The 144,179-nt window shown below is 33.4% G+C and overlaps 14 protein-coding genes and 1 long non-coding RNA gene across 21 annotated transcripts; 9 read left to right on the top strand and 6 right to left on the bottom strand.

The window, feature by feature from the left end:
* The first annotated feature begins 10,755 nt into the window (after positions 1–10,755).
* Positions 10,756–11,427, top strand: LOC141680909 (secreted RxLR effector protein 161-like). The gene has a single exon (XM_074486997.1). It carries the CDS (start codon positions 10,756–10,758, stop codon positions 11,425–11,427), a length of 672 nt encoding a protein of 223 aa, XP_074343098.1.
* A 15,837-nt stretch (positions 11,428–27,264) lies between these two features.
* On the bottom strand, positions 27,265–32,613 carry LOC141680990 (uncharacterized). 2 transcript variants are annotated; one of them, XM_074487056.1, is made up of 12 exons: positions 32,456–32,613; positions 32,062–32,146; positions 31,893–31,956; positions 31,253–31,354; positions 31,088–31,167; positions 30,338–30,433; positions 30,010–30,089; positions 29,705–29,921; positions 28,936–28,991; positions 28,612–28,740; positions 27,864–28,053; positions 27,265–27,500 (listed from the first exon to the last, which is right to left on the bottom strand). In XM_074487056.1, the coding sequence occupies exons 1-12, from the start codon at positions 32,515–32,517 to the stop codon at positions 27,372–27,374; spliced, it is 1,290 nt and encodes a 429-aa protein (XP_074343157.1). In that variant the 5' UTR covers positions 32,518–32,613; the 3' UTR covers positions 27,265–27,371. The 2 variants fall into 2 exon arrangements, with proteins under 2 accessions (XP_074343157.1, XP_074343158.1); XM_074487057.1 differs by having other exon boundaries at positions 31,124–31,167.
* A 35,768-nt stretch (positions 32,614–68,381) lies between these two features.
* LOC141679243 (uncharacterized) lies at positions 68,382–73,708 on the bottom strand. Of its 2 annotated transcripts, none has more exons than XM_074485746.1 (12): positions 73,551–73,708; positions 73,179–73,263; positions 73,010–73,073; positions 72,370–72,471; positions 72,205–72,284; positions 71,455–71,550; positions 71,127–71,206; positions 70,822–71,038; positions 70,053–70,108; positions 69,729–69,857; positions 68,981–69,170; positions 68,382–68,617 (listed from the first exon to the last, which is right to left on the bottom strand). In XM_074485746.1, the coding sequence occupies exons 1-12, from the start codon at positions 73,610–73,612 to the stop codon at positions 68,489–68,491; spliced, it is 1,290 nt and encodes a 429-aa protein (XP_074341847.1). In that variant the 5' UTR covers positions 73,613–73,708; the 3' UTR covers positions 68,382–68,488. The 2 variants fall into 2 exon arrangements, with proteins under 2 accessions (XP_074341847.1, XP_074341848.1); XM_074485747.1 differs by having other exon boundaries at positions 72,241–72,284.
* Positions 73,709–75,283: 1,575 nt separating this feature from the next.
* LOC141680908 (non-functional NADPH-dependent codeinone reductase 2-like) lies at positions 75,284–76,572 on the top strand. The gene is made up of 3 exons (XM_074486996.1): positions 75,284–75,555; positions 75,650–75,890; positions 76,168–76,572. Exons 1-3 carry the CDS (start codon positions 75,287–75,289, stop codon positions 76,570–76,572), a joined length of 915 nt encoding a protein of 304 aa, XP_074343097.1. The 5' UTR covers positions 75,284–75,286.
* Positions 76,573–77,405: 833 nt separating this feature from the next.
* Positions 77,406–79,696, bottom strand: LOC141678822 (uncharacterized). The gene is made up of 3 exons (XR_012557919.1): positions 79,407–79,696; positions 78,454–78,524; positions 77,406–77,648 (listed from the first exon to the last, which is right to left on the bottom strand). It is a non-coding gene; the product is annotated as an uncharacterized LOC141678822 (long non-coding RNA).
* Positions 79,697–82,245: 2,549 nt separating this feature from the next.
* Positions 82,246–83,313, top strand: LOC141680907 (putative F-box protein At1g32420). Its single transcript, XM_074486995.1, has one exon. It carries the CDS (start codon positions 82,246–82,248, stop codon positions 83,311–83,313), a length of 1,068 nt encoding a protein of 355 aa, XP_074343096.1.
* Positions 83,314–84,614: 1,301 nt separating this feature from the next.
* On the top strand, positions 84,615–85,433 carry LOC141680905 (uncharacterized). Its single transcript, XM_074486994.1, has 2 exons — positions 84,615–85,080; positions 85,180–85,433. Exons 1-2 carry the CDS (start codon positions 84,615–84,617, stop codon positions 85,431–85,433), a joined length of 720 nt encoding a protein of 239 aa, XP_074343095.1.
* Positions 85,434–88,965: 3,532 nt separating this feature from the next.
* Positions 88,966–90,110, top strand: LOC141676669 (putative F-box protein At1g32420). The gene has a single exon (XM_074482367.1). It carries the CDS (start codon positions 89,001–89,003, stop codon positions 90,066–90,068), a length of 1,068 nt encoding a protein of 355 aa, XP_074338468.1. The 5' UTR covers positions 88,966–89,000; the 3' UTR covers positions 90,069–90,110.
* Positions 90,111–91,275: 1,165 nt separating this feature from the next.
* Positions 91,276–92,974, top strand: LOC141676607 (non-functional NADPH-dependent codeinone reductase 2-like). Its single transcript, XM_074482294.1, has 3 exons — positions 91,276–91,670; positions 91,770–92,013; positions 92,137–92,974. The coding sequence occupies exons 1-3, from the start codon at positions 91,348–91,350 to the stop codon at positions 92,539–92,541; spliced, it is 972 nt and encodes a 323-aa protein (XP_074338395.1). The 5' UTR covers positions 91,276–91,347; the 3' UTR covers positions 92,542–92,974.
* A 640-nt stretch (positions 92,975–93,614) lies between these two features.
* On the bottom strand, positions 93,615–98,746 carry LOC141676606 (putative magnesium transporter NIPA1). Of its 3 annotated transcripts, none has more exons than XM_074482291.1 (9): positions 98,518–98,746; positions 98,232–98,403; positions 97,926–97,982; positions 97,458–97,551; positions 97,211–97,371; positions 96,826–96,953; positions 96,594–96,731; positions 94,979–95,071; positions 93,615–94,276 (listed from the first exon to the last, which is right to left on the bottom strand). In XM_074482291.1, exons 2-9 carry the CDS (start codon positions 98,356–98,358, stop codon positions 93,923–93,925), a joined length of 1,152 nt encoding a protein of 383 aa, XP_074338392.1. In that variant the 5' UTR covers positions 98,359–98,403; positions 98,518–98,746; the 3' UTR covers positions 93,615–93,922. The 3 variants fall into 3 exon arrangements, with proteins under 3 accessions (XP_074338392.1, XP_074338393.1, XP_074338394.1); XM_074482292.1 differs by having other exon boundaries at positions 97,458–97,500; XM_074482293.1 differs by lacking the exon at positions 98,518–98,746 and having other exon boundaries at positions 97,458–97,500; positions 97,926–98,351.
* A 5,788-nt stretch (positions 98,747–104,534) lies between these two features.
* Positions 104,535–104,930, bottom strand: LOC141680904 (uncharacterized). Its single transcript, XM_074486993.1, has one exon. The coding sequence runs from the start codon at positions 104,928–104,930 to the stop codon at positions 104,535–104,537; it is 396 nt and encodes a 131-aa protein (XP_074343094.1).
* A 2,130-nt stretch (positions 104,931–107,060) lies between these two features.
* Positions 107,061–109,583, top strand: LOC141677904 (chaperone protein dnaJ 20, chloroplastic). Its single transcript, XM_074484019.1, has 2 exons — positions 107,061–107,615; positions 109,163–109,583. Exons 1-2 carry the CDS (start codon positions 107,172–107,174, stop codon positions 109,301–109,303), a joined length of 585 nt encoding a protein of 194 aa, XP_074340120.1. The 5' UTR covers positions 107,061–107,171; the 3' UTR covers positions 109,304–109,583.
* Positions 109,584–111,387: 1,804 nt separating this feature from the next.
* Positions 111,388–119,564, bottom strand: LOC141677225 (uncharacterized). Of its 2 annotated transcripts, XM_074483045.1 has the most exons (5): positions 119,245–119,564; positions 118,354–118,911; positions 112,826–113,924; positions 112,030–112,530; positions 111,388–111,862 (listed from the first exon to the last, which is right to left on the bottom strand). In XM_074483045.1, the coding sequence occupies exons 2-4, from the start codon at positions 118,429–118,431 to the stop codon at positions 112,052–112,054; spliced, it is 1,656 nt and encodes a 551-aa protein (XP_074339146.1). In that variant the 5' UTR covers positions 118,432–118,911; positions 119,245–119,564; the 3' UTR covers positions 111,388–111,862; positions 112,030–112,051. The 2 variants fall into 2 exon arrangements, with proteins under 2 accessions (XP_074339146.1, XP_074339145.1); XM_074483044.1 differs by having other exon boundaries at positions 111,388–112,530; positions 119,245–119,563.
* Positions 119,565–122,036: 2,472 nt separating this feature from the next.
* Positions 122,037–125,338, top strand: LOC141680903 (glycine-rich RNA-binding protein 2, mitochondrial-like). The gene is made up of 5 exons (XM_074486992.1): positions 122,037–122,041; positions 123,803–123,901; positions 123,999–124,066; positions 124,781–124,887; positions 124,967–125,338. Exons 1-5 carry the CDS (start codon positions 122,037–122,039, stop codon positions 125,072–125,074), a joined length of 387 nt encoding a protein of 128 aa, XP_074343093.1. The 3' UTR covers positions 125,075–125,338.
* A 1,263-nt stretch (positions 125,339–126,601) lies between these two features.
* Positions 126,602–129,481, top strand: LOC141676677 (glycine-rich RNA-binding protein 2, mitochondrial-like). 2 transcript variants are annotated; one of them, XM_074482374.1, is made up of 5 exons: positions 126,602–126,725; positions 128,043–128,181; positions 128,280–128,348; positions 129,071–129,177; positions 129,258–129,481. In XM_074482374.1, exons 2-5 carry the CDS (start codon positions 128,064–128,066, stop codon positions 129,363–129,365), a joined length of 402 nt encoding a protein of 133 aa, XP_074338475.1. In that variant the 5' UTR covers positions 126,602–126,725; positions 128,043–128,063; the 3' UTR covers positions 129,366–129,481. The 2 variants fall into 2 exon arrangements, with proteins under 2 accessions (XP_074338475.1, XP_074338476.1); XM_074482375.1 differs by lacking the exon at positions 126,602–126,725 and adding an exon at positions 127,814–127,878.
* The last annotated feature ends 14,698 nt before the right edge of the window (positions 129,482–144,179 follow it).

Below are 144,179 nucleotides of genomic sequence, written 5' to 3'. Positions count from 1 at the left end.
AAGTTCTAAAAGTTAAATATCTATACAATTTTCTCATAAATTTGACAATTTAATCAAGGAAACATTACTTTTGAAACTCAGCTATAAACTATTCAGCTCTAACAGTTTTAGATCGATGTTGAATTTGACACTTTCATTTCCGGGAACTAAAATTAAAATTCAATTAAAAACAACACACAAGCACACTAACAGTCTAACACAGAAAATATTAAATTGTTGTTCCTAAGTAGAAACTAAGACAGTGAACATTACATCACTAATCATACTAGCACTCCCTGATCCGTTTTCTTGAAACCAGAGAAAGTATTTTAAAGTACAATATCTTAATAATTACTAACATCTTAACGAGATTTTTAAACAAGTAGGAGATAATCATACCAAACTACATCTAACTATAATAACACCAAATAGATGTAAGTATGGTATTCGTAACAATTAAACAACTTGAACATATTAAAACAGACGCAATTATACATGAGTACTACCAATATAAACATCAAATTCAGCCGCAAAGAAATAAACTTGACACATGAACAAATTGTAACATTTAACCGGTGGAAAGAATTAAACTTGAGAGGAAATAATTAAATTATATATTTATATAGGGTAGCAGTTCATGGAGAACCATTTAATATAGAGAACCGTGGAGACCATTATTTAAAAAATATATAATATATAATTTATTTCATTTTTTCATATAGTTACAAATTTTAATTACCAAGTTAAAGAGCGAAGTTAAATAATTTTTTTATTTAAAAAATTATTAAAATTTAATGAAAATCTTTAAAGTGATTCTATAGTAGAATCACAATAGAATCATACTTATTCAACATATTTCACTAGAGAATCAAATTTAAAATATTATTTTTTTAAATTTTAATTGTTAAATTTTTATTATATTGAAATTTAATTATTATTCTATACTAGCATTGAATTTCATATTTTTTTTAAAATAAAATTTAATATTTGTGATGAGATTCTATAATGGAATCAGGGTTCTCCACGGTTTTTCATATAAGTGGGTTCCCCACAAAGTAAAGGCCTATCTATCTATCTATCTATCTATGTATATATATATATATTACCTCCACCATAACTTTCTCAAAATTTTACATCACTTGATCAATAATCTCACTCCCAATCCGCATATATCGGTCCCATGATGATTGTTGTACCATATCAGTTTTTTCTGGAAAGGTTATTGTGGTTGATTTCTCCATCATTTCATTAAGTTCTGCACGCGGCACTCGATGTATGCCCTCCAAAGACACTATAGTGTCTACCTCAGATGAAACCCTTCGAATAATGGAGTGTGCATCATCCACGATGTTTATTTGAGAGGCCTGTTGAGACATCTTTAATTTAGATGCCTCATCCGCTCCTTTTAACTCCGATAATAAATTTCAAGGATGTAGCACCAGCCTATTTTTCTTTGGCATTCCGTCTTTATAAGGAGACCTAAGTCATGCTTCCTTTCTCTAGCCGGAAGAGAGAGGTACCTCGGAGGCTGATTGAGTGCTGATCATGGCCTCCAAAGATTCGTACATCATACATTCTGTAACAAATAGACCAAACATTGAATAAAATATGCTAAGTTATATTAGTGGATCAATTCAATGGACTTGGATAAAGTTTGCAACAAACCACTATCTTTTTTATTCTTGGCTCGTCAATATTTAGACATACTTAAAAAATTCCAAATCAGTCATATGTGTCTCCAAATTAGCATCCAACTACTATAGATAAGTAGACATTATAAAAGGTGTAATAAAAAGCAAGTCATCAATTTTTTGATAACTACAGTCCTTTATCATATAAGAGATAACTATTAAAATTTAAAATTCATTATTTCTTTGTCATAAGGAAAAGCTAACCGGTGGTCTGAAAATGTTAACTACCAGAAGGACCTCAATCACAACTAGTATTTTAAAAAAAAATAAAGAGGTGAATTATTGGATTTATTATTCAGGGACATGATCCAAGAAGTCTCGGTAGCTTGGTAATTAATAAATTATTAATCCCTAATATACACTATGGAGAGAATTTAAACTCGAAAGTATATTAGAAAAATAAAATAAAATTATAAGCTCATTCATATTTGTCTTATATTTATGTCTCGTGTTTTAAATTCTGCAGTCAGGATCATGAGTCGCTGCTTTCCTCGCAGGAAGCATGTGTTGGCTAAGGCAAGCATTAACTAACTATTGCAATAAAAAGTGATGCAAGTATTATGGGCAATTAGTAAAAGGTCCAAGTAATTCATCAATTCTTGTCGATACTTAAATTGAATCAGTAATGGGAAGAAAAAGATTCAGCACGGTTTAAAGGAAGAAACATGTTTTTTATGTGTGATCTTATTAAAACATATTGGTAGAAAAGTGCTAAGCAAAACACAGAAATGTAGTCATATTGTAAAAAAATATTCACCATTTTAAAAAATTTAATTTCATTTTAAGATTTGCAGAGTATGTCAGAAATAAATGAAGGAGAGGGAGTGAATCTATTCTACCTTTACAACTTACAACCACGAAATATTAACTCACTGTCTCAACCTATATAACAAGAATCCAAAGAATTTAATCAAACACATCTACCAGTTTCAACTTTTAATCAAAGTGCCTTTAAGAATAATTAAACATCACATTAGTTGATTAATAGAGAGAGGTGTGAGTGTATGTTCATACCAAACTACTAATTCATTATCAAAAACACAATTTGTAAATTTAAAATTTTATATTTTACAATACATTACATATAGGATACATATTCAAAAACACAACAGGTTTGTCCTTAGTATTTTTCTTTATTCATATTCCTTAAGTAAGTGGATGGGTGACTCTCTGTGTATTAACAGATTTATCGACTTTTGCTGCAATGTGAAGGCAGTTTTAATTTGATGCATCTTTATTTATGTGATTTAACTTTCTTAGTAATTTAAACATGATGGTTTTGAGCTTATATAATATCTTCACTATATATTTTACAATCTTCTCCAAATATGTATATTTCAAATTTGCTGAGCATAAATCTTGAAAAAAATTAGACAACTCAATAAGATTATGTAGCAAGTCACGACAAACAATGGGCAATAGCTTTTGCATGAAAATATGGCAGCCATGTGATTTCATTCCGTTAATACATCTTTTTTCCATATTTACACACCTAGATATATTCGAGATATACCCATCTGGAAGATTCAAACTTTTAATCCAATATTTGCTCTCTTCCAAGCATAAATGGTGCAATTGGCGTCGTGCCAACATCTCAAATCCACAACTCATGGTGTACACCTAACTCCTTACAGTCATTTCTTGTATTTGAATTTCCTTTAGTTTTTTCTTATCACCATACGTTGTGTAGAATCTGTTATCAAAGACATTTTTCCGTATGCATAACATCAATATTATGGCGAAGACTCGGTGTCTCCCAACAAGGTAGCTCAAAAATGGAGAATAGAGTGTCCAAATATGTGTCACACCATAATCCCTTGGCTTTTTCCTGATAGTCTTTCCCGGAGGAGGAAACTGTATCTGCTCAAGTATCTTTGCCCGTGATCCTGAATATCGAGTTCTAACTGAATGTCTCTCACATCGCCCAAACTTTGTGCTTCTCCTTAGTGGATCATCTTCTTCCAAAAAATAATGAGTTGTACGATAGAAAGTCAGTTTACCACCATGCTTGAGTTGCTTACACTCCTAGACATACCAATTTTCTCTTAGTCGACCATCAACTACTCATATCAAGTGCTGGAAAGTCATTTATTATACACATCAATGCTACTTTCATAGTGAATTTTGAAAATGCTGCCCTACTATATATTTTTACCCCGGTACACCACAACATCTTTAATTCATTAAATAATGGTCGAAGATAAAAATGGAAGTCTTTTATCGGATCACTCAGCCCGGGAATGAGAAATGGCATAAACATGTATGGAGCTTTTGTGCATATGAATGGTGGAAGATTGTAAATGACAATAATCACAAGCCACGCTGTATATTTTCTTGCATGTGCATCTCGAAAGGGATCAAATCCATCACTAGCAAGGTCTATTCGGAAATTTCGTGTTATTTTTTGCAAATCGAGAAAATCTATGATTAAATTATTTCAATTCATCTCCACCAGCTGGATGACTTAATTGACCCTCAACTACAGCTCTATCATGATTCCATGTCATACATTTGGCAATCTTCTCAGACATGAATAATCGTTGCAGTCTCAATATAAGAGGAAAGAATCTTAATATCTTCTTCGGAATTAACTTTTTCATAGAATCCTTCTGCACCTTGTATCGATCTTCATCACATATGTCATAATGTATTTTCTCACTATTTTATTTATAAAATAATATACAATCATTCACGGAAGCATCAATTTTTTCGTATCACGTGCTCAACCAACTTATTAACTTTTTCACATCATAATATCTCAGGGGCAACTTGTGATCTTGAGGAAACACCGATCCAATGAGTTTAAGTAGCTCATCAAATTCTTTATTACTACAACCATATTTGTGTTTGAACTTAAGTAGCTTATTCACAAATGATAATGTTATGGAACTTGTACAATTAGGATAAAGTGGTTCAGAAGCACTCTCAAGCATCCTATAAAAACTTTTTGCTCTTACATTCGGTTCTTCATCCATATTTTCAAAATCCTTAATTGCCTCGGCAAAATCTCTAACCATTTCACGTACATCATAAAATTATCATGGGTGTTATAAGTATTCATAGAACTCATTCCAATGTCAACCCGCGATCTAACACTATTCTCATGAAAATACCGTGTTATATATGCGGGCATGATGTCATGTCGATATAAATATAATATCACATCATCGGGATTTTTTATGTAAAAAATTTCACATTCATTACATGGACATCTTATTCTCCCCTTTGAATCATCTGTATTTGCAACGTCAAACTTGATGAAATCATTAACACCAATTTTTTACTATTCCGTTATATTTTTCCTTACATCATATCGACGATCAATCCAACTACGATATGATGGTATAATTAATAATTTATTACTAATTAACATAAATATACCTAAATAAATTCACTACGTGTACAAGATATTTAGTGAAAACAAATGAGCAATAATTATTGAATTTTTAAAAAATTATTTCAATGATTTAATTCAAGTTATTATTCTATCAAGCGGAGAAAGTTAACAAATATATTAAATTACTTCATATTTTGAACACTACATTAAATTATTAACAATTAAAATTTAACTTTCTCTTTAAATTATATCAATTAATATTACATGTATGTGAAAAATAAACAAACAACAATCATGATAATCAAAGTATAAGTAGTTCAGAAATGGTACTTATTTGACTTGAAAGTAGTAGATATTTGAGCTTGAAAAGGAAGAAAAATGGTAGAAAATTAGAAGGAAATAAGTGGAGATGGGAGAAAAAGAAGGTATGGACGAAAACGAAGAGAGGAAAGCAGGAGCTGTTATTTTTGGAGACTAAATTCCACCATATACGGTCATTTTTATAAAATCCACTAAAAATGGTTGCTTTTATATATTCAACCACCATGGGTTGCTTTTCTCGGACACGAATGAAGATATTACTTAATTTTTCTTATAAATACCATGTATCACATTGAAAAGAAATACAAGTCCTTTCAAGCCTCTCTTTATAAATAGAGTCTTACGACACCAGTTTTATTAAGTCGAGAAAATAAGAGTCGTCCCTTTAATTCTCGGTCTTTTCAGTCTTAAATTTTCCAAATATTCCAGTGATAGTTCTCGGGCTCAGTTCAAGTTCGCTGAGAGTATTTTCGATTTATCAATTATATTTATCAATTATACTAGTATCTCATATTATCCTGGAAAGCAGGTCGCTAAACACGGATGATGCGGGGCGAAACTGCTTTAAGGAGACAGTTTTCTGGACTCGAGATTAAATCAAATCTCTGTTTGTTTTCTCGAACCCTTCTCCGTTTTTAATTGTTAATTCTTATATATTCTTATATGCTTATGTGATTTAAGAATTAGCTATGTTTTTATGAATTAGTTATATATTCGATATATAGAATAATGTCTATATCATACAAGACTGATAACAATCTTAAAGCAGTTTTGGATTTATTTATGTGGTTTATGTTTTTGATTGGAATATAGTAGTTTCTTGGCTAATTGTTTTAACATAGCATAAGCCATAAGCCATGGTATCATATTATTCATATTTTAATATAATTTTGTTTCCCGTAAATGTATATTAGATGAGGTCAAGTCATGTTTTATTTTTGACATGCTAACATTTTATTGACATGAGATTCATTCATGCAAGCTTAGTGTTAATTTACAATTGAATGTCATCAACAGCCTTGTTAAATTTGTTTGATATGAAATAATGTTTACTTTTGATATCTCGTGGAAATTGGGCTAATGAGATTAGTACATGGGATAAGCAAATTATTGTACATGATTTATGTTGGTGACTCGTTCTGAATTAAACATGCGATATTAGTCTTCTGAGAACCCAATAATAAATGTATAAAACCTATTTGGTTAAAATGATAACATGAGTCACATATTGTCCACGTAATTTGATATTTTTGTTATCACAATATTGCAATTTTCAGGGTGAAAGAAGCATAATTTACATATGTGCAATCTCGATTCAATATATATTTTGACAAATATATATGATTTGTTTCTTGCGACAATTACTACTAATGTTAATCTAAATAATGTGTGGAGAGACACATGTGGTGTATCCTCTTATTCGGTAAGCTGCAATAGAACAAGATTATTTACTACTTAATTAGTAATAGGTTCAGATTGATTTGTTAGTTTTCCGATTACTGATAGATCAATAATTCGACTGGAGTGGCATGATTGTTTAGCTTAAATTTTATCCTCAAAATTTGAGCTACCTGTTTGGTAAGCATATGTGCGGGAATATATATTGGCACTAATCAATTTCAGGGATGATCACGGTGTTAAAAACTTAAAGGACCTGTTACCTAAATAGTACAGGTTTTGGATCGGCATGAGAGTTATATTCAACAAGTACTAGTCGGATTTTAATTATATATTCAAATATATATCCTAGTCGTATTTCCTTCTAATCCAAATTGAGTTGGGTGTATGAAATTATTTTTGATTATTATCAATTTATTTGTATAAACTTGAAATTTTTGTTGGTGAAAAAAACAAACGGCAGAGGGAGTAAGATGAGTTGTCGTCAAGTTAGGATTATCAAAATCCAGTTCTACTTCAAGTCCAGTTCGGTGCACGAGCTGTACGCGAATATTTGTGTATATATATAACCACATTATGTTTGGAGTCACCTGGAACAAATCCATTCTACATTACTTCAAATTGAAGCCTTCATTGGGCAATGTGAGCGTAGATATACCCGAAGATGTTATCGCCGTTATACTTTCGAGACTTCCGGTGAAATCATTGCTTAGATGCAAGTTGTTGGGATTTAATTTGAACAAAAGAGCTGTTGGTGTGTTTGTGTGAGTCTTTAGCTACTGGCAGTCGTGGCAACCCAGCATGGAGATAATGTAGGAGTGCTGCAGAATAAATATGTTAGTGATGTAGTTTGTTCAGGACTTTCTGTTTAGATCCTAGTTTGTAGGAGTCAATTATTCTTTGTTGTTTAAGTCTATATAATGTAACCTTAGTAGTAATAAAAAGCTAAGTTCAGCATTATCTTTGTTTTCTCCAGTTTATATACACACACAGCTATAAAATCTGTTTATGCCCAAGTACATGCCTAAGGCACAGTCGATGGAGACGGGTAAGAACAAAGATGGAATGATCGGCTTGAACTATCCCATGTTGACAAGAGCTAATTATACAGCATGGGCTATGAAAATGAAGGTGTATATGCAGGCTCATGGCGTTTAGGATGCAATATCACCTAAGAATCCTAAATCAATGACGGTTGATGATAAGATGGATAAAACAGCTCTGGCAGCAATATACTAGGGTATACCAGAAGACGTGCTTCTTTCTCTTGCGAACAAGGAGACAGCTAAGGAAGCATGGGAGGCAATTAGGACATATTGCCAAGGTGCGGAGAGAGTCAAGACTGCAAGAACTCAAACACTCAAGGCAGAATTCGAGTCCATGACAATGAAAGACTCAGAATCGGTGGATGACTTCTCCACGAAGTTGAACAACCTGGTCACAAACATACGTGCACTAGGAGAAGAAGTGACAGAAAGCTATGTGGTAAAGAAATTACTACACGCGGTACCCTCTAAATTTTTATAAATCGCATCTACTATAGAGCAGTTCGGGGATCTCAGTACAATGACAATGGAGGAAACTATGGGGTCGCTGAAGGCTTACGAGGAGAGAATTAAAGGACAAACCGAGACAGGGGGAGGAAAATTATTGTTGACTAGTGAGGAATGGATTGAATGTGAAAGGGAAGATGAGAGAAAATTATTGCTCACAAGAGATGAATGGATGATATGCTCAAATAAAGTAAATGCTGATGCTTCACAAAAGAACAGAAGTAAGGAATGCAATCGAGGTGCTCGAGATAAAAGTAAGGTTCACTGCTTCAACTGCAGCGCCTATGGTCATTATGCAGTTGAATATAAGAAACCCAGGCGAGATAAAGAAATTAAGGAGGAAGCTAATATGATACAGATTCCAGACGACGAACCTGCACTACTGATGGTGGAAAGCACGAAAGAAAAGAATGGATCACTAATGATCAATAAAGAGCAAGTAATGCCCAGGTTAAATCACAAAGGTACGAAAGAGATAGAGTCAAATATATGGTACTTGGACAATGGTGCCAGTAACCACATGACCGGACAATTCTCAAAGTTCAGAGAGATCGACACTAAGGTAACAGGACAGGTGAAATTTGGCGATGAATCGATGGTTCAAATAAAGGGCAAAGGATCTATAATTCTGAAATGCAAGAACGGAGAAAGCAGAGTTCTGAATGAGGTATATTATATTCCTACACTTCGGAGTAATATTATTAGCCTTGGACAGCTTTCGGAAAATGGGTACAGGATAATTATTAAAGTTGAAAATCTTTGGGTACACGAAGACAAGGGTGATCTATTGATGAAGGTAAAGCGATCGCCGAATCGCATGTACAAGATCATCATAAACAGCAGTGAGTCAATGTGTCTTGCAGCAAGGAATGAAAATGAAAATTGTTTGTGGCACTCACGTTTAGGCCATGTTAATTTTAAGGCCTTGAAGCTTATGAGTGCTCAAAATATGGTACTTGGAATGCCTAAAATTTAAACAAAAAGACACTCGAGCTAGTCCACGGTGCCCTGTGTGGACCTATCACGCCATGTACTCCAGTAGGTAACAAATATATATTTGTTTTAATCGATGATTATTGCAGAGTAATGTGGACGTATCTTTTGAAAAATAAGAGTGTGGCATTCAATGCGTTTAAATGTTTTCGTGTTTTAGTTGAAGATAGTCCAGAAAAAAGGATGGTGACTTTTAGAAAAGACATTGGAGGGGAATTTACTTCCAGGGAATTTACTCAGTATTGTGAAGAAGCAGGAATTGTCAGGCATTTTTCAGCTCCCTACTCTCCCCAGCAGAATGGTGTAGTGGAGAGACGTAATAGAACCTTGATTGAGATGGCGAGGTGCTTGTTGAAAGAAATGAATTTACCCAATTATTTATGGGGGAAGCCGTCCGTCATGCCACATATTTAATCAACAAACTCCCGACTCGTGCTGTAACCGAAATTACTCCCTATGAGGCTTGGTCGAAGGAAAAAACCCCATGTTGAACATCTCTGAGTATTTCTTGTGTGGCTCATGTAAAGGTTCCAACTGCAAATTTAAAAAACTAGACTCCAGAAGTAAGACAATGGTCTATCTCGGAAAGGAAGCTGGCACAAAAGCATTCAAATGTCTGATCCAGAGAAGGAAACTATTTGTGTAAGTCGAGATGTTGTGTTCGAGGAGGGGAAAGCATAGAACTGGTCAGAAAGCTCGAAAGATATGATCAATGCATAATTGGGATCATTTACTGTGGCGATGAATACTTTGGTGACATCCAATGACCTTAATGAAAATGGAGAAGAAACAGCAAGTTCCACTCAAAGAACATCCAGCCAAGGTGATGGCTACAGTGACCATACCACACTCGATGATGTGTCTGACACAATTTCTGGAAGTGATACAGAAAGGTCACCGGAATCTGCTGATTCTGTTGCAAGTTCAGAATCAAGTGTCGAGCCTCGAAAGTACGGAAAATTAAGTGATATCTATAATGAAAGTGAACCTATTGAATTCGGAGGACGAAGAGCTGTACTTGATGGTTTAGATGAACCTGCAAAATATACTCAAGCTTCAAAGGGGACTAAATGGATGGAAGCTATGAAAGTTGAGGTGGATGTTGTCGAAAGAAATGGGACTTGGAAGCTAACGGAACTACCTCCAGGACGTAAACCCATTGACCTGAAATGGATTTACAAGATTAAGCGAGATAACAAATGGGAAGATTGTCAAGCATAAGGCCAGAATTGTTGCCAAGGGATATGTACAGAAATAGGGCGTTGATTTTGATGAAGTTTTTGCACCAGTTACTCGTATCGAGACAATAAGGCTACTGTTTGCTCTTGCTGCAAAGGGTAATTGGGAGGTGCACCACCTTGATGTTAAAACGGCCTTTTTGAATGGTGAAATCAGGGAAGTAGGTTTATGTCAGGCAACCTGAAGGAAGTCATAAGCAAGGATGAGGGTGGTACAGAAGTAAATCCCACTGAGTTGCAAACGTATGATTGGTGGCCTGAGATATCTCGTCAATACTATACCAGAATTGGCATATGCGGTGGGCATTGTGAGCAGGTTCATGGAAAGGCCTACTATACTACACCAAGCTACAGCAAAACGCATACTTCATTATGTGAAAGGGACTCTCGAGTTTAGCCTGATGTATTTACATAATAAGGAGAATGAGGTGTTGATTGGATACTCGGATAGTGACCTGGCCGGCAAGGTGGAAGATAAGAGAAGCACAGGAGGCATGGTGTTCTACCTAAATAATAGTTTGATAATGTGGGCGTCTCAAAAACAAAGATGCGTTGCACTTTCTTCGTGCGAAGCCGAGTTCATGGATGTGACTGCTGCAGCATGCCAGGCAATTTGGTTAAAAAGGCTGTTGTCTCGGATTGCAAAAATTAATTTTGGTCCAGTTACTTTGTTCATTGATAATCAATCTGCAATTGATTTGGCTAAAAATCCGGTAGTCCATGGTCGTAGCAAACACATAGATATCGGGTATCACTACATATGCGAGTGTGTGGAGAATGGAGAGATCGAGGTTAAGCACGTAAGAACGGAAGAACAACGTGCAGATTCACTTACTAAACCACTGGTTGCTGTTAAGTTTGAGTTCATGAGGAATTTGCTTGGAGTCACCAATTGTGCTCAGACATGTTCAAATTAAGGGGGAATCTGTTGCGATTTAATTTGAACAAAAGAGCTGTTGGTGTGTTTGTGCGAGTCTTTAGCTACTGGCAGTCGTGGCAACCTAGCATGGAGATAATATAGGAGTGCTGCAGAATAAATATGTTAGTGATGTAGTTTGTTCATGACTTTCTGTTTAAATCCTAGTTTGTAGGAGTCAATTATTCTTTGTTGTTTAAGTCTATATAATGTAACCTTAGTAGTAATAAAAAGCTAAGTTCGGCGTTACCTTTGTTTTCTCCAGTTTATATAAACACATAGCTATATATATATATTGTATACGGTTCATATCAGACCTTCACAAGTTAGTCTGCAAGTCATGGCTCTCCATAATCTCGAATCCTAATTTTATTAAAATTCAGCTCCATAATGGTATCATCGCTTCCCGCAATATTCTCGAAATTACCAATATATTAGATCCTGTTCAATTTCTTGAGCTGCAAGATTTAGTCCTTCACTTGTCCTGTGCACATTGACTTCATTGTAATGCCACGCTATTTTTACGGAACTCTCTTCAGACCTCATGTTATTGGTTGTTGTAATGGCATTATTTATATGTGATATGTCTGGTGCAAGTGTGTATCTCTGGAATCCATCTATCCGTCAATTTATAAAACATCCTCGTCTTAAACGGCCAAGATATATATATACATTGAAAGAGATTTCAAAACAAATATACTAAAAACTTGAACCCCTAATTTGTATATATTTAGAAAGTTGATTAACTTGAATAATTAAAAAAGGATAAATTAAAAAATTAGCCTTTCCATACATTCATAACTCCATTCTATATAAAGCTAATGCCAAAGTCACTTCCAGAATCTACAAGTTATAATTTTAACCCTATCAGTAACTTCAAGATCAGATTCTTCTCTTAAAACAAAAATAGAAAAGAACTAAAAAATCATGCATATATTTAGCAGCCACACGCAAACCCGCCTTAAAGGAAAAGAACATAGTTTCCAACATGCCAAATCTATTTTGCAATTTTTTGAATATAAAGAACTAATACCAACCAAACAAGATATTATCAGCAGGATCCATAAAATATCCTACTCTATACATTAGTTTGAACATATTATTTTCGTTTAACAAGGCTAGTGCACCGAACTATAAACATCAATAAGTTCTAAAAGTTAAATATCTATACAATTTTCTCATAAATTTGACAATTTAATCAAGGAAACATTACTTTTGAAACTCAGCTATAAACTATTCAGCTCTAACAGTTTTAGATCGATGTTGAATTTGACACTTTCATTTCCGGGAACTAAAATTAAAATTCAATTAAAAAACAACACACAAGCACACTAACGGTCTAACACAGAAAATATTAAATTGTTGTTCCTAAGTAGAAACTAAGACAGTGAACATTACATCACTAATCATACTAGCACTCCCTGATCCGTTTTCTTGAAACTAGAAAGTATATTTAAAGTACAATATCTTAATAATTACTAACATCTTAACGAGATTTTTAAACATGTAGGAGATAATCATACCAAACTACATCTAACTATAATAACACCAAATAGATGTAAGTATGGTATTCGTAACAATTAAACAACTTGAACATATTAAAACAGACGCAATTATACATGAGTACTACCAATATAAACATCAAATTCAGCCGCAAAGAAATAAACTTGACACGTGAACAAATTGTAACATTTACCGGTGGAAAGAATTAAACTTGAGAGGAAATAATTAAATTATATATTTATATAGGTTAGCAGTTCATGGAGAACCATTTAATATAGAGAACCGTGGAGACCATTATTTAAAAAATATATAATATATAATTTTTTTCATTTTTTTCATATAGTTACAAATTTTAATTACCAAGTTAAAGAGCGAAGTTAAATAATTTTTTTATTTAAAAAATTATTAAAATTTAATGAAAATCTTTAAAGTGATTCTATAGTAGAATCACAATAGAATCATACTTATTCAACATATTTCACTAGAGAATCAAATTTAAAATATTATTTTTTTAAATTTTAATTGTTAAATTTTTTATTATATTGAAATTTAATTATTATTCTATACTAGCATTGAATTTCATATTTTTTTTAAAATAAAATTTAATATTTGTGATGAGATTCTATAATGGAATCAGGGTTCTCCACGGTTTTTCATATAAGTGGGTTCCCCACAAAGTAAAGGCCTATCTATCTATCTATCTATCTATGTATATATATATATATATATATATATATATATTACCTCCACCATAACTTTATCAAAATTTTACATCACTTGATCAATAATCTCACTCCCAATCCGCATATATCGGTCCCATGATGATTGTTGTACCATATCAGTTTTTTCTGAAAAGGTTATTGTGGTTGATTTCTCCATCATTTCATTAAGTTCTGCACGCGGCACTCGATCTATGCCCTCCAAAGACACTATAGTGTCTACCTCAGATGAAACCCTTCGAATAATGGAGTGTGCATCATCCAGGATGTTTATTTGAGAGGCCTGTTGAGACATCTTTAATTTAGATGCCTCATCCGCTCCTTTTAACTCCGATAATAAATTTCAAGGATGTAGCACGAGCCTATTTTTTTTTGGCATTCCGTCTTTATAAGGAGACCTAAGTCATGCTTCCTTTCTCTAGCCGGAGAGAGAGGTACCTCGGAGGCTGATTGAGTGCTGATCATGGCCTCCAAAGATTCGTACATCATACATTTTGTAACAAATAGACCAAACATTGAATAAAATATGCTAAGTTATATTAGTGGATCAATTCAATGGACTTGGATAAAGTTTGCAACAAACCACTATCTTTTTTATTCTTGGCTCATCAATATTTAGACATACTTAAAAAATTCCAAATCAGTCATATGTGTCTCCAAATTAGCATCCAACTGTTATAGATAAGTAGACATTATAAAAGGTGTAATAAAAAGCAAGTCATCAATTTTTTGATAACTACAGTCCTTTATCATATAAGAGATAACTATTAAAATTTAAAATTCATTATTTCTTTGTCATAAGGAAAAGCTAACCGTTGGTCTGAAAATGTTAACTACCAGAAGGACCTCAATCACAACTAGTATTTTAAAAAAAATAAAGAGGTGAATTATTGGATTTATTATTCAGGGACATGATCCAGGAAGTCTCGGTAGCTTGGTAATTAATAAATTATTAATCCCTAATATACACTATGGAGAGAATTTAAACTCGAAAGTATATTAGAAAAATAAAATAAAATTATAGCTCATTCATATTTGTCTTATATTTATGTCTCGTGTTTTAAATTCTGCAGTCAGGATCATGAGTCGCTGCTTTCTCGCAGGAAGCATGTGTTGGCTAAGGCAAGCATTAACTAACTATTGCAATAAAAAGTGATGCAAGTATTATGGGCAATTAGTAAAAGGTCCAAGTAATTCATCAATTCTTGTCAATACTTAAATTGAATCAGTAATGGGAAGAAAAAGATTCAGCACGGTTTAAAGGAAGAAACATGTTTTTTATGTGTGATCTTATTAAAACATATTGCTAGAAAAGTGCTAAGCAAAACACAGAAATGTAGTCATATTGTAAAAAAATATTCACCATTTTAAAAAATTTAAATTCATTTTAAGATTTGCAGAGTATGTCAGAAATAAATGAAGGAGAGGGAGTGAATCTATTCTACCTTTATAACTTACAACCACGAAATATTAACTCACTGTCTCAACCTATATAACAAGAATCCAAAGAATTTAATCAAACACATCTACCAGTTTCAACTTTTAATCAAAGTGCCTTTAAGAATAATTAAACATCACATTAGTTGATTAATAGAGAGAGGTGTGAGTGTATGTTCATACCAAACTACTAATTCATTATCAAAAACACAATTTGTAAATTTAAAATTTTATATTTTACAATACACTACATATAGGATACATATTCAAAAACACAACAGGTTTGTCCTTAGTATTTTTCTTTATTCATATTCCTTAAGTAATTGGATGGGTGACTCTCTGTGTATTAACAGATTTATCGACTTTTGCTGCAATGTGAAGGCAGTTTTAATTTGATGCATCTTTATTTATGTGATTTAACTTTTTTTTAGTAATTTAAACATGATGGTTTCGAGCTTATACAATATCTTCACTATATATTTTACAATCTTCTCCAAATATGTATATTTCAAATTTCTGAGCATAAATCTTGAAAAAAATTAGACAACTCAATAAGATTATCAGCTATTGTAGCAAGTCACGACAAACAATGGGCAATAGCTTTTGCATGAAAATATGGCAGCCATGCGATTTCATTCCGTTAATACATCTTTTTTCCATATGTACACACCTAGATATATTCGAGACATACCCATCTGGAAGATTCAAACTTTTAATCCAATATTTGCTCTCTTTCAAGCATAAATGGTGCAATTGGCGTCGTGCCAACATCTCGAATCCACAACCCATGGTGTACACCTAAGTCCTTACAGTCATTTATTGTATTTGAATTTCCTTTAGTTTTGTCTTATCACCATACGTTGTGTAGAATCTGTTATCAAAGACATTTTTCCCGTATGCATAACATCAATATTATGGCGAAGACTCAGTGTCTCCCAACAAGGTAGCTCAAAAATGGAGAATAGAGTGTCCAAATATGTGTCACACCATAATCCCTTGGCTTTTTCCTGATAGTCTTTCCCGGAGGAGGAAACTGTATCTGCTCAATTATATTTGCCCGTGATCCTGAATATCGAGTTCTAACTGAATGTCTCTCACATCGCCCAAACTTTGAGCTTCTCCTTAGTGGATCATCTTCTTCCAAAAAATAATGAGTTGTACGATAGAAAGTCGGTTTACCACCATGCTTGAGTTGCTTTACCTTTACCACTCCTAGACATACTAGACATACCAATTTTCTCTTAGTCGACCATCGACTACTCATATCAAGTGCTGGAAAGTCATTTATTATACACATCAATGCTACTTTCATAGTGAATTTTGAAAATGCTGCCCTACTATATATTTTTACCCCGGTACAGCACAACATCTTTAATTCATTAATTAATGGTCGAAGATAAAAATGGAAGTCTTTTGACGGATCACTCAGCCCGGGAATGAGAAATGGCATAAACATGTATGGAGCTTTTGTGCATATGAATGGTGGAAGATTGTAAATGACAATAATCACAAGCCACGCTGTATATTTTCTTGCATGTGCATCTTGAAAGGGATCAAATCCATCACTAGCCAGGTCTATTCGGAAATTTCGTGTTATTTTTTGCAAATCGAGAAAATCTATGATTAAATTATTTCAATTCATCTCCACCAACTGGATGACTTAATTGACCCTCAACTACAGCTCTATCATGATTCCATGTCATACATTTGGCAATCTTCTCGGACATGAATAATCGTTGCAGTCTCAATATAAGAGGAAAGAATCTTAATATCTTCTTTGGAATTAACTTTTTCATAGAATCCTTCTGCACCTTGTATCGATCTTCATCACATATGTCATAATGTATTTTCTCACTATTTTATTTATAAAATAATATACAATCATTCACGCAAACATCAATTTTTTCGTATCACGTGCTCAACCAACTTACTAACTTTTTCACATCATAATATCTCAGGGGCAACTTGTGATCTCGATGAAACACCGATCCAATGAGTTTAAGTAGCTCATCAAATTCTTTATTACTACAACCATATTTGTGTTTGAACTTAAGTAGCTTATTCACAAATGATAATGTTATGGAACTTGTACAATTAGGATAAAGTGGTTCAGAAGCACTCTCAAGCATCCTATAAAAACTTTTTGCTCTTACATTCGGTTCTTCATCCATATTTTCAAAATCCTTAATTGCCTCGGCAAAATCTCTAACCATTTCACGTACATCATAAAATTATCATGGGTGTTATAAGTATTCATAAAACTCATTCCAATGTCAACCCGCGATCTAACACTATTCTCATGAAAATACCGTGTTATATATGCGGGCATGATGTCATGTCGATATAAATATAATATCACATCATCGGGATTTTTTATGTAAAAAATTTCACATTCATTACATGGACATCTTATTCTCCCCTTTGAATCATCTGTATTTGCAACGTTAAACTTTATGAAATCATTAACACCAATTTTTTACTATTCCGTTATATTTTTCCTTACATCATATCGACGATCAATCCAACTACGATATGATGGTATAATTAATAATTTATTACTAATTAACATAAATATACCTAAATAAATTCACTACGTGTACAAGATATTTAGTGAAAACAAATGAGCAATAATTATTGAATTTTTAAAAAATTATTTCAATGATTTAATTCAAGTTATTATTCTATCAAGCGGAGAAAGTTAACAAATATATTAAATTACTTCATATTTTGAACACTACATTAAATTATTAACAATTAAAATTTAACTTTCTATTTAAATTATATCAATTAATACTACATGTATGTGAAAAATAAACAAACAACAATCATGATAATCAAAGTATAAGTAGTTCAGAAATGGTACTTATTTGACTTGAAAGTAGTAGATATTTGAGCTTGAAAAGGAAGAAAAATGGTAGAAAATTAGAAGGAAATAAGTGGAGATGGGAGAAAAAGAAAGTATGGACGAAAACGAAGAGAGGAAAGCAGGAGCTGTTATTTTTGGAGACTAAATTCCATCATATACGGTCATTTTTATAAAATCCACTAAAAATGGTTGCTTTTATATATTCAACCACCAGGGGTTGCTTTTCTCGGACACGAATGCAGATATTTCGAACAGATATATTTATAAATTATAAAAATTGTATATTATTATACTTAAAATATTAAAAAAATCGGGTGCATTGCACAGGTTATAAGCTAAAAAGATGAGAATGCGAGTATTATGAATTATTTTCCGATATATATATATATATATATATATATATATATATATATATATATATATATATATATATTAATCTAAATTAATTATTTGCCTTTTTGCGGTGATTAAAAAGTTTGAGAAAGCAAGAGAAAATTGAAGGAAAACATCATAAAATGTTGGAATATTTCTATAATACCAGTGTTCTTTTTCTGATAACTACTTAATGTAAAAAATTTCAATTAAATTACACAATGGTTTAACATATAACATCTAAAGATTGTCCTCGGGATCACAATGCAGTTGTTATTTCTCTGGTTGCTGTTGAGCTCTTAATCATGATTTGAATTCCCTCTTGGCACAATTATTGTGAGTCTTCTAGTTACCTTAGATAGATAGCATCACGTCCTGTCATTTAAAAAACATCAAAAAGGTGTGACAAAAAAATTAAAAAATGTTTACATATATATATATATATATATTTATTTATTTATTTATATATGGTTTATCTTACTTGCGCTTCCTTGAAGTCTTCCCTTCATTTTGTCATTCACTAAGAGCATTTGATGTATCATGAATAATCCTTTTATATAGCCTATTCATGATATATATACAAACAAAAAAAAATTAAGGATTAGATGTCACTCTTCTGTAAAATAATAGATAAAAATGATATCAATTATAAATTCCATCCATTTTGTATCTAACTGTACCTTTTGGCACAAGAACTAGGAGATCATATTCTGATGTGTTATCCCTACCATCATCGGAGCTCAATTGAGCGGCCATATATTAAGATCTACTATTAGATCGGTTTTGTTAACCGCCTGAACCTTGAAAGCCTGTAAAAGCTATAGGAAATTAAGATCTGTATATATATACTCTAAATTTTAATCTGGCTTTCGTTATCTACAAAAGCGGCGGCATGTTCTCATATATAGGGCAGTGAGGTAGGGAAACATATGTTAAATGTCTGTTGCACCCTCATGGGCCGTTTCTAGAAGATGGACCTTCAATGTATCTAGAACCTTCTTATATATGGACCTGTCCATTTTAATTATGAAGCTCAAATTAATCTCCATTTCAAATATGAAACCTAAATTACTCGGAATAATTTTCTTATTTGTTTACAATTTAATTCTTTAAAATCTTTTTATATCGCTACTTTTTATAGATCACGATCTATATGTATATTTATATAATTATACTATTGACAAAGCCACCTCACATTTTAAAATTTTGATTACACATATATATATATTTTTAAATTTATATTATTGATAATATCGCCTTTTAGATTAAAATTTTGATTACATATTAGACCCAAACAATATTTTAAATATATTTTAATGACAAACTTCGGGATCGAGTTCATGATATTAGGTCTAGGTAAACGCTTAGGTTTTATTAAAAATACTTAAATATTTCTTTTTCTTGATTTTTAATATTTCACCAAATATTTCTTAGGTTGAAACTATAAGAACTGACTTTTTTGTTTTGTAATTTTATCTGTTAAAATATGATAGAAAATTGTTTGTTAGTTTTATTTGCTCAATTATTGTTAGTTAAATTCTATTTTAAAATGATAGACTATAAAATTTGATCATTTTCTCATGTGATGGATGTTTAATTGACCATTTATCTCAGTATTGCATAATATATCATATTATTACTTTTACTTAAACAAACAAAATCACAATTCGGGATCTTGTGATCTGAATTCATTTAGGCTAAATTTATTTTTTAAGTACTTAACAAGCCTATAAAAGTAGTAACGTTAATAATAAGAAAGCACTTATTTAAAAATATGTTATGTTTGTTTACTCTACCTCCTCAAATATAAATTTAGAATTACTCTGACTAAAAGCCTTAAATTGGCCCGATTATAATATGTTAGAACTTTCATGGCACTATTTTTTTTCTTAGATTATTAAAAACTCTTAGCATAATTTTTAGCAGCTTGCATACTAGCAACGACTGGTTGGACCGGTTGTATTAAATGGACCTTTTTTAGCACAAGGTATAGGGACATTTTTCAGCACAATGTATAGTATTTATGTAAGACATCAAATTTTTATACATATGGTAGTTTTTTATGCTAAACTATTCTTTCATTTTAATATACATTTTGACCATATTTTTATATTAGTCTTTTTGTGTCTTTATTTTCAAACTTTGCAAAAAAAAAAATGTTTTGAATGATTCCGAGAAATATCTAAATGAGCAGTGGAAGAAATTTTCATAATTTAGTGAATATGAGAATCATTTTTAAGAATTCATATTTTATTAAATAAATGTAAGATATTATTATTGTTTCAGAACCTACAATTATCTGTTTATATAATAAGAGTTCTATTATAAAATATTAGGTTATATTTGTTTATTTATTGACTTGACTTACTTAAAATGAAAAAAGTTAAATTTTTTTCTAAAATATAAATACCAATTTAAAAATATGTAAAATGAAAATAACTAAATGCGTCTTGGTTTCTCTTTTTTGACAAATAAAAAAAAGTTTTCATTAATTTGAATATAATACAGTGAGGAAAAACCTCACTTGTCGATACAACCAGGTTGTAAAACAAATAACATACTAAAAATAATTAGATGATTATCGTTTAATACACGAAATTTAAAAATTCTTGAAGTTAAAAGCAAAATCAAAGACATATATCTATGAAAATAACAACATCACAATTGATCATATCACATAAAAATTATTGTTAGCCTAGTGTTTAGAAACACCAGTCGCATAAACTAGGAATAGAAAGCCACACCAGCTATCTACATGACCAGCTATAGACATGCCGAACCTCAACTATCTATATGCCCATCTATAGACATGCCGAAAGTGTAAACCCGTAAAAACAATTTTTGCCTCTGAAAGTTGAGCCCTTGCAATAATCATCACCGCCCCAGATTCCATGCAGATCTAACACCAAATAAAACACAACCATACTTAAAAAAAAATATAACAAAACACTCTAAAATTAGAGAAAAAACACACACTACAAAAGGAGAGAGCCACAAACACCAAAAAATTAAGTTTTATTAAAAGGAAATTAACGAGAATAAAAGAAAATGAAGGGGTTGGGGCTCTTTACTGGAAAAAATCAGTGAAACCCCTTGATTTACGTGAGAAAGAACAAATCTTAGGAGGGGAGAGGAGGGAGGCGGCTAGTGCGTCTTGGTTTCTTAAATTGTAAACAGCGTCCAACAAATATTCATAATAAACAATGTAAAAGTACAAAAATGAAAAGAAAATAAATTAGTTCATTTCATTTATTGATAGCTGGAGTGTTTCTTAAATGCTAGGAAACAAAAAAATCATGTAAACAATTTCTCTTAACATATGCCCCAACGCACGGGATAGCCACTCCGTATCAGTAATACATGATTCAGATACTAAGTATAATAACATCAATAATAAAGTAAAGCATTTTGCTCATTTATCTCTAGAATAATATTACTCAAATTATCTCAATGAAATTATATTTCTAATTTATCTGTAACATATAGCTCATATATCTCTTTCAAATGTAAAGATCATATAATAATAGCTACTTTTTTACATTCACTACCCTTTATCCTCTTTGTTAGCTAAACTTTTATTTTTTTCATGTTCATTCATTACCTGCTTGTGGCATCTAACTTTCATGTTCAGACATATACTAGCTTCTTCGTTTTCTTAAAATGGTCCCCGTTCGACTTCAATGTCCCATTTAGAGAATATTTACCGTCGTAGTGCAGTCTCGGACATTTTACAATATTCTTAATATTGAATAAATGATGTAATCTCATGGTAATAGGAATATAACATAATATTTTTTGCGGGACCTTATACTTTTTAGGATCTTTTTGCACTCTATAACGGTCTGTATAGACAAAGAATAACATGACGTTAAGTAATTATTTAAGACTACCAAAATCCAGATTTCTGTTCCAAGATGCACACAACTTCATCATTAATGTAGATGATAGGAAAATTCACTTCCAACAAATTAAATAGTAGACGCTATCCGATAATCACATGAAGATCATATTTGTACCCTAACATAAAACTTAAATAAGTAAGAAAAATCTTTAAAATCTTTAAAATGCAAAACTAACAACTAACATTGAATAATCTAATTAAACCTACGAACCAGCATTAAGAAAGAAAAAAATAGAAAGACACCTCAATCTTTATCAGCCAAAATTAACTTAGCACTAAAAAGATTCCAACTTCAAACATAAATATACCGAAAGTACAAATTCATATTCAGCAAAAATAAATCATCCTCATCTTAAACGTCCAAGACATATATATACATTGACAAAGATTTCAACACAGATATTTTAAAAACTCGAACCCCTAATTTGTAAATATTTAGGAAGTTGATTAACTTGAAAAATTAAAAAAGGATAAATTACAAAATTAGCCAATTCATACATTCATAACTTCGTTATATATAAAGCTAATGCCAACGTTACTTCCAAAATCTACAAAATATAATTTGGACCCTACCTGTAACCTTTGTTGTCATGTCGGTCGACTAATCGCGACTAGTCGTCGACTAGTCGACCAAGCAATGAATGGTTGTCTTTTACTTTACACCGGTGTGAGACCCCCCCTTTTCTTTTTATCGACTCAACATGTCGACTAGGGGTGAACGCGGGCTGGGTTGGCCGGGTTAGGGGTAATAAAGCTAACCAACCCAATTAGTTCGATTTTTATAAAACTGAACCCGTTAACCAAAAAAATTATTTTCAGCCCAACCCTGGCCATTATCCGTTGGGTCGGGTTGGTTTGGGTTAAAACTCAAATAATATTATTTAAATATTTCTTAGCAGTCAAAATTTCAAATAAATTTAATCAAAAGTTGAAGTAAACTAGTAGTACTCCATTATTTAACAGAAGATAAATATTATTGGATATTATATCTACCGGGTACTCTTCTAGTTTAAAGTCAATAATGTATGGTGTGTTATCCATAAAATAATAGTTTATTTAAAATATATTATTTAATAGAGTAATTGGCAGTTTGTAACCCACTTTTATTTTCATTTTTGCGATTTGGGTCTACATTATTTTCTCTGTCAACATGCACCCCATTAAAATTAATTTCACTTCTATTTGCAACCCAATGACGACTTTCCATCCAATATAACCGTTAACGTTAACGGAAGCGAGGGCATTTCAGTAAATTACTAATTAAAACAAAATAAAATAAGAGTAATTGGCACTTTATAACCCATTTCTTTGAGAGTTTTTTCAATTCAGGTCTATATTATGTTTCCTTGCTAGTTGCACCCTTAACTTTGAATTTCGCTTTGTTTTGCATCCCAGGACCGTTTTTAACTTTTATATTAGGAGTAAAATCAGAAATTTATGGTCTTCAAGAACAAATCGCCGGATCCTTCGATTTCTCAACCCAGACGTACAAATAAATACATGAATCCATTGCAACTAACAAGCAAAAGCTATCTGTAATATCAAATTTTATGAAAAACGCCCAGAAATCAAACCCCCAATTCGAAATAAGAATAATATTATCGAGTTTAATTTTTATTTTAGTGAATATGAATCGGCATATTAAAGATTCGATCCAGGATTCGATCCGATAAAAAAATCTAATTATAAATGGAGCGAATATTTAATAGGCCGATCCATATTCGCTAAAATAAAAAAATTAAACTCAATTCTAGGATTCTTATTTCGAATTGGGGGTTTGATTTTCGGGTATTTTTCATGAAACAAATAGCTTTTGCTTGTTATTTGCAAATGGGGATGAGCATTCGATCGGTTCAGTCCAGTTTTATCATTTTTTTTCTTGGACCGAACCGGACCGAAATTTTATTATGGACCGGACCTGACCGAACCCAAATAATTCGATTCGGTCCGATTTTGGACCAAACGGACCGAATTTAAAAAAAAAAGAAATTGTATTAAAAATTTCAAACCAAAAAATATGAAATCTAAAATATAATTAAAGTAAGGTGATATGTAGAGTTAAAAGAGTGTACGAGTATAATTATAAATTAAAAACAACGATTATAATTTTTAAGATATATGTAAATATATAATATAAAATTATAGTATTTATGATTTGGTCTATTCGGTCCGGACCGAAATATTTTTTTAAAGAATCGGACCAAACCAAATTTTATTTCGGTATATTTGGTCCGGACTGAATAGAACGAATTTCTGAAAAATCAGGACTGAACTGCATTAGTACAGTTCGGTTCGGTTTTTCGATTTCGGTTCGATTTGCTCAGCCCTATTTACAATCGATTCATGTATTTATTTATTGGTTTGGATTGGGAAATCTAAGGATCCGGCGATTTGTTCTTGGAAACTAGAAATTTTCGATTTTACCCTTGTTATAAAAGTTAAAAACAGTCTAGGGGTGCAAAACAAAGCGAAATTCAAAGTTAAAGGTGTAACTTGCAAGGAAACATAATACAGACCCGAATTGAAAAAATGCCCAAAGAAATGGGTTACAAAGTGCAAAATACTCTTATTTTTTTCTGATTTAATTAATAATTTACTAATATGCCCCCGATTCCGTTAAAGTTAACGGTCAACTTGGATGTAAATTCATCAATGGGGTGCAAATAGAAGCGAAATTAATTTTAATGGGGTGTAAGTTGACAGAGAAAATAATGTAGACCCAAATCGCAAAAATGAAAAAAAAAGTGGGTTACAAACTGCCAATTACTCTATTTAATATAATAAATACGTAAATTTCAAATTTCAAATAATATACTATAATTATAAAATCGGGTTGGGTTGGGTCAGTAAGGATTTAAATTTTTTGAAACTTGACCCAACCCATTATATTTGGGTTGACAAAAAAATAAACTAATTTAATTTCGGGTTTTTGATAATTCGGCTTTGTCGGCTGAAATAAGAGGCGGGTTAGGTCGGTTTAAAGGTTTGGTAGGTTTTTTGTTCACCCCTAATGTCGACTAGGTGAATGTCGATATTTCGGTCGCCTGATCGACTAAGCGGTCGACTAGTCGTGCTGCTAAGTCGTTCGGGTCATCGACTATTGCGTGAGCCCGTGGGGTTTACCCAGTGCGCACCCGAAGGGTAGCGGCTGCGGGTTCCCCATGATAAAAAAAAAAAAAAAAAAAAAAAAAAAAAAACATGTCTGTCTAATTAAACTAGGGGTGAGCAAAACTGGATATCCGATTTTTCGGATCGTTAAATTTACATTCAGTATTCGGATCCGATTTAACCGGATATCCAGATATTCGGATATCCGATTAAATTGGACCAGAAATCTGATTATTCGGGTCCATTTAAAACTTCCATTTTTTAAGAAAAAATACGATTTACGGGATAATTAATACATATTCGAGTTGTGAAACTAATAATGCATGAAACTATACTTTTGTCATCATATTATTAGTTCGGGAAAAATGTTGACACAAAAATTAATTTAATATAAATATCGATTGTAAATTAGCGAACATGATCAATATAAACATATTTTTATTGAACACTTATATTGAAATTGTTGTTATCTAGTTTTTAGAATACTCGTCATACATAAATTATTATTCTTTACTATCACTTATGTCAAAAAAAATTACAAGCATGGTTAATGTAAACTTGTTAATATTGATATTACAAACTTATTTCAAATTTGTTGATGATACTAATGAAGGAATAATTAGTCAATTAGATATTAACCAGAAACTTTGAAAGTCCTAGAGAGAAATGGTCATATAATGTCACTAAATATTATTTTTAAAAAAATCTAAAATAAATATAAGTTATCATGTATTTATATATATAATTTATTTTTATTAAAAAAAGTAAAAATCGGATCGGATCCGGATATCTGGTTCTATGAAAAAGTTGTGATCCGGATCCGAATCCGAATCTATATAAAAAACTGGATCGGATATCCGGTCCGAATTATTCGGATCGGATATCCTATTTATCGGAATTTTTTAAATCGGATACCGAATTGGAATATTGGATAATCCGATTTTCGGATTTTTATGCTCACCCCTAAATAAAACCCTATTACACATAGCCTTCTTTCTGGTGACGGCTTCTTCTTTAACGGGTAAGAAATCTTATTTCTTCTCCTCTTCCTTTTACAAATCTTTATTTTTACCTTCTTCTTTGTGTCTAATATATCAACTTTATGTGTCTAGTTTTACAAATCATCATATGAATATATGTATGTATATTGTATGTATAATTAAAGATAGGTGTATAATTAACTATATTATATATATGTGATAACTGATAACATTGTATCCAATAACTTTAAAGTTTAAATTGATTGTGCTGATTGTTTATTATATATAAATGTACTGGTTGAGTGTTGTGACTTGGGAATTGATTTTAACTATTAGGCTAATTAATGGCAGGAATCTTTATGGAATCTAAAAAAAATATTATGGAAGAGGTTATAACTTAGAAATCCAAATTACATAATGTAAATATATATGTATGTATATATAATCACATATATTTAATTTATAATAATATATTTTTTTTATCGACTAGTCTACAACTAGTTTACAATTAATCGACTAGCATGAGGTACATCGACTCGCATAGACTCATCGATGTGACAATCATGCATGTAACTTCAAGATCGAATTCTTCTGCTAAACAAAATCAAACAAAAACAGGAAAAGAACTTAAAAATCATCCTTATATATATCAGCCGCAACACAAACCCACATGCCAAATCTATTTTCCAATTTTCTTGAATATGGACTAATACCAATCAAACAAGATATTATTGGCAGAAACCAGAAAATATGCTACTCTAACACTATCTGCTATGCTAATAGGAACATATTATTTTCGGTTAACAAGGCTAGTGGCACCGATTTAAATCTTATATTGACATTGGCGTAATTCAATTTTTATCCAAAAATATTTGCCAATAAAATAAAGTACCATATGATTCATACACCTAATTAATTGATATCGATTATGTAAGATTCACTTTTTCATGTATTGGGACTCTAATATTTTACGGTAAAATAATTATCAAATAAACTATGCCTTGATTTCGAAAACCTAAAAGTATATGATAGTATCATGTTATGTTTACAAATACAAAACTATAGCACACTAGTATTATCAAGAGAATGTAGTTCCGCACGCATGCGTTGCACAAGAATTTTCTCCATGGCATCCACGAACTTTGATATATCCTGCTGTATCTCCTTTTCCAAAGAGTTTGCTGCCTCCTAAAATACAAAGAAAGAACAAGTGTAAAAGTCAGCCAATAATTGTTGACACTATGCAGAAAAACATAATCGTCAACATGCAAATGTCTGCATTATATTTAACTTGTAGCATCTGTCAAGAATCTGAATTTCTTATACCTCTCCCTGCCTTTGCAAAATTAGGATATTGCAATTGCCAAGGCTAATTTGTGTGTGCCAACAACATATAGCGAACATGCATCCATATACTTCAACCACATTTTGACATGATGTGACTACTTAACACAAGATCACTAATAATTATATCGATACATACATTACTAAATATGAGAATGCTGTCAATGCAATAAAGGGAAGGAACTTAACAGTCTAGACGTAACTGACCTCAACTTTGCAAAGAAAGCTCAAAGAAATTTCTTTCGAATGTGGACTTGAGTTCTTGAGGGATATTAGCTTCAGTGGAGAATCATGTAATGGCCAGCTTTGATGTACTTTTATGAAAGCATCAACTCCGCCAACCATATGAGCCACTATTGAATCATCTCTATCTATATACTCAATGGAGTGCCTATATCTATGAAAAAGATATATAAGAAAATTTTAGAAACTTTGAAATACTAGTTGCTCTTTTATGCAACATTGTTATAAACAGAAGAGATACTTTCAACCAGATGATTTACAAGAGAATACAGTATCAGGAAATTTTAAAAGCACTTGGTAAAACAGGCGTATTAAGTATGTAATGCAAGTTACACCACATTCTGCAAGTCAGAAGTCGGTAAATCGACCTTAATCATATTTTCTCAATTGAGAATAACTTTTTATCAAGATGAGCAAAATCATTGCATTGGAACTTATATACATTCTAGACCAACAACATTGCATAATTTGCATTGCAGATTGCACCAATGAAAATTGTGGCTTCTACGGTTCATATCTTATCTACAAACTAAAACAAGTCAAGCTTTGCAAGCTTCTTAGCATGACTTTTCTAACTTAGAGTGGTTTATAGATTTGCAACATAGATCTTTGCCTGCTAAGAGAGCTCATAGTTACAAATAAGTATATTCATCTGACAAGAAAGTGACAGTGTGTGTTAGACGGAAATTCAATTATGAAAAGAAGTTCTGACCTCGATTTATTTGCCGATTTCAACACAATTCGCCTTAGTATGCTCAATACAATTCTGTCCTGCACTTTTCTTATGAACCACTCCAACGGAGACCTCGTCTCTAGCAAAGTCAGAGGTGAGCATTCACTCCTGGAAAAAAAATATTTCTTCCCATAAAGTTACACTATTAAGAGGAACCCTCAAAGTTGGTAATTCTGAGGAGACCTCATTATGACAGACCAGATCTGAAGAAAATTTTCAAGTAGGCAGGAGATGTCCATATATATAGACACACACACAATCTATAGAGAAAATCAGAATATGACCCTACCGGTAAAAAAATACCTGAACGACTTTGCAGCATCAAAAATGTCACTAATGTACACATCTGATGGAAATATCTGGAAGTAAAGAGCAGAGAACATCAAACAAAGGACAAAGTATAAACACCTGTAGCTTAATGACAAGCTTGATTTAAAGTTAGAGGATTGAGCAAATCACTGGAAATTAATGTCACGAGTGGCTAGTTATACCAAAGAAAGAAATTAGTTTGAAAAAAAGAAATGGAACAGTAGGTTGTTTATTCCTATTTCAACACAATAACTAACTAATCTATTAATAGATTCGTGTTAAACATATACAAATATATTATTTTTCATTATTTCCTTTCTTTTTTGTGTGCACTGCATACATATAAACATATACACCATTCACAATTTACAAGGATAATTCCTTTCTCATTACCTAATTAGTTTTTAGGATTATATAAGCCTCCTTATAGACTCCTAAAAATTCTAAAAAATGCATCTGATAACTCACTGGACCACCTAACGTCTCGGATGATAGCCAGGCCAAGATGTGTTAGATAGCTCATGCATTTTTTGTCTACAAATACAAGTACATTCAGAAATGTGTAGATAACACATTAAGGAATTTATACAGAATTTTAAGTGTAACCAAAACCATTTCCGACAAGGACATGGTGCGGAAAAGTGAATTAGCAGGGACTGAAAAAGGTACTTGGTTTCTTTTATCTTTACTCCTCAAAGTGTAGAACCGTGATACATGGACAGGCTACGAAATAAATTCTATGCAGTTGTTAAAAAGATCATACCTCAGCATTTTTGAGCTCCATGTTACCATCCACAAGTTCCACTACCAATTCATGTGTTTGTTCATATGGATGAATCATGTCTTCTACTTTTGGTTGAGAAAACAAATTTTCTAGGCAAGGAACGTATGTCGTCAAAGATAACTTTATGTTGTTATTTTCAATTTCAATCACTTTTAGGCCTGTCCAAGCATCCTCAATCTTTTCTATGACATCAAGCCTATATGCATTAAATAAAATTATCCTTTTATGAAACAGTTAAAAGTTAAGATAAAATGCAATGACCTGTAACCGTATAAAGAAAATACCGGTTTACAACTCTGTCGAGATCCTCTAATGACTTCAAAATGCTTTCATTCTTCTCAATCTGATTACTAAGCTCTAAATTCTGCAAGGTAGATGGACATTTGATTATTAATTCTACAGTAAGGCCCAAAACTAAAGAAATGCAGATGTGAAAAAGTTTTTTTTAATGAATGGGCCCATTACTAAAGAAGAAAAGGGAAAAAGAAATTACTCATGACAACGTCAGCGAAGACATTGTAAAAGAGACATGATAAACTTTAATATGACAATGTCACTATTTCAATCTGAATGAATAAACAAGGGGTAGAATGAGAATAAAATTGCTAAAACCTTAAATTGGCTGCTTTCATTTGCAAACAACGAACTCATCTGATTTTCATTAACTTCGCCATCAAGATTAGCGCTGGCTTTAGCTCGTTCAAGACCCTAAACAAAGAATGAGATGCTAAAATCAGATTAACTTCGTTGATTTGCTTTCCAATGGTATAAGTAGAATAAATGCAAAGATAGAACAACTAGCTTGGTACTACAAATGCAAATATGATTGTGCATCTCTATTATATCTTCATATGTGCAGGGAAAATATGGGTGTGTGTGTCTGATTAATATTTTCATTTGTGCAATTTATGCCAGCATGCCTTAGCTTGAACTAATTAAATGCAAGTCCGATCGTTAGCTTCAAAGATCTACAGTTTTAGCAAATAAATATTCCCAGTATCAATAGCTAGCTCATCAATTTGAATAATAATATAAATTATCTCCAGAAGCTGCTTTTCTTAACAAGCTACAAGTAAAAACTTTTTCTCAGAAGTTGTGAACTAATTAACTCTTGATTACTCAACTGTTTGCAGTAGTCCAAAAACTAACGCAGTCCAAACCAGTGATGAGCTTTGTTTATGACCAAGTTAAAAATATCAATCCAAATTTTAGATATTGATACATTAAGCAAATAATACATGTTCATGGTACTTTATACCTTTCATTTATAAGTGATTTAAGTATTATTAACTTTTACAGTAACAATTACACGTCATGAGGAATCCTAATTTTCTAATTGTTTTCAAGATTCACATCACTTACGAACGGTGAACATGCATTTGATGAAGTAGAGCTTACAGTATATTCCAACACTTCAAGATCACTTTCCAACTGACAAGAATCTGCAGATAAAATGTGTTTCATATAGATCAAATTTCAAGTACTTGTATGCAACAAACTAAAATCTTTGACTACACTTCCTCTTACTTTTCAACAAAGTCCTGTTCAGGTCCTCAATTTCATTGGAGATACAACTATTTTCAGCTTCCACTGTGCTAAGCTCCCCCTTCAAATTCTCCAAGCACAAATCTACATTTATCCCTCAACATCTCAAACATAATATGAGTGTTTTACGTTTATGTGCAAAAGCACGGCTGTGTGTGTGTGAAGCAGTTTTGATATTTGGTATTTGGAACTTTTACCCACTTTTTAGCCATTAGTGTTCATGATCTTCATATATTTGGTCGGTTAGTATCTAGCTTCCAAGTGTTTGAAGTGTGCAAGTAATCAAGTATAAATAAATAAGACACTACTTCGGGCATTATACTACAAAGTCCAGGTCAAATCTCGAACCTCAAATCTTGTCTATACAAAATTATTCAGTTCAAGCTGACCAAATATTTCACCATCCTAACCTAAAGAATATCACATGCATTTCCCAAAAATCAATAATAATCTCTGAGAAACACCGTGCTTTCAAGCATCAAAAGAACAAGACTTTCACTTTAAACACAACAAACAGAACAATAGTGTCATCGAAGTACTATACAAAAAAATATCCTCTGCAAATAAAATTTCCATTACGAGTTTGTGGAAATGTGAATTGACATAGGTAACATCGTATTACCTAAGTCATCAACTGATAACATGCCAATATCCGAATAACAAACCATAAGTTGATCCAATTTCCCCTGTTCCAAATTACTCAACAAATTACGAAAAATACGAAAAATACCTAATTCAAAAAGTAAGAATTACTACATTTCAACTATTATCGGGAACGAACTGAAAACAACCTGGAGCTCATCGGCACAATCTTTCAGTAATTTCTCATTCACATCCGCCAAACTCAAATCCATGCTTCTCAGTTCACTAATTTGACTGCACAATCAACAATACCAAACCAATCCACAATTGTACAAATATGCGGGGGCGCGCGCGCGCGCGCGAGAGAGAGAGAGAGAGAGAGAGAGAGAGAGAGAGAGAGAGAGAGAGAGAGAGAGAGAGAGAGAGAGAGAGAGAGAGAGAGAGAGAGAGAGAGAGAGAGAGAGAGAGAGAGAGAGAGAGAGTCTAAATGTTTTATAACACACACACAGACAGACAGACAGAGAGAGAGAGAGAGAGTAGAGAGAGAGAGAGAGAGTAGAGAGAGAGACTTATATGTTATATAACAGACACAGAGATGAGTACCTGTGAATAGTGTTGAAATAAAGCGATTTTGAAGGAGAATTGGATTCAATTTGGTCGCCCATTTTTGTGCCCTAGAAATTATTACTTTTTCAATTTGGGGGTTTTTCTTATTCCCGCGCCTTTTCATTGTGAAATGAAATGGGCTTCTTGTAGAAATAATAAGTGGAGAATGTAAAATTGGGCCTTTGATATTGGAACTAAATGTCTGGATGTATGATGTAATGTAAGCTATAAACCGAAGTTTCATTCGTTGGGGCGGCTTTATAACGAGAAAAGTTATCATTTATAAAAAGATTGAAAAAAAAAATTTATTAATTTTTGGAGTTTTTAGTATTTTTTATTGTATAATGTTTTTTTTAACCAACCATTGTTGATATAAACTTTACCGAAACTACACTCTTTTGAGTTTTTTGCGATTTTACTATTTTCAGAAAATATATTTAAAAAAAAAAAATTAAACAAATATGTTATTATTAAATAAATAATTAAGGGTTAGTAATTAGTTAATGTTTCATGTTTTAAATGTTGAATATGTTGGTTCATTTTTTGAGCTTTTAATGGACTGAGATAGACATGTTGCAAACTGATTTCTGATAACCTTATCAAGCTATGATACCTTTCCTGCTTATGTTTCAGAATACATGAACTCAGATACACATTTTTTCGCGCTAAATCCCCGAGGCAAGATCATTTAAACTTGTTAAGATGCTCTGCAATGCTTTAGAGGTACCATTGCCTTTCTCTCTAGTTATAGTTTCTCTGTTAATAATCTCAGATGATGGGAACAAATTGTACATCTGTTTGGAAACGAAAAGGAGGCGTAAGAGATGGCTACATTAATTGTTATTGTTTCGTATCTTATGCAGAACTTGAAAATCACCTGCAGGCTGCAGCCAATCAAATCTGCAGCAGTATTCTGATTTAATCTCTATCGTAAGAGATTATGGACAACAAATGTCGCCTTGACAAGATGGCTACCTTAATTGTTATTGTTTCGTGTCTTATGCAGATCTTGAAAATCACCTGCAGGCTGCAGGCAATCAAATCTGCAGTAGTATTCTGATTTAATCTCTATCCGTGATGTTACTAGTTGGTGGTGACCGGAAAGTATCAGTTGTTGCTCGTGATTACCTAAACTAAAGCAGTCTAACTATCTTTGGGGTTTGTATGATGTTTTAATTTGTACCATTAAGAATCTTCACTGCAATTTGCAGCTGTTAGCTTTCTACTACCATTCCTAAGAACAATGTGCTTGTCTGTGAATCGAATTTCAGAGTTAAGTTCACTTGCAATTTCAGTTATAAATTTTAAAATTGATTAGACACTCAACTCATTTGCAATATTAATTAAAATAGATGAACTAAATTGGGCCTTGGTAAAATAACAATGAGTTTTAAGTTCAAAGCATGCACAACTTTAATTATTAAACTATTATTTAATAACATGCTAACTATAGTAATATATACTAGGTGATTGATTCCTCGGACAAGCACAATCCACAAATGCTCTCTGAATTCTGGGTCCATACACATGGCATCTCTGAATTAAACTACAGCTCTATCATGATTCCATGTCATACATTTGGCAATCTTCTCAGACATGAATAATCGTTGCAGTCTCAATATAAGAGGAAAGAATCTTAATATCTTCTTCGGAATTAACTTTTTCATAGAATCCTTCTGCACCTTGTATCGATCTTCATCACATATGTCATAATGTATTTTCTCACTATTTTATTTATAAAATAATATACAATCATTCACGGAAGCATCAATTTTTTCGTATCACGTGCTCAACCAACTTATTAACTTTTTCACATCATAATATCTCAGGGGCAACTTGTGATCTTGAGGAAACACCGATCCAATGAGTTTAAGTAGCTCATCAAATTCTTTATTACTACAACCATATTTGTGTTTGAACTTAAGTAGCTTATTCACAAATGATAATGTTATGGAACTTGTACAATTAGGATAAAGTGGTTCAGAAGCACTCTCAAGCATCCTATAAAAACTTTTTGCTCTTACATTCGGTTCTTCATCCATATTTTCAAAATCCTTAATTGCCTCGGCAAAATCTCTAACCATTTCACGTACATCATAAAATTATCATGGGTGTTATAAGTATTCATAGAACTCATTCCAATGTCAACCCGCGATCTAACACTATTCTCATGAAAATACCGTGTTATATATGCGGGCATGATGTCATGTCGATATAAATATAATATCACATCATCGGGATTTTTTATGTAAAAAATTTCACATTCATTACATGGACATCTTATTCTCCCCTTTGAATCATCTGTATTTGCAACGTCAAACTTGATGAAATCATTAACACCAATTTTTTACTATTCCGTTATATTTTTCCTTACATCATATCGACGATCAATCCAACTACGATATGATGGTATAATTAATAATTTATTACTAATTAACATAAATATACCTAAATAAATTCACTACGTGTACAAGATATTTAGTGAAAACAAATGAGCAATAATTATTGAATTTTTAAAAAATTATTTCAATGATTTAATTCAAGTTATTATTCTATCAAGCGGAGAAAGTTAACAAATATATTAAATTACTTCATATTTTGAACACTACATTAAATTATTAACAATTAAAATTTAACTTTCTCTTTAAATTATATCAATTAATATTACATGTATGTGAAAAATAAACAAACAACAATCATGATAATCAAAGTATAAGTAGTTCAGAAATGGTACTTATTTGACTTGAAAGTAGTAGATATTTGAGCTTGAAAAGGAAGAAAAATGGTAGAAAATTAGAAGGAAATAAGTGGAGATGGGAGAAAAAGAAGGTATGGACGAAAACGAAGAGAGGAAAGCAGGAGCTGTTATTTTTGGAGACTAAATTCCACCATATACGGTCATTTTTATAAAATCCACTAAAAATGGTTGCTTTTATATATTCAACCACCATGGGTTGCTTTTCTCGGACACGAATGAAGATATTACTTAATTTTTCTTATAAATACCATGTATCACATTGAAAAGAAATACAAGTCCTTTCAAGCCTCTCTTTATAAATAGAGTCTTACGACACCAGTTTTATTAAGTCGAGAAAATAAGAGTCGTCCCTTTAATTCTCGGTCTTTTCAGTCTTAAATTTTCCAAATATTCCAGTGATAGTTCTCGGGCTCAGTTCAAGTTCGCTGAGAGTATTTTCGATTTATCAATTATATTTATCAATTATACTAGTATCTCATATTATCCTGGAAAGCAGGTCGCTAAACACGGATGATGCGGGGCGAAACTGCTTTAAGGAGACAGTTTTCTGGACTCGAGATTAAATCAAATCTCTGTTTGTTTTCTCGAACCCTTCTCCGTTTTTAATTGTTAATTCTTATATATTCTTATATGCTTATGTGATTTAAGAATTAGCTATGTTTTTATGAATTAGTTATATATTCGATATATAGAATAATGTCTATATCATACAAGACTGATAACAATCTTAAAGCAGTTTTGGATTTATTTATGTGGTTTATGTTTTTGATTGGAATATAGTAGTTTCTTGGCTAATTGTTTTAACATAGCATAAGCCATAAGCCATGGTATCATATTATTCATATTTTAATATAATTTTGTTTCCCGTAAATGTATATTAGATGAGGTCAAGTCATGTTTTATTTTTGACATGCTAACATTTTATTGACATGAGATTCATTCATGCAAGCTTAGTGTTAATTTACAATTGAATGTCATCAACAGCCTTGTTAAATTTGTTTGATATGAAATAATGTTTACTTTTGATATCTCGTGGAAATTGGGCTAATGAGATTAGTACATGGGATAAGCAAATTATTGTACATGATTTATGTTGGTGACTCGTTCTGAATTAAACATGCGATATTAGTCTTCTGAGAACCCAATAATAAATGTATAAAACCTATTTGGTTAAAATGATAACATGAGTCACATATTGTCCACGTAATTTGATATTTTTGTTATCACAATATTGCAATTTTCAGGTTGAAAGAAGCATAATTTACATATGTGCAATCTCGATTCAATATATATTTTGACAAATATATATGATTTGTTTCTTGCGACAATTACTACTAATGTTAATCTAAATAATGTGTGGAGAGACACATGTGGTGTATCCTCTTATTCGGTAAGCTGCAATAGAACAAGATTATTTACTACTTAATTAGTAATAGGTTCAGATTGATTTGTTAGTTTTCCGATTACTGATAGATCAATAATTCGACTGGAGTGGCATGATTGTTTAGCTTAAATTTTATCCTCAAAATTTGAGCTACCTGTTTGGTAAGCATATGTGCGGGAATATATATTGGCACTAATCAATTTCAGGGATGATCACGGTGTTAAAAACTTAAAGGACCTGTTACCTAAATAGTACAGGTTTTGGATCGGCATGAGAGTTATATTCAACAAGTACTAGTCGGATTTTAATTATATATTCAAATATATATCCTAGTCGTATTTCCTTCTAATCCAAATTGAGTTGGGTGTATGAAATTATTTTTGATTATTATCAATTTATTTGTATAAACTTGAAATTTTTGTTGGTGAAAAAAACAAACGGCAGAGGGAGTAAGATGAGTTGTCGTCAAGTTAGGATTATCAAAATCCAGTTCTACTTCAAGTCCAGTTCGGTGCACGAGCTGTACGCGAATATTTGTGTATATATATAACCACATTATGTTTGGAGTCACCTGGAACAAATCCATTCTACATTACTTCAAATTGAAGCCTTCATTGGGCAATGTGAGCGTAGATATACCCGAAGATGTTATCGCCGTTATACTTTCGAGACTTCCGGTGAAATCATTGCTTAGATGCAAGTTGTTGGGATTTAATTTGAACAAAAGAGCTGTTGGTGTGTTTGTGTGAGTCTTTAGCTACTGGCAGTCGTGGCAACCCAGCATGGAGATAATGTAGGAGTGCTGCAGAATAAATATGTTAGTGATGTAGTTTGTTCAGGACTTTCTGTTTAGATCCTAGTTTGTAGGAGTCAATTATTCTTTGTTGTTTAAGTCTATATAATGTAACCTTAGTAGTAATAAAAAGCTAAGTTCAGCATTATCTTTGTTTTCTCCAGTTTATATACACACACAGCTATAAAATCTGTTTATGCCCAAGTACATGCCTAAGGCACAGTCGATGGAGACGGGTAAGAACAAAGATGGAATGATCGGCTTGAACTATCCCATGTTGACAAGAGCTAATTATACAGCATGGGCTATGAAAATGAAGGTGTATATGCAGGCTCATGGCGTTTAGGATGCAATATCACCTAAGAATCCTAAATCAATGACGGTTGATGATAAGATGGATAAAACAGCTCTGGCAGCAATATACTAGGGTATACCAGAAGACGTGCTTCTTTCTCTTGCGAACAAGAAGACAGCTAAGGAAGCATGGGAGGCAATTAGGACATATTGCCAAGGTGCGGAGAGAGTCAAGACTGCAAGAACTCAAACACTCAAGGCAGAATTCGAGTCCATGACAATGAAAGACTCAGAATCGGTGGATGACTTCTCCACGAAGTTGAACAACCTGGTCACAAACATACGTGCACTAGGAGAAGAAGTGACAGAAAGCTATGTGGTAAAGAAATTACTACACGCGGTACCCTCTAAATTTTTATAAATCGCATCTACTATAGAGCAGTTCGGGGATCTCAGTACAATGACAATGGAGGAAACCATGGGGTCGCTGAAGGCTTACGAGGAGAGAATTAAAGGACAAACCGAGACAGGGGGAGGAAAATTATTGTTGACTAGTGAGGAATGGATTGAACGTGAAAGGGAAGATGAGAGAAAATTATTGCTCACAAGAGATGAATGGATGATATGCTCAAATAAAGTAAATGCTGATGCTTCACAAAAGAACAGAAGTAAGGAATGCAATCGAGGTGCTCGAGATAAAAGTAAGGTTCACTGCTTCAACTGCAGCGCCTATGGTCATTATGCAGTTGAATGTAAGAAACCCAGGCGAGATAAAGAAATTAAGGAGGAAGCTAATATGATACAGATTCCAGACGACGAACCTGCACTACTGATGGTGGAAAGCACGAAAGAAAAGAATGGATCACTAATAATCAATAAAGAGCAAGTAATGCCCAGGTTAAATCACAAAGGTACGAAAGAGATAGAGTCAAATATGTGGTACTTGGACAATGGTGCCAGTAACCACATGACCGGACAATTCTCAAAGTTCAGAGAGATCGACACTAAGGTAACAGGACAGGTGAAATTTGGCGATGAATCGATGGTTCAAATAAAGGGCAAAGGATCTATAATTCTGAAATGCAAGAACGGAGAAAGCAGAGTTCTGAATGAGGTATATTATATTCCTACACTTCGGAGTAATATTATTAGCCTTGGACAGCTTTCGGAAAATGGGTACAGGATAATTATTAAAGTTGAAAATCTTTGGGTACACGAAGACAAGGGTGATCTATTGATGAAGGTAAAGCGATCGCCGAATCGCATGTACAAGATCATCATAAACAGCAGTGAGTCAATGTGTCTTGCAGCAAGGAATGAAAATGAAAATTGTTTGTGGCACTCACGTTTAGGCCATGTTAATTTTAAGGCCTTGAAGCTTATGAGTGCTCAAAATATGGTACTTGGAATGCCTAAAATTTAAACAAAAAGACACTCGAGCTAGTCCACGGTGCCCTGTGTGGACCTATCACGCCATGTACTCCAGTAGGTAACAAATATATATTTGTTTTAATCGATGATTATTGCAGAGTAATGTGGACGTATCTTTTGAAAAATAAGAGTGTGGCATTCAATGCGTTTAAATGTTTTCGTGTTTTAGTTGAAGATAGTCCAGAAAAAAGGATGGTGACTTTTAGAAAAGACATTGGAGGGGAATTTACTTCCAGGGAATTTACTCAGTATTGTGAAGAAGCAGGAATTGTCAGGCATTTTTCAGCTCCCTACTCTCCCCAGCAGAATGGTGTAGTGGAGAGACGTAATAGAACCTTGATTGAGATGGCGAGGTGCTTGTTGAAAGAAATGAATTTACCCAATTATTTATGGGGGAAGCCGTCCGTCATGCCACATATTTAATCAACAAACTCCCGACTCGTGCTGTAACCGAAATTACTCCCTATGAGGCTTGGTCGAAGGAAAAAAACCCCATGTTGAACATCTCTGAGTATTTCTTGTGTGGCTCATGTAAAGGTTCCAACTGCAAATTTAAAAAACTAGACTCCAGAAGTAAGACAATGGTCTATCTCGGAAAGGAAGCTGGCACAAAAGCATTCAAATGTCTGATCCAGAGAAGGAAACTATTTGTGTAAGTCGAGATGTTGTGTTCGAGGAGGGGAAAGCATAGAACTGGTCAGAAAGCTCGAAAGATATGATCAATGCATAATTGGGATCATTTACTGTGGCGATGAATACTTTGGTGACATCCAATGACCTTAATGAAAATGGAGAAGAAACAGCAAGTTCCACTCAAAGAACATCCAGCCAAGGTGATGGCTACAGTGACCATACCACACTCGATGATGTGTCTGACACAATTTCTGGAAGTGATACAGAAAGGTCACCGGAATCTGCTGATTCTGTTGCAAGTTCAGAATCAAGTGTCGAGCCTCGAAAGTACGGAAAATTAAGTGATATCTATAATGAAAGTGAACCTATTGAATTCGAGGACGAAGAGCTGTACTTGATGGTTTAGATGAACCTGCAAAATATACTCAAGCTTCAAAGGGGACTAAATGGATGGAAGCTATGAAAGTTGAGGTGGATGTTGTCGAAAGAAATGGGACTTGGAAGCTAACGGAACTACCTCCAGGACGTAAACCCATTGACCTGAAATGGATTTACAAGATTAAGCGAGAAACAAATGGGAAGATTGTCAAGCATAAGGCCAGAATTGTTGCCAAGGGATATGTACAGAAATAGGGCGTTGATTTTGATGAAGTTTTTGCACCAGTTACTCGTATCGAGACAATAAGGCTACTGTTTGCTCTTGCTGCAAAGGGTAATTGGGAGGTGCACCACCTTGATGTTAAAACGGCCTTTTTGAATGGTGAAATCAGGGAAGTGGTTTATGTCAGGCAACCTGAAGGAAGTCATAAGCAAGGATGAGGGTGGTACAGAAGTAAATCCCACTGAGTTGAAACGTATGATTGGTGGCCTGAGATATCTCGTCAATACCATACCAGAATTGGCATATGCGGTGGGCATTGTGAGCAGGTTCATGGAAAGGCCTACTATACTACACCAAGCTACAGCAAAACGCATACTTCATTATGTGAAAGGGACTCTCGAGTTTGGCCTGATGTATTTACATAATAAGGAGAATGAGGTGTTGATTGGATACTCGGATAGTGACCTGGCCGGCAAGGTGGAAGATAAGAGAAGCACAGGAGGCATGGTGTTCTACCTAAATAATAGTTTGATAATGTGGGCGTCTCAAAAACAAAGATGCGTTGCACTTTCTTCGTGCGAAGCCGAGTTCATGGATGCGACTGCTGTAGCATGCCAGGCAATTTGGTTAAAAAGGCTGTTGTCTCGGATTGCAAAAATTAATGTTGGTCCAGTTACTTTGTTCATTGATAATCAATCTGCGATTGATTTGGCTAAAAATCCGGTAGTCCATGGTCGTAGCAAACACATAGATATCGGGTATCACTACATATGCGAGTGTGTGGAGAATGGAGAGATCGAGGTTAAGCACGTAAGAACGGAAGAACAACGTGCAGATTCACTTACTAAACCACTGGTTGCTGTTAAGTTTGAGTTCATGAGGAATTTGCTTGGAGTCACCAATTGTGCTCAGACATGTTCAAATTAAGGGGGAATCTGTTGCGATTTAATTTGAACAAAAGAGCTGTTGGTGTATTTGTGCGAGTCTTTAGCTACTGGCAGTCGTGGCAACCTAGCATGGAGATAATGTAGGAGTGCTGCAGAATAAATATGTTAGTGATGTAGTTTGTTCATGACTTTCTGTTTAAATCCTAGTTTGTAGGAGTCAATTATTCTTTGTTGTTTAAGTCTATATAATGTAACCTTAGTAGTAATAAAAAGCTAAGTTCGGCGTTATCTTTGTTTTCTCCAGTTTATATAAACACATAGCTATATATATATTGTATACGGTTCATATCAGACCTTCACAAGTTAGTCTGCAAGTCATGGCTCTCCATAATCTCGAACCCTAATTTTATAAAAATTCAGCTCCATAATGGTATCATCGCTTCCCGCAATATTCCTGAAATTACCAATATATTAGATCCTGTTCAATTTCTTGAGCTGCAAGATTTGTCCTTCACTTGTCCTGTGCACATTGACTTCATTGTAATGCTACGCTATTTTTACGGAACTCTCTTCAGACCTTATGTTATTGGTTGTTGTAATGGCATTATTTATATGTGATGTGTCTGGTGCAAGTGTGTATCTCTGGAATCCATCAATCCGTCAATTTATAAAACATCCTCGTCTTAAACGGCCAAGATATATATATACATTGAAAGAGATTTCAAAACAAATATACTAAAAACTTGAACCCCTAATTTGTAAATATTTAGAAAGTTGATTAACTTGAATAATTAAAAAAGGATAAATTAAAAAATTAGCCTTTCCATACATTCATAACTCCATTCTATATAAAGCTAATGCCAAAGTCACTTCCAAAATCTACAAGTTATAATTTTAACCCTATCAGTAACTTCAAGATCAGATTCTTCTCTTAAAACAAAAATAGAAAAGAACTAAAAAATCATGCATATATTTAGCAGCCACACGCAAACCCGCATTAAAGGAAAAGAACATAGTTTCCAACATGCCAAATCTATTTTGCAATTTTTTGAATATAAAGGACTAATACCAACCAAACAAGATATTATCAGCAGGATCCATAAAATATCCTACTCTATACATTAGTTTGAACATATTATTTTCGTTTAACAAGGCTAGTGCACCGAACTATAAACATCAATAAGTTCTAAAAGTTAAATATCTATACAATTTTCTCATAAATTTGACAATTTAATCAAGGAAACATTACTTTTGAAACTCAGCTATAAACTATTCAGCTCTAACAGTTTTAGATCGATGTTGAATTTGACACTTTCATTTCCGGGAACTAAAATTAAAATTCAATTAAAAAACAACACACAAGCACACTAACGGTCTAACACAGAAAATATTAAATTGTTGTTCCTAAGTAGAAACTAAGACAGTGAACATTACATCACTAATCATACTAGCACTCCCTGATCCGTTTTCTTGAAACCAGAAAGTATATTTAAAGTACAATATCTTAATAATTACTAACATCTTAACGAGATTTTTAAACAAGTAGGAGATAATCATACCAAACTACATCTAACTATAATAACACCAAATAGATGTAAGTATGGTATTCGTAACAATTAAACAACTTGAACATATTAAAACAGACGCAATTATACATGAGTACTACCAATATAAACATCAAATTCAGCCGCAAAGAAATAAACTTGACACATGAACAAATTGTAACATTTACCGGTGGAAAGAATTAAACTTGAGAGGAAATAATTAAATTATATATTTATATAGGGTAGCAGTTCATGGAGAACCATTTAATATAGAGAACCGTGGAGACCATTATTTAAAAAATATATAATATATAATTTATTTCATTTTTTCATATAGTTACAAATTTTAATTACCAAGTTAAAGAGCGAAGTTAAATAATTTTTTTATTTAAAAAATTATTAAAATTTAATGAAAATCTTTAAAGTGATTCTATAGTAGAATCACAATAGAATCATACTTATTCAACATATTTCACTAGAGAATCAAATTTAAAATATTATTTTTTTAAATTTTAATTGTTAAATTTTTTATTATATTGAAATTTAATTATTATTCTATACTAGCATTGAATTTCATATTTTTTTTAAAATAAAATTTAATATTTGTGATGAGATTCTATAATGGAATCAGGGTTCTCCACGGTTTTTCATATAAGTGGGTTCCCCACAAAGTAAAGGCCTATCTATCTATCTATCTATCTATGTATATATATATATATTACCTCCACCATAACTTTCTCAAAATTTTACATCACTTGATCAATAATCTCACTCCCAATCCGCATATATCGGTCCCATGATGATTGTTGTACCATATCAGTTTTTTCTGGAAAGGTTATTGTGGTTGATTTCTCCATCATTTCATTAAGTTCTGCACGCGGCACTCGATGTATGCCCTCCAAAGACACTATAGTGTCTACCTCAGATGAAACCCTTCGAATAATGGAGTGTGCATCATCCACGATGTTTATTTGAGAGGCCTGTTGAGACATCTTTAATTTAGATGCCTCATCCGCTCCTTTTAACTCCGATAATAAATTTCAAGGATGTAGCACCAGCCTATTTTTCTTTGGCATTCCGTCTTTATAAGGAGACCTAAGTCATGCTTCCTTTCTCTAGCCGGAGAGAGAGGTACCTCGGAGGCTGATTGAGTGCTGATCATGGCCTCCAAAGATTCGTACATCATACATTCTGTAACAAATAGACCAAACATTGAATAAAATATGCTAAGTTATATTAGTGGATCAATTCAATGGACTTGGATAAAGTTTGCAACAAACCACTATCTTTTTTATTCTTGGCTCGTCAATATTTAGACATACTTAAAAAATTCCAAATCAGTCATATGTGTCTCCAAATTAGCATCCAACTACTATAGATAAGTAGACATTATAAAAGGTGTAATAAAAAGCAAGTCATCAATTTTTTGATAACTACAGTCCTTTATCATATAAGAGATAACTATTAAAATTTAAAATTCATTATTTCTTTGTCATAAGGAAAAGCTAACCGGTGGTCTGAAAATGTTAACTACCAGAAGGACCTCAATCACAACTAGTATTTTAAAAAAAATAAAGAGGTGAATTATTGGATTTATTATTCAGGGACATGATCCAAGAAGTCTCGGTAGCTTGGTAATTAATAAATTATTAATCCCTAATATACACTATGGAGAGAATTTAAACTCGAAAGTATATTAGAAAAATAAAATAAAATTATAGCTCATTCATATTTGTCTTATATTTATGTCTCGTGTTTTAAATTCTGCAGTCAGGATCATGAGTCGCTGCTTTCTCGCAGGAAGCATGTGTTGGCTAAGGCAAGCATTAACTAACTATTGCAATAAAAAGTGATGCAAGTATTATGGGCAATTAGTAAAAGGTCCAAGTAATTCATCAATTCTTGTCGATACTTAAATTGAATCAGTAATGGGAAGAAAAAGATTCAGCACGGTTTAAAGGAAGAAACATGTTTTTTATGTGTGATCTTATTAAAACATATTGGTAGAAAAGTGCTAAGCAAAACACAGAAATGTAGTCATATTGTAAAAAAATATTCACCATTTTAAAAAATTTAATTTCATTTTAAGATTTGCAGAGTATGTCAGAAATAAATGAAGGAGAGGGAGTGAATCTATTCTACCTTTACAACTTACAACCACGAAATATTAACTCACTGTCTCAACCTATATAACAAGAATCCAAAGAATTTAATCAAACACATCTACCAGTTTCAACTTTTAATCAAAGTGCCTTTAAGAATAATTAAACATCACATTAGTTGATTAATAGAGAGAGGTGTGAGTGTATGTTCATACCAAACTACTAATTCATTATCAAAAACACAATTTGTAAATTTAAAATTTTATATTTTACAATACATTACATATAGGATACATATTCAAAAACACAACAGGTTTGTCCTTAGTATTTTTCTTTATTCATATTCCTTAAGTAAGTGGATGGGTGACTCTCTGTGTATTAACAGATTTATCGACTTTTGCTGCAATGTGAAGGCAGTTTTAATTTGATGCATCTTTATTTATGTGATTTAACTTTCTTAGTAATTTAAACATGATGGTTTTGAGCTTATATAATATCTTCACTATATATTTTACAATCTTCTCCAAATATGTATATTTCAAATTTGCTGAGCATAAATCTTGAAAAAAATTAGACAACTCAATAAGATTATGTAGCAAGTCACGACAAACAATGGGCAATAGCTTTTGCATGAAAATATGGCAGCCATGTGATTTCATTCCGTTAATACATCTTTTTTCCATATTTACACACCTAGATATATTCGAGATATACCCATCTGGAAGATTCAAACTTTTAATCCAATATTTGCTCTCTTCCAAGCATAAATGGTGCAATTGGCGTCGTGCCAACATCTCAAATCCACAACTCATGGTGTACACCTAACTCCTTACAGTCATTTCTTGTATTTGAATTTCCTTTAGTTTTTTCTTATCACCATACGTTGTGTAGAATCTGTTATCAAAGACATTTTTCCGTATGCATAACATCAATATTATGGCGAAGACTCGGTGTCTCCCAACAAGGTAGCTCAAAAATGGAGAATAGAGTGTCCAAATATGTGTCACACCATAATCCCTTGGCTTTTTCCTGATAGTCTTTCCCGGAGGAGGAAACTGTATCTGCTCAAGTATCTTTGCCCGTGATCCTGAATATCGAGTTCTAACTGAATGTCTCTCACATCGCCCAAACTTTGTGCTTCTCCTTAGTGGATCATCTTCTTCCAAAAAATAATGAGTTGTACGATAGAAAGTCAGTTTACCACCATGCTTGAGTTGCTTACACTCCTAGACATACCAATTTTCTCTTAGTCGACCATCAACTACTCATATCAAGTGCTGAAAAGTCATTTATTATACACATCAATGCTACTTTCATAGTGAATTTTGAAAATGCTGCCCTACTATATATTTTTACCCCGGTACACCACAACATCTTTAATTCATTAAATAATGGTCGAAGATAAAAATGGAAGTCTTTTATCGGATCACTCAGCCCGGGAATGAGAAATGGCATAAACATGTATGGAGCTTTTGTGCATATGAATGGTGGAAGATTGTAAATGACAATAATCACAAGCCACGCTGTATATTTTCTTGCATGTGCATCTCGAAAGGGATCAAATCCATCACTAGCAAGGTCTATTCGGAAATTTCGTGTTATTTTTTGCAAATCGAGAAAATCTATGATTAAATTATTTCAATTCATCTCCACCAGCTGGATGACTTAATTGACCCTCAACTACAGCTCTATCATGATTCCATGTCATACATTTGGCAATCTTCTCAGACATGAATAATCGTTGCAGTCTCAATATAAGAGGAAAGAATCTTAATATCTTCTTCGGAATTAACTTTTTCATAGAATCCTTCTGCACCTTGTATCGATCTTCATCACATATGTCATAATGTATTTTCTCACTATTTTATTTATAAAATAATATACAATCATTCACGGAAGCATCAATTTTTTCGTATCACGTGCTCAACCAACTTATTAACTTTTTCACATCATAATATCTCAGGGGCAACTTGTGATCTTGAGGAAACACCGATCCAATGAGTTTAAGTAGCTCATCAAATTCTTTATTACTACAACCATATTTGTGTTTGAACTTAAGTAGCTTATTCACAAATGATAATGTTATGGAACTTGTACAATTAGGATAAAGTGGTTCAGAAGCACTCTCAAGCATCCTATAAAAACTTTTTGCTCTTACATTCGGTTCTTCATCCATATTTTCAAAATCCTTAATTGCCTCGGCAAAATCTCTAACCATTTCACGTACATCATAAAATTATCATGGGTGTTATAAGTATTCATAGAACTCATTCCAATGTCAACCCGCGATCTAACACTATTCTCATGAAAATACCGTGTTATATATGCGGGCATGATGTCATGTCGATATAAATATAATATCACATCATCGGGATTTTTTATGTAAAAAATTTCACATTCATTACATGGACATCTTATTCTCCCCTTTGAATCATCTGTATTTGCAACGTCAAACTTGATGAAATCATTAACACCAATTTTTTACTATTCCGTTATATTTTTCCTTACATCATATCGACGATCAATCCAACTACGATATGATGGTATAATTAATAATTTATTACTAATTAACATAAATATACCTAAATAAATTCACTACGTGTACAAGATATTTAGTGAAAACAAATGAGCAATAATTATTGAATTTTTAAAAAATTATTTCAATGATTTAATTCAAGTTATTATTCTATCAAGCGGAGAAAGTTAACAAATATATTAAATTACTTCATATTTTGAACACTACATTAAATTATTAACAATTAAAATTTAACTTTCTCTTTAAATTATATCAATTAATATTACATGTATGTGAAAAATAAACAAACAACAATCATGATAATCAAAGTATAAGTAGTTCAGAAATGGTACTTATTTGACTTGAAAGTAGTAGATATTTGAGCTTGAAAAGGAAGAAAAATGGTAGAAAATTAGAAGGAAATAAGTGGAGATGGGAGAAAAAGAAGGTATGGACGAAAACGAAGAGAGGAAAGCAGGAGCTGTTATTTTTGGAGACTAAATTCCACCATATACGGTCATTTTTATAAAATCCACTAAAAATGGTTGCTTTTATATATTCAACCACCATGGGTTGCTTTTCTCGGACACGAATGAAGATATTACTTAATTTTTCTTATAAATACCATGTATCACATTGAAAAGAAATACAAGTCCTTTCAAGCCTCTCTTTATAAATAGAGTCTTACGACACCAGTTTTATTAAGTCGAGAAAATAAGAGTCGTCCCTTTAATTCTCGGTCTTTTCAGTCTTAAATTTTCCAAATATTCCAGTGATAGTTCTCGGGCTCAGTTCAAGTTCGCTGAGAGTATTTTCGATTTATCAATTATATTTATCAATTATACTAGTATCTCATATTATCCTGGAAAGCAGGTCGCTAAACACGGATGATGCGGGGCGAAACTGCTTTAAGGAGACAGTTTTCTGGACTCGAGATTAAATCAAATCTCTGTTTGTTTTCTCGAACCCTTCTCCGTTTTTAATTGTTAATTCTTATATATTCTTATATGCTTATGTGATTTAAGAATTAGCTATGTTTTTATGAATTAGTTATATATTCGATATATAGAATAATGTCTATATCATACAAGACTGATAACAATCTTAAAGCAGTTTTGGATTTATTTATGTGGTTTATGTTTTTGATTGGAATATAGTAGTTTCTTGGCTAATTGTTTTAACATAGCATAAGCCATAAGCCATGGTATCATATTATTCATATTTTAATATAATTTTGTTTCCCGTAAATGTATATTAGATGAGGTCAAGTCATGTTTTATTTTTGACATGCTAACATTTTATTGACATGAGATTCATTCATGCAAGCTTAGTGTTAATTTACAATTGAATGTCATCAACAGCCTTGTTAAATTTGTTTGATATGAAATAATGTTTACTTTTGATATCTCGTGGAAATTGGGCTAATGAGATTAGTACATGGGATAAGCAAATTATTGTACATGATTTATGTTGGTGACTCGTTCTGAATTAAACATGCGATATTAGTCTTCTGAGAACCCAATAATAAATGTATAAAACCTATTTGGTTAAAATGATAACATGAGTCACATATTGTCCACGTAATTTGATATTTTTGTTATCACAATATTGCAATTTTCAGGGTGAAAGAAGCATAATTTACATATGTGCAATCTCGATTCAATATATATTTTGACAAATATATATGATTTGTTTCTTGCGACAATTACTACTAATGTTAATCTAAATAATGTGTGGAGAGACACATGTGGTGTATCCTCTTATTCGGTAAGCTGCAATAGAACAAGATTATTTACTACTTAATTAGTAATAGGTTCAGATTGATTTGTTAGTTTTCCGATTACTGATAGATCAATAATTCGACTGGAGTGGCATGATTGTTTAGCTTAAATTTTATCCTCAAAATTTGAGCTACCTGTTTGGTAAGCATATGTGCGGGAATATATATTGGCACTAATCAATTTCAGGGATGATCACGGTGTTAAAAACTTAAAGGACCTGTTACCTAAATAGTACAGGTTTTGGATCGGCATGAGAGTTATATTCAACAAGTACTAGTCGGATTTTAATTATATATTCAAATATATATCCTAGTCGTATTTCCTTCTAATCCAAATTGAGTTGGGTGTATGAAATTATTTTTGATTATTATCAATTTATTTGTATAAACTTGAAATTTTTGTTGGTGAAAAAAACAAACGGCAGAGGGAGTAAGATGAGTTGTCGTCAAGTTAGGATTATCAAAATCCAGTTCTACTTCAAGTCCAGTTCGGTGCACGAGCTGTACGCGAATATTTGTGTATATATATAACCACATTATGTTTGGAGTCACCTGGAACAAATCCATTCTACATTACTTCAAATTGAAGCCTTCATTGGGCAATGTGAGCGTAGATATACCCGAAGATGTTATCGCCGTTATACTTTCGAGACTTCCGGTGAAATCATTGCTTAGATGCAAGTTGTTGGGATTTAATTTGAACAAAAGAGCTGTTGGTGTGTTTGTGTGAGTCTTTAGCTACTGGCAGTCGTGGCAACCCAGCATGGAGATAATGTAGGAGTGCTGCAGAATAAATATGTTAGTGATGTAGTTTGTTCAGGACTTTCTGTTTAGATCCTAGTTTGTAGGAGTCAATTATTCTTTGTTGTTTAAGTCTATATAATGTAACCTTAGTAGTAATAAAAAGCTAAGTTCAGCATTATCTTTGTTTTCTCCAGTTTATATACACACACAGCTATAAAATCTGTTTATGCCCAAGTACATGCCTAAGGCACAGTCGATGGAGACGGGTAAGAACAAAGATGGAATGATCGGCTTGAACTATCCCATGTTGACAAGAGCTAATTATACAGCATGGGCTATGAAAATGAAGGTGTATATGCAGGCTCATGGCGTTTAGGATGCAATATCACCTAAGAATCCTAAATCAATGACGGTTGATGATAAGATGGATAAAACAGCTCTGGCAGCAATATACTAGGGTATACCAGAAGACGTGCTTCTTTCTCTTGCGAACAAGGAGACAGCTAAGGAAGCATGGGAGGCAATTAGGACATATTGCCAAGGTGCGGAGAGAGTCAAGACTGCAAGAACTCAAACACTCAAGGCAGAATTCGAGTCCATGACAATGAAAGACTCAGAATCGGTGGATGACTTCTCCACGAAGTTGAACAACCTGGTCACAAACATACGTGCACTAGGAGAAGAAGTGACAGAAAGCTATGTGGTAAAGAAATTACTACACGCGGTACCCTCTAAATTTTTATAAATCGCATCTACTATAGAGCAGTTCGGGGATCTCAGTACAATGACAATGGAGGAAACTATGGGGTCGCTGAAGGCTTACGAGGAGAGAATTAAAGGACAAACCGAGACAGGGGGAGGAAAATTATTGTTGACTAGTGAGGAATGGATTGAATGTGAAAGGGAAGATGAGAGAAAATTATTGCTCACAAGAGATGAATGGATGATATGCTCAAATAAAGTAAATGCTGATGCTTCACAAAAGAACAGAAGTAAGGAATGCAATCGAGGTGCTCGAGATAAAAGTAAGGTTCACTGCTTCAACTGCAGCGCCTATGGTCATTATGCAGTTGAATATAAGAAACCCAGGCGAGATAAAGAAATTAAGGAGGAAGCTAATATGATACAGATTCCAGACGACGAACCTGCACTACTGATGGTGGAAAGCACGAAAGAAAAGAATGGATCACTAATGATCAATAAAGAGCAAGTAATGCCCAGGTTAAATCACAAAGGTACGAAAGAGATAGAGTCAAATATATGGTACTTGGACAATGGTGCCAGTAACCACATGACCGGACAATTCTCAAAGTTCAGAGAGATCGACACTAAGGTAACAGGACAGGTGAAATTTGGCGATGAATCGATGGTTCAAATAAAGGGCAAAGGATCTATAATTCTGAAATGCAAGAACGGAGAAAGCAGAGTTCTGAATGAGGTATATTATATTCCTACACTTCGGAGTAATATTATTAGCCTTGGACAGCTTTCGGAAAATGGGTACAGGATAATTATTAAAGTTGAAAATCTTTGGGTACACGAAGACAAGGGTGATCTATTGATGAAGGTAAAGCGATCGCCGAATCGCATGTACAAGATCATCATAAACAGCAGTGAGTCAATGTGTCTTGCAGCAAGGAATGAAAATGAAAATTGTTTGTGGCACTCACGTTTAGGCCATGTTAATTTTAAGGCCTTGAAGCTTATGAGTGCTCAAAATATGGTACTTGGAATGCCTAAAATTTAAACAAAAAGACACTCGAGCTAGTCCACGGTGCCCTGTGTGGACCTATCACGCCATGTACTCCAGTAGGTAACAAATATATATTTGTTTTAATCGATGATTATTGCAGAGTAATGTGGACGTATCTTTTGAAAAATAAGAGTGTGGCATTCAATGCGTTTAAATGTTTTCGTGTTTTAGTTGAAGATAGTCCAGAAAAAAGGATGGTGACTTTTAGAAAAGACATTGGAGGGGAATTTACTTCCAGGGAATTTACTCAGTATTGTGAAGAAGCAGGAATTGTCAGGCATTTTTCAGCTCCCTACTCTCCCCAGCAGAATGGTGTAGTGGAGAGACGTAATAGAACCTTGATTGAGATGGCGAGGTGCTTGTTGAAAGAAATGAATTTACCCAATTATTTATGGGGGAAGCCGTCCGTCATGCCACATATTTAATCAACAAACTCCCGACTCGTGCTGTAACCGAAATTACTCCCTATGAGGCTTGGTCGAAGGAAAAAACCCCATGTTGAACATCTCTGAGTATTTCTTGTGTGGCTCATGTAAAGGTTCCAACTGCAAATTTAAAAAACTAGACTCCAGAAGTAAGACAATGGTCTATCTCGGAAAGGAAGCTGGCACAAAAGCATTCAAATGTCTGATCCAGAGAAGGAAACTATTTGTGTAAGTCGAGATGTTGTGTTCGAGGAGGGGAAAGCATAGAACTGGTCAGAAAGCTCGAAAGATATGATCAATGCATAATTGGGATCATTTACTGTGGCGATGAATACTTTGGTGACATCCAATGACCTTAATGAAAATGGAGAAGAAACAGCAAGTTCCACTCAAAGAACATCCAGCCAAGGTGATGGCTACAGTGACCATACCACACTCGATGATGTGTCTGACACAATTTCTGGAAGTGATACAGAAAGGTCACCGGAATCTGCTGATTCTGTTGCAAGTTCAGAATCAAGTGTCGAGCCTCGAAAGTACGGAAAATTAAGTGATATCTATAATGAAAGTGAACCTATTGAATTGGAGGACGAAGAGCTGTACTTGATGGTTTAGATGAACCTGCAAAATATACTCAAGCTTCAAAGGGGACTAAATGGATGGAAGCTATGAAAGTTGAGGTGGATGTTGTCGAAAGAAATGGGACTTGGAAGCTAACGGAACTACCTCCAGGACGTAAACCCATTGACCTGAAATGGATTTACAAGATTAAGCGAGATACAAATGGGAAGATTGTCAAGCATAAGGCCAGAATTGTTGCCAAGGGATATGTACAGAAATAGGGCGTTGATTTTGTTGAAGTTTTTGCACCAGTTACTCGTATCGAGACAATAAGGCTACTGTTTGCTCTTGCTGCAAAGGGTAATTGGGAGGTGCACCACCTTGATGTTAAAACGGCCTTTTTGAATGGTGAAATCAGGGAAGAGGTTTATGTCAGGCAACCTGAAGGAAGTCATAAGCAAGGATGAGGGTGGTACAGAAGTAAATCCCACTGAGTTCAAAAGTATAATTGGTGGCCTGAGATATCTCGTCAATACTAGACCAGAATTGGCATATGCGGTGGGCATTGTGAGCAGGTTCATGGAAAGGCCTACTATACTACACCAAGCTACAGCAAAACGCATACTTCATTATGTGAAAGGGACTCTCGAGTTTAGCCTGATGTATTTACATAATAAGGAGAATGAGGTGTTGATTGGATACTCGGATAGTGACCTGGCCGGCAAGGTGGAAGATAAGAGAAGCACAGGAGGCATGGTGTTCTACCTAAATAATAGTTTGATAATGTGGGCGTCTCAAAAACAAAGATGCGTTGCACTTTCTTCGTGCGAAGCCGAGTTCATGGATGTGACTGCTGCAGCATGCCAGGCAATTTGGTTAAAAAGGCTGTTGTCTCGGATTGCAAAAATTAATTTTGGTCCAGTTACTTTGTTCATTGATAATCAATCTGCAATTGATTTGGCTAAAAATCCGGTAGTCCATGGTCGTAGCAAACACATAGATATCGGGTATCACTACATATGCGAGTGTGTGGAGAATGGAGAGATCGAGGTTAAGCACGTAAGAACGGAAGAACAACGTGCAGATTCACTTACTAAACCACTGGTTGCTGTTAAGTTTGAGTTCATGAGGAATTTGCTTGGAGTCACCAATTGTGCTCAGACATGTTCAAATTAAGGGGGAATCTGTTGCGATTTAATTTGAACAAAAGAGCTGTTGGTGTGTTTGTGCGAGTCTTTAGCTACTGGCAGTCGTGGCAACCTAGCATGGAGATAATATAGGAGTGCTGCAGAATAAATATGTTAGTGATGTAGTTTGTTCATGACTTTCTGTTTAAATCCTAGTTTGTAGGAGTCAATTATTCTTTGTTGTTTAAGTCTATATAATGTAACCTTAGTAGTAATAAAAAGCTAAGTTCGGCGTTACCTTTGTTTTCTCCAGTTTATATAAACACATAGCTATATATATATATTGTATACGGTTCATATCAGACCTTCACAAGTTAGTCTGCAAGTCATGGCTCTCCATAATCTCGAATCCTAATTTTATTAAAATTCAGCTCCATAATGGTATCATCGCTTCCCACAATATTCTCGAAATTACCAATATATTAGATCCTGTTCAATTTCTTGAGCTGCAAGATTTATCCTTCACTTGTCCTGTGCACATTGACTTCATTGTAATGCCACGCTATTTTTACGGAACTCTCTTCAGACCTCATGTTATTGGTTGTTGTAATGGCATTATTTATATGTGATATGTCTGGTGCAAGTGTGTATCTCTGGAATCCATCTATCCGTCAATTTATAAAACATCCTCGTCTTAAACGGCCAAGATATATATATACATTGAAAGAGATTTCAAAACAAATATACTAAAAACTTGAACCCCTAATTTGTATATATTTAGAAAGTTGATTAACTTGAATAATTAAAAAAGGATAAATTAAAAAATTAGCCTTTCCATACATTCATAACTCCATTCTATATAAAACAAATGCCAAAGTCACTTCCAGAATCTACAAGTTATAATTTTAACCCTACCAGTAACTTCAAGATCAGATTCTTCTCTTAAAACAAAAATAGAAAAGAACTAAAAAATCATGCATATATTTAGCAGCCACACGCAAACCCGCCTTAAAGGAAAAGAACATAGTTTCCAACATGCCAAATCTATTTTCCAATTTTTTGAATATAAAGAACTAATACCAACCAAACAAGATATTATCAGCAGGATCCATAAAATATCCTACTCTATACATTAGTTTGAACATATTATTTTCGTTTAACAAGGCTAGTGCACCGAACTATAAACATCAATAAGTTCTAAAAGTTAAATTTCTATACAATTTTCTCATAAATTTGACAATTTAATCAAGGAAACATTACTTTTGAAACTCAGCTATAAACTATTCAGCTCTAACAGTTTTAGATCGATGTTGAATTTGACACTTTCATTTCCGGGAACTAAAATTAAAATTCAATTAAAAAACAACACACAAGCACACTAACGGTCTAACACAGAAAATATTAAATTGTTGTTCCTAAGTAGAAACTAAGACAGTGAACATTACATCACTAATCATACTAGCACTCCCTGATCCGTTTTCTTGAAACTAGAAAGTATATTTAAAGTACAATATCTTAATAATTACTAACATCTTAACGAGATTTTTAAACATGTAGGAGATAATCATACCAAACTACATCTAACTATAATAACACCAAATAGATGTAAGATGGTATTCGTAACAATTAAACAACTTGAACATATTAAAACAGACGCAATTATACATGAGTACTACCAATATAAACATCAAATTCAGCCGCAAAGAAATAAACTTGACACGTGAACAAATTGTAACATTTACCGGTGGAAAGAATTAAACTTGAGAGGAAATAATTAAATTATATATTTATATAGGTTAGCAGTTCATGGAGAACCATTTAATATAGAGAACCGTGGAGACCATTATTTAAAAAATATATAATATATAATTTTTTTCATTTTTTTCATATAGTTACAAATTTTAATTACCAAGTTAAAGAGCGAAGTTAAATAATTTTTTTATTTAAAAAATTATTAAAATTTAATGAAAATCTTTAAAGTGATTCTATAGTAGAATCACAATAGAATCATACTTATTCAACATATTTCACTAGAGAATCAAATTTAAAATATTATTTTTTTAAATTTTAATTGTTAAATTTTTTATTATATTGAAATTTAATTATTATTCTATACTAGCATTGAATTTCATATTTTTTTTAAAATAAAATTTAATATTTGTGATGAGATTCTATAATGGAATCAGGGTTCTCCACGGTTTTTCATATAAGTGGGTTCCCCACAAAGTAAAGGCCTATCTATCTATCTATCTATCTATGTATATATATATATATATATATATATATATATATTACCTCCACCATAACTTTATCAAAATTTTACATCACTTGATCAATAATCTCACTCCCAATCCGCATATATCGGTCCCATGATGATTGTTGTACCATATCAGTTTTTTCTGAAAAGGTTATTGTGGTTGATTTCTCCATCATTTCATTAAGTTCTGCACGCGGCACTCGATCTATGCCCTCCAAAGACACTATAGTGTCTACCTCAGATGAAACCCTTCGAATAATGGAGTGTGCATCATCCAGGATGTTTATTTGAGAGGCCTGTTGAGACATCTTTAATTTAGATGCCTCATCCGCTCCTTTTAACTCCGATAATAAATTTCAAGGATGTAGCACGAGCCTATTTTTTTTTTGGCATTCCGTCTTTATAAGGAGACCTAAGTCATGCTTCCTTTCTCTAGCCGGAGAGAGAGGTACCTCGGAGGCTGATTGAGTGCTGATCATGGCCTCCAAAGATTCGTACATCATACATTTTGTAACAAATAGACCAAACATTGAATAAAATATGCTAAGTTATATTAGTGGATCAATTCAATGGACTTGGATAAAGTTTGCAACAAACCACTATCTTTTTTATTCTTGGCTCATCAATATTTAGACATACTTAAAAAATTCCAAATCAGTCATATGTGTCTCCAAATTAGCATCCAACTGTTATAGATAAGTAGACATTATAAAAGGTGTAATAAAAAGCAAGTCATCAATTTTTTGATAACTACAGTCCTTTATCATATAAGAGATAACTATTAAAATTTAAAATTCATTATTTCTTTGTCATAAGGAAAAGCTAACCGTTGGTCTGAAAATGTTAACTACCAGAAGGACCTCAATCACAACTAGTATTTTAAAAAAAATAAAGAGGTGAATTATTGGATTTATTATTCAGGGACATGATCCAGGAAGTCTCGGTAGCTTGGTAATTAATAAATTATTAATCCCTAATATACACTATGGAGAGAATTTAAACTCGAAAGTATATTAGAAAAATAAAATAAAATTATAGCTCATTCATATTTGTCTTATATTTATGTCTCGTGTTTTAAATTCTGCAGTCAGGATCATGAGTCGCTGCTTTCTCGCAGGAAGCATGTGTTGGCTAAGGCAAGCATTAACTAACTATTGCAATAAAAAGTGATGCAAGTATTATGGGCAATTAGTAAAAGGTCCAAGTAATTCATCAATTCTTGTCAATACTTAAATTGAATCAGTAATGGGAAGAAAAAGATTCAGCACGGTTTAAAGGAAGAAACATGTTTTTTATGTGTGATCTTATTAAAACATATTGCTAGAAAAGTGCTAAGCAAAACACAGAAATGTAGTCATATTGTAAAAAAATATTCACCATTTTAAAAAATTTAAATTCATTTTAAGATTTGCAGAGTATGTCAGAAATAAATGAAGGAGAGGGAGTGAATCTATTCTACCTTTATAACTTACAACCACGAAATATTAACTCACTGTCTCAACCTATATAACAAGAATCCAAAGAATTTAATCAAACACATCTACCAGTTTCAACTTTTAATCAAAGTGCCTTTAAGAATAATTAAATATCACATTAGTTGATTAATAGAGAGAGGTGTGAGTGTATGTTCATACCAAACTACTAATTCATTATCAAAAACACAATTTGTAAATTTAAAATTTTATATTTTACAATACATTACATATAGGATACATATTCAAAAACACAACAGGTTTGTCCTTAGTATTTTTCTTTATTCATATTCCTTAAGTAATTGGATGGGTGACTCTCTGTGTATTAACAGATTTATCGACTTTTGCTGCAATGTGAAGGCAGTTTTAATTTGATGCATCTTTATTTATGTGATTTAACTTTTTTTTAGTAATTTAAACATGAATAATCGTTGCAGTCTCAATATAAGAGGAAAGAATCTTAATATCTTCTTTGGAATTAACTTTTTCATAGAATCCTTCTGCACCTTGTATCGATCTTCATCACATATGTCATAATGTATTTTCTCACTATTTTATTTATAAAATAATATACAATCATTCACGCAAACATCAATTTTTTCGTATCACGTGCTCAACCAACTTACTAACTTTTTCACATCATAATATCTCAGGGGCAACTTGTGATCTCGATGAAACACCGATCCAATGAGTTTAAGTAGCTCATCAAATTCTTTATTACTACAACCATATTTGTGTTTGAACTTAAGTAGCTTATTCACAAATGATAATGTTATGGAACTTGTACAATTAGGATAAAGTGGTTCAGAAGCACTCTCAAGCATCCTATAAAAACTTTTTGCTCTTACATTCGGTTCTTCATCCATATTTTCAAAATCCTTAATTGCCTCGGCAAAATCTCTAACCATTTCACGTACATCATAAAATTATCATGGGTGTTATAAGTATTCATAAAACTCATTCCAATGTCAACCCGCGATCTAACACTATTCTCATGAAAATACCGTGTTATATATGCGGGCATGATGTCATGTCGATATAAATATAATATCACATCATCGGGATTTTTTATGTAAAAAATTTCACATTCATTACATGGACATCTTATTCTCCCCTTTGAATCATCTGTATTTGCAACGTTAAACTTTATGAAATCATTAACACCAATTTTTTACTATTCCGTTATATTTTTCCTTACATCATATCGACGATCAATCCAACTACGATATGATGGTATAATTAATAATTTATTACTAATTAACATAAATATACCTAAATAAATTCACTACGTGTACAAGATATTTAGTGAAAACAAATGAGCAATAATTATTGAATTTTTAAAAAATTATTTCAATGATTTAATTCAAGTTATTATTCTATCAAGCGGAGAAAGTTAACAAATATATTAAATTACTTCATATTTTGAACACTACATTAAATTATTAACAATTAAAATTTAACTTTCTATTTAAATTATATCAATTAATACTACATGTATGTGAAAAATAAACAAACAACAATCATGATAATCAAAGTATAAGTAGTTCAGAAATGGTACTTATTTGACTTGAAAGTAGTAGATATTTGAGCTTGAAAAGGAAGAAAAATGGTAGAAAATTAGAAGGAAATAAGTGGAGATGGGAGAAAAAGAAAGTATGGACGAAAACGAAGAGAGGAAAGCAGGAGCTGTTATTTTTGGAGACTAAATTCCATCATATACGGTCATTTTTATAAAATCCACTAAAAATGGTTGCTTTTATATATTCAACCACCAGGGGTTGCTTTTCTCGGACACGAATGCAGATATTTCGAACAGATATATTTATAAATTATAAAAATTGTATATTATTATACTTAAAATATTAAAAAAATCGGGTGCATTGCACAGGTTATAAGCTAAAAAGATGAGAATGCGAGTATTATGAATTATTTTCCGATATATATATATATATATATATATATATATATATATATATATTAATCTAAATTAATTATTTGCCTTTTTGCGGTGATTAAAAAGTTTGAGAAAGCAAGAGAAAATTGAAGGAAAACATCATAAAATGTTGGAATATTTCTATAATACCAGTGTTCTTTTTCTGATAACTACTTAATGTAAAAAATTTCAATTAAATTACACAATGGTTTAACATATAACATCTAAAGATTGTCCTCGGGATCACAATGCAGTTGTTATTTCTCTGGTTGCTGTTGAGCTCTTAATCATGATTTGAATTCCCTCTTGGCACAATTATTGTGAGTCTTCTAGTTACCTTAGATAGATAGCATCACGTCCTGTCATTTAAAAAACATCAAAAAGGTGTGACAAAAAAATTAAAAAATGTTTACATATATATATATATATATATATATTTATTTATTTATTTATATATGGTTTATCTTACTTGCGCTTCCTTGAAGTCTTCCCTTCATTTTGTCATTCACTAAGAGCATTTGATGTATCATGAATAATCCTTTTATATAGCCTATTCATGATATATATACAAACAAAAAAAAATTAAGGATTAGATGTCACTCTTCTGTAAAATAATAGATAAAAATGATATCAATTATAAATTCCATCCATTTTGTATCTAACTGTACCTTTTGGCACAAGAACTAGGAGATCATATTCTGATGTGTTATCCCTACCATCATCGGAGCTCAATTGAGCGGCCATATATTAAGATCTACTATTAGATCGGTTTTGTTAACCGCCTGAACCTTGAAAGCCTGTAAAAGCTATAGGAAATTAAGATCTGTATATATATACTCTAAATTTTAATCTGGCTTTCGTTATCTACAAAAGCGGCGGCATGTTCTCATATATAGGGCAGTGAGGTAGGGAAACATATGTTAAATGTCTGTTGCACCCTCATGGGCCGTTTCTAGAAGATGGACCTTCAATGTATCTAGAACCTTCTTATATATGGACCTGTCCATTTTAATTATGAAGCTCAAATTAATCTCCATTTCAAATATGAAACCTAAATTACTCGGAATAATTTTCTTATTTGTTTACAATTTAATTCTTTAAAATCTTTTTATATCGCTACTTTTTATAGATCACGATCTATATGTATATTTATATAATTATACTATTGACAAAGCCACCTCACATTTTAAAATTTTGATTACACATATATATATATTTTTAAATTTATATTATTGATAATATCGCCTTTTAGATTAAAATTTTGATTACATATTAGACCCAAACAATATTTTAAATATATTTTAATGACAAACTTCGGGATCGAGTTCATGATATTAGGTCTAGGTAAACGCTTAGGTTTTATTAAAAATACTTAAATATTTCTTTTTCTTGATTTTTAATATTTCACCAAATATTTCTTAGGTTGAAACTATAAGAACTGACTTTTTTGTTTTGTAATTTTATCTGTTAAAATATGATAGAAAATTGTTTGTTAGTTTTATTTGCTCAATTATTGTTAGTTAAATTCTATTTTAAAATGATAGACTATAAAATTTGATCATTTTCTCATGTGATGGATGTTTAATTGACCATTTATCTCAGTATTGCATAATATATCATATTATTACTTTTACTTAAACAAACAAAATCACAATTCGGGATCTTGTGATCTGAATTCATTTAGGCTAAATTTATTTTTTAAGTACTTAACAAGCCTATAAAAGTAGTAACGTTAATAATAAGAAAGCACTTATTTAAAAATATGTTATGTTTGTTTACTCTACCTCCTCAAATATAAATTTAGAATTACTCTGACTAAAAGCCTTAAATTGGCCCGATTATAATATGTTAGAACTTTCATGGCACTATTTTTTTTCTTAGATTATTAAAAACTCTTAGCATAATTTTTAGCAGCTTGCATACTAGCAACGACTGGTTGGACCGGTTGTATTAAATGGACCTTTTTTAGCACAAGGTATAGGGACATTTTTCAGCACAATGTATAGTATTTATGTAAGACATCAAATTTTTATACATATGGTAGTTTTTTATGCTAAACTATTCTTTCATTTTAATATACATTTTGACCATATTTTTATATTAGTCTTTTTGTGTCTTTATTTTCAAACTTTGCAAAAAAAAAATGTTTTGAATGATTCCGAGAAATATCTAAATGAGCAGTGGAAGAAATTTTCATAATTTAGTGAATATGAGAATCATTTTTAAGAATTCATATTTTATTAAATAAATGTAAGATATTATTATTGTTTCAGAACCTACAATTATCTGTTTATATAATAAGAGTTCTATTATAAAATATTAGGTTATATTTGTTTATTTATTGACTTGACTTACTTAAAATGAAAAAAGTTAAATTTTTTTCTAAAATATAAATACCAATTTAAAAATATGTAAAATGAAAATAACTAAATGCGTCTTGGTTTCTCTTTTTTGACAAATAAAAAAAAGTTTTCATTAATTTGAATATAATACAGTGAGGAAAAACCTCACTTGTCGATACAACCAGGTTGTAAAACAAATAACATACTAAAAATAATTAGATGATTATCGTTTAATACACGAAATTTAAAAATTCTTGAAGTTAAAAGCAAAATCAAAGACATATATCTATGAAAATAACAACATCACAATTGATCATATCACATAAAAATTATTGTTAGCCTAGTGTTTAGAAACACCAGTCGCATAAACTAGGAATAGAAAGCCACACCAGCTATCTACATGACCAGCTATAGACATGCCGAACCTCAACTATCTATATGCCCATCTATAGACATGCCGAAAGTGTAAACCCGTAAAAACAATTTTTGCCTCTGAAAGTTGAGCCCTTGCAATAATCATCACCGCCCCAGATTCCATGCAGATCTAACACCAAATAAAACACAACCATACTTAAAAAAAATATAACAAAACACTCTAAAATTAGAGAAAAAACACACACTACAAAAGGAGAGAGCCACAAACACCAAAAAATTAAGTTTTATTAAAAGGAAATTAACGAGAATAAAAGAAAATGAAGGGGTTGGGGCTCTTTACTGGAAAAAATCAGTGAAACCCCTTGATTTACGTGAGAAAGAACAAATCTTAGGAGGGGAGAGGAGGGAGGCGGCTAGTGCGTCTTGGTTTCTTAAATTGTAAACAGCGTCCAACAAATATTCATAATAAACAATGTAAAAGTACAAAAATGAAAAGAAAATAAATTAGTTCATTTCATTTATTGATAGCTGGAGTGTTTCTTAAATGCTAGGAAACAAAAAAATCATGTAAACAATTTCTCTTAACATATGCCCCAACGCACGGGATAGCCACTCCGTATCAGTAATACATGATTCAGATACTAAGTATAATAACATCAATAATAAAGTAAAGCATTTTGCTCATTTATCTCTAGAATAATATTACTCAAATTATCTCAATGAAATTATATTTCTAATTTATCTGTAACATATAGCTCATATATCTCTTTCAAATGTAAAGATCATATAATAATAGCTACTTTTTTACATTCACTACCCTTTATCCTCTTTGTTAGCTAAACTTTTATTTTTTTCATGTTCATTCATTACCTGCTTGTGGCATCTAACTTTCATGTTCAGACATATACTAGCTTCTTCGTTTTCTTAAAATGGTCCCCGTTCGACTTCAATGTCCCATTTAGAGAATATTTACCGTCGTAGTGCAGTCTCGGACATTTTACAATATTCTTAATATTGAATAAATGATGTAATCTCATGGTAATAGGAATATAACATAATATTTTTTGCGGGACCTTATACTTTTTAGGATCTTTTTGCACTCTATAACGGTCTGTATAGACAAAGAATAACATGACGTTAAGTAATTATTTAAGACTACCAAAATCCAGATTTCTGTTCCAAGATGCACACAACTTCATCATTAATGTAGATGATAGGAAAATTCACTTCCAACAAATTAAATAGTAGACGCTATCCGATAATCACATGAAGATCATATTTGTACCCTAACATAAAACTTAAATAAGTAAGAAAAATCTTTAAAATCTTTAAAATGCAAAACTAACAACTAACATTGAATAATCTAATTAAACCTACGAACCAGCATTAAGAAAGAAAAAAATAGAAAGACACCTCAATCTTTATCAGCCAAAATTAACTTAGCACTAAAAAGATTCCAACTTCAAACATAAATATACCGAAAGTACAAATTCATATTCAGCAAAAATAAATCATCCTCATCTTAAACGTCCAAGACATATATATACATTGACAAAGATTTCAACACAGATATTTTAAAAACTCGAACCCCTAATTTGTAAATATTTAGGAAGTTGATTAACTTGAAAAATTAAAAAAGGATAAATTACAAAATTAGCCAATTCATACATTCATAACTTCGTTATATATAAAGCTAATGCCAACGTTACTTCCAAAATCTACAAAATATAATTTGGACCCTACCTGTAACCTTTGTTGTCATGTCGGTCGACTAATCGCGACTAGTCGTCGACTAGTCGACCAAGCAATGAATGGTTGTCTTTTACTTTACACCGGTGTGAGACCCCCCCTTTTCTTTTTATCGACTCAACATGTCGACTAGGGGTGAACGCGGGCTGGGTTGGCCGGGTTAGGGGTAATAAAGCTAACCAACCCAATTAGTTCGATTTTTATAAAACTGAACCCGTTAACCAAAAAAATTATTTTCAGCCCAACCCTGGCCATTATCCGTTGGGTCGGGTTGGTTTGGGTTAAAACTCAAATAATATTATTTAAATATTTCTTAGCAGTCAAAATTTCAAATAAATTTAATCAAAAGTTGAAGTAAACTAGTAGTACTCCATTATTTAACAGAAGATAAATATTATTGGATATTATATCTACCGGGTACTCTTCTAGTTTAAAGTCAATAATGTATGGTGTGTTATCCATAAAATAATAGTTTATTTAAAATATATTATTTAATAGAGTAATTGGCAGTTTGTAACCCACTTTTATTTTCATTTTTGCGATTTGGGTCTACATTATTTTCTCTGTCAACATGCACCCCATTAAAATTAATTTCACTTCTATTTGCAACCCAATGACGACTTTCCATCCAATATAACCGTTAACGTTAACGGAAGCGAGGGCATTTCAGTAAATTACTAATTAAAACAAAATAAAATAAGAGTAATTGGCACTTTATAACCCATTTCTTTGAGAGTTTTTTCAATTCAGGTCTATATTATGTTTCCTTGCTAGTTGCACCCTTAACTTTGAATTTCGCTTTGTTTTGCATCCCAGGACCGTTTTTAACTTTTATATTAGGAGTAAAATCAGAAATTTATGGTCTTCAAGAACAAATCGCCGGATCCTTCGATTTCTCAACCCAGACGTACAAATAAATACATGAATCCATTGCAACTAACAAGCAAAAGCTATCTGTAATATCAAATTTTATGAAAAACGCCCAGAAATCAAACCCCCAATTCGAAATAAGAATAATATTATCGAGTTTAATTTTTATTTTAGTGAATATGAATCGGCATATTAAAGATTCGATCCAGGATTCGATCCGATAAAAAAATCTAATTATAAATGGAGCGAATATTTAATAGGCCGATCCATATTCGCTAAAATAAAAAAATTAAACTCAATTCTAGGATTCTTATTTCGAATTGGGGGTTTGATTTTCGGGTATTTTTCATGAAACAAATAGCTTTTGCTTGTTATTTGCAAATGGGGATGAGCATTCGATCGGTTCAGTCCAGTTTTATCATTTTTTTCTTGGACCGAACCGGACCGAAATTTTATTATGGACCGGACCTGACCGAACCCAAATAATTCGATTCGGTCCGATTTTGGACCAAACGGACCGAATTTAAAAAAAAAAAGAAATTGTATTAAAAATTTCAAACCAAAAAATATGAAATCTAAAATATAATTAAAGTAAGGTGATATGTAGAGTTAAAAGAGTGTACGAGTATAATTATAAATTAAAAACAACGATTATAATTTTTAAGATATATGTAAATATATAATATAAAATTATAGTATTTATGATTTGGTCTATTCGGTCCGGACCGAAATATTTTTTTAAAGAATCGGACCAAACCAAATTTTATTTCGGTATATTTGGTCCGGACTGAATAGAACGAATTTCTGAAAAATCAGGACTGAACTGCATTAGTACAGTTCGGTTCGGTTTTTTCGATTTCGGTTCGATTTGCTCAGCCCTATTTACAATCGATTCATGTATTTATTTATTGGTTTGGATTGGGAAATCTAAGGATCCGGCGATTTGTTCTTGGAAACTAGAAATTTTCGATTTTACCCTTGTTATAAAAGTTAAAAACAGTCTAGGGGTGCAAAACAAAGCGAAATTCAAAGTTAAAGGTGTAACTTGCAAGGAAACATAATACAGACCCGAATTGAAAAAATGCCCAAAGAAATGGGTTACAAAGTGCAAAATACTCTTATTTTTTTCTGATTTAATTAATAATTTACTAATATGTCCCCGATTCCGTTAAAGTTAACGGTCAACTTGGATGTAAATTCATCAATGGGGTGCAAATAGAAGCGAAATTAATTTTAATGGGGTGTAAGTTGACAGAGAAAATAATGTAGACCCAAATCGCAAAAATGAAAAAAAAAGTGGGTTACAAACTGCCAATTACTCTATTTAATATAATAAATACGTAAATTTCAAATTTCAAATAATATACTATAATTATAAAATCGGGTTGGGTTGGGTCAGTAAGGATTTAAATTTTTTGAAACTTGACCCAACCCATTATATTTGGGTTGACAAAAAAATAAACTAATTTAATTTCGGGTTTTTGATAATTCGGCTTTGTCGGCTGAAATAAGAGGCGGGTTAGGTCGGTTTAAAGGTTTGGTAGGTTTTTTGTTCACCCCTAATGTCGACTAGGTGAATGTCGATATTTCGGTCGCCTGATCGACTAAGCGGTCGACTAGTCGTGCTGCTAAGTCGTTCGGGTCATCGACTATTGCGTGAGCCCGTGGGGTTTACCCAGTGCGCACCCGAAGGGTAGCGGCTGCGGGTTCCCCATGATAAAAAAAAAAAAAAAAAAAAAAAAAAAAAAAACATGTCTGTCTAATTAAACTAGGGGTGAGCAAAACTGGATATCCGATTTTTCGGATCGTTAAATTTACATTCAGTATTCGGATCCGATTTAACCGGATATCCAGATATTCGGATATCCGATTAAATTGGACCAGAAATCTGATTATTCGGGTCCATTTAAAACTTCCATTTTTTAAGAAAAAATACGATTTACGGGATAATTAATACATATTCGAGTTGTGAAACTAATAATGCATGAAACTATACTTTTGTCATCATATTATTAGTTCGGGAAAAATGTTGACACAAAAATTAATTTAATATAAATATCGATTGTAAATTAGCGAACATGATCAATATAAACATATTTTTATTGAACACTTATATTGAAATTGTTGTTATCTAGTTTTTAGAATACTCGTCATACATAAATTATTATTCTTTACTATCACTTATGTCAAAAAAAATTACAAGCATGGTTAATGTAAACTTGTTAATATTGATATTACAAACTTATTTCAAATTTGTTGATGATACTAATGAAGGAATAATTAGTCAATTAGATATTAACCAGAAACTTTGAAAGTCCTAGAGAGAAATGGTCATATAATGTCACTAAATATTATTTTTAAAAAAATCTAAAATAAATATAAGTTATCATGTATTTATATATATAATTTATTTTTATTAAAAAAAGTAAAAATCGGATCGGATCCGGATATCTGGTTCTATGAAAAAGTTGTGATCCGGATCCGAATCCGAATCTATATAAAAAACTGGATCGGATATCCGGTCCGAATTATTCGGATCGGATATCCTATTTATCGGAATTTTTTAAATCGGATACCGAATTGGAATATTGGATAATCCGATTTTCGGATTTTTATGCTCACCCCTAAATAAAACCCTATTACACATAGCCTTCTTTCTGGTGACGGCTTCTTCTTTAACGGGTAAGAAATCTTATTTCTTCTCCTCTTCCTTTTACAAATCTTTATTTTTACCTTCTTCTTTGTGTCTAATATATCAACTTTATGTGTCTAGTTTTACAAATCATCATATGAATATATGTATGTATATTGTATGTATAATTAAAGATAGGTGTATAATTAACTATATTATATATATGTGATAACTGATAACATTGTATCCAATAACTTTAAAGTTTAAATTGATTGTGCTGATTGTTTATTATATATAAATGTACTGGTTGAGTGTTGTGACTTGGGAATTGATTTTAACTATTAGGCTAATTAATGGCAGGAATCTTTATGGAATCTAAAAAAAATATTATGGAAGAGGTTATAACTTAGAAATCCAAATTACATAATGTAAATATATATGTATGTATATATAATCACATATATTTAATTTATAATAATATATTTTTTTTATCGACTAGTCTACAACTAGTTTACAATTAATCGACTAGCATGAGGTACATCGACTCGCATAGACTCATCGATGTGACAATCATGCATGTAACTTCAAGATCGAATTCTTCTGCTAAACAAAATCAAACAAAAACAGGAAAAGAACTTAAAAATCATCCTTATATATATCAGCCGCAACACAAACCCACATGCCAAATCTATTTTCCAATTTTCTTGAATATGGACTAATACCAATCAAACAAGATATTATTGGCAGAAACCAGAAAATATGCTACTCTAACACTATCTGCTATGCTAATAGGAACATATTATTTTCGGTTAACAAGGCTAGTGGCACCGATTTAAATCTTATATTGACATTGGCGTAATTCAATTTTTATCCAAAAATATTTGCCAATAAAATAAAGTACCATATGATTCATACACCTAATTAATTGATATCGATTATGTAAGATTCACTTTTTCATGTATTGGGACTCTAATATTTTACGGTAAAATAATTATCAAATAAACTATGCCTTGATTTCGAAAACCTAAAAGTATATGATAGTATCATGTTATGTTTACAAATACAAAACTATAGCACACTAGTATTATCAAGAGAATGTAGTTCCGCACGCATGCGTTGCACAAGAATTTTCTCCATGGCATCCACGAACTTTGATATATCCTGCTGTATCTCCTTTTCCAAAGAGTTTGCTGCCTCCTAAAATACAAAGAAAGAACAAGTGTAAAAGTCAGCCAATAATTGTTGACACTATGCAGAAAAACATAATCGTCAACATGCAAATGTCTGCATTATATTTAACTTGTAGCATCTGTCAAGAATCTGAATTTCTTATACCTCTCCCTGCCTTTGCAAAATTAGGATATTGCAATTGCCAAGGCTAATTTGTGTGTGCCAACAACATATAGCGAACATGCATCCATATACTTCAACCACATTTTGACATGATGTGACTACTTAACACAAGATCACTAATAATTATATCGATACATACATTACTAAATATGAGAATGCTGTCAATGCAATAAAGGGAAGGAACTTAACAGTCTAGACGTAACTGACCTCAACTTTGCAAAGAAAGCTCAAAGAAATTTCTTTCGAATGTGGACTTGAGTTCTTGAGGGATATTAGCTTCAGTGGAGAATCATGTAATGGCCAGCTTTGATGTACTTTTATGAAAGCATCAACTCCGCCAACCATATGAGCCACTATTGAATCATCTCTATCTATATACTCAATGGAGTGCCTATATCTATGAAAAAGATATATAAGAAAATTTTAGAAACTTTGAAATACTAGTTGCTCTTTTATGCAACATTGTTATAAACAGAAGAGATACTTTCAACCAGATGATTTACAAGAGAATACAGTATCAGGAAATTTTAAAAGCACTTGGTAAAACAGGCGTATTAAGTATGTAATGCAAGTTACACCACATTCTGCAAGTCAGAAGTCGGTAAATCGACCTTAATCATATTTTCTCAATTGAGAATAACTTTTTATCAAGATGAGCAAAATCATTGCATTGGAACTTATATACATTCTAGACCAACAACATTGCATAATTTGCATTGCAGATTGCACCAATGAAAATTGTGGCTTCTACGGTTCATATCTTATCTACAAACTAAAACAAGTCAAGCTTTGCAAGCTTCTTAGCATGACTTTTCTAACTTAGAGTGGTTTATAGATTTGCAACATAGATCTTTGCCTGCTAAGAGAGCTCATAGTTACAAATAAGTATATTCATCTGACAAGAAAGTGACAGTGTGTGTTAGACGGAAATTCAATTATGAAAAGAAGTTCTGACCTCGATTTATTTGCCGATTTCAACACAATTCGCCTTAGTATGCTCAATACAATTCTGTCCTGCACTTTTCTTATGAACCACTCCAACGGAGACCTCGTCTCTAGCAAAGTCAGAGGTGAGCATTCACTCCTGGAAAAAAAATATTTCTTCCCATAAAGTTACACTATTAAGAGGAACCCTCAAAGTTGGTAATTCTGAGGAGACCTCATTATGACAGACCAGATCTGAAGAAAATTTTCAAGTAGGCAGGAGATGTCCATATATATAGACACACACACAATCTATAGAGAAAATCAGAATATGACCCTACCGGTAAAAAAATACCTGAACGACTTTGCAGCATCAAAAATGTCACTAATGTACACATCTGATGGAAATATCTGGAAGTAAAGAGCAGAGAACATCAAACAAAGGACAAAGTATAAACACCTGTAGCTTAATGACAAGCTTGATTTAAAGTTAGAGGATTGAGCAAATCACTGGAAATTAATGTCACGAGTGGCTAGTTATACCAAAGAAAGAAATTAGTTTGAAAAAAAGAAATGGAACAGTAGGTTGTTTATTCCTATTTCAACACAATAACTAACTAATCTATTAATAGATTCGTGTTAAACATATACAAATATATTATTTTTCATTATTTCCTTTCTTTTTTGTGTGCACTGCATACATATAAACATATACACCATTCACAATTTACAAGGATAATTCCTTTCTCATTACCTAATTAGTTTTTAGGATTATATAAGCCTCCTTATAGACTCCTAAAAATTCTAAAAAATGCATCTGATAACTCACTGGACCACCTAACGTCTCGGATGATAGCCAGGCCAAGATGTGTTAGATAGCTCATGCATTTTTTGTCTACAAATACAAGTACATTCAGAAATGTGTAGATAACACATTAAGGAATTTATACAGAATTTTAAGTGTAACCAAAACCATTTCCGACAAGGACATGGTGCGGAAAAGTGAATTAGCAGGGACTGAAAAAGGTACTTGGTTTCTTTTATCTTTACTCCTCAAAGTGTAGAACCGTGATACATGGACAGGCTACGAAATAAATTCTATGCAGTTGTTAAAAAGATCATACCTCAGCATTTTTGAGCTCCATGTTACCATCCACAAGTTCCACTACCAATTCATGTGTTTGTTCATATGGATGAATCATGTCTTCTACTTTTGGTTGAGAAAACAAATTTTCTAGGCAAGGAACGTATGTCGTCAAAGATAACTTTATGTTGTTATTTTCAATTTCAATCACTTTTAGGCCTGTCCAAGCATCCTCAATCTTTTCTATGACATCAAGCCTATATGCATTAAATAAAATTATCCTTTTATGAAACAGTTAAAAGTTAAGATAAAATGCAATGACCTGTAACCGTATAAAGAAAATACCGGTTTACAACTCTGTCGAGATCCTCTAATGACTTCAAAATGCTTTCATTCTTCTCAATCTGATTACTAAGCTCTAAATTCTGCAAGGTAGATGGACATTTGATTATTAATTCTACAGTAAGGCCCAAAACTAAAGAAATGCAGATGTGAAAAAGTTTTTTTTAATGAATGGGCCCATTACTAAAGAAGAAAAGGGAAAAAGAAATTACTCATGACAACGTCAGCGAAGACATTGTAAAAGAGACATGATAAACTTTAATATGACAATGTCACTATTTCAATCTGAATGAATAAACAAGGGGTAGAATGAGAATAAAATTGCTAAAACCTTAAATTGGCTGCTTTCATTTGCAAACAACGAACTCATCTGATTTTCATTAACTTCGCCATCAAGATTAGCGCTGGCTTTAGCTCGTTCAAGACCCTAAACAAAGAATGAGATGCTAAAATCAGATTAACTTCGTTGATTTGCTTTCCAATGGTATAAGTAGAATAAATGCAAAGATAGAACAACTAGCTTGGTACTACAAATGCAAATATGATTGTGCATCTCTATTATATCTTCATATGTGCAGGGAAAATATGGGTGTGTGTGTCTGATTAATATTTTCATTTGTGCAATTTATGCCAGCATGCCTTAGCTTGAACTAATTAAATGCAAGTCCGATCGTTAGCTTCAAAGATCTACAGTTTTAGCAAATAAATATTCCCAGTATCAATAGCTAGCTCATCAATTTGAATAATAATATAAATTATCTCCAGAAGCTGCTTTTCTTAACAAGCTACAAGTAAAAACTTTTTCTCAGAAGTTGTGAACTAATTAACTCTTGATTACTCAACTGTTTGCAGTAGTCCAAAAACTAACGCAGTCCAAACCAGTGATGAGCTTTGTTTATGACCAAGTTAAAAATATCAATCCAAATTTTAGATATTGATACATTAAGCAAATAATACATGTTCATGGTACTTTATACCTTTCATTTATAAGTGATTTAAGTATTATTAACTTTTACAGTAACAATTACACGTCATGAGGAATCCTAATTTTCTAATTGTTTTCAAGATTCACATCACTTACGAACGGTGAACATGCATTTGATGAAGTAGAGCTTACAGTATATTCCAACACTTCAAGATCACTTTCCAACTGACAAGAATCTGCAGATAAAATGTGTTTCATATAGATCAAATTTCAAGTACTTGTATGCAACAAACTAAAATCTTTGACTACACTTCCTCTTACTTTTCAACAAAGTCCTGTTCAGGTCCTCAATTTCATTGGAGATACAACTATTTTCAGCTTCCACTGTGCTAAGCTCCCCCTTCAAATTCTCCAAGCACAAATCTACATTTATCCCTCAACATCTCAAACATAATATGAGTGTTTTACGTTTATGTGCAAAAGCACGGCTGTGTGTGTGTGAAGCAGTTTTGATATTTGGTATTTGGAACTTTTACCCACTTTTTAGCCATTAGTGTTCATGATCTTCATATATTTGGTCGGTTAGTATCTAGCTTCCAAGTGTTTGAAGTGTGCAAGTAATCAAGTATAAATAAATAAGACACTACTTCGGGCATTATACTACAAAGTCCAGGTCAAATCTCGAACCTCAAATCTTGTCTATACAAAATTATTCAGTTCAAGCTGACCAAATATTTCACCATCCTAACCTAAAGAATATCACATGCATTTCCCAAAAATCAATAATAATCTCTGAGAAACACCGTGCTTTCAAGCATCAAAAGAACAAGACTTTCACTTTAAACACAACAAACAGAACAATAGTGTCATCGAAGTACTATACAAAAAAATATCCTCTGCAAATAAAATTTCCATTACGAGTTTGTGGAAATGTGAATTGACATAGGTAACATCGTATTACCTAAGTCATCAACTGATAACATGCCAATATCCGAATAACAAACCATAAGTTGATCCAATTTCCCCTGTTCCAAATTACTCAACAAATTACGAAAAATACGAAAAATACCTAATTCAAAAAGTAAGAATTACTACATTTCAACTATTATCGGGAACGAACTGAAAACAACCTGGAGCTCATCGGCACAATCTTTCAGTAATTTCTCATTCACATCCGCCAAACTCAAATCCATGCTTCTCAGTTCACTAATTTGACTGCACAATCAACAATACCAAACCAATCCACAATTGTACAAATATGCGGGGGCGCGCGCGCGCGCGCGCGCGAGAGAGAGAGAGAGAGAGAGAGAGAGAGAGAGAGAGAGAGAGAGAGAGAGAGAGAGAGAGAGAGAGAGAGAGAGAGAGAGAGAGAGAGAGAGTCTAAATGTTTTATAACACACACACAGACAGACAGACAGAGAGAGAGAGAGAGAGAGTAGAGAGAGAGAGAGAGAGTAGAGAGAGAGACTTATATGTTATATAACAGACACAGAGATGAGTACCTGTGAATAGTGTTGAAATAAAGCGATTTTGAAGGAGAATTGGATTCAATTTGGTCGCCCATTTTTGTGCCCTAGAAATTATTACTTTTTCAATTTGGGGGTTTTTCTTATTCCCGCGCCTTTTCATTGTGAAATGAAATGGGCTTCTTGTAGAAATAATAAGTGGAGAATGTAAAATTGGGCCTTTGATATTGGAACTAAATGTCTGGATGTATGATGTAATGTAAGCTATAAACCGAAGTTTCATTCGTTGGGGCGGCTTTATAACGAGAAAAGTTATCATTTATAAAAAGATTGAAAAAAAAAATTTATTAATTTTTGGAGTTTTTAGTATTTTTTATTGTATAATGTTTTTTTTAACCAACCATTGTTGATATAAACTTTACCGAAACTACACTCTTTTGAGTTTTTTGCGATTTTACTATTTTCAGAAAATATATTTAAAAAAAAAAAATTAAACAAATATGTTATTATTAAATAAATAATTAAGGGTTAGTAATTAGTTAATGTTTCATGTTTTAAATGTTGAATATGTTGGTTCATTTTTTGAGCTTTTAATGGACTGAGATAGACATGTTGCAAACTGATTTCTGATAACCTTATCAAGCTATGATACCTTTCCTGCTTATGTTTCAGAATACATGAACTCAGATACACATTTTTTCGCGCTAAATCCCCGAGGCAAGATCATTTAAACTTGTTAAGATGCTCTGCAATGCTTTAGAGGTACCATTGCCTTTCTCTCTAGTTATAGTTTCTCTGTTAATAATCTCAGATGATGGGAACAAATTGTACATCTGTTTGGAAACGAAAAGGAGGCGTAAGAGATGGCTACATTAATTGTTATTGTTTCGTATCTTATGCAGAACTTGAAAATCACCTGCAGGCTGCAGCCAATCAAATCTGCAGCAGTATTCTGATTTAATCTCTATCGTAAGAGATTATGGACAACAAATGTCGCCTTGACAAGATGGCTACCTTAATTGTTATTGTTTCGTGTCTTATGCAGATCTTGAAAATCACCTGCAGGCTGCAGGCAATCAAATCTGCAGTAGTATTCTGATTTAATCTCTATCCGTGATGTTACTAGTTGGTGGTGACCGGAAAGTATCAGTTGTTGCTCGTGATTACCTAAACTAAAGCAGTCTAACTATCTTTGGGGTTTGTATGATGTTTTAATTTGTACCATTAAGAATCTTCACTGCAATTTGCAGCTGTTAGCTTTCTACTACCATTCCTAAGAACAATGTGCTTGTCTGTGAATCGAATTTCAGAGTTAAGTTCACTTGCAATTTCAGTTATAAATTTTAAAATTGATTAGACACTCAACTCATTTGCAATATTAATTAAAATAGATGAACTAAATTGGGCCTTGGTAAAATAACAATGAGTTTTAAGTTCAAAGCATGCACAACTTTAATTATTAAACTATTATTTAATAACATGCTAACTATAGTAATATATACTAGGTGATTGATTCCTCGGACAAGCACAATCCACAAATGCTCTCTGAATTCTGGGTCCATACACATGGCATCTATGCTTGTAATATCACCAAATGTAAAATGCTCATTAGAAATAACATAGATGTTATCTCAAGAGACAAGAGACGGCGCCTGCAATTTTCTATACATACTAAACTAAGCTGGCCTAGAGCCTAGAGGTGCCTGGCAGGTAACACCAACTAAAAAATGAGTATTCCGCAAGTTACACTGAGCTCTGACAACGCGAAAACTATGCCAGTTTTGGGACTGGGGACAGCAGCTGATCCCTTTCCAGCACCAGAAGTTGTCGTAAAAGCAGTGCTTGAAGCAATTGAACTTGGTTACAGGATGTTTGATACTGCTTCTGTTTACCAAACAGAGGAAGCTCTTGGTGAAGCGATATCTCAAGCTCTTAGTCTTGGTCTTATCAAGTCTCGCGATGAAGTCTTTATCACATCTAAGATATGGTGCTCCGATAATTATGGCGATCGTGTCATCCCTGCCCTTCAAAAGACACTGCAGTAATATATCTCATAGTACATTTTACACAAATTATGGTGCTAATGAATATCTTGGAGTTCATAGTTGTGTTTGTTTATTTTGTGCACTGTGCAGGAATTTAAAGATGGAGTATCTTGATCAATATCTCATACATTTTCCGGTGAGCCTAAAGCCTGGAGCACCTTATCCATACAGCCCTGAAGATGTTGTTCCGATAGACCTCAAATCTGTTTGGTCAGCCATGGAAGAGTGCCAAACACTTGGACTTACAAAATCCATTGGTGTCAGTAATTTCACTTGCAAGAAGCTTGCTGATATTCTAGCTTTCGCTAAGATTCCTCCAGCAGTAAATCAAGTAAGTTCAACTCAACAAACTAAACCATTCGAGCATTCATTTTCATTGATAGGCTTGTCTCTTGTCTGTTAAAATATTTCAACTCACAAAGCGAATCATATGGGCACAAAAATGTTAAAGAGTATAAGATTCTGTTTGGCCCTTCCTCTACCACCTTAAGGTTTTAGACGGACTGGATACTTAACATGGTATCAGAGCTCAGTTGGTTACTTGACAAAAACGACGTAAGATCATGCACTTTACTACTTTAGTCTCTCTGATTTATTCATCTTTAAAGGTGGAGATGAACCCAGCATGGCAACAAGGGAAGCTGATAGAGTACTGTCATGCAAATGGAATCGCGATAGCTGCTTATTCTCCGCTTGGAGGACCAGGTGCCAACTGGGGAAGCAAAGGAGTGTTGGAGTCTAAGGTTCTAATGGAAATTGCAGAGTCAAAAGGAAAATCTGTAGCTCAGGTGGCTTTGAGATGGGTTTATGAGCAAGGAGTTGTCATTGTGATGAAGAGCTTCAACAGAGAGAGACTTAAGCAGAATCTCGAGATTTTCGACTGGGAATTGAGCGACGAAGAGTCCAAGAAGATTGCTAAAATCCCACAGAACAGGACGGTTCTTGCTCTGTCATTCATCTCTGAAAGTGGCCCTTTCAAGTCACTTGAGGAGCTCTGGGATGGAGAACAATAAATGACTGATTGTTGCAAGGATGTTCCATGTATGTCTTGGAAGATCACTTCAGTTGCAAGGATGTCCCATGTATGTCTTGGAAGATCACTTCAGTACTCTCTTCGTCCCAAAATTGACCGTATATTTTTGTTAATTATTTTTAAATTTTTTTTATCAATAAAAATTTAAATCTTAAAATTATCACCATTCACTTAAAAAAATTTAAAAAACCCTTTACAATCACAAAAAAACCTACAACACGTGAATTATTTTCTTCCTTGACAGTGCCTAGCAAATAGGCCGGAAATTTTTTTAAGCAACACATTAAACTGATGTGTTGATAGTTCAAAAACATATATGAAGAAGGTACTTTAGGCCTAACGTAAAGTCTAGATGCGTTTTCAAAAAAAAATTTATAAAATTAATTTCTAAAACTAATAAAAACGTAAATTAAAGATATGTTTTTATTCAATGTAAGGGATTATTTTTGCAAATTGTGATATTTTGTACCATTGCCAACATTTGTTTGTTCCCAACTTATATAATATTATTATATTAATCATAAAATTAAAATTTTAGCAGTTTTGTATACTTGGACTAAAACAAAATAAGTACCACTATATATCCTAAATTCTTTTTCAAATAACATTTCATGGCCGATTTTAGTTGGTTCTCATAATATTATTAGAAAGTTGGTACATATTACATATGAACATTTTGGAGAAAAACTGAAAAATTGTTCGAGGTTTTAGAGAAAATATAAATATATCTTTAAATCCTATTTAAAAGGGGTCAAATTGTGACGGCCTCAACCCCGGGTCAGGAGTTGACGTCACTACAAAATGAAACTATAATTATAATACAACTACTTACTTTATTTCAATATAAACAACTCTTCCACAAGACCTTTTCCAGGTTCAAGTATAATTTGGGTTAAACACTTATTACAAACCAACTAATTAAAGGCAACCTGTCGTGTCTATTATTCTACAGCAACTCACAGACCACACTTCGTCAGACGCAACCTATTCAGAGGAGCTCGACACAGGAGGACTTGGAAACTGGCCTTTAGCAAGACAGCAACATCTCCTAGGCATCTGCAATGCGAAAATATACAAACACATTTGCAAGAGTGAGCGATCAATCGCTCAGCAGTACCACTAACTAAAACGGTTTATAATAAACAATTGCAGGAACATGAATCATAACTTGTTAGTAGAAAATAAGTAAAATAAGCGTAAATAGATGAAAACTGATGAACTGTTGAGAACTGGATCTTTAATAGCTAGCATGCTCTCTAAACATTTTATTAATTATGCTGTGTAAATACCAGAGTTAAATTTTAGCATGCTACTTTCATTTTTAAATCATTCGTCCCATCGCAGGACCTATAAAAGTATTTGTTCAATTTGTTCCTCTCCGGGAACCTCAAATCGCTTGCTCAGATATAAAAGTATTGGATGATCCCTGGTGAGACAGCTGATCAGGCTATCCTATGAAACTTGTTCCGGAACTCAGAGACTAGCTAGGTCTCTGTCACGCTGGGCTGGTGGTTATAATATGGTGCGCAACCACTTCGCCTCTTACGCTAACTTCCAGGCCGTTACGGGCCTTCTGCGCACACTCATCCAATTATCTGATCATTTTTATCCAGTTTTCGAAATCACTTACCTATCTCTTGTCAAAACAATTATAACACAACACATTTTCTAGAACATTTTCATTTTATTCAAAATTTAGAGCTAGGCCTTTTCAGAAGTTACTTTCCCCCAAAACACAAGCTAGTAAGACAATTTGAAACCCAGGGGATACGTAACTTAAATCATTCTGTTCCACTATGAGAATAAAACAACATTATATTCATATATGCTGGACCATAAAGATATGGCTAGGGGTACTTGCCTTAATACGCTTTAACACTAATTTCTGATTGGCTTTGCACTGACCGGAATGCTAAGGATTTCAACTGGAACCTACAGGAAGCAAAATACCCTAAATTAGACGTCCGGATATGCTTTGACTGTCCTCGCTAACAACCTACCCATACGTTAACAAACCCGACTCGTAACATTCTCAATATAATAATATACGTATCAATTAGGGTTCACGTCTTCAAAAGTCGGTTCAGTGTTCGTTTTCATAATATAGGTATATTTGTCCTTTTACGAAATTAGGGTTATCGGTTTCACAAAGTATTCCATCGCAACACATAATCAGGTTTTGTACAAAATAGTTACATATAATCGATCAACGTTCCGATAGCCACTGGGTACGTCCTCGTATTTCCGTAATTAAATTTTATTTCCGGAAATCGGGCAGTACCTCCTTTGATTATCAGCTAACCCGTCGAACATCCCGACGTCAAAACAATCACAACCACAATCAATCACAATTAAAACCCAACCACCGATTTCAGTCATCAATATCAGTCCAAAATTCTCAGTTACCAATTAAATACAATTATTAATTATTAGCCGTGTTTTTATATTTTAATCGTATTTTATTTTTAAATTGTAGGACTCAGAACAACGTCATCACAATCCACCGTCGGCTCGCCGAGGCTCATCGCCGACGGCGGTAAAATTCACGGGTACCCGAATAATTCGGGTTTCCTACGCGAACTCCACTGATAATCAAAATTTAATTTCGCAATTACCCAATAATTTCATCGAATTTATCTGCAAAGAAAAGATTCAGAAATTTCCTAGATTAACACCACGCGCACAAATGCGCGGCTGGCCGGAAAACTGAATACAATGATCGGAACGGAGAAAACACACTGACCATATCACACCCAACAGGCTGGACACAAATAATATATATATATATATACAAGCGTATATGTATATACATACAATCCAAACAACCGAGACAACGAGGGTCACGCCACCACCACCACCCCGCCGGAAAAGTTGAAGAGGAAGAGCGGCAACACAGAACTCCCAACTGAAATACACACATACATATACGAAATCGTATATACAGGCATGCAATTTAATAACAAGACGGAACCACATCAATAATCATGAACAGCTGACCGGAAAGAGACCGGAGCTCACCTGAGCCGAGAAATAAACGGGGAACGGTGAAGAACGAGAGAGAAGAGAAACGAGAGATTGAGAGAGAGACATGAACTGCCGAAATAAAACGGGTTGAACCCGGTTTTTACAAACCCTTGCCCCCCTTTTTCTTTTTATTTTTATTAACCGAATAACCCCGCAATAACATTTATCTAACCCGCATTTTTGTTATAACAAGCAATTCACGGATAATCAAAACCCGAGCATTAATAAAATATTTTATAACATATCACCAATAATTAAAAGTTAATAAAAAAATAGAATTTTCAAAATTTAAAAATAATTTTTAAAACACAATAGATACTCGTTTTGAACGAATAAACGAAACAACACGCAGATGATATTTATCCCAAAAATTACCAAAATAATTTTAAAATTCTCAGAATATTCCAAACATAATAAAATATGAATTTCAACATTTTTGAAGAATTCTAGAATTAATTTCTGATAATACAATTAAATAAAATCAGAAAATCATTTAACGATAAATAATCAATAAAATATTGATTTCTAAATTTTATAAACTCCTAAAAATAATTAATAAAATTATGAAGCCATGACAATGATTTTAGAGATAATCCCCATATTTATGAAAATAAATCTTGAATAAAATCACCTTTAAATACAAAAACAAAACAACACAGCTCAATGACTAATTACACAAACGATACTCGAACACCAATAATCGCACATAATTAATAAAATATTAACAAAAATAATATCCAACTAATAGAACCCATACACCTAATTTATTTATTTAATTATTGAATAATCACACATTTAAATATTACAAAAATGTACGAGTCGTTATACAAATTTTCTACAAAACCTAAACCACTTAAATAAAACACATTCCCTACTTATTTTATAGAATTAATATTTCAAGTATCAAGAATTTGTTATAATTTAAAATACTATTTACAAAATTAATTTATTAAAAAGATATTAAAAAAGAACTATAAAAAGTTACCCTTAAAACCGCACATATAAGATAGTATGGTCAACATAATTTTAATTTTGTTAACTTATTCGAAAAGAAATACACTTTTTTTAAAAACTATTGGTTTATTTATAACATTAAATAAAACATGAATTGATGTGTGCGAACAATTTATTATATATTAACTAAAACATGAAATTATTAGAGAATTATCAAAATTACTATTCTTTTAAAATTTATCTACGATTTTACCATATTTTGAAAATAATTGCAAAAATACAGTTTGCAACTAAAACCCCACATATGCAATTTTTTGAAAATATTATTAAATTTTTTTTATTGCATTTGAACTTGTATTTGGTTGCACTATTTTGCGTATCGTATTTTTACAAAAAATATTGAAAATTTATATTTTTATAAATTAAAACTTAAAAACTCTTATTTTTACAAAAAAAACACCATAAAACTTATTTTTGGAAAAACTCATGTGAATAAGTTAAACAAATATCTAAATGGGAGGGGGAATTAGATTTGAATGATGATCATATTCAATTACAAACCGGATTTTAATGATATATTCAATTAGTATTCAAGTCGGATTTCATTATAATCCATTTTCAATATATCCTTGATTAATATCAATTTATTATAATAAACTTGAAACTGAAACATATAGAATAGATGATTTCTTATTAGAAGTGGAATTTTGATCTTAATCTCACAATTTAAGAGTAAATAGTCCAAAAAATAGGAGAATGACCCTTATTATCACATAAAAAACGCAACAAAAGAATGTGTTTATCACTTTTTACAAAATTATTATTTTTCTTATTGTGCCAAGAAAATGGGCCTCTGAATTTGTAAACAACGCATTTTTTCTGTACGTTTAGCAACTCAAAACGTATTTTACTTTAGAGTTTAAAGCATGTTTAACATGAGTTTTCAGAAAATAAACTTAGAAAAGTAGCTATTTGACTGTATTGAAAATAAACTTTAAAGACACAGTATATTGGCTAAATTCCCAAAAAACAAAGTATTATTTTTGCAAAAAGGTTTAATTCTTAGGTATTTGTGAAAAACCCTATATTTTTGTAATTATCAATTTACTGGGCAATGACCAAAAATACATTTTTTTAAAAAAATTGTAATAATAATACCACTTTTTCAAGTATATGACCAAAAATATTCATCTAATTCACATTTGTAAAATGGGTAACTCTAATACGCATTTGAGAAATGAGTATTAGGTAAAAAAATTAAAAACAAAACAAAAACAAAACAAAAGACACGCATTTCTGAAATGCGTATCACCAAAAGTCAAAGGCTGATACGCATTTCCAAAATGCGCATCTCCTTTATATATTTTTTTTTATTTTTTTTTTAAACTTTTTTTTATACAAATTACTCGTTTGTTAAATGCGTATTAGTGATACCGAACTTAAAAATGCGTATTAGAGTGGTATTTTTGGCCATATACGGTATTTTTGTCACAACTCTAAAAAAAGTGGTATTTTTGTCATTTTTTCTTTACTAAACTAATCAAATAAAACGTTATGCGAGATGGAGTATTTGCAGGTCTAATGGGAATCCACTTCTACCTGGAGTCTAGTTCGGTGACTTACTGGTTTAAAAGAAACCATCGTAGACAGTCCTTGTGTTCATTAGTCTTCTTCGATGGCCAAGTTGGGTGGAGATATTCATATACCCGAAGATGTTATCACCATTATACTTTCGAGACTTCCGGTAAAATCATTGCTTAGAAACAAGTCAGTGTGCAAGTCATGGCTCTCTATAATCTCAAAACCTAGTTTTATTAAATCTCACCTGAGTAATGCCATCATGGCTTCCCGTAATATTCCCAAAATTGCAAATATATTAGATCCTGTTCAATTTCTTGAGCTGCAAGATTTGTCCTTCACTTGTCCCGTGCACATTGACCTCATTGCTATGCCACATCTTTTCCACGAAACCCTTGTCGAACCTCAGATCATTGGTTGTCATAATGGCATTATCTGTGTTTATGATATGTTTGTTTCAAGTGTGTATTTCTGGAATCCATCTATCCGGCAATGCATGGAAATTCCTTCACCCGCGATCTATGAATGTTTTCGTGTTTCTGTTAACTTCGGTTATGATTTGATCAGCGATGACTACAAGGTCCTTAAAATTAGCTATCTATATAGCAATGAATTACCGATAATTCAGGTGTATTCTGCAAAAGTTAATTCTTGGAGAGAATTTCAGTCTCCTAGTGTGCAAAACTGGATGCTCGGCACAAGTGGTAATATTACTGTGAACGGGGTTCTCTATATCGAGTGTAGTCAAGGACTAATCTCATTTAATTTGCATACAGAGGGTCTCAGACTACTTTCATTCCCTAGCATTATTCAAAGAAAGATGTCTCTTGCTATGAATTTCGAAGATTGTGTTGCTATGCTCTTTCAAAGTGATAATGATGAATTAGTTTACTTATGGACATTGAACTACGTTTGTGGCCAGATGACTTGGATTAGAAGGCACAGTGTCAGCGGAAATTTGGGATCATCGTTATGGTTAACTCTTTATTTAGGTAGCGGACTGTTTTCTGGAGTAAAGCAAATCAGTTCATGTTCCTATGATATCTTGTATGACTATGAGAAGAATGTGACAAAAATTTGTGGGCCTACATATCTGGGCATTGGTATAGCTTACGAATACACAGAATCACTTGTTTCATTGCAGGGGTTTCAACATGTAGAGTAAAATGCGATCTTAGTCTAGAGGTAACATAGCAACACATCATGTAATATCTATCGATGTTTAGTTTTCAAATTCTTCCGGTTGCTATTCAGTATCTACCTAGCTATCAGCAGTTTTAATTGCCCTATTCTACATTAGTACTTAGTATATGTGGCATCAGTCAGACACGTCTTTGCTCGATCAATTTTAATTTGGTTTTCAACAGTTTCTTTGGCTGGTTATGAAACCTCTGTTTAAATTCCTATCTAACAAGCCCTACAATTAGTGCTCATGGAGAAAGAAACTTAAACAGTGTATATGTAGTTCTGAAATCATGTTTATTTGCACAGGCACCTATTCCATTGTTCTACATTAGTACTGCTACTTTTACCCTTTTTATGATTATTGCCTTACTGGTACAGATTGTATCAATCAGACAGCTCTATGTCCAGCAAGTTTTATCTTTTACCATATGCATGAATACAGTCTTGCTAGTTGCTAGTTTCTTATAAGACAGATTACAGATACCCAGTATTCTAGAATGCGTGACCCTGGAGTTAAGAAGTTGATTAGGAAAGATCGTAGACTTGATCATCTTATTCAACAGGAAGAACCCTGCAGTACTATAAACTACTAATTCAGATGCACTAAGATCTTGTTCTTCTTTGTTCATGATAATCTCGGGGTACTCTGTACATTATTGTGATTATTTATGTTGTACAAGTTATGAAGTCGGAGAATCTTAATTTACATCTTATATTATATACATTTTCAATTGAAACCTGAACAAAAATTAAATTAGAATCTTGAAATTTTTACTGGAAGTTGTATTTTTATTATTAAGAAATAAAATTAATCTCCTATTATTGTGCTGGTGTATTAATATTGTTGAAAGATTTTGGTGTAAAGTCCATCTACGTTTCCAACAACTGGTATCCGAGCCGGCGTTTCGTTCGAGAAAAATGGCGAATATGGTGCAACCCAACATTCCAAAATTAACGTCCACAAATTACGGGAATTGGAGTATTCAAATGAAGGTGTTACTCGGTTCCTACGATAATTGGGATATTGTCGAAAGCGGGTATGACGAGCCCACAGATGCAGCCGCTGAAGCAGCCCTGTCAAATGCTGAGAAGACCGTGTTAAAGGAGCCCCGGAAAAAAGACAAAAAGGCATTAGGTATTGATGAATCTACCTTTGAAAAAAATTCGGAGGCAAAAACATTAAAGAGTGCGTGGGAGATTTTGCAAAAATCTTTTTAAGGAGTAGAAAAAGTAAAAAAGGTGTGGCTGCAGTTGCTACGCGGGGAGTTCGAAAATTTAAAGATGAAGAGTTCTGAAAATATTGTTGAATTTGTTACCCGCTTGAAAGTCGTGACAAATGAGATGAAAAGAAATGATGAATGTCTCGACGATGTTCGGGTCATGGAAAAACTACTTTGTTCGCTGACAAGAAAATTTGATTATGCTGTTACATCCATCGAGGAGTCAAAAGATCTGTCCACAATTTCAATTGACGAGCTCGTAGGTTCTCTTCAAGCCCATGAGCAACGAATGAACCAGTATGATGATACAAGCCATCTGGAGAAGGCGTTGCAAAGTAAAGTATCCATTGGCGACAGTTCTAGAAGTAGCAGTTCTGTACGTGGCAAAGGTGGCTTTAGAGGTGGCTCCCGAGGTGGACGAGGTCGTGGAAGGCAGTCTTTCAACAAAGGCCAGAATTCTGAAGGTTATCAATCATCTGGTCGTGGTCAGAATTTTAGAGGCCGAGGAAGAGGTGCATTTCAACGAGGTGACAAATCTCAATTTCAATGTTATAATTGTAATAAATTTGGTCACTTCAGTTATGAATGTAGAGCACCAAATGTGGAATAAAGGAGTCATTTTGCAGCAGTAAAAGAAGATAAAGATGTTGAAACTGCTATGTTCCTCACTTATAAAGGAGACGAGGAGAACAAGAAGAATGTTTGGTATCTTGACTCAGGAGCCAGCAATCACATGACTGGTCATAAAGATTTATTTACGGAGATAGACGAGACCATCAGTGGTGAAGTTACTTTTGGTGACTCGTCAAAAATTCCGGTCAAAGGAAAAGGTACAATTACGATTGTGCCAAACAATGATGAGAAAAAAGTATATAAATGATGTTTATTATATATCTGCTTTGAAAAATATATCATCAGTCTTGGCCAACTTGTGAAGAAAGGGTATAATATTCAGATGCATGATAATTCTCTCATCATCAGAAATCAGGTTCAAGAATTAATTGAAGATGTGGAGATGTCAAAGAATCACATGTTCACACTTGATACGCATATGAAAGTGCAGAAGTGCTTGAAATCAGTCATTAAAAATGACTCGTGGTTATGGCATTTATGATTTGGTCATCTTGGATTTTCTGGCTTAAAATTATTGTCAAAGACAAAAATGGTGAACGGCTTTCCAGAAATCAATAAACCAGAAAATTTGTGTGAAGCATGTGTCAAGGGGAAGCAACATAAACAAAGTTTTCCCATTGGAAAATCATGGAGAGCTAGGAGGCCATTGGAGATAGTTCACACTGATATAGCTGGTCCATTTGATATCTCATATGTTGGAGGTAATAGATATTACTTAACATTTATTGCTGATTTTAGCATAAAAAGTTGGGTGTATATCATTAAAAAAAATCGGAGGCTCTTGATAAATTCAAGGAGTTCAAAGTACTGGCGGAAAAACAAAATGGACATTATTTGAAGACACTCAAATCAGATAGAGGAGGCGAGTATACTTCAAATTTGTTCAGGAGTTTATGTCGAGCACATGGTATAAATCATCAGTTGACAACGGCATATACTCCTCAACAAAATGGCGTTGCAGAAAGGAAGAATCGCACAATTCTTGACATGGCAAAGAGTATGGTGAAAGCAAAACACTTGCCAAGAACTTTCTGGGCGGAAGCTGTTCTATGTGCAGTTTATTTGTTGAATCGATGTCCAACAAAAGGTGTCAGATACAAAACTCCAAATGAAGCATGGAGTGGGAGCAAACCATCAGTTGGACATCTCATAATTTTTGGGTGTATTGCATATGCCCATGTTCCCGACCAGAAAAGGAAGAAGCTGGATGACAAAGGTGAAAAATGCATTTTTACCGGATATGACAAAAGAAGCAAGGCGTATAGACTCTATAATCCCCTCATGAAGAATTTAATCATTTCTCGAGATGTTGAGTTTGATGAATCAGATTACTGGAGATGGAGCGAGGAAGAAAGAAAAGTTGTCGGCTTATTCTTTAATGGTGATGATAATGACATTGACGACCCTCATATTGAAGACGACGGAGATGATGATCCAACTCCTCCACAAAGTCCGACTCAACAAACTCTCGTATTAACACCATTAACGGGAGGAAGCAACAGTTTAGGGGGAGCGCCAAGAAAGATACGAAATTTGGATGATGTTTATGTTGAAACAAGTCCAATTGAAAATTTTGATTATTCTTTATTTTGCTTAATGGATGCATGTGATCCAGTTACATTTGAAGAAGCTTTTGAAGAAAGCAAATGGAACAAAGCCATGGATGAAGAAATTGGCGCAATCAAGAAGAATGATACATGGGAGCTCACAGAGCTACCAGAAGGACACAAAGTAATTGGTGTCAAGTGGGTCTATAAAACTAAGATGAATCAAGACGGAGAAGTGGAGAAATACAAGGCGAGGTTGGTGGCTAAAGGCTACAAGCAGAGATATGGCATTGACTATGACGAGGTATTCTCTCCAGTTGCAAGAGTTGATACCATACGGCTTCTGACAGCAATTGCAGCTCATAACCAATGGAAGATATTTCAGATGGATGTCAAATCAGCATTTCTGAATGGTTATCTTGAAGAAGAAGTCTATATTGAGCAACCTCTTGGATATGTTCAGAAAGGCTGGGAAAACAAAGTCTACAGACTAAAGAAAGCCTTATATGGTTTGAAGCAAGCTCCGCGAGCATGGAACACAAGGGTGGATGAATACTTCCAGAAAAATGGTTTTGTGAAAAGTCCATACGAGCATGCTCTCTATACGAAAACAAATTCAGGGGGAGATATCATGATTGTTTACTTATACGTAAACGACATGATCTTTACATGGAATAACCCTGGTATGTTTGATGATTTTAAGAAAGTTATGACTAACGAATTTTAGATGACAGATATTGGTCAAATGTCATACTTTCTTGGAGTCGAGTTGAAGCAAAGCAGAGACGGGATATTTATGTCACAGAAAAAATATGCAGAGCAGATTTTGAAGAAATTCAGAATGGAGGAATGCAAGGCAGTGAGCACACCAGCAGAAGCAAGCATAAAGCTCCGAGTTGATTCAACGAGAGAGTCGGTAAATCCGACATTGTTCAAAAGTTTGGTTGGAAGCCTGAGGTACCTAACTTTCACTCATCCCGATATTAAGTATGCGGTTGGATTGGTTAGTAGGTACATAGAGAAATCGAAATAAGATCATTTCATGGCAGCTAAAAATTATGGTGGTGATTTGGATGACGGAAAAAACACTTCAGTATATGTTTTTCATATCGGAACCGCGGTATTTTCATGGTCATCGAAGAAGCAACAAACAGTTGCTCTCTCAACATGTGAGGCGGAATACATCGCAGCAGCAACGTGTGCATGTCAAGCTATGTGTTTAAGCTATATTTTGGGCGAGTTAAATCTTGTCAAAGAAGATCCGGTTACTATTTACGTGGATAATAAATCCGCTATTTCTCTAGCGAAAAATCTGGTATCACACAGTTGAAGCAAACACATCAATATCAAATATCACTTCATTCGAGAAAAAGTGAACAAGAAATTTGTGGAGTTGGTACACTGCAAGACCGAAGAAAATTTAGCAGATGTTTTCACAAAGCCTTTGAAGCCGGATGTATTTTATAAAATGAAAAATAAGCTCGGAATGCTAAGTCGAGTTTGAGGGGGAGTGTTAGATATCAAACTCTGCATTAGGATATTAAATGAATAAAATAAAGTAGTTGAAAATTATAAGAGAAATGGCGGCTGTGGGAAGAAATAAAAGGTGGCCGGCAAATGTGAAAGGAAAAAATAGATAGAGAGCTCTTAAATATAAGGTGGGTTGAAGGAAACCAAAGTGCAGCTACATAGGTATTCCTGAAAATAAGGTAGGCTAATAAATATAGTATATTATGTAAGCACTGATGTAAGTTGAAGCCTATAAAAGGCTTGTGGATGTAAGCCTATAAAAGGCTTGTGGATGTAAAAGAAATATACATCCAAGTCAATCAGGAGAGAAAGAAAAGAGCTCTTCAGAGAGAAAAACAACTGCAGCATGTGTGTGTAAACACTTATTTATATAAGTTGTGTTTTTATTATTAAGAAATAAAAGTAATTTCTTATTACTGTGCTGGTGTATTAATATTGTCGAAAGATTTTGGTGTAAACCCCATTTACGTTTCCAACAGAAACAACAAGTTCAAAAGTTCTATCATATTCAAAATATTTATAATAAAATTAAATATTAAAAAATATAAAACAAAGAAAAAGTAAGTTGTCAATAGCATATAATTAAAATTTCGTTCTATGTATCTGAAGAACAATAATAGATGGATTATCAAAATCCAGTTCTAATCCAAGTCCAGTTCGGTGCACGAGCTGTACGCGAATATATAACCGCATAATGTTTGGAGTCACTTGGAACAAATCCATTCTACATTACTTCAATGGGCAGTGTGAGCAGAGATATACCAGAAGATGTTATCACCGTTATACTTTCGAGACTTCCGGTGAAATCATTGCTTAGATGCAAGTCAGTCTGCAAGTCATGGCTCTCCGTAATCTCGAACCCTGGTTTTATTAAATCTCATCTGCATAATGCCATCATCGCTTCCCGAAAAATTCCCAAAATTGCCAATATATTAGATCCTGGTCAATTTCTTGAGATGCAAGATTTGTCCTTCACTTGTCCTGTGCACATTGACCTCATTGTAATGCCTCGTCTTCTCTACGAAGCTCTCCTCGTACCTCGTGTTATTGGTTGCTGTAATGGCATTATCTGTCTCTGTGATATGTCTGCTACAAGTGTGTATTTCTGGAATCCATGTATCCGGCAATGCATGAAAATTCCTTCACCCCCGATATACGAAGGTCTTGGTGCTTCTATTAACTTTGGTTATGATTTGATTAATAATGACTACAAGCTCTTTATAATAAACTACAGTCACAGTAGTGATCAATCATCAATAATTCAGGTTTATTCTGCAAATGCTGGTTCTTGGAGAGAATTTGATGCTCGTATTAAACAAAACTGGATGGGCAACACTAGCGGTAATACTACTGTGAAAGGTGTTCTATATATTCAGTGTAGTGAAGGGCTAATGTTATTTAATTGGCATAAAGAAGTTATAGTACTAGTTTCATTCCCTAGCTTTACTCAAAGAAGATTGTCTCCTGCTATGAATTTCGAAGGTTATGTTGCTATGTTCTTTCAATGTGTTGATGATGAATCAGTTTATTTATGGACATTGGACGACGTTTCTGGCCAGATGACTTGGAGAAGAAGGCAATGTGTCAAGGGAAATCATCCAGGATCATCGTTATGCTTAACTCTTTATTTAGGCGCAGGACTGTTCTATGGAAGAAAGCTAATCAGTCCACATTACCATAATGTCTTGTATGACTATGTGAAGAATGTGACTAAAATTTGCGGGCCTTTATGTCTGAGCAATAATATAGCTCTCGGATACACAGAATCACTTGTTTCATTGCAGGGGTTTCAACAAGTGGAGTAGAATGCCAAGTAAATTTAGTGGTTAGATAGTTCCGAAATCATGTTTAGCTGCACACACACACACCTATTCCATTGTTCTATATTAGTACTTCATGAGTTACTTCATGGCGAGAGACAAGGTTTCTAACAGACAGATACTCAGTATTCTACAATGTGTGACCCTGGACGAAAAGAAGTTGATTAAGAAGTTGATTGTAGAAGTTTTTAAGTTTCGAATTGCTATATATTTATCCCTACATTGTGGATTTGTGACTTATAGCTTGTGCTTTCTCGTTGATGCTTATATATGCTTGTGATCTGTTTCAATATAAAGTACTTTGAAACGACATCTAATTGCACACAATTACATCATGTGTTACCACTTTTAACAAGAAAATAATCATGGAATTGTAAAAAACTCAATAAACCATTTTGAGTTGTAAGTATTGAAATCACTAATCACATGAAATCACATGAAATCACTTTCATGTTAAAAATATGAAGTTGTAAGTATTGAATTGTTGCTGATATGAATGCCTGGCTTCTTAAAAGTTCAATTTTGCGAAGACTTTTCTGGGCTGAGATTTATCGAGACAACTGGAGTAGAGTAAATAACTACATTAGCCACTCACTTGGTAAGATTTTTAGAGTCTTCATCTCCTATAAGATCTGCTGCACTTTGAAAGACTATGCAGTAATATAAACTAATTCAGATGCACTAAGATCTTGTTCTTCTTTGTTGATGATAATCTCGGGGCACACCGTACATTACTGTGATTTTTTATTATTGTACAAGGTTATGAAGTCAGAGTATCTTTGTTAATATCTTGTACATTCCAGTGAGGCTGAAGGTTGACACCTTTTCCATTAAACCCTGTTGAGGGTTTATAGCAGAATCTCGAAATTTTTACTAGAAGTTGAGCGATGAAGAGTCTAAGAAGATTGCTGACATCCTGCAGAGCAGGGCATACCCTGCAGATATGTAACAACAGTGAGTAGTTGCAGGATGTTAAATATGAGTACTAACTTAGTAGTTAGTACTTAGTACTTAGAGAAGGAAGCATGTCCTGTGTTAAGCCAAATTATTTGACTACTACTACTAGCTAGAGAAATCAAAAATATGTAAGTTATCGATGACTTGAATTTACTCAATTTAGCATTTGATTACATGATGTTGACCATTTAAAAGATAAACATGATTGTATATATGGTACATATAGTATCTCGGCTGTAAGAGACTAAAACAAAATATTTCATCAGTAAATTATAACCACACATATAGTAGCTTGGCAGGTAAAAGAATGGCATTGCAAAGTATTCCAGAAGTTACCCTGAGCTCCGGCAATGCAAAAGCTATGCCAGTTTTGGGACTGGGGACAGCAGCTGATCCCTTTCCAGCACCAGAAGTTGTCGTAAAAGCAGTGCTCGAAGCAATTGAACTAGGTTACCGGATGTTTGATACTGCTTCTCTTTACCAAACAGAGGAAGCTCTTGGTGAAGCGATATCTCAAGCTGTTAGTCTTGGCTTAATTAAGTCTCGTGATGATGTATTTATCTCCTCTAAGCTGTGGTGCACTGATAATCATGCTGATCGTGTCCTCCCTGCTCTTCAAACGACTCTGAAGTAATGCACACAAATGGAAACTGCTCATCCATTTACATTTTAATGAATTTTGATCTTGGCTTGGAGCACATAATTTTGTTCTTGATTATTGCTGTGCAGGAAAATGAAGTTTGAGTATCTCGATCAGTATCTTATACATTTTCCGGTGAGTATGAGGCCCGGGGTGCCACCTTTTCCAGTAAATGCTGAAGATGTTGTTCCAAATGATATCAAATCAGTTTGGAAAGCCATGGAAGAGTGCCAAACTCTTGGCCTTGCAAAATCAATTGGTGTCTGTAATTTCTCTTGCAAGAAGCTTGCTGATATTCTTGATTTTGCCAAGATTCCTCCAGCAGTTAACCAGGTAAGTTCAAATTTAAATCTAAGTTCATATCTGTATAACTATTGAAGAATAGGAAAGTCATGTGCAAAGTAGCAGATGGTATATATAATCTTTCACTTTACCCTTCCTGGTTTATGTTTAAAGGTGGAGATGAACCCGGCATGGCAACAAGGACAGCTGAGAGAGTTCTGTGAGGCAAATGGAATCATGATAGCTGCTTTTTCCCCTATTGGAGGACCAAACGCCTTTTGGGGAACCAAAGGAGTGTTGGAATCTAAGGTTCTAATGGAAATTGCAGAGTCGAAAGGAAAATCTGTAGCTCAAGTGGCTTTGAGATGGGCTTATGAGCAAGGGGTTGTCATTGTGATGAAGAGCTTTAACAAAGAGAGACTTAAGCAAAATCTTGAAATTTTTGACTGGGAGTTGAGCGATGAAGAGTCCAAGAAGATTGCTGACATCCCACAGAGCAGGGCTTACCCCGGGAAGATGTTTATCTCTGAAACCGGCACTATCAAGTCAGTGGAGGAGCTCTGGGATGGTGAAATTTGAAGTGAATGTTGCAGGATGCAGGAGTAGATCAATTTAAGTTGGTTCCTTAGAGAATATGCAAACTCATGTAACAGTAATTACAGACAAACAGCAAGCTGTCTCTCGGGCAGGCAAAGATAACGACAACCTTGTTTCATGATTTAAAATAAATTTAAGGTTTGCTAAGTAAAGAAATGTAGTTGAATTTATGATGGTCCCTTGGAAAGTATGCAAACTCATGTAACAGTTATTACAGACCAACAGCACGCTGTCTCTCGGGCAGGCAAATGATAACATTACACCATTGCAGGTATGAAAGAGCCTATCGAAGCAGTTGAGCCTGCATACAGAATGGAAATTTATCTGTATGATCATCTTTAGTACAAATAATGATTTAAAACACATATGGATGTTCTTGTTCTCTCATGTACTCCAAGAGGTACAAATCTGCACCAATATCTCATGCAGAAGCCATTGTCTTAATGTTAACTCTGGAAGATTAAAATTGTTTAAAAGATCCTCTGCAATTTCACCCAGGTGCAGAAATACCTTATCATTTTTCCATCTACACAACATGTCATATAATCATTTCTATTTTAAGAGCTTGATATTGTTTAATGCATCAAATTTTACGCATACAGGGAAGGGGATGGAGTTGTTGAGGTCCTGTACTCCCACGGGGAAGGGGGATGGAGGAGAATTATCGCTTAGCTATCAGCTATCATTTACAAACAACTCAAAAATTGATCAAAATCAAATGCATATGAATTTTTTTAATTTGTCATATTCAGAAAAGAACCTCAGTACTAATTCAGTGCAACTGAAATTTTAGTCATGCAACCTGAACTTAAAGTAGAGATATTACTACACATCTTACACTCTCAGGATCCTACTCTTCGGGGTACGTTTAATTTGGTTTAGTTTCTGTTACAAAGATAAGATGTGCCAGAAGTATAGTTGTTGCAAGCATATGGCTAAGAAGCATCGACAACACATTGTTTGGGATAGATGTGTTCTTTGTTAATCATTTGGATTAGCTTATTGTCACTATACCATTCAGAGTTTTTCTTTAAGTATTACTTTTGAAGTGCCAATGTATTGTATATAAAAAAATCGATTTTCTATGTCATGTACATTAAATCAATCCAAACCACATTACTCTGTTGGCAACAGACACTGGAAAGAATAACAAACCTGATGCTAATTATAGGATGAAGTCTGTTTCTACTGAACATGTTTTCCTGTTTGTTCATGAACATGACCTCCTTCTCTGTTTATGCTTTCATAGCATGGCCGGGAAAGAAACAGGTTGTCTCGCTTCCATGGCTCTTGAAATCTTTTTGGATCTGTCAAATGTTTCCTTTGGCAATGTATGTTAAAACAACAGCACTTTCCGAAAGGTTCAGACGTCTGCTTCTGTGGAGGTACTGACTCTTGCATTAACAGTACTTTTAACTTGTGATGTGCTGATACCACCCCCGGGGTCATCAGTATGTATTTCTGGTGCTCTGACACTTATGACAATATCAGAATTCGCATCTGGTGTTCTGAAACTGCCGCAATCACTAGTATTCACTTCTGTTGTTCTGGAACCCCTGGCACTACCAGTATTCACTTCTGGACTTCTACAAGGGGTCCCTAGGACCGGAGTTTTTGATGAATCTTTGATCTTGTGCAGAAGGAAAGTTCCACAGAGAATAGTGATAAAACCAGTTATTGCACCAATGATTTGTGATGAAGTTGCATGATCCCAATCCTAAATGAACCACCACAACAATCAGAAAATGAGTACAAAACATTAATATTATGTTTTCAAGTGAAACCTTGTATTTCTCCTTGATAATATTAGTATAAAGAATTGGCACACAGTCACCGAATCCATTTTGCATCAGATTACATGAAAATTTGTCTAGTTTGATAGGCACAATTATATTACACTATGACTCAAATCAATAATGATGACCTGTGCTGAAGGGGGGTTATCCAGAGTTGGTAAATGGCCAGTGATACGTCTCATTTATCAAGATGAACACCGTCGATGGACTGAGTGAAAACTTAACAACTCCTGATATGAACTTTTGCTTCGTAGATTATAACATTTTTAACTGAATCTATGATTGCATTGTCAAAGCCGGGGAATTTTTGAAAACAGTCCCTCCTTTACAAGTGAAGATAAGGTCTACAGACATCTAAATACCGGGTATGCTTGGTGTGGTTTGGTTTTTACTTGATCTCTAAACATCACTCATAATTCTGAATGAAATGTTTTCTTTTAACATGAGTCATATTGAATTCACCAGCAATATCTAAAATAAATTCGGCATACCATTACACACTACTAACACTGAACTGAAATCAGAGAAAGGCATATTTCAACAAAAATGCTTATGATAACTGACTAGACTATCATTAGTTACAGCATTTCAGAATGAAAAGTTACAACAAAATTAACAATCACCTTTAACATGATCATGCTGGCTACAATGGTGAGGCATGTAAATGCAACATAATAGACTGGAGAAACTATGTTGATATTAAAGGTGTCTAGTGCCTGCAAATATTAAACAAACCGAATGAGTTTCTCCTCAAAATGGCATTATGATCGAAAATCTGGCAACACTCATACATATTAAAAAAGGCAGTAAATTCCTATAAGATTAAATTTTTCTGCTTTTAAACCTTGGAAACTGGATCATGAATTATGCAGGTTTGATATTGGAAGTATAAAATATGTAAAACAACAGTTAAAGTTTATCTTGTATATCCTTCATTTAGGATTGAAAACGTAGATGAGTCTGAAATGATCACAATTCTAAGTTCCAACAAGTAGCCAAGTCCAGTGCACAATGCTCTCGCATTAGCAGAGTCTGGGACATGTTCCAAAGTTCGCAGACTTATCCTATTTTTTAAGGAGGCTGTTTCCATGATTCGAGCAATGACCTAGCAGATGCACTTGAGTGTGCATCGTGTCAACAATGACCTTCAAGTTGTGCATAGTAGTAATAACTAACAAATACATGAATCCCAGATTTTAAAACTGATAAATGGCAAAAGAAAAAAAATCAAATATAGTTTCATGGCTTAATCTTGTGTACTACTTTGTTAATTTGATAACTGATAACATGCGCCCAACTTTCCTAGCACCCGAATATATATGATCAGGAAGTGGGGAGAAAGTGCCCAGTGGTATGTTATAGTATACACATATCAGTGTCTTGCATGAATGCAAAATTCCCCATTAAGTTCAAAATGCACAACAAAACTCAGGTATTCAGTCAGGAATAGATTAAAGCCATGCTTAGCCTGCATATCTCCTCAAATACTAGAGATAGTCCAGAATTCTTGCTGCAATTTAAATTTTCAAAACTGACATTGACAAGGAAAATATTTGTATTTATTCTTTCTGAAAGATGTAAATCAAAAATAAGATAAACCGGATCTAGGGGATCAAGCCTGAGGAATAATGTCAGATAAGACAGTGGCTAAAATTCTCTGTCATGCGGGCTCTTCAGCTAAACCTAAAGTAACTGTCCCCAACACATTGGTACAAGGATGCTGCCGGATTGATTTAGGTGTAAAATAGTGGGAAGAACTGAAGGGTCCATTGTTCGATTTTCAAAGTATGTTTTTTCTGACAGGGATTGAGCCCAAAATCATAATCACAGATAGAATACCCCAAGTGAATTCTCCCATCCAAACGACAAACGAGATATTATATATTAAGATTGTAAAACGTACTATTTTGTAAGCGGATGCATTATCTTATGGAGCAAATGAAAGACTGGGGACAAATAGATAGAAGCATCCATAAAACTGGAACTCTAAGACCCCTCCCCCCTCATCCTGCAAAGCATATACTAAACTCTACTAATAAAACCTGACTTCGTAAAGACTCCTTAATTATCACGAGACTGAAACACAATTTACCAGAACAGATTAAATAACATAATAAAAGATGAGAAGCCAAGTACATATATGCATGAATTTTTAAATTATCTGCCCCGCCTCTAATTTTTATGTCATTAAATCCTGATGCAGAAACATCATGTCGGCAAAGTGAATTTTATACTTGCCTTGTTCAAGTAGTTCATCTGCACAAGAACACAACCAATCACAAGCAGAATAAAGATCCAAGTTTGGTAGTATTTGAATTGATTTTTCCCTCCAATTGATAGCTTCAAAGCAACCCCTACTGCTTTAACGCCCATAACCTACAGAGGGGTTGAACAGGCAAAATCTGTAGATCAGATCAAGAGAGCACCTCAGTGGTTTACATATTTAAGCCTAACAAGATTTAAGACAGACCGTCAGAGAGCCAGCTAATGAGCAGATTGCAATGTAGACAAGTAAACTTTTTTCCCCATAATGTGGTGCTACCCAGAAAACTAGTATGACACTGGCAACTAGAACAACGAAGAAGTAGACGATAAAACCTGAAAATAAAAACATTGACTTGTTTTTAGTATTTAATTACAGGTGGGCATTTGCGGATGACAGAGCAATGTAAACACGAATTTCAACTATCTATACAATGGAAAACAACTGCAACAATCTATAAGACACCTCCTACAGCGATTTATAGCCAAAAACCATTTAAAAATGCTTACACCAAAGATGCCACAAAACTAAAGATGCCACAGACATCCTCCATTTAAGAATTCATAGCAATTCTAACTTGTCAATTGGATACCTGGCTGCAATGCTAGATGCCACAATAGCTTCACGCTGTTTATAGTTCTTTCTTGTGGAGCATGGATAACAACACCAACAGAGCCCATTACACATAAAACAATGCCAACCACACCAAAGATGTGCAATCTTTCCTTCAAAACGAAATGAGCTAAAATTTCACTGCAGTGTTATGAAGATACAAAACATTAGTACTTGTTGGGTTATTATAAAAAATCTGTCGAAAATAGCCAGTTCAATATAGTTACCTGACAATAATACTTAAAGCTCCCAAAGGAGTCACAAGAACTGCTGGTGCATAGGCATAGGCAGCAAAATTAGCAATTTCCCCGGTAATCACTTCTTAATACAAAATTTGTATTAGTACATACACATTTTACATCAGAAACTAAAACTTAAAAGCAGTGCAATATGCAACTACACAGCCATTGCACAATGTAACTACAATTCAAAAATGAGGCAAAAAATTACAGAACTAATGCTAACATGAAGTACCGACTCCCTAAGATACTGCCAGAGATCTAGAACTGATGTAATAAGGCATTTTTAACATCAGTCTGGAACCGATGTAAAAAAAATGGACTTTTCTCTACACCCACCTAGACATCGGTTTTCAGAATTTTTTACATCAGCCCAGAACCGACGTCTATTGACGTTTTTCCAGTAGTGGATAATTCCGTAAAGAAAGATGCAGGAATACAAGAACAAGTACCTACTTGTTATCATTCCAGCCCACCACAATGGCTCTTTTAAGTAAGAGTGGCCTCCTGCACCTGATAAACAAATTGCACACAAAATTACATCAAGCTTATATACGATCACTCTGCGAGCAGATGAGGACCCCCAACGCAAGATTACTCAATTTTACACATTTAAATTAGCTTATGGTCTCTTGAGAACATAAAATTCACAATTTCACATGCACACATTCATAAGCTGCTCTATGCATTGGCATTAATGCAATAATGTATAAATTTATAGCGACAAATATAAACGTAAAATACGAGGTAACAAAACTGAACTTGCTCCAACTCCGGAAGCACCAGCTCTAATGAGACCTTTTTTCTTGATGATAAAACTGGTTCCAATGAAGGCACTGGAAGACAAAGCTAATATAAGCCCACGCACATTATTAACAGAGAATCCCATTTATCTCGAAATTTTCGATAGTCAGTTTGAGCCACATTCAAGATCCTATATCAATTCAAAAACCAAACAAACAAACGTTAAACATATACTCAAATGTACATGCATCTGCAGAACATAAACAAATATAGACAAAATAATATTGATCAGATTAAATGTCACCTTGTGGTGGCACTTGTGGCAAAAGGGTACGTGATCAAAGTGCTATTGGATCATATCAACCATCTAAATACGAAAAATCACAGAGACTAGAGAGTGATAAACTAGTATGATATGATGATCAGAGTTAAAACACACTCTATCTCTCTAAGAGTTAGGTATATAGATCAGATGTTCTTGTAGATTATGTGTGTTTGTATCTCTGGTTGGGTTGTGTAGACTGATCAGTGATCTAAGAATTCAGTGAAGTGCACTATTTCTATTAGGGCTGTACAGATAATCTGTTCGATGGGATGACAATGTAAATACGGATTGAAAGCGGATTGAAATACAGGAATCATATCCGGGGATTAACTGCGGATTTGATTTTTTAATAATCGTAAAAAATTGAATGGCAACCGCAAAGGGCTAAATATATATATAAAATATAAAATATATTATATAAAATGTATAATATATTATTTCCTGTTGGAATTTAGTTTAAGGAGTTTTGTTTAGCTTTTTTTGTTTAGAACAGTTGACTTGTAAACTTTTTATTTTATTGTAATCATGTCTTATTGGATGTACAGTAATTACTTATTACATTTTAGTTTTACAAATTTATAAAATTTGGCAAATATAATTGTAATGAACTATTTTTATTTATCATTTATCGTACAAGTCGATAGCTGAGCCGCAAGTCGATCCGCACCAACCGTAAATTCGTTATTGAAAAATTCGCAATTAACTGCAACTGCAATTGTGATTGTGGATGGGGATTTGAGAAAACTGTTTTATGTACCTCCCAATCACACTAAACATAACCCCGTACACCCCTAATTTCTATCATCACACTGTCGAAGAAAAAAATTGATTTTCCGGAAGAATTCAATTATATTAAAGGAATTATTTTGTTAAATTGTCATCTATCTCTATAAAGTGAAAAATAAAATGAAAAATGTTAGATGACACAAATATCGTTACAAATTTTTGCTAAATGGCCTAAAGATTGTTACAATTTTTTTCAAAATAGCCTTATAAATGATAACATTTCCGATAATAATACAAGGACATTGTGTGTATATATGTGTACTAACAAATTAAATTTCTTAGTTCTGTAAATATTTTGAGAAAAGTTTTGAGGTACCCAGCAGTTAGTATTACTCAAAAAAAATTGAACATAAAATATCAAATAATTTTAGCCATATTTTTAAATTGTTGTGGATCAATTTAGTGGTCAAAATCGGAATTCAAAGTATAAAATATAATTTTAAGTTAAATTTTGATATAAGTGATAAAATAATTTAAAATATTTTTTTGGCAAAAAAAATAAATAAAATATTTAAAGTAACTAATGTAGAATTATAACATTTTTTGAGAATTTTAATTTAAAGGTGTATAATATTCAGATCTCTCAAACCGTCAATTGAATCATTATCAAATAGACAAAACAACAAACTAACAAGTAATAAAACAGATCAACCACTCTCAAATGAAGAACAAAACAAACACCGAAAAAATCGGGTACACTAACAATCTCCATAAAAGATTAACAATCTCCATAAAAGAGGATAATAATTGATATAAAAAAAAGGTATTACGGTGATTAGATGAGAGAAAAAAAGATGAAAGTGTTGTAAAATACTAGCTATAACAGTATTATATCGAACCTCTATAAAAGTAAATATAGCAGAAAGGGAGAAAGAGAGCAGACTAGAGAGAAAATGAAAGTTGCTTGGTGTGTTTTGCATCATTCCGAAGAAGGCTATTTATAGCCAAAACAAGGAACATAGAATTTAATGCAATACAAATATTTCCAAGTCTAAGCCTAACCTTACTATTTAATGTTTGACAATAACAATCAATTTACAACACTCTCCTTTGATTGTCATTTTAAATGGATCATAGACTACCTCGTTAAAACCTTGTCAAAGAAAAACCTCATGGGATAAAAACTTCGACGAAAGAAAAAGAGTACAATCTCCCCTCGAAAAACTAATCATTCTCCGAAGTTTTGTTGTAACAAATCCTTGAGTCGACGCATTCCAATGTTATGTCGTAACTTCCCAAATGTTGAATTCGGTAATAATTTCGTGAATAAATCAGCAAGGTTGTCACATGACCGAATTTGTTGTACATCAATTTCACCATTCTTTTGAAGTTCATGAGTGTAGAAGAATTTTGGTGAAATGTGTTTCGTTCTGTCTCCTTTGATATATCCTTCCTTGAGTTGATCAATGCATGCAGTGTTATCCTCAAATATAACGGTAGGACTTCTAGTGATGACTGGTAATCCACATGATTCCCGAATATTCTTGATGATAGACCGCAACCAAACACATTCTCTACTGGTTTCATGAATCGCAATGAGTTCTGAGTGATTTGTTGAGGTTGTCACTGTAGTTTGCTTCGTAGATTACCAGGAAATGGTTGTACCGCAATATGTAAACACATATCCAGTTTGTGATTTGCCAAAATGAGGATCTGACAAATATCCAGCGTCTGCATATCCAATCAGCTGAGATGTTGAGTTTTTCGGGAAGAATAACCCAAAATCAATTGTTCCACGAAGATAACGAAATATATGCTTGATCCCATTCCAATGCCTGTCCATCGGAGCAGAGCTAAATCTAGCCAATAAATTCACAGCAAATGCAATATCTGGTCTTGTATTATTTGCAAGATACATAAGTGCACTAATTGCTCCAAGATATGGGATTTCAGGGCCGAGAACTTCTTCATCATCTTCTCGTGGTCGAAATAGATCTTTATCAGGCTCTAAAGATCTAACCACCATTGGAGTAGTCAATGGATGAGATTTATCCATATAAAATCTGTTCAAAACCTTTTCTGTATATGTAGATTGGTGGAGAAAAATTCCCGATGACAAGTGCTCGACTTGTATATCAAGGCAATATTTTGTCCTTCCAAGATCTTTCAATTCAAACTCTGTCTTTAGGTATATGACAGCTTCATCAACCTCTACAGTTGTTCCTACAAGGTTTAAATCTTCCACATATACAGCAATAATCACAAAACCAGATTGTGATTTTTTGATAAAAACACATGGAGAAATCTGGTTACTAATATACCCATTCTTTTGTAAATAATGACTAAGTCTGTTATACCACATACGATCAGACTGTTTCAGTCCATACAATGATCGTTGAAGTTTAATGGAGTATATATGACGAGGTTTCTTGAACTCGTCCATTTTTAACCCTTCTGGGATTTTCATAAAAATTTCACTATCAAGTGAACCGTACAGGTATGCAGTAACGACGTCCATAAGACGTGTTTACAATTTTTCTTTAGATGTCATACCTAATATAAAACGAAAAGTAATTTCATCCATCACTGGCGAGTATGTCTCTTGATAATCAATGTCAGGCCTTTGAGAAAACCCTTGTGCTACAAGTCGAGCTTTATATCTCATAATTTCATTCTTTTCATTTCGTTTTCTTATGAATACCCATTTATTTCCAATAGGGTTCACACCGATTGGTGTTTGGACAACAGGTCCAAATACTTCTCTTTTATACAGTGAATTTAATTATGTTTGGATTGCGTCTTTCCATTTTGGCCAGTCTTTTTTTCGACGGCATTAATCCATACTTTGTGGTTCAGGATCAGAATTTATGTCTACATCCAATGATGCGGAATACACAAATACATCATCAATTATGGCTTTACTTCGATCCCATAATTTCATATCATGCACATAATTTATTGAAATTTCATGATTGTTTAATACTGTATCTTCAGGGACTGAAATCTCTTCAGGAGATAATACCACTTCAGGGGTATTTGCTTCTTCTGGAGCATGTGCCACTTCATGGGCAATTTTCTTTATTTTTCTTTTTTGTGGTGCAACATCTTTTGCACCGACCAGTCTACCACGCTTCAGGCGTGGCTTTGATTCTGTAACCAATTCTTTTGTATCTGATTTTTGAATTGGTATATCTATTCTAGCTGGAGTATTTACTGCAGGTATATGAGATTTAGTTATATTTCTAGAATCGTTAAATGCGTCAGGCATTTGGTTTGCAATATTTTGCATATGAATAATTCTTTTAACTTCAAGTTCGCATTGACCGGTACGTGGATCTAGAAAATATAATCCTGACGCATTCCATGTTATGTCCGGATTAACTTTATTTGAATGTTTATCTTCCCCTAAGGGAGGAAACATAAACTCGTCAAAATGACAATCTGCATATCTTGCGGTAAATAAGTCTCTGGTTAGAGGCTCCAGATATCTAATTATAGATGTGGAATCAAAATCAACGTAGATACCTATTCTTCTTTGAGCTCCCATCTTCGATCTTTGTGGTGGAGAAATCGGTACATATACAGCACATCCAAAAATTTTGAAGTGAGAAATATTAGGAACTTGACCAAGTACCAGTTGTAGCGGAGAATGTTGGTTGTAGGAAGTTGGTCTAATCCTAATAATTTTAGCAGCATGAAGTATTGTGTGACCCCAAATAGATGTAGGTAATTTTGATTTTAACAATAGCGGTCTTGCAATAAGTTGGAGTCTTTTGATAAAGGACTCGGCTAACCCATTTTGTGTATGTACATGAGGAACTGGGTGTTCAACTGAGATTCCTACAGACATGCAATAGTTGACAAAAGTTGCAGATGTGAATTCGCCGGCATTATCTAAATAAATTGACTTGATGCAATGATCTGGAAATTGAGCTCGTAATTTGATTATTTGGGCAAGTAATTTTGCAAAAGCATCATTACGAGTTGAGAGAAGACAAACATGAGACCATCTAGTTGAGGCATCGATTAATACCATGAAGTACCTAAATGGGCCAGATGATGGGTGTATAGGTCCACATATGTCGACTTGGATTCTTTCTAGAAAAGTTGGGCTTTAAGCTAAACTTTAGTAGAGGATGGTCGAGTAATCAGTTTTCCTAAAGAACATGTTGAACATGGAAGGTCATTGTTGGAAAGAACTTTAAAATCTTTAAGAAGATGACCAGTAGAATTCTCTATAATACGACGCATCATAGAGACGTCAGGATGATCTAATATTTCATGCCAAAGTGTAAAAGATTTTGGATCTATGAGTTTGGAAGCAATGACATTATGTGACTCAATAGTTCTAATTTTCATCATATATAATCCCGAGGAAAGTGAGTGAAACTTTTCTAAGATTTTCTTGTTGCTAGGATTAGCGGAAGTAATAAGAAGATATTCTCTATCAGCTTCAGATGTAGTTTCGATGTGAAAATTATTGAGTCGGATATCTATAAAACTAAGAAGATTTCTAGTAGACTTACTATAATATAATGGATTTGGAATGTGTATGTGGGTACCATTAGGTAGGACGAAACTAGCTTTTCCAAAACCTTCAATTATATTAGATACGCCGGAAATCGTTCGGACTTGAGCTTCAGTTTTGGTTATTTGGGTAAAATATTTTCGGTTCTGTAGAATTGTATGAGTTGTACCACAATCAGCAATGCATATATCTTCAGAATACATTCTGTATATAATTAAGAAACATAATTTATTTGATAAGAACATAACACACTACATAGTTCAAACAAAATAAAACACACAATACACACTACTATAGTAATTATATGAAACTAATCTTCAGCCTCCCATATGGGAGTTTCGTTAGGTTCATTCGGACCATTAATGTTTATTCCTCCAGTTGTGATTCTCGGGAAATCATCTACGTTATTGTTGGCGAAATTTGTTTCTGCCATTTTCTCTTTTGATTTTTGAGAAGATTGCTATAGCTTAACAAGATGATTTGGGGCATGACAATTACGTGTTCAGTGCCCATCCATGCCGCACTTATAGCAAATATTTTCAGTTTTTCCTCCTCGTGGTGCCTTTCTTTTACTCTGTGATTCAGATTGCCACTTCCGGTGACCAGAGTTGTTATATGGACGGAAATGCCCGTGGCTCCGACCTCGTCCACGATACCGACCTTGGCCCCGTCCACCTCTATACCCTTTTCCACGTACATTCTGCTGGAATGACATGTTATTTACTTCGGGTAATGGGGCAGATCATGTTGGACGGGATTGATGATTCTTAATCACCAATTCATGATTCTGTTCAGCGACGAGGAGAGTTGATAGAAGATCCCTGAACTTAGTAAATTTGCGCTCCCTGTACATCTCTGCTAAGTTGATATTGTTGGGGTGAAAAGTTGATAGTGTTTTATCGATTTTTCTTTTCTCCGTAACATTCTCACCACACATAATAAGCCTAGAAGTTATTTTGAACAAAGCAGAGCTATATGCTTGGGCACTCTTAAAATCCTGAAGTCTTAAATTAGCCCAATCATTTTCAGCTGCAGGTAGATAAACTAGTTTTCGGTGATCGAACATATCCTTTAGATTTTCCCATAAAATAAAGGGATCCTCGACTTCTAAGCACTCAGATTTTAAATCGTCATGCATGTGGTGTCGGAGAAAAATTATTGAGGTAAAGTTTTCTTCAGCCGTAGATTTATTTTCTGCCTTTATTGTATCGCTTAATTTCTTTGAACCCAAATGCAACTTTACATCCTATACCCATGATAAATAATTATCGCCAGAAATGTCCAAGGCAACGAACGACAAGCTTGTAATATTTGTCATACTAAATCTGAATTAACACGAAAATTATTAAATTTTAATTCATCAATGTGAATATTACATAAAATCCTAGTTAATCGGGTGCGTTAACAAGTACGCAATAATCAATGTATGTCATTATTATTATTGATAATATAAACAGATCTATATATAAAATGACAAATGGATTTTCACCCGCCATACGGACGTCTGCGTATGCAGGTTATCTCCGACCAATAATAAATTAAAGTGGACAATCCTGCATAAGTTAGTTATGGGCAAAGTTATTATCCGATAAATATGCAATTTATAAATTAAGGTTCCCATTATATTTCGGTATTATCCAAAATTAAATGGTACCGTAAAATAATTTTAATAGGCGGTGCTCCGGCCATATATATTTAAATTATTAGTAGAGGGTGTAACCACGACTACTTCGGTCACATATATATAATATAAATTATATATAGAGGGTGTAACCACGTCTACTCATATATATGTATATTTAAATTAAAATTATACCTTCTCAGTTTCGGCATGCCTTCGTACGGATAATGTGTTGTAAAATACTAGCTACAATAGTATTATATCGAACCTCTGTAAAAGTAAATATAGCAGAAAAGCAGAAAGAGAGCAGACTAGAAAGAAAATGAAAGCTGCTTGGTGTGTTTTGTATCATTCCGAAGAAGGCTATTTATAGCCAAAACAAGGAACATAGAATTTAATGCAATGCAAATATTTCCAAGTTTAAGCCTAACCTTACTATTTAATGTTTGACAATAACAATCAATTTACAACAGAAAGTGGTTTTCTGAGAAGAAAGAAGACTTAATTGATGACAAAAATAGATGTTCGTATTTTTTTTACAATTAGTTAGGATTAGAGGTAGACTCTCACTTTCAAAGATTTTTACAATCGATTAGTTTAAGTGTTGGAAAGCTGTAAATCCTTTGATGAGTTGAAATTTGAATATTGTTTCGGTTTCTTAACAAAATCAAGTCATTCAAGTAATCAATTACAAACTTTCGAGTTGTACTCCTTAATACTGCTCTCAATTTGCACGAATGATAACTCTCTCGAAAATTTTGTTATTGAATTTTTATAGCGATTTGGGGTTTTTAATTATGATTGTTTATTTACATGTTTTGTTGATGATAATTATAGATCGTGTAATTCAGGACTGATGCACACTTGTTTCGTGATTTTTGGTTAAGTTTTAAAGTCTTGCGGGGAAACGCAGTCACCATCGCGTTTCTTGTGTTTTCGATTGAATCGTAGCTTGTTTGTGAATTAAATTTGTTGGGTTCAACTTGTGTGTGCATAACAATTTATTTGTGTTCAATTTTGTCTAAAATTTTGATATTGTTGCCGGATTTTTTGATGACGCTATAAGCGTGCTTTATTTTTTGTTGTATTCATTGATTAGTTGTCGGATTAATGTTATCGATAATATCAATAAAATGTTGGGTTATTATTAAATATATTTTTCTAACAACTCCGATCTAACAAAGTAATTTTAAACCGTTATTATGTTACCGGAACTTGACCGTAGTCGTGAAGCTCACGTACCAAAATCTTATTTATTATTGTAAAGAATGAATGTCCTTAAAAAATTTAACGTTGTTAAATAAATTTGACGATAAAACACAAATTATAAATTTTATTTAAATATAAGTACAAAAAATTTAAATTTTTAAAATTCAGTATCTCAACTAATCTTGCCGGGCACTTTTCTCCGATTATTATTGTATCCAGAATTCCACATATACACTTCAAATCTGAGGATAAGTATTAAATTAGAAAATTAAAATATTCTAGTTTTTTTTTAATTAGTAAAAACAAATAAACAGACCCAACTCAACACGTCTCTATACGTGTCATCCTAACGATTTTTTTTATTTGTAAACAGAAAAAACTGTCTTTATTTATCAAACTCAATTCAAGAGCAACAAAATAAGTGGATCTCTTTTCTTTTACTTTTAAACTCTATTTTTTTCCTATATATCCATTCATCTCCTTCTCCAGTCATATATATACACACTTGCACACACCTATACACACACAAAAACTTTCAAGAAACATACCATGTGCACCATTAACTACGACATAATCTCCTCATCTTTACCCAAATCTAAACCCGACCCATTTCTCTTCTCGTCATATAAACCCCATCTACCACCCACCCATGTCATTTTCCCAACTCGGGTCGGGTCGACCCGACTCAGAGCTTCAAGACCCGAAAACTCAGTCACAGCTCCACTGTCAAATTTGAGCTTTTATGAGCTTCTGGGCATCTCGGAAACTGGATCTTTAGTGGATATCAAGCAAGCTTATAAGCAATTAGCAAGAAAATATCACCCAGATGTGTCTCCGCCGGGTCTAATTCAAGAATATACGGAGCGGTTTATTCGGGTTCAAGAAGCTTATGAGACTCTTTCGGATCCGGGTCGAAGAGCTATGTATGATGAGAACTTGGCTAAGGGAATTCACTTTGCTTTCTCCGCTCGAAAAAATTATCAAAACAATGAGGTAGTAAAAAAAATTAATTTTTTAAGGTCTTGTTTTTATTTTCTTCGAAATCTTGTTTTTTATACTTCTTTTGTTTGGGTTGATTGTTGTTTTATAGTATTATTATTCTATTGGAGGTGTGGATTATATTGGATATGTGAGGATTTGGGTGGTTTTGCTAAGATTTCATCGTAATTGTATATGTTTTGGTTGATCATGACATTTATGTTGCATGTATAATATACTAAAGCTATGGTCATTTGTTATGCCACTTCTTGAAGTAGATGCCGATAATTATGGACTGTTTTATTATTTAGTATATTTGGTCTAGCGTATTGAGGTCGTCGTTTTGCAAATAAATAAATCATGGGTGTTGTTGCTAAGATTTTATTGTAATAGTTTATGTTTGAGTGAATGATGACTAGTATATGTATGTGTTGTATGTATATTATGCTCAAACTTGTGAAATAACTAATGCCACTTGAACTAGATGGTTTGAATTATATTGATGATCATGGACCATCTTATTATTTAGTATTTTTGGTTTAGTGTATGGAGTATTGGAATATGGATCTTTGAGTTTGAGGCACCCACACTGTTTTGAGTTTTTTTCTTGTCACATGGTATCTAAATTTCGTTGTCTTATTTAATATTGCAAGTTATTTATTTGGTTTTTGTTTGTAGATGATAGATTCCATGATAATAGTATATTAAAATTTGACTAAAAATTATAATTGGATGTTAACATTTTATATATAAACGGTTTAATCAAATGAAAAATTCACCCGAATTCACGGTGCTAAATTTTGACTTTGTTAATGAAATAGTTCCTTCAATGGATCAACATTCACCGGTCTAGCTATGGTTCTTGTTTATGCCAGTTTCACTTTATTAATGTTGTTCTCTTGTCACTGTTCATAGCACAGAGTACATATCCTCTTGTTTGTATTTATTCAAAGATTAATCATGTTAGATTCTGTTGAAAAGACATTTCTTTCTGCAGATCACTTGAAGGGTTTTAGTGATAGTATTAAACACTGTTGCATACAATACTTAATTCCGAAAACTGTGAATATTTGACTACTTACAGTAGCAACTTATGTTGAAGTACAAAACTTGGACAAATCTTGATGAATCCAAATTAGAAACTACTACTAGAAAAAGCGTCAGGTTTAGTTGATGTCATTCTCTTTAAAGTAGTGTGACTTGAATTGTGTCGCCAAAGGTTACAATAGTAATTTCTTTCTGATTCTATATTGCCATCACTACAGAATTAAATACTCAAAAGAACTAGGAATTTGTAGTACCAAAATTTTGCATTTGAAGTTTGTTGCCTTCACATTTGGGACTCTTTTTGTGGGAGGTTGAGAGTACACTATTTGATTTGTTGTGTAATGACTAATGAGTGGACTTGTTATGCACAATGAGGTCTTGCTACAGTTTTTTTGGGGTGATTTCATTTCATGGCATATATTGGTTTAGAAATTATCAGTTTTGCGTATTTTGTGTTTAAGTGTAGTTCTTTTAGGTAGTTTTACTGTATTTAAATATTCAAATTTTTGCATCAGAAAATGGACAGAAGAGAGTGGAAGAACCGTTGGCAGTCTCAACTATCACATCTGAAGATGAGAAGCATGTACAGAGAATCCCAGGAAACTATGTCATGGGGAGAACGAATGCGTCGACAAAAGAATGAGTCTGCATCTTAGTCTCTTTAATATAATTTTGTATAGATGGAACTCGTTTTGGCCAAGTTTTTGTTTAAAACAAAACCTCTTGTCCCATAAATTCGGATATAGAACATTGAAATGGATCATGTTGCTTGTAAACGCTAACTAGACTAAATGTAGATATAAGAACCAAACCCCCCACCCCCATATTGTACTAGATATAAGAACCGAAAACCCTCTACTATTGTACAAAGTAATAAGACACTCTTGTGTTTCTTCAATTATATATATTGGAAGAACCATGTAATTATGTTGCTCTTGTTTATTATGTTTGTATTTTGTAAAGTTATGTTGATGTACATGTTGGCCTCAATTGAGTATTACCCTTTTGTATATTGATCAGCCATATTCAGAAGGGTTCTCTAGTAGGAGTTTCAAACAAACTTTTACAAATATCAAGTTGATGAATGGTTACTTCTTTTATCAAAACTAAGATAGCAATTCATTATGTTTGGTAATCGGTTAGGATTACATCGTTCCTCATTCCTGAAAACGCGATCAGCGATATAATAGGATGCTCTCGAGTTAGGAGGTGAGCAATTCTATTAGCGGATTGTCTTGCAAACACCACCACCGAAATGGTCTAATAATTTGAAGATGTTTTACTATCACTCTCTTTCAACAAGAGGGAGAGGCAAGGAGCATTATGTCTAGATTACATTATTCCTCATTCCTGAAAACGCGATCAGCGATATAATAGGATGCTGTCGAGTTGGGAGGTGAGCAATTATATTAGCAGATCGTCTTGCAAACACCACCACCGAAATAGTGTAATAATTTGAGGATGTTTTACTATCACTTTCTTTCAACAAAAGGAGGGAGAGGCAAGGTGCATTATTTCTAGATTGAAACTTAAGGAAACAATTTGCAAACCTCTTTGAGGCTAAAAATGAAGAAAATGAAAGATGATTTTGATTAGAAGAGTGTGGAAGTAGAAAAATAACAAAACTGAAATGGGATGTGATTAAGATGTATGTATCTTTCGAGGGGCAGCCACTGGGCCAACTATATTGTCTTGTGTGAATCTAGCTGAAGGGCAAGTTAACATCTATGTCACTATATGCCCAAGAATGACTAGCATTTAGACCATTTCCCTACACTTCTTGTGGTCCTTTGACATGAAACCGACTCTAGCATGGAGAATTTCAATAGCCCTACAAATTTGAATAAATCTGACTTTGGATATTATCGGCTTGAGAAATGCTGAAGTTCGCAAAAGCGTTCCCAAAATAGTTCTGAAACGCAGAGTTGTCGTAGTGTTATTAGTTGTTTCTTCATTAATGAAATTGAGCCCTCGCGCATAAGATTAAGTCTCGTGAATAAAATAACACGTAATATTTTTGGATTCTTTTTCGGGGTATGCAGGATTATGTGCTGGTTGTGGCGTTGAAAAACACTTGTTGCAGCGCGCAACCGTGGTCTTTCGACTTTGAAGCAGTAGGGCCCAGACACATTAACATTTGCCCACTGGGCCTCCACTCATTCTATTAAGCCCAAACACAGTTTAATGAATTCATCTCACAATTGGGCTTGTATCCATGAGATATCTACTTCATTGCAGGCAAAGCTATGTACTAGTATTTCTCAAGTTCCTTCTGTCTATCAAACGACGGTCACAAAAATAAAATTTTGATAAAACGTCAAATTTGGTGTAAAAATCGGATCAAATTTATACTTAACACCTACTCGGTGTCGCATTATTCGTTTGGCATAGTTTTTACATTAATATAGCGTTGCTTTACACTAAAATTCAAACTATTTTCGGTATTGTGTTGCGTTGGAGTTACTCTCGCCAAAATTCACAAAAATTTCCGTACTTAAGAATTTCAAGTTCAAATTAACAATAAACTATTAAACTAGAGACCTTCGCGCTACACAGAAATAATGACCAAGAATCACATAATATGGCAACCAAAACCAAAAGTGACCAACAGATTTTGTAAAGCCTGATAATTTCATTACTGAGAAAATGACCAACAGATTTTCTAAAGCCTGATAATTTTCATTACAGATATATACACACTCTAAGGGGACTGATCAAACTAGTTATTATGCAAAAACCCGGTATAAAGAACAGGTTATAGACAGAGGTTACACCTGATCTTTGGTCAAATGAATTGAGACTACTGCTCTTTACCTTTTCCCCTTTCCCTTTATCTTGAACTTATCTATGTTACAAACCAAAACTTTGGCAACAACTAGTTTCTCTTACACTCGATCAGAATTCAGAAAGAGTATTCTCTCCCTATCGTAAATAAACATAAAAATGCACAAGAAGCCGATACATCTTTCTTTCTAACTAAACTCAATTTCAGCTGGGACCTAATCAACCTTCCGAGTAGTCAATGATTCTTCTGCACCCTCAGTTTTACCAATACAAAAATTGCACCCTCTTTACCCGGCAAAGAATTAACTTTATGATGCAGAGCTCTACCCCTGTACCCTGCAGAAAGAAGTCGATGTTCTGCAAAGCAGGCATTGTCCTTGTTTATACCTGTGTTTGTGTGTGCGCTCTAGCACATAGTCTAACCTCATTTTCTTTTGGGTTGGGACACAGGGAATCGGTAGAAGACCAGCATAATGCATCAGTGGAGTGGGGTGAGACGGGTGAGACGGAGTGCCACAAGAAAACCAGTGATAGTCAATCTAAAAAGCCAGACCTTAAATAGATTGAAGATAGAATGGTAATCAAGAACGCAACTTACAATGTGCCAATCCATGTGCCAATCAGTAAGGTATTACATATGGCAGAGCAAAAACATCAGCTGACTCTATCCTTAAAGTTTCAGCCCATACCTGCTGTCCTTGGTTAACCCCCACAGGATCTACTTCAGACTTGTTCAATAAAGAATCTTTGTTATTGAACAGCCATGCCTGGTCATCAACCTCGGACCACTCATCGATTTGAGGAACTGAAAATACTTTGCTTAGGTACTTCATATCAGGATGAGGCGGTATTCTTGATGCTTCTGCAATCTGCTCAGAAATCACAGGTGGAGGCTTTGGTGCTAGAGAAGTTGGCAACGGATGCGGTCCTGTTAATCCATTTATCTTTTTATCCTTCTTATCTACTTCAAAATTACTAGGTGTCCCCTGCTCTTTTGAGGTGAAAAGGGTGGTGGTCTCAAAAGGTTCCGATTCCTGTCCATTTTCTGACAATGGATGAGAATCGAGTCTTGGCATTTTCTCGGGCTTAATTACATATTCTGTAAATGAATCGAAAAACAAGTTACCAATATCAGCCATTAATTAGAGTAAACTGTTTGTCAAAATCATTGAAAGTCAGCTACACGTGCCTACTCATAATTACAGAATAATGGTAAAGTGAACAAATGTTATGTGACTCTACAAACACCTTTTAAGAAGGTTTGATTAGGGAGTGAGCTATCAGCATTCTATATTCCTATACCAAACATAAGAAGAGAATAAAAGTTCATGCTTCATCTTAAGACGGTCAATTAGCAATAATATTATAATGGTTCAATATGCAAATTAACTCACCAGGCAAGAAACCATTTTTCTCAGTATCTTTTCTTTTTTTCAGAATACCCTCAGTAGCAGCATTCTTGTCGCTGCCTTCGGAAAAATGAGATGTCTTGTTACTCGGAGTACCAACGCCATTCTTGTTGCTACTTTTAGAATTATCTTTCTCTGATTTCTGATGATCCTTTTTTGCTTTGTCTTCCTTCCGCTTTTCCTTTTTATTGTTTTTGTCTTTTCCTTGGCTCTGCTTATCCTTGTGTTTACTTTTCCGTTTTTCCCCTCTCTTATCATCACTCTTTTCTTTTGATTTCTCTTTCCCTTCCATCGTTCCCTCAGAAATGTCTTTCGATTTAGATACTCCAGTGTTGTTCTGTATGCTTCCAGAAAGGTTCTGGAACATCGTATTTCCATTGAATATCTCTTCGTGATGAATCCTCTGTCCATCAATCTTCCTGTTCTCAGCTGGTTTATCCTTGACCTTTTCCTTGCCTTCAACAACCGTACAATTATCTCTGACCGCAAATTTATCAATTCTCTCCAACTTCTTAAAACCTGTGTCCATGAATCTCTCAACCATCTGGCTCCCTGATCCCTTCCCTTCGTCATTGATCCTCTTGTTGAACTCCACCATAAATTTTGAATCTTGAGAATCCTTGTCAGCAAAGGTATGCAGAACAGTTTTGTTCCCTCCACTATGACCCTCAAGCTGCACGGCCAACTTCTTCTCATCTGCAGGATTTTTTTTCTCTCTGCTCCTCTCCACCTTTTGATGAAGCTTCTCTCCGTTGCAATAACCAAATTGACCGATTTGTCTCTTTTCTTCTGAGGTATTGCCATGTTCTTTTTTGTCATCATCTTGCACATTTCCACTCTGATGAAATTTTCCTCTAATATAATCCTCTCCCTGCCCAGAAACTTTCTTCTCGACCAAGGTGCTACCTTTCTCCTGGTCTTTTTCCTTGTTCTTTTCTTTATCCTTCTTTCTATCCTTGTGTTTTTCCTTTTTATCTTTTTTCTCTCTATGTTTCCCGTTACTTTTTTCTTTCTCTCTTTTTTCTTTGCCTTCTTTCTTCTCCTTGTCCTTTTTCTCCTTGTGCTTTTTCTCTTTGGTTTTCTCCTGCAAAATACAAAGAATGTTAGACACATCCAACTTCAAGGAAAGAGAATTATTTCTGGAGTTGCAGCCATATTAAACTAAAACAAAAGTCGCGTACTCATAGAATGTTCATATGCCACCCATAATACCATTTTCAATTAAATAAAGTCAAAAGCCTAGCGTGCCTATATACTCTTCACTGGGGTACGTGGCAGCTGAGTAGGGTACCTGTCACGAGACTCCGCGAAGGCATGCCTATAGGCATGCTTTTTGCCAAAAGGCATGCCCAAATGGCATGCCATTTATCAATTAAATATAATAAAATTTAAAACATATTTATTATACTAATATACAGTGAACTTGAATGTAAAATTAAAGTTAGTTGATAGTAACAACCGAATACCATCATAATACTCATTTACATTAGTAACTTCTTATGCTAAACCCATGACTAGGAAGTGCTATATGTGTAATCTTCCTGGTCATAGGTCGAATGAATGTCCTCAAAGAGGCAGTAAATATGATTGCACGAGAAGAGCATAGGAAGATGAAAAAGGGTATCAGTATGGTCGGATGGTGAAGATGGTGAATTTGAGGATTATGTGTAAGATGAAACAACTTTCTTTGTTCGAAGGATGATGTTTGCCCAAAAACATGAAGGAAAATCTCAACTACACCAGTTATTTATTACCATGTGCACTATTAATGGGCATATTTTTGCAGTTGTGATTGATAGTGGTAGCATGAAGAATATTATAGGCATAGACACAGTCAAAAGGTTGAAAAGCATCCAAACCCTTACACCCTTACACCCTGGGTTGGATAAAAACACTATCATAATACTCATTTACATTTCCGAATATTTCTAATATTAAAATAATTATTAAAAAATAAGAAAAATAGTAAAAAGGCATGCCAAATCATGAAAAGGCATGTCTGGCTAATTGACGTCATGGCATGCCCATCTTGGCATGCCCGTGCCGCTGTGACATGCACCCTACAGCTGAGAGAAGGGTCATGCTCTTTCCCAAATGGACTATGCTCAGTTAAAATAATATATGAACTGATGACGCTCTATGTTCTCCAAGTACCAAACAGATTGTGTGTGTGTGTGTGTTGTTGGGGGGGGGGGGTGTTTGTTAGAATTTAGATTCCAGTTCAGGAATGATAAGATTAATGAATATATGGGAATTGGGCATACTTAACTGTATCTGACTTAGATACTCCAGATCTGAAGGAATAGGGAGACTAAGGAGAATCTGGAATCAGAGCTGAATGCCAAGTGATGGATGGTAACATCACCATGTAAGAAATCTAACTATATTCAAAATTCATGCCCAGCTCTCAAAGATACTAATCGGAAAACAGATTTCGGCAATCCTCTGCTAGTCCCTCAAAAACAAATTCGATAATCCGACACAAAGCCTGATAGAGAAGTCCAAAGGCTAACCGCACATTTATTTATTTATTTTCACATTTTGAGTGGCCTATATAGTTAGTTGGAATAACTTTAGGAATTGAAAACAACGAATATTTTGCCGAGATATAGCGAAATTAATTTATAAAATCCATAAGTACATAATACCCACCACCTGATGAGGAAAAAATCCAGATTTAAAGCTAGATTAGAGTTTAGAAATCATAAAACTGATGAATATATTGGGCATACTCAACTGACTACATAGTAGATACACTAGATTTATAGGGGAAACCAAGGAGAAGTTGGAACCTGAGCTATACCAAGTGATAGATGGTAAGATCACTACCGACATGTAAGAAATCTAATTATTCTCAAAATACAAGCCCAACTCTTAAAGATACTAACCAGGAAACAAATTTTGCAATCCTAAACTAGCCCCTTAAAGACAAATAGATAATTTAAACAAAGCCTGCTTGACAAGTTTGAATGCTAACTGCATATTAATTTTTTTCCCCATGTTAAGTGGTCTATAAAGTTAGCTGGAAAAACTTTAGGAATTATAAAAATGAAATTAATGCTGAGATCTAGCACAAAACAATCTATTAAATCCATAGGAAGTTCTCAATCTGCACCATCTGATACGAAGAGCATAAGTCATCTTATTATAACATATGAACATATATGTTTGGATCTAAGTCTAAATGGTGATGTACTTTCTATGTAACCATTTATTCAAGAAATTGGAATCCTGCTGCTGGCCTACTACCCTCAAAATATAGGACATATGTAAGATACGTCCCCAGCTTTTATTACCACTTTGTCCCAGACTCCCAGAAAAAGATAAGTAAACCCATTACATAATTCCTCCCCAATTTATTCACGGCATTACCCTTCCCGGTACCAGTCTTATTTACCTTTTTCTTCTGAGCAACCTGGAAACCAAATACGAGTCTTATTTACCTTCCCGGTACCGTTTGTGGTTCCGCTCGCAGTAATACCTTGTGCATAACATTTTTGCACAAGGAAATGTCAAAACGTATTCCGCAACTCCTGCTACCCAGTCAATCATGGACTAAATAATGGGACTCGGACGCTAGTAGTGTCCAATTGATATTAATGTCTTAACCGAAATTGATAGAACATGAGGGAACCAGATGTCGAGGCTTTAAATTCAGGTGATTTCAATACATAAGTGATGTGTTCTGTAAGATGAAAGTAAATCAACTACTAGGTTTGCAAGATGGAAGATGACTCTGGGACCTGGGTGCATATGTTACTGCATTGATAAAATTTTAGTAATAGATACAAGCATGTACGTTCCATTTACAAATATTAATAGTCTGTGGGTGTATATAATGGAAACTCAAGATTGTTCAACTTATTGGTGATGAATCGAGCCTGACACCACATTGACATAAATAGTGTGGATCAATGTATAGATACATCTCATTATGTATTTGACATTCAATTGACTCCATGAAATTTTACATGCAACAAACAGTACCATACCTTGTTAAATCGCAAGCACTATTAAGTACAACGCAGAACAGGAAACCGTGGTGACTTTAAAATGAACAAGAAAATTTAAGAAAACATGGTTATTCTGCAACAGAAATATTATGGACTTAAAAGGATAGCAATAGATACACACACAATTTAAATTCCCTGTAAAATTTTAAAACATGTTGGGCCTCCCTAATTACGTAAAACCTGATTTGGAAGAGAATGATATATTGAGCGAAGCAATTACTGATTACCTATGCTCCTGGAACATGCACATCCACTAATTAAGACCCGTACAATGTTAATATTTCCTTACATTTACGACTATCCTGTCATACTAATATTTATTGCACACATTACTATAAAATCATAGCATTATAATTGTTCCGAAAAGCAGCATGATACATGTTCCGACAGGCAGCATGATACATGTTCCGACAGGCAGCATGGTAAATGTTTCCATCTACGCTAGACAAGAACTCTACAAGATCTAATGATGCAATCCAACCTACTTTGCAAATATCACCGTAAATCAGTAACATTTTAACTTCTTCAAACCTACATCTAAAACTTTATTTTTCTTCTCAATTCTGATTTTTCCTTTGGTATCCTTTTATCTTTAGAGACTGTGGAAGCAGTTTAAATTTGAAATATAATATTTGTGTAAGCCATTTATAGATCTCAAAGACATATTATTTGCTTCATCTTTAAATCCAATACTTTGAGATTATACTAGTAAAATAATTAGATGGTAAATATGTAAAATGTAATTTTTTTTATGATTCAGGGCCTGATACATCTTGCCCAAGAGGCCTCAAATATTGTGTGACGGTTAGGACAACAGGTCGACAGACCTCAACTACTGAACCTTCAACAAGGACGGCAAACAAATAAGAAGCCAATTCTTCTATAAAAAGATATGTTAGTATGTACAGACCGAAAAAATTAAAATGCTTAAAGACCAAAATTATAGCAGAACAATTAATATTTTCCATCTGAATTATCCATGTCAACCTCATGTCCTAGCCTAACCAGGAATGTTTAAAAAAATAATGTCCGTCAGCATTAAGATTCAATGAGGGGCAGTTAAAGTTTACGAAGAAAATTGACGTCTTGTTATTGCATCCCAGGCAGACAAAAAAAAATATAGTTACTATGGCAGAATGTAACATGTGCCTTAAGATCAGGACGAAATTGCAAAGTGAATAATGAACACAACGTTTTACTGAATATAGAATAAACCATAGGATAACAGAAGCATATGGTAAAACCAATGAACAATAATTATGTGGTACAGAAAGAAGTTTCTAAATAGAGGACCAAAATCACTTAGAAGAAGCAATGGGAAATTTATGATTTCAGCATACTTTATTACGTATAATTTGAACAGATAAAAGTTCAACAAGCATGTAATGCAGTTCGTTATTCTACATATTCATCCCACAATTATGCAATATCCAACACCAAAAGAGCATTATGACTGCAAACAGATGGCAACATGTGAATGCTAAAAACACAGAAATGAACCTTTTTCAGTACGTTGGCAACTTCTGGTATAAGCTTCTTTTCATATCCGGGTGGTGGAAATGGGAAGCAGCGAGACATTGCACAGTATCACACAAGAAGCAAATATAGCACTATTTTGAGACAAAAATGCTTCTACAGCTTTCACGCAGCAATGATCCAGTAAGGGGAGGAACCAGCTATATTCTTGACCATGCACCATGTCCTTGTGCTCATTCCGGCTTCACAACAATACTGTAAAATTTTAACTTATCTCCAAACTCCTAGAAACTCAACCTTACCCCCAACTGAGGTACACTAGTTAAGTTCACAATCACAGTATAGCACCTAAATTAATCAATTCGAGTCCAAGATGTTGTGATACCCCAATCACAGAACACGATAGGAAATCCCAGAGTCACAAACACACACTGTACTGGTGATTTTTCGCAAACTTAAGCTAATCAAAACAGGCACTTGCGAAACGAAAAGGGTCAACTACAATCTGATCTTCTGCTTCCTTGCCACTTGTGCCCAGCAAGAATCACAACCTCAACTCAATCACCAAGTCCAAAATCAATCCTGATCACAAAAAAACCAAGAAATTCAATAATCCCCAATTTGGATCCTGATCCTAACCCTAATAATCACACAATCAAACACCCTTTATTACTAATTTGATCCACCACCATAAAAACCCTAACTTTAATCCCAAACCACAAAATTTCAAGAAAATAACCAAAAGGGTCAAAAATTTAAGTACTTATAGCTCAAAATAAGCTTTAGGGCATCCAAGAAAAAGCACTTTTCACACACTTTAAAGCTCAATTTTGCCCTAAATAACAAAAACCCATATAAACACATGCAAGTATAAGCCAAGAAACTTGTAAAATACAATAAAGATTCTAAATTTACCTACTAAACAATCTCAAAGCCTTCTTGAAAGCACAAGAAATAGATACAGATTTATATGTAAAGATTAAAAATGAGAGAAACCCAGTTGGGCTTTTAGTTTGTTTGGGGTTCTTGAGTGTAGAAGATATAGATACAGATTTGTGTGTGTATAGAAATGGTGAAATGGGTTTCAAAGTTTGTTCCTTTTGTATTCTTGAGTAGGTTTTTCTGTTAAGAAAACACAAGAAAAGGGCCAAATCTGAAGGCCAAAGCCTTACATATTGAGGAAAAATAAATGTTTTATTAGAGAGAGAGAGAGAGAGAGAGGAGAGAGGAGAGATTGTGAAACTGTGTGGGCCTGTGGGAGTGAAAATGTTACCTCACGCTCGCACAATGTTTTGGATGGGGTGAGTAAACATACTAAAACCTTGCACACAATTAGCCTATTTTAGTGTATACTTATCTAGTTATAGTTAACTTTTTGGTCATAAAATCAATAGTTTGTTTGTTAAATTTATAGTTCAATTTGACTTTTGGCAATTCTATAAAATGTTTGTTTATGACATTGAGTTAAAGATATCACTAATTATGTAATAAATGTATGAAAATGTTATTTTTTTAAGTGAAAAGATAAACCGATCATCGGAGACACACAGGTTACTCGAATAAAAATTCCAATAATAACCTAATATATATAAAGAATATTTTAATAAATTAAACAGAGGTTGTGTTATATTGTTACAAAAATGTCAATCACTTTTTCTAATAAATCATTTGTATTTCTTAGTTTATATTTTTTATATAACCTACTAATTCAGTTTAATTATGTTTTAATTGTGCAATAAACAGAAAAAATAATAACTTTTATTTGTTTATAAAAAGATTTATTAGAAAAATGTTTAAATAATAAATTTAACGAATAAATCATTATCTTACCAAAATTATTTTTAATCCAAACCTAATTCGAACACTCCAGGAATATGTAAGGTTAACTAAGTTTAAGTGATGTATTTTTCCTACTTTTAAGACTAAATTCTAAATCATATTTAAATTGTGATTCAAATTCAATAAATCTTGGAGAAATTATTAAAAATATTATTTTTAACTCTTTTTTATGATTTTACTATATTTTGAAAATATTTGTGAAAATATAATTTGTAATCAAAATTTACCCGATATGTAATTTTTTTTTACTATTTCTAAAAAATGGTTGAGAGTGTGGAGTTATAAAATCATATTATAACAGAGGAAACATATTTGTGTTGAGTTTTTCTTTTAAGTAGATTTGAAATGAACTTTTTTGGAATTGGTTCGGACGGTTACAAAAACACTAAGATAAAAAGTGCGTAAACATAATTAGCCATTAGGCCCCTAAGGATTATCAACACAGGTTCATTTTTTTGTTTTTGGCATATTTAATTTATTGACATCTTATATTGTTGAGATTTTTAGAAGAGTGCAGAAAATTATGAATAAAAAATCATGTCGAGCTATTACGACCCAGTTCTCGATTATCTTGTATTCTTGTATATACTTTCTTTATTGTTAATATTTTTTGATAAAAATATTTGAATTAAAATTTTCTACACAAAAAGGTGAAAAACATGTTTTTCAGAAAAAATTCTAAATTTTCAGCAAATATTCAATTTAAGATGGTGTGTAGTGTACGACACGCATTACTGGCGCGAGTAGAATTGCTCTGGTAGAAGAGTTTTAGACTGTTAAGTCATTTGCCTAATCACATGTGAGCTGGTTCCCTCGTTATTGAATACCGTAAATAAAAGCAAGAGTTTTCAAACTCCACGTGGCATCCCCCGAGTTGTACCATACTTATGTATCTGTCCATACACGTGTCACTTAATCCATTACTGTTTTGATGATCATTGAATTTTTATGTGTTTTTTAATTATATGGCACTTTGTTTGTAGAAAACGAGAAATGTACATATAAATGCAGATTGACATAAAAAAGAAATTTCAAATACTTTTAAGGTATGCAAAGGATTTATTCAGTGTTACAATATTTTGTATATGAAAATGCTAAATACCCAAATTTTTATTCCAAAAATTTCCCCAAATCTGATTTGTCACATTAATAGTTGGCCTTAATAATAATAAAATGGTAGCATGCCTGAATTAATATGCGTTCACGAATTAAAATAAGTCATGTGTCAGCCACGTCATTTGGTAAATTTTTTTGGGAACGTAGCATTTACTTTTACTATATATGCTTTGTTTCATTTTAATTGTTTTTTATTTTTTTGCGCACATCTTAAGATGTATTGGCCGCATAGTAAAAATTATTATTTTTAATTTTTTTTTGTAAATAAAAATTTAAGTTATATATTTTTTTAATCAGTAAAAAAAATTAAAAATTTATTATTTTAACTCTAAAGTAAAATCACTTAGAAATGAGCGCAAAAAAGTCAAACAACTATTAAAAAGACACGGACGGAGGATACATTATACAACTTTATTTACTAAAAATATCAAACATTATTTAAATATATGCCTACACGTATGCTAACACACGCCAAAGCATGAAATTAATTATGCAAATTGAGATTGAGATTTTACCGATTTATTATTTGATATTGATTATAGGTTGGAGCCGAACTTAAGCCGATAATTAAGAGCGGGATATTAAAATAGTCCTATTCAGAATGTTAATTATAAGTTGGTGATCAAATTTAAGCCGATAAATAAGATCGAAACGTTATGATAGTACTATGCAGAATTAGATTTGATATGTAAATTCATTCGAACACTTGAGTAAAAAGAAATTACAAAGTTCTATTCATTCAGAAGAATTAGATGAGGTATGTAAGTTGACCCGAACAGTTGACTAAAAAATAATTGTAACATCTTTGGGTTCGTAAAATAATGCGACTTTCTTCGAAATTTTAGGGAATGGACCGGGCTGCCTTTTTTTCGTTGGCTGTGATTGTTGAAAGTCATAAACGAAAGTTTGGAGGCCCAATAGGCCTGCTCCGACTAATTCCTCAATTCTCATCTTTTAATTTCTCAAATTTTAGCTTTTACTTTCGCTTCAATCTCGATTTTGAGTTCCTAAAACTAAGAATCAAAAATTATAGTTAAAATTCAAATTATTATTAAACTATATTTTCCATTCAATTGTCATTTATGTTTACTTTTGATGGAATAAAAATATTTTTAAATTTTAAGTACCCAACTTTTTTTAGGTGTAAATTATATAAGGTGAAAAACCAAAATACCTATCATTTGGGAGCGAATGTCCAAAATGTAATTTGACGGGATGTTTCAATCAAAAAGGGAGCACGTATGTGGCACATGCGTGTTTTTTAAGGAATTTTAAAAAGTTGAATATGCACCACTTAAATATGTATTTCGTGGATATTTTGGGGGAATATAGTGCCAATCAGTATTTTGGACAGTTGAACCTGAAAAGTAATGTAGGTTGAACATTCTTTAAATTATATAACACTAATAAATATCTAAACTACACCTTACTTCAAAAAAAAACAATCTAATTACTATTTTAAAAATTCTAACTTGAAATATCGATTTTTTCTTTTTCGAATAATTTTTAACTGATTAAATGATTATATGGGTGATTTAGCGAATCGGTCAAATATTTCCGATAATAACAGATACTACACCTACTAAAGCCGCAAGTATACAGATAATCTAAAACCCTACTGCTCTGCTTCAAACTCTCCTTAAACCCTTTTGTCTCCCTTTAATTTCCGGGTATCATCAATAATCTTTTTTATTTTGTGAACCATCTTACTATAATTGTCTAATTGATATGTGTATCATATGTTTATGTATGTGTTGATTGTGCTATGAAATATAAAAGTTCTTGAAATTCTGATTAAAACTAATTAAATTTCATGTAGGTTCATGTTATTACATGTTTATATGTACTGCATTGTCTTTTTGTATTGGCGTGGCAGTGTTTCTGTTATATAGAATTGCTAAATTATTTTTCGGGTTTAGTTTTACGGTCTAACCGATATGAAATAATAATCGATAAAATAATAACCTCGTAAAATAATTTTTTTTCCGGCGTCAACATAATGGAAGTAATAAACTTGCTAAATTAATATTTTTTCTCGGCCAAGTTTAATTGTATGTTAAGACTGAGAAATTGATCAAGACTGTGATGTTTTGTGTGTCGAAAACTCGAAAGTAGTTGAATAATAGACAGTGAGATGCCCTGCATTTAGGTGAAAATTGAGCTTGCACGATCTTAGTAGAATTGAGAAATTTCGGGTTTTAGACTGTTAGAGGTCATAGGAACGTTTAGAAAATTGTGTGGCGGATGATGTGAAAGGGAGCCATGACAGTTGATTATTCATTTTCTGTTGCTGCGTTTCATAGAGGACACTGTTTGATAATTGTTTTTTGAGGCTGCGAGATTGATGTTTTAAAGAAATAGTTGGAAATTTAGAACAGTCAGGGCATGTTGTTGTTTTCCTGGAGGATATTACTTTTTTTTAAATTATGGTTGTTCGCCTTTTCCATGGTTATGATTCCTCTGTTGTCAATATTGACAGTACAACACTAGAATAGTAGAATGGCATTTTACAATAAAGTCCGAAGTATCATGAGGCAGTCTGGTGGACACATTTCTTCTGTGCCGTCCATGCTGAATGCTATTCGTGCCATGTCGTCCTCAAAGCTCTTCATTGGAGGTATGCGAATGTTAAGTCACTAGGATACTATAAATCGGCATCATTTATTCATTAATTTTGTTGATTATGTTTGTTTGCATTCCTATTCTACACTCAGGTCTTCTTATCGTGTCAATGAGGAGTCCTTGAGGGAAGCATTTTCCAGTTTTGGGGATGTTGATGACGGTGAGTCTTAATATATTTCTTGGCACTTAGCGTTTTTGCCTGCTATTACGTCTACTAATGATAGGCCTATCCAGCTGTTTTGCTTGGTGTAGTAACTGGATTGTATATTTGCGATCATTCATGTTCTCTGATCCAAGAACGGCGCTCTGCAGAATATATGACTCATGCCCCTTTAGAAATTATGTTGTTTTTTGTTTCACTTTAATTTTGCCCCTATCTGCTGTTTTACAACATAGAAAATGCTTCCTCTTATTACTTCTGTCTGAGAGGAGAAGGTCTTAATGTGCTATAGAAAACCCCCTCTGTTCTAGATTTAGATTTATACATTTACAGGCTGTTGATACATTCTTGATTGTCAGCTTCCGATTTCAGTTAAGACTATAGTGGGAGCTAGAAATCCCGGCATTTAAAGTTTTACATTTAGCAGAGCCCTACATACTATTCTAGTGATTGGAAAATGTTTGATAAATTTAATATCTTTCAAAAAGCTGTCTTTTAGATATTTATTCTAACAATGGAACACAAGGGCTCCTGTTGTTTTTTTGTTTGATGTGAACTGGTTCTACGCGGCTATGCCTAACCATTAGGCTCGAGTGCCTGGGGTTTTAATCCTGATACGTTTTGCATAATAATCTTGGCTCATCTCTATATATTAAACTTGGTAGTTTGTTGTATACGTTGTAGATCTAAAATTTACTTTAACTTTTGATACAGCCATAGTTGTCACGGACAGGGACAGTGGGAGGTCTAAGGGCTTTGGTTTCGTGACCTTTTCCGATACTGGGGCTGCCTCCACCGCAATAACAGCCATGGATGGAAAAGTGAGTGCTAAATAATTTTAGTAAAGAGATATCTAATACTGATAGTTGTTTTGTTCTGATTTACAACTTTTGCTTGCAGCCGCTTAATGGTCGTAACATACACGTGAGCTTCGCCAATGATAAACCTCGCAATAGTTTTGGAGGCAGAAGTGGTGGTGGGGGTGGATATGGTAATCAAAGATACTAAGGCAGCTTTAGTTAGTTGCAGAATTGCAGATATGAACTGAACTCTTTCCCGTTTTCAGTTTTGTTCTTGTTTCTGATTCTAGTTCCAGAATGTATTTGATAATTATAGTGCATTTCGGTAATTAGCAAGCATTATTAAGCTCAAAAGTGTACAGATATTTGAAACTAAATAATTAGGAGTTGATATTAGAAAACTCCTGCCAGATATTAAAGGTTATTTAGTTTTCTGAGCAGTTCTGCAGATTAAAAATGTGGACAAGTTATAACTCCGGTAAACATCCTATTTATTTTTGTCGCAAGTGATTCTCAATATCGCATATCACTCTTTTATGGCAAGACCGCACAAGCTTTATTGTCTCAGGAGTCCCGATTCCTGCTCCCCTAGGATCTCTAGCTGGCCTAAACCAGCGACATTGTGGTGCCCTGGTTCTTGCTCTCAGTCCAGCAGAAGTAGTTCCATTAACTGTATTCGCGATAACTTTCTGCATAAAGAGAGGATTATTTGAAACAACAGCAGCTGTGAGATGCGCATGCATCCATTGGTAGCTGATAATCTTTGTACTCCAAGACAATCTGAAATGTGTTGCCCCTAGAGAACTAACACTAGTCTAATAGCCAACCCTTGATTAGAGTGTAAATTGTGTGTGTAGTGGGCCGAAACTCCTTATTGGGCTTTAAGTGATCCCTTTTGGGCCTTGTCCTGACAGAATGTTTTGTTATACACTTTTTTCTTGAGCAGCCCATTTCGGATACACGCGGCTGTAAGAAGCTGTATGAGCAGTTTATCAACTTATCACTTATTTTATACTTAATCATTTTAAGTCATAAGTCACTTATTTTAAGATTTTCTAAACGGGCACGATATATGCAGTAGTCGTTGGGCTCTTAATAATTCCTCGAATACTTTATTTTTCTAAAAAAACAAACATAATTTTTTAAAGACAATTTTATCAAATATATTCATGTCTTCAAATTTCTTTTAAAAAATACGGTTAAAGTTGTATATGAGATTGTAAATATTGCATTTTATGTTCCATATAGGATTACAACATATTTTTTTAAAATAAGTTCTGTAAACTGAGTATTTTTGAAAAAACCCTTTTTTTAAATTAAAACCAAACGTCAAAATTGAAAACTATGTCACAATTCTGTCAACATCAACAAAAAAATAATCTAAAACCACAAAAGAAAATGAATTTAAAATACTAAAATTTGATATTTATTTTTTTGATATAAATTGACCTTTACTTCCAATTGTCATGGTTGTGAAATCCTTAATCGATAGTAATCGGTTTAGTTACAGATTATTAATCGGCAAATCCGGGATTAATCGGAACAAAATTGGAAATATTTAAATATTTTAATAATATTTAATATATTTACCTTATTTATTATTAAATATATAATTCAAAAATAATTTATAAATATTAATCGAATTTTAAACATTAAATCAATCAAAAAAATTAATCGGAAATATTATCTCCCATAATTCTTTTTTTTAGAAAATGTAAATTATTTTTCTTTAATAAAAAAATCTAGAACTAGAACTCCACCTAGTTTTAAGGTTGGGGCCGCAAGTACAGATTGTCTTAAACCCTAGTTCCTCTTCTTCAAGCTGTCTTTAAACCCTTTTGTCTTCGTTTCATTTCCAGGTATTATTTATTAATCTCTTTTTATTATAATTGTTTAATTAGTTAATATGTTATGTTTATGTATCTGTTGACTTTTCTATGAAATATGCAAGTTCTTGAAATTATGATTCTTGAAACTAATTGAAACTAATTAAATTCCACGTGGGTTCATGTTATTACATGTTTATATGTACTGCATAGTCTTTTGTATAAGTGTATGAGTGTTGTGATGGTATAGCGAAATGATTTTTCGGGTTTAGTAGTATCTTAAGATTGAGAAATGGTATTTTGAGTGTGGAAATTAGTTGAATAGTAGACAGTGAGATGTTCTGCATTTAGGTGAAAAATGAGCTTGCGCGATCTTAGGGATGAGCATTGTTGTCATGTCACTCGACTATTTGGTTTGAGAAAATTGATTGGAGAGGTCGACTTGGGAATTGGAATTGGAGACTAGTCGGTTGAATACTGCAAAATCCAATCAAAATTTATAATGATTTTTTTAAAAAAATAATCTAAAAACCTACTCAACATCAGCAATAATCAACACGCTAATCTCAATTCAAAATACCTTGTGTGTTTGTGTGTTTGTGTATGTAGGAATAAATTAAAACTGAATCTACATGTAGGATAATCTGTCAGCTAATTTGTGTGTTTACGTGGAAGGAGTAAAAAGATAGGTTTGAAATTAACATTTCTATTTTGTCATGATATACATATTACTGTGAGAATGTTAAACTCTTTAAATTTAAACCAAGATTAATCTATGTTAAATGCCTAAATTCGAAACAAATTTGTTAAAATCACGCTTCTCTATTGCAGAATTCTTATGGTAAAAAAACAGATTAACAGAATTCTTATGACATACCATACACAATACAAAAAAACCATGATCTATATTCTCCAAATTAACTTTTGAATAACTACTAACACTAAAACCTTAAGGTGTTATAGGAAGCCCCAACTTGGATCTAACGTGTTGATTGTTAGAGGTCATAAAATGTTTGGGAAATGGTGTGGCGGATCACGGATGATATGGTACTTAGCAATGTGTGTTTGTAACAACTACACGATAATTAATTATTCATGCTTTGTTGCCGCGTTTCATAGAGGATACTGTTTGGAAACTGTTTTCGAGGATGCTAGGTTTGCTCTTTTGATGTTTATAACTGATGAGGTAAGCAGACCAATTGTAGTGAAGATTAATGTTTTAAAGCAATAGTTGAAATTTTAGAACAATCAACACTTATTGTTGTATTCCTTGGGGATATTTTTTTTTAAAATGATGGTTGTTTGCTTTATCACTGTTTCCCTGGTCATGAACATTTCCTCTGTCGTCAGTATTGACAGTACAACACTACCATGGCATTTTACAATAAAGTTGGAAGTATCATGAGGCAGTCTAGTGGACATATTTCTTCTGTGCCGTCCATGCTGAACGCTATTCGTGCCATGTCGTCCTCAAAGCTCTTCATTGGAGGTATTTGAATGTTAAGTCACTAGGATACTACCAATCGGCATCATTTTTTCATTAATTTTGTTGATTATGTTTTAATTTTTTTAAATTCCTATGTACAGGTCTTTCTTATCATGTCAATGAGGAGTCCTTGAGGGAAGCATTTTCCAGTTTTGGGGATGTTGATGAAGGTGAGTCTTAATATATTTCTTTACACTAAGTGTTTTCGTCTGCTTACGTCTACTAATTACAGGCCTATCCAGATGTTTCAAAATTGTGTATCTTGTTAAGGCTTTTGTTTGGTGTAATGTAATAATTGTATTGTGAATTTGTAATCATCCGTGTTCTCTGATGTTTAAATTGTGTTGCTTTTTGTCTCACTTTTATTTTACCCCTGTGTGCTGTTTTACAACATAGAAAATGCTCCCTCTTATTAGTTCTGTCTGAGTGAAAGCCTTAAGGTGCTATTGCAAGCCTACTCTGTTCTGGAATTAGATATTTATATATACAGGTTGTTGACACATTCTTGATTTCAGTTTACAATTTCAGTTTAAACTTCACGGCTAGATAGAATTCCTTGCATTAAAGTTTTACATTTAGCGGAGCCCTTCGTACTATTCTTGTGATGGGATTATGTTTGATAAAATAATTTTTTTTGTAAAAAGCTGTCTGTTGGATATTTATTTCCAACAATGGAATAATGGAACACAAGGACTACTATTTTATTTGGTGCATGTGAACGGGTCCTCGCGGCTATGCCTAACCACTAGGCCTGACTCCCGAGTGCCTGGGCTTTTCATCTTGATACGTTATGCATTTTACTTCTGGATCATCTCTATATTTTTAACTTGTAGTTTGTTTGTATACATGGTAGATCTAAATTCTACTTTAACTTTTGGTGATTTTGATACAGCCAAAATTATCACGGACAGGGACAGTGGGAGATCTAAGGGCTTTGGTTTTGTGACCTTTTCTGATAGTGAGGCTGCCTCCACAGCAATGACAGCCATGGATGGACAAGTGAGTGCTAAATAATTTTAGTAAACAGATGTCTAATACTAATGGTTTTTTTTGTTCTAATTTACAACTTATGCTTACAGACTCTTAATGGTCGTAATATACACGTGAAGTTCGCCAATGATAAACCTCGCACCAATTTTGCCGACAGAAGTGGCGGTGGGGGTGGGTATGGTAACCCAGGATTCTAAGACAGCTTTAGTTAATTGCAGATATGAAATAAACTCTTTCCCGTTTTCAGTTTTGCTCTTGTTTTCTGATTCTAATTCCAGAATGTATCTGATAAATATAGTGCATTTGATTCAAATATGAGTTCCGTTATTCCAAAAACTTAGATTTGCCTGATTATTTGGTACCAGGTCGTCAACTTATTTGATTAATAAAATGTACTAAATTTTTAAATGTGTAATAAATTGACGTTATTAAATCATTAAATAATTACAAATTACATCTGGATATTGGGTTTTGATGTAACTTTAAATCGATGAGATTCAGTAGCTACGTTTATAGAGGTGGATAGATTTTGCAAGTCTAGTATATAATTAAACAAGTTGCTAGATACAATATTGAAAACAACAAAAGTTCTGATAAAAGACTAATTTTTTTGAATGTTCTGTTACATTTTTATAGACTGTAAGGTGTATAAGCAGTGACATTGCTCTTTCTGAGTTGTTGCAGAGATCATTAGGCTTTTGATGTGAGATCGATTTTGAGGGAGCTATGTCGACATAGAAAATGAAAAAATTGATTTCTGGACCTTTCTTCTGTAGGATTTTTTTCATGAGACTTGTCCTTCTGCAATTGGCATGATCTTGTATGTGATACACTTCTACCACATTTGAGAGAGCCATTACAAGTGCAACTCAATAGGGGCGCCATTGCCAATATCTAGGTGGCATGACACTCTTGGGTGCCGGGAGTTGCAAGAAAGAAAGTATCACTCGCATTTCTGGTTGCAGCTAGAGTTAAACTTCGACTACACAATCCTGATACGTTTATGTTGGGAATTAGCGTAGCTATGGGCTTTTATACGCTTTGGCAGAGCAATTACTTATACTTGTTACATAAAAATTTACGTTGAATAGATTTAGGTAAAGAAACTTAGCGGTCGAGGTTCTTCAGTATGCCAGTACAATCTCTGAAGTGAGGGGGAAGATGCATGCAAAAGATTTATGAAAAGCGACTTAGCCCTTGATTTCACAGCCCAACCTATTTGCATGGTATGGAGTCGGTTTAGGAGAAGCTTCCTGCTGCAATCTGGTGATTCCAGCTACTGCTCAGCTTTTATCAAGTCTTCAGGACTCCTTGGAGGCTCCTACATATAAACAGGAACAAGATTACTACTACATAATATTAGCTGTCGCCCAGCGTACCAGGTTAGTGCTTCATACAATAAGTACTAGTATTACTTACCACTGTTATCTGAAGGGTTTGCAAGTTAGGGAAACTTCTGATGAGCCAGAGCACGTTGGATATATGACACAAATCATGAAATCTAACATGGTCGAGTTTAAGTGTTTTCATCTTCTCCATGATCGTTGGAAGCCTTGCTAGTATAGTTTGTTCTGAATCCAGAAACTAAACACATGACCCGAGATGAGTACGGTTGGATAGCTCAGTGGTTAAGAGCTTATCCTCTGTCATCCCAGGTCTTGGGTTCGACCTTGGCTCACCCCGAGATTTATAACAGATACTCACTTTGTAAGGTTATAAGCCAGATTTGTCAAAAAAAAAACATGACCCGAGATTAAATATGTTACATGTGTTTGTGTTAGAACGTGATAGATAAAAGGAAACTAACTGATTACGATAGAAATTTATGGAATTTTTTTACTTTACCAGGCAGAAGCTACCAAAGCATAAGAGTAGCTCGGTGACGGTGCAAAATACCAATTTTTGGGTGGAATTGCTCAAAATACCTATTTTCAAAATATATGGTTGAAAATACCATTTTGGTTATGTATTTCTTAATTAGGTAAGTGTAATACGCATTTCAGAATTGGATATGTCAAAATTACTAGATACGCATTTACAGTTTGAGATATGTATTTCATAAAAAATACATATCTCATAAAAAATGCGTATTTAATACAAAATATGTATCTAGTAAATACCTATTTTGAGATATTATCATTGAGATATGTATTTCATAAAAAAAATTGAATACCTATTTGAGAAATGCGTATTTAATACAAAATATAATATTCAATTGATAAATGTGTATCCCAAACAATATTTTCAGTCATCCGTTACCAGAATGAATATTTTCAATACCAAAAAAATATGTTATTTTTAACATTCTTTCGGAGTAGCCATCTTGGGAGTAGAGCTAAGGGGTCTTTTTTTTTTATCATAAAGGGCCTCGTACATCTCCAATTTTTCATCTCTTGCAGGGTCGAATTTTTGAGATTTTTTTGTGACGTGTAAATTGGCGACCCAAATGACCAAGTCTGAGCAACATATTAGAGCAAGTGCAATGCAAGAGCCCAAATCCTCTGTCAAAAAGTGAATTTTGTGTGCCACCTAATCAATTGTGGGTCTTTTTAAATAAGTTGGACAATTCTCTCCAATACAAAGCCCAAGTCCAAGTTTTGTGTAGGCTTTTTTTATCCATTTTAATCATAGTATACACAAATGAAGAGGTAAGTTGATAATAAAAGGAAGAGAAAATGTAATTAAGAAATAAAAAAGTAAATCAGCTGCAGAGAGTTGGCTAGCCCAAGTTGCCGGGCCTGACCAAATTTCTACATTCTCTCCAACGCACGTGCTGTGGCCAAGTCTTTTTCTCTCTCTTCCAGGTCAGGTCAGTCAGTTGGGCTCCCATTGCACTTGCTCTTAAAGACAATTGATTGAGTTGAGGTCCAAATAACATGTCAGCTTTAAATCTAGCATGCAAGCACATAGTACGAAAGCCTTCAAACTTTGGGGTGGATCGAGTTAAGTAATTAGTTCATATAAAATTTTTAAGATGGTAGAGAAATGCTCGAAATGAATTTTATGTTATATTTTAACACTCTCCTTCACTCGAAAGCTCATTGTTGAGTTGAAGAGTAGATCACGGGCACTCTTTAGGCATAAATTATCTTCATGTCCATTCTAAATCCATTTTAAGTAACCAGCTCATCTAATACCTTAAGCTATTAGAGTAAGGTCTAACTGAATTTATATTTTAACACTCCCCCTCGAGAGCCCATTTTCTGGCCGAATAGTGCATTAGGGGTGCCCATTTTTTAGGCATAAATTTGCGTTTCGTGACCATCATAAATAAATTGTGTTAATATTGGGGGAGGCAGGGTGTCGAACCTAAGTCCTCTCGATGCCTGAGCTCTAAGTCCTTTTTTTTTGTGTAACCAAGTGTAATTTTGATCTTATGATTAAGAAAATGGATGGATGATGGTTGATTTTGATGTAATCAGCCAATAATGTAAAAAATACATGTTGAGTACGTTACGTGCTATGTAATTATTATGAGTAATGTTTACTCAATTATTATATTGGTTATTGGATAATCATATTATACGAGGACAAAGTTGATGTATCATATTTGTTAATATGATTACTCTCAATATATTGGTGGAAATGACGATGATATATATTGACACTAAAAAAAGAGTGGACAAATTGGAATTTAAGTGACGTTTGATGATTATTTTAAGATGTGTGTTTAATTAAATACGATCAAAAATAATAAATTGGATCTAATAGTTGAAAATGAACCATTGTGTAAGGTCGGAAATAATTATGAGATTGATAATTTCATCAAAGTGAATGAAATACTATTATTATGATAATGCAATTTTTAAACAAGATCAAAATAATTTGATTCGTGAATAAAACTTGTTGAATTCATGGAAAAGAAAAAAAAATGTGGGAGTTGTATGATTTTTCCTAGAAATAATAAATTCACAAGTTATAAGTGAATTTTTGGTTAACATCGTATCCATCATAAAAAAAAGTGAATTGGACTAACATAAAAATTAACATAACATCAAAACATGTAAAAATTGACATATGAATCAGATTTCATTTGAAAGTAACTTAAAATGTTGATATATCAATCAGGTAACATCGCCATTAAGTTGCATAAGTTGTTTAAGTTTAAAATTCACTAAATTGTTTAACTTAAAAAGTGAATTTAAAACTTAAACATATAAAAACACAATCACGTTCCATACAACTGTTAAATTTTGCAGAGATAGACTTTGTGCAAGCTGAAATGAGAAAAAAGTACTTAACTGAAACATGCAACAAGAGAACTAATCACTGACTTTGAATTAATTTATTTTATAATTAAAATTAAAATCTGTTAAGTATTACCGTTTCATTCTCATATAAATATAATAAATTTATTACACATGTCAGGATCAATGCAACAGTAGTAACACAACACACATAAACCTTATCAACATAGAAAAATATTTGATGTTAATTTATGTTTGCAGGTCATCTTTAGACGCATACAGAGAGCTCAAAGTATTCCTGAGATTGAAAATTTCAGTTTTAAGCTTCTTGATTTTATCCTTATAATCTTTCTTCTGTCCGGAAAACCCATTGATAGGATCCACTGTTAGATTTAAACCGACTTCCATCAAATTTCAGCGACATGCAAATTTCTTTTATAAGTTACTACACCTCCTAAGATAACGCAGAATCGCATCGGGAGAAAAAATAGCTTCCAATTGTAAGGATTTTGCAGCGAACCCTGACGGAAAAATGGTTTGAAATTGCAATTAGGATGACATACTTTCCGAAACTTGGAGGCACAAGCTCCACAGTTGACGGATTGTAGCTTGGTAGTAACTTCATTTCCACAAAAATGTATATAAACATTACACAAACAGCGACAACAACGGTCAATACTATAAAAAACACAATTCGGAAAGAGCTGGGCAGATTAACAAAAACTATATCTAGTAATTACTAAGAGAAGCGAATTAAGTTCAGTAATCTTCAATTGCTCAACTTTATATGCACAGTCTGCGATTACACCGAATAAAAACAAATAGATCGCATATAAAATAGTGTTCAGAAACGAGAAAAGATAAAATTAAAAAAAAAAGAAACTACTCAATTCAGTTGGTCAGTCTCAACATTTATTTTATAGAGAGAAATGACAGGTTTGAAATGATGAAAAAGGGGAAAGGATGAGCATATCAACTTGAGATTATCTTACAAGCACATCAACATTATTTATGTTTATGAATGTGCAAATATGTCAGTGACGTAATTCTAGCATGAGAGAAGGAGGGAGAGTAGAGAACATCAATAAATAAATATTATACCTAGATAATAAACCTTGAATAAAATTGATACAAAGCAAGTAACAAAGAAACTCGAATCAGAATAGTTTCAACTAAATAACTTGTACAAACTACATATAAACATAGAACGATTACATACATAATTTCTGTTACTCTTATAATCTCGATATTATTGCACTAAAATGTAAATCAACATCAATGCAAACTCGGATCCAATCGAGAAACAAATAAGCTAAAATCAGAACAATCACAGCTGCAAAATCTCTAATACGTATAGATGTCGAAATCAATACAAACAAACACTTCAATTACACTCAAATTTTATCATCATCATAAGGACAAAAATACACAGCACAAGCGAGTACACACACACACACATATACACACGTTAAATATAATTTACAGAACAAAAGTAGAACATAATCAATACATCCAAACAACAGAGAGAGAGAGAAGTTAGGTATGAAATGCAACACGGGGGGGGGGGGGGGGTGAATACATTTTCTTGATTTTCTTGATTTTTACTATCTTAAAAATCGAGTTATGTTTAGGCTATGGAACTTAAACAACTAGATATTAATTTATAGTGATAAATAACTCAATGTAAAAAACACAAGCAATTATCTAAATCACTTGATTTAAATTAAATCAAATTAGTTGTGCTACAAATCTGTGTTCTTGAATAGTAAGAACTCAACTGCTTCTCTTGAGGGAATATAAGATTTCTAGATCTGTTTTTGTTACTCCCGAACTAAGGACCCGTGACATGTTTTCCAGATCAACATGCACAGTTTACATAACTTGCACTATAATAGAATAACATCTTTTTTAAATTTAATTTATCTTTTTCTATTTCTAGTCCAATATATTTGTGTAGAATCTAATAGGTCTGTGACCCTCCATTGTCCAGTTCATTTTAACCCTTTTATCGTGCACTCTTCAAGTTACATTTGCAGACTTTCAATTTCAGTGATAAAATAGTTTGTCGACTGATAATCTTGAATCTTCAAGTTGGCTATATTCTGTAAATTTGAGATGTTATCGAGACCTTCCTTACTGCGTAAAGATGTCTCATGTCAATAAGAAATCTCTAGAAAGAGGAGAGAAAAGGGAATGATTTGAGAAAGCAGTAGCCGGCTCTGCTATGTTCCCTTACAAGTTACAAGTTACAAATAGTAGGCATAGAGTACGAAAGTTCAACCTTCCCTATTTTTTTCTTTACTTTTTTGTATAAAAAGTAGCTTTTATTTGTTGTTATGTGTTATTTGATACTGGTTCGACTCATTCTGTTGTATCCTTATCATTTGTTCGTTATCTTGGAGCCGAATCCATTCGATTTCTAAAAAAGATTACTGTACAAGCTTCTTCCAAAGCATACGGCTTATAAAAAAAGAAAGAGGATTGGAATCTGCACATTGATTCTTTTTTTTTTTGTGTTCTCGCATCGCTTTTTGCCCTTTCCGCCCTCCGTCCTAACCCCCCTCACAGCTGCCTATTCTGTAACAAGAGCATTCGATGCATTTTCCCCCGGAAGCACATACTATAATAAGAGGGAGAAATTTGTTAGTAGCGTACTCAATCAAACGGGTTATTTTCTTCCTCTATTCATACAAGAATAGAAATATATAAAGATATTAAAAATGGATTTCAATAGAAATATATTGATATTTTCAGTTCATAACATGCAGTTTTGACTTGACGACATCTCCACTTCTCTACATGCGGTTTTGACTTGTCGACATCTCTACTCCTTTTCATGTAGTTTTGACTTTTCGACATCTCCACTTCTCTACATACAGTTTTGACTTATCGACATCTCCACTTTTCTACATGCAGTTTTGACTTGTCGACACCTCCACTTATATACATACAGTTTTGAATTGTCGATATCTTTACATGCCTGAGACTTCTCTACAAGTAAAATGACATCTCTATAAGTATAATTACTTCTCTATAAGTATAATGACATCTCTACAAGTAGAGTGACTTCTCTACAAGTTATTCTTACTTCTCGATAGGCATCTATGTACATCTTGATCTGTGACTTGTCGATATGTGACTTAAAACTTTTTCCCAAAAATAACATTATTTAATTATGAGTTTCTACACTTCTTTCTGAGGCATGATCGAGTTTGATCTTCTATCAGAGTTTATTCATTAGCTTGATGGTTGTTCATAGAAAAATCTCCTAGTCAAATCACCTTAGCATTTTTACAGACTCAAGAAATACCATTACAAAATACAAAATGATTATCATACAACTAAATTTTAAAGTTATCAAAGTGACTTAGTCTTGTTATGTAGAGGCATGTCTTGCACAACAATTGTAATATACGTGAAATTTAATAATAATAATAATAATAATAATAATAAAAGTGAAGAATTTGATTTAATTTAGAATAAGAGTTATACAAGAATTTGTTTTGATTTGGTAATTAGATTAGAAAAAGGAGTTATAAAAATTATATTTAATTGACACGACTCTGGAAAAAACACCAACGTTTTATTAAAAACCCTAAATACTAGTGCCTATTATCGAGTCAATAAGTGCACATAGGACATGGTAAGAAAGAGAAGTAGAGACCGGAGAGATTGTGTTTTCAGGGTCGATTCCCAAACGTAAAAAGTATTTTTTTAATTGTTTTGTGGTGTTGTGTAGTACACTACAACCAATTTTGTAATAGCATGTACCTGTTTTACTTATACTTCGTTTACATGCGCACACGGGTGAGTTAAAGTTGGTAACTACTAACTTGTATTAAGTACTTGTATTAAGTACTCGTTTCAAAAATCTTAAAATAAGTAATTTATAATTTAAAATGAATAAGGGACTTATAAGTGATAAGTATGTGGATACTTATAAGTTAAATACGTGTTTGGTTAAATATCAGAATATTTTTTACTTAACTGAGCTAAAATAAATAAATTTTAAATATAATTATCTTAATTCGTAAATTTTAAATTAGAAAGACAAGTAAAAATAAAAATTTTAAAATAAAAATTAATAAAAAAGCAAAAAATCAAAATAAGTTGAAAAAAGTACGTCGTTGCTAACATTCAACTTTTCAGCTTATAAGTTGTAAATTCGACTTATAAGCTGGGTCGACAAACAATCGTCGATAAGTATTTATTGACTTATAAGGAAATAAGTAACTTTTTTTTGGTAGCCAAACATGCCCTAATTGAATGTGTTATGAACATCATGTGTATGGGTCTGACACTCGATTTTTAGTTTGTATATGAAGCCACACAAATCTATGACTTGTATGTTAGCTTTCTTATATTATATTCATAATTTTGGTTCTCGATTTGCTTGAGTTCATAAATGAAATTAGTAATTTTATTTGTAATTAATTACATTATAGCATGCTTAGCATTTATTATTATTTATATCATTAATTAAATTATGATTATGATGCTATTAATTATTTTTTTATGTGTATTAATTGTCATTAAATCTTTTTAGTCCATGTATGTACTACTCCATCCATCTCATATTATGTGTCTTCTTTGGATTTGTGTCGGTCAAATTGACTTAAGTTTGACTGAAATTTATTAATAATTTATAATTTAATAAAATAAAAAAATTACATCACCGGAAAGTAGATTTAATCTACTTTAATCTATAATTTTTAGTTTTTTGAAATAATATACGAGTAATGTTTAATCTTTAGTCAAAAGTTGGTAAATTTGACTTCTATAAAAGGAAATGTGGCACATAATATGAGATGGAGGGAGTAATTTATATTTGTATTAGTTCTGCAATTAGTTAATTATACGTACAATGAATTAAGTAGTAAATCATGTTAACTAGTGTAAAGCTAAGCATATATATATTATTTATATATTTAGCTACATGTGCAAATTTTGTTGCAGCTTAAAGACATAGTAATGATATGTTTTTTTACTTGTAGGGTCAAAATCAGTACTCTAACTTGTACTTGGGAGCTGTGAAATTATAGATTTATTTAAACTTTATTTTGTCTAATTATCGATTAATTTAGAGTTACATGTTAAGTCTTAATAGATTTAAAAGATTAACAATATAAATTTCCAACTGAAATGTACACTCTAAGTTAGTATTGTAATGTCACATCGTGTATGGTGGAAACGAATGACCAGGTAATAATACATTTTAATTTTGTATTTATATCGGGGGTCGGGAATTAAGCGGAGCGTTTACGGATTTCTTTAGTATTAGAGTTTGCGAGTTTCGAGGTACGGATTCCGTCATTTTTTAATTCAGCGCTACTGCTCTTGTCTATTATATTTATTTGATTCGTTCTATTCTACTCTTTGTTTATTCCGTTAATATTTTCTCTGACCGTTTTAATTTCCGATTTTTTTTTTAAAATCAATTTTGAAAACTTTAGATATCTGTTTATGCGATTTTCAAAATATTATTTACGACACCTTCCTGCTTTGGAAATTTGTATCATTTGTCTCAAGTGATTTTTAAATTTTGCGAGAATATTTTTATTTGAACCCTCAGAGATATAGGGTATACCGAGTTAAACAGCTGTAGGGGTACTACAACCGTGTCATTACGGCACCAGTGACACGACATTGTCGTGACATTGTGATTGGTCACGACGTATCCTTCTGTTAGCTCTTGGGAAGAGCTTTTGGTCATTTGATATTTGTTCAGGATACGTGGATGCACCCAGAGTTTGATTTGTGATTTGATTTAGGGTGACGTTATATATGCCCTACACGTCAGTCGTTCTGTTGCACGCATTAGGTACCCTATGATATGTGTATTTGTATTTGTTCTGATCTCGGTATGAAATATCATAACCCCTTGTTGCTTCATCCTTACTTATTTTTAAAATTGTTATTTTATTATAAGTTGCAGTTTATTTATTTCTGATCTCTTGTTTTATAAATTGCATTCCAAATCCGTACTTGGCGTTTGACTCATGCCGTATTCTTATTCTGGCAGGTGCTTAGGGGGATCTGTGACTATGTGATGGAGAGCTTCCCTTTATTTCGTTCTTAGGATTTTAGACTTCTATTATTATTTAGACTTAATTATTATTAGAGATTTTCGAATTTATATTACTGGTTTAAAATGTTCAGAGATTTAATTTATTACTTTGGAGATCTTTAGCCTGTTTAATTTTTATTTAGAAAATATGTTAGCGCTCTGTTTGCAGGTTTTTGAAATTTTAAGTAATATCTCCCTTCTATTTTAAGAACGGGGTGTTACAACAATCTCCCCCAATTTGTGAGAAGATTACTTATCACAAATTCAGGCCTTATAACAAGACTAACCGCAAGCTAAAATTTAAAAACTAACAGATTGACAAAGTACAAGCTTTTATACATGAGAGTCGACTTGCAGTTACATTGAGAATTGAATTTACAGAATCAACTAAACTTTTCAAATCCTGGTTGCTCTCTAATCAAATCCTTGAGTTTGACAAGACACTCAAGTTTTTCAATTATCTCAATCCCCCTTAGAGCTTCCACCAGCTTCAGTCATTCATTCACTGAGTAACTATCAAGATATTTTATCCTGTACCTTGAGAATCTGTGAGTCTTGATATTCAGAAATACACCATATGGAGAAACTCTATTCAACCATTTTGCTTTGAGTTTATTTGACCTTTTTTCAAACATCTCTATCTCTTTAGCCTTTTTGATGGCATTTTCTTCTTTCTCAGCCTTCTCCCTTGCATATGTCTTTCATCTCTTTCCCTCAACCTTCTAGCCAGTTCAACCTTCCTCATCTTTGTAAAAGCATCCTTCTCACTCATCAAACTAATTACTCTTTCAAGTTCTAATGTTGAGTAATTTTCAATTACTTATTTTTTAAGTAAGTTGAATGTGTCATCTTTAAAATAAATTTGCACCTCTATCAGAGTTCCCACACATACTTTGACTATTTCTTCAGCTAGTCGATTGTTGTAGTCATCGTCTGATATTTCTTCTGAAATTGGTAGAAAATCTTCTTGATTAAAGCAGTCCCATAAAACACCTATTTCAACTTTAATTTTCTTTGATTTTCTCCCAGTAGACTTGAAATGAGTTTTGGTTGGAGGTTTGAGTGATGGAGGTTTGATCAGTTTCTTCGAGGAGGTTTGGTTGGCTAAGATAGGTATTTTAAGTAGAGAGTTGGCTATCAGTTTGTAAAGGTACTTGGGCTTGGAGGTTTGGATGATTTGAGTGTTGTTTTGCTAGGGTTTTGGATTGAGGTTTGCAGAGTTATGGATTTTTGGCTTAGATGTGTTTTCTTGCTATCTTTACCATCTCCTCCACCCTTCTTCTCACTGTCTTCATTTTCCCCTTTCTTATTCTCATCTTTTTGACTACCACTGCTTTTTCTAAATTGACTTGTATTTGAGCCAAAAGATTTGTGTTCATCTTTCTTTCGCTCATCATCATCCAATTCATCATCTTTTTCATTTATCAATTTTTTTGGTAGCATGGCATCAATATTTCTCAAGTATCTTGCAAAGATTATGATCATCTCAAGGTCCCCATCAGTCTTGATCTTCTTGGTCTTCAGTTCAGACTCAATTATCATCATAGTCTTCTTATTATTCATGACACAATGCTTTGGAATTAGAAAGTGTCTGCACTTCATGTTAGTTGGACAGATGTAGGCCATTCCCTTGCTAAGTTTAAGTTATGCCTCAGGAAAAGCTCCTTGTTGGCCTGCTTTGAATTTCCTAAGCAATTGAGTGTCCTCATTAATCATCAATTTGACTTTATTTATAAAGATGTCCCGTTATGATGCTCTCCTAGATTTGAGAAATGCTAGTGAGACTTGCATGCATCTGTCAACTCCAGAATCATTGATATTGACTACCACTCTTTTTTCCTTCAGCATTTTTCTGGTGAGTAGTACCACTCTCAAGAAGTTCACATTATTTTTTTATAACTTTCTTCTAAGTGTGATGGTTTAGATTCACTGATACTCTCAGACCTTCTAGATAGTCACTATACTCTTTGTCATGGCAAATGCCTTTAGCTCCCATCCTGAATCTCTCCTCTATTCCAACATCTTCATTTTGACTTGTAATTTTTAGCTTGGACTCCATCACCCCCTTAGTCTTGGTAGCAGGAAACTTCCTGGGGGATATGTGCCCTAACAACCTTTGGTGTTTCTTGGAGAGGAACTTTGAGTGCACCCATGATAACTCCTAAAGATACACTTGTCTGCATATGAAAATAATTTTGGGAGTCTATCAAAGACTTGATATTATTTTGTTGACTGTGAACCAATGATGTGAGTTGATTGAGTTGAGAGTCAAGAGCAATATTGGAGTTTTTGAGCTTAGTCACTTGATTTTGAAGATCATTGATTTGTGTAGAGGAAGAAGTAGAAGGTGCACTGGCAGAAATTGTAGTTCCAATTGTGTCTTGCACAACTCTCCTGATTTCTTCCATCATCAAGGCTAAAGGCTCATATCTGGCCTTGTGGAGTTGATCCAGTTTGACCTTGGAGTCATTATTCTGAGTGATTTATTGTGGATCATATTATGAAGAGCAAGACATAAGTCCCTGAGCTTCTTGATATTTTCTTCTACAATTGAGATATTTAGAGTTACAAGTTTATCAGAAAACTTGATGAATTTGGTTTTGATTTCTTTAAGACTAGGCATGAGTTCATCAATTTTCCGATCAACTAATTTCTAGACTTCATCTTGATGACCATCCATATTTTGTTCTAGAGATTTTCCAATCTAATTGAAACTTTGAGCTGAGCCTTGTAGACATTTGTAATGGCATCTTATACCTCTTATGGAGTGAGTACTATGACATTGTTGCTCATATTGGTGATGTACTCCTCTCTAAACCTTGAAAGAGTTTCCTCCATGTCAAATATAAATTTCATGGAGAGCCAAGAATCAACATTTTCAGCTCTGTCACCCTCGTCTACTATTTTAGTCCGTTGATCTTGTAGTTTAGTATAATGGGTTGATAGTCTTGATTAGACATATCTGATGTGAGAAATTTTTGTGCTATATTGAAAAAGCCTTCTATATGATCCACAAGCATAACATCTAAAGTCTGTGGTTGAGCTTGTGTATCTTGAAGCCATTGAGCCAGGAGGTGTGCATGAGGCTGTGTAGATGTGAATGGTAGGTTTGTGTCTGGTTGGATGGTGGTTGAGGTGAATGGGATGGTGTGGACTGGAGTACCTGTGATTGGAATCACAGTTAAACTCACAGTTGAAATTGTGATTTTGACAGTATGTTATTCACTTGGTGAGTGAACCTCCATTTGAATTGAAGGGGAGTTGACCAAGTTACTGTCATGTATCATGACCTCAAACCTTTGTTTTCTTGCAAAGAACTGGCACTTGAATGTGATATTGTACTTTCCTCCCGAGTAAGTGGATCATTGGCAATTGGACTTATAGCTTTAATTGTGAAAGCAATTTCAGCTAGGATTTTGAGGGGAGTTGTTTCTTCAAGAGAAACCTCCAATGTAATTGGAGAGGATTTGAGTAGCTCCCCCTCAAGAGTACTACCTTCAAACCTTTGAGCCTGTGAAGGCTTTTATGCACATGAAGGTGCATTTGGTTGCACAGGGTCTTCAGTAAAAATTGATGAAACCCTGTGTTTATGATGGTGTCATCAAGGTCTACCTCAATATGTAACCTCTCACCATCCAAATGTCAGTTCTGAGTGGTGATCACAGTTTCAAGAACTGTGTCACTTGATTTTGACATAACTTGAGAGGTGGATTCAAGCTCTTCATTATATGTAGGAAAAATTATAGATATGAGATTTGATATTTCAAAAAGTGAGTGTTGGCAACTCCCTCTGAGTAGAAGATGGAGTTTCAATAGATGTGCCCTCAATGTGTGTGCCAGCCACTTGACTTCTTTCACCCTCTTGAGAGTGCTCAAGAGGAGGTGCAGACTCATTATATGGTGCATTTGGGAGAATGATGTGTTCAATAGTCTGCATCTTGTTGATAAGATACATAGGTGATTAATTGAGTACTCAACTTTATATTTTTCTTCTTCTTTGGTTTCTTGACCAAGGGTGACACATTTTCACTAGGTTCCTCTCCACTCTCATTTACTACAGCAAGTTTAATCTGCTTTCTCTTCTTTTTACTAACTATATCCTTTTGAGAGGATGAAGCAATTGGTTTACTACTGTCTAGAGGTTGTAAATGGTTATAGTTGTGATAAGCTCCTGTGAGTGTTTCTGTATTTGGAATAATGTATGACCGGGAGCCATAGCTGAACTAGAACTTGAAGTGCTTCTCATATCAGGCATTGGGCAAGAGTAAGTCTTGAATTTTTCCAACATAAAGTTGGTGATATTTAGACTTACTTTTACCTGATATTTAGTATTCAATTGTCCAAATAGGATTTTGGACACTGACTTACATTTGCCTATTTGACTGGCATTTATCCATGTAGTTAAATGTATATCATTCACTTTATAGTTTAAAGTTGACATAATAAACCTAGAAAAAAAGATTTCTTTACCTCTACTTATCAAAGAAAGTGTGAGCCTTGTGCCAAGGTCTCCTAGGATGAGACTTCCCATATCAATGTGCTTGTCATATGCATAGAATAGATAATTATCTGCACCATATTTGAGATATTATCAAATCATGTCTTCCTACAAGTGAAGGCTCTAATGATTGTGTCAAACACAAATGACCACTCCTTCTTTAAGTGCTTCTTGTTGAGCCTGGCCAAATCAATTTTGTCTGCATAATTGATGAAGTCCATGAATTCTAAGATTTCTTCAGAGCTAGGAGTTGCTCCCA

The sequence above is a fragment of the Apium graveolens genome, chromosome 8 (genome assembly GCF_009905375.1).
Source record: "Apium graveolens cultivar Ventura chromosome 8, ASM990537v1, whole genome shotgun sequence".
Classification (NCBI taxonomy): domain Eukaryota; kingdom Viridiplantae; phylum Streptophyta; class Magnoliopsida; order Apiales; family Apiaceae; genus Apium; species Apium graveolens.
The sequence above is the reverse complement of the archived record's forward strand: the minus strand, read 5'-3'. Positions and strand labels throughout refer to the sequence as shown.

Bases quoted from the DNA above. Each gene is read 5' to 3' on its own strand.
- LOC141676677 (XM_074482374.1), top strand. From the start codon at position 128,064: ATGGCATTTTACAATAAAGTTGGAAGTATCATGAGGCAGTCTAGTGGA. The intron at 128,182-128,279 runs GTATTTGAATGT...TCCTATGTACAG, and splicing joins CTCAAAGCTCTTCATTGGAG to GTCTTTCTTATCATGTCAAT. The intron at 128,349-129,070 runs GTGAGTCTTAAT...ATTTTGATACAG, and splicing joins TTTTGGGGATGTTGATGAAG to CCAAAATTATCACGGACAGG.
- LOC141679243 (XM_074485746.1), bottom strand. From the start codon at position 73,612: ATGGGCGACCAAATTGAATCCAATTCTCCTTCAAAATCGCTTTATTTC. The intron at 69,171-69,728 runs GTCAGAACTTCT...TCTTTTTCATAG, and splicing joins AAATCGGCAAATAAATCGAG to ATATAGGCACTCCATTGAGT. The intron at 68,618-68,980 runs GTCAGTTACGTC...TTTGTATTTTAG, and splicing joins GCTTTCTTTGCAAAGTTGAG to GAGGCAGCAAACTCTTTGGA.
- LOC141676606 (XM_074482291.1), bottom strand. From the start codon at position 98,358: ATGGGATTCTCTGTTAATAATGTGCGTGGGCTTATATTAGCTTTGTCT. The intron at 97,552-97,925 runs GTAGGTACTTGT...TTTTGTATTAAG, and splicing joins GTGGGCTGGAATGATAACAA to AAGTGATTACCGGGGAAATT. The intron at 97,372-97,457 runs GTAACTATATTG...ATAACACTGCAG, and splicing joins GCTTTAAGTATTATTGTCAG to TGAAATTTTAGCTCATTTCG.
- LOC141676607 (XM_074482294.1), top strand. From the start codon at position 91,348: ATGGCATTGCAAAGTATTCCAGAAGTTACCCTGAGCTCCGGCAATGCA. The intron at 91,671-91,769 runs GTAATGCACACA...ATTGCTGTGCAG, and splicing joins GCTCTTCAAACGACTCTGAA to GAAAATGAAGTTTGAGTATC. The intron at 92,014-92,136 runs GTAAGTTCAAAT...TTATGTTTAAAG, and splicing joins TTCCTCCAGCAGTTAACCAG to GTGGAGATGAACCCGGCATG.
- LOC141677904 (XM_074484019.1), top strand. From the start codon at position 107,172: ATGTGCACCATTAACTACGACATAATCTCCTCATCTTTACCCAAATCT. The intron at 107,616-109,162 runs GTAGTAAAAAAA...TTTTTGCATCAG, and splicing joins AAAATTATCAAAACAATGAG to AAAATGGACAGAAGAGAGTG.
- LOC141680903 (XM_074486992.1), top strand. The intron at 123,902-123,998 runs GTATGCGAATGT...TTCTACACTCAG, and splicing joins CTCAAAGCTCTTCATTGGAG to GTCTTCTTATCGTGTCAATG. The intron at 124,067-124,780 runs GTGAGTCTTAAT...CTTTTGATACAG, and splicing joins TTTTGGGGATGTTGATGACG to CCATAGTTGTCACGGACAGG.
- LOC141680907 (XM_074486995.1), top strand. From the start codon at position 82,246: ATGGCCAAGTTGGGTGGAGATATTCATATACCCGAAGATGTTATCACC.
- LOC141677225 (XM_074483045.1), bottom strand. From the start codon at position 118,431: ATGTCTCGCTGCTTCCCATTTCCACCACCCGGATATGAAAAGAAGCTT. The intron at 113,925-118,353 runs GTTCATTTCTGT...TGTATTTTGCAG, and splicing joins TTGCCAACGTACTGAAAAAG to GAGAAAACCAAAGAGAAAAA. The intron at 112,531-112,825 runs GTGAGTTAATTT...ATTCATTTACAG, and splicing joins GAAAAATGGTTTCTTGCCTG to AATATGTAATTAAGCCCGAG.
- LOC141680904 (XM_074486993.1), bottom strand. From the start codon at position 104,930: ATGCATGACGATTTAAAATCTGAGTGCTTAGAAGTCGAGGATCCCTTT.
- LOC141680990 (XM_074487056.1), bottom strand. From the start codon at position 32,517: ATGGGCGACCAAATTGAATCCAATTCTCCTTCAAAATCGCTTTATTTC. The intron at 31,355-31,892 runs GTAATACGATGT...GGATAAATGTAG, and splicing joins GTTATCAGTTGATGACTTAG to ATTTGTGCTTGGAGAATTTG. The intron at 31,168-31,252 runs GTAAGAGGAAGT...TTTTATCTGCAG, and splicing joins GAACAGGACTTTGTTGAAAA to ATTCTTGTCAGTTGGAAAGT.
- LOC141676669 (XM_074482367.1), top strand. From the start codon at position 89,001: ATGGGCAGTGTGAGCAGAGATATACCAGAAGATGTTATCACCGTTATA.
- LOC141680909 (XM_074486997.1), top strand. From the start codon at position 10,756: ATGATTGGTGGCCTGAGATATCTCGTCAATACTATACCAGAATTGGCA.
- LOC141680908 (XM_074486996.1), top strand. From the start codon at position 75,287: ATGCCAGTTTTGGGACTGGGGACAGCAGCTGATCCCTTTCCAGCACCA. The intron at 75,556-75,649 runs GTAATATATCTC...TGCACTGTGCAG, and splicing joins GCCCTTCAAAAGACACTGCA to GAATTTAAAGATGGAGTATC. The intron at 75,891-76,167 runs GTAAGTTCAACT...TCATCTTTAAAG, and splicing joins TTCCTCCAGCAGTAAATCAA to GTGGAGATGAACCCAGCATG.
- LOC141680905 (XM_074486994.1), top strand. From the start codon at position 84,615: ATGAAGAGTTCTGAAAATATTGTTGAATTTGTTACCCGCTTGAAAGTC. The intron at 85,081-85,179 runs GTGACAAATCTC...GTCATTTTGCAG, and splicing joins AAGAGGTGCATTTCAACGAG to CAGTAAAAGAAGATAAAGAT.